This window comes from Carassius gibelio, chromosome A15, assembly GCF_023724105.1.
Source record: "Carassius gibelio isolate Cgi1373 ecotype wild population from Czech Republic chromosome A15, carGib1.2-hapl.c, whole genome shotgun sequence".
NCBI lineage: Eukaryota > Metazoa > Chordata > Actinopteri > Cypriniformes > Cyprinidae > Carassius > Carassius gibelio.
In genome coordinates this window covers 23,764,837-23,909,015 of record NC_068385.1, presented here as the reverse complement: position 1 = coordinate 23,909,015, position 144,179 = coordinate 23,764,837, and the positions used below count along the sequence as shown (strand labels likewise).

At 37.7% G+C, this 144,179-nt stretch overlaps 8 protein-coding genes and 1 pseudogene across 11 annotated transcripts in view; 6 read left to right on the top strand and 3 right to left on the bottom strand.

The window, feature by feature from the left end:
• LOC128028772 (protein phosphatase 1A-like) overlaps positions 1-3,002 on the top strand; it is an 8,496-nt gene extending 5,494 nt beyond the window's left edge. The window contains exons 2-6 of the mRNA XM_052616100.1: positions 1-353; positions 1,205-1,322; positions 1,509-1,623; positions 1,847-1,910; positions 2,022-3,002. The exon at positions 1-353 is cut by the window's left edge and continues 219 nt beyond it. Coding sequence (XP_052472060.1) covers positions 1-353; positions 1,205-1,322; positions 1,509-1,623; positions 1,847-1,910; positions 2,022-2,042 — 671 coding nt within the window. The 3' untranslated portion in view covers positions 2,043-3,002. The remainder of the gene's footprint in view (positions 354-1,204; positions 1,323-1,508; positions 1,624-1,846; positions 1,911-2,021) is intronic.
• Positions 3,003-3,674: 672 nt separating this feature from the next.
• On the top strand, positions 3,675-13,666 carry LOC128028769 (4F2 cell-surface antigen heavy chain-like). The gene is made up of 9 exons (XM_052616091.1): positions 3,675-3,930; positions 5,219-5,601; positions 7,725-7,889; positions 8,394-8,497; positions 9,013-9,090; positions 9,212-9,267; positions 9,853-10,048; positions 12,221-12,328; positions 12,640-13,666. The coding sequence occupies exons 2-9, from the start codon at positions 5,226-5,228 to the stop codon at positions 13,015-13,017; spliced, it is 1,461 nt and encodes a 486-aa protein (XP_052472051.1). The 5' UTR covers positions 3,675-3,930; positions 5,219-5,225; the 3' UTR covers positions 13,018-13,666.
• A 7,236-nt stretch (positions 13,667-20,902) lies between these two features.
• Positions 20,903-51,530, top strand: LOC128028775 (prostacyclin receptor). Its single transcript, XM_052616102.1, has 3 exons — positions 20,903-21,228; positions 22,556-23,482; positions 49,858-51,530. The coding sequence occupies exons 2-3, from the start codon at positions 22,652-22,654 to the stop codon at positions 50,134-50,136; spliced, it is 1,110 nt and encodes a 369-aa protein (XP_052472062.1). The 5' UTR covers positions 20,903-21,228; positions 22,556-22,651; the 3' UTR covers positions 50,137-51,530.
• Positions 51,531-80,552: 29,022 nt separating this feature from the next.
• Positions 80,553-106,357, bottom strand: LOC128028785 (calmodulin-1). 2 transcript variants are annotated; one of them, XM_052616116.1, is made up of 6 exons: positions 106,187-106,356; positions 94,158-94,188; positions 93,339-93,482; positions 92,509-92,615; positions 87,755-87,890; positions 80,553-82,094 (listed from the first exon to the last, which is right to left on the bottom strand). In XM_052616116.1, exons 1-6 carry the CDS (start codon positions 106,187-106,189, stop codon positions 82,066-82,068), a joined length of 450 nt encoding a protein of 149 aa, XP_052472076.1. In that variant the 5' UTR covers positions 106,190-106,356; the 3' UTR covers positions 80,553-82,065. The 2 variants fall into 2 exon arrangements, with proteins under 2 accessions (XP_052472076.1, XP_052472075.1); XM_052616115.1 differs by lacking the exon at positions 80,553-82,094 and adding an exon at positions 84,419-84,591 and having other exon boundaries at positions 106,187-106,357.
• Positions 106,358-107,693: 1,336 nt separating this feature from the next.
• Positions 107,694-110,591, top strand: LOC128028774 (uncharacterized). Its single transcript, XM_052616101.1, has 4 exons — positions 107,694-107,932; positions 108,663-108,857; positions 108,949-109,028; positions 109,520-110,591. The coding sequence occupies exons 1-4, from the start codon at positions 107,903-107,905 to the stop codon at positions 110,487-110,489; spliced, it is 1,275 nt and encodes a 424-aa protein (XP_052472061.1). The 5' UTR covers positions 107,694-107,902; the 3' UTR covers positions 110,490-110,591.
• Positions 110,592-110,880: 289 nt separating this feature from the next.
• On the bottom strand, positions 110,881-113,098 carry LOC128028767 (uncharacterized). Its single transcript, XM_052616089.1, has 3 exons — positions 112,392-113,098; positions 112,080-112,197; positions 110,881-111,808 (listed from the first exon to the last, which is right to left on the bottom strand). The coding sequence occupies exons 1-3, from the start codon at positions 112,979-112,981 to the stop codon at positions 111,047-111,049; spliced, it is 1,470 nt and encodes a 489-aa protein (XP_052472049.1). The 5' UTR covers positions 112,982-113,098; the 3' UTR covers positions 110,881-111,046.
• A 953-nt stretch (positions 113,099-114,051) lies between these two features.
• On the top strand, positions 114,052-120,699 carry LOC128028787 (glucose-6-phosphate exchanger SLC37A4-like; annotated as a pseudogene).
• Positions 120,700-120,804: 105 nt separating this feature from the next.
• Positions 120,805-123,379, bottom strand: trappc4 (trafficking protein particle complex subunit 4). The gene is made up of 5 exons (XM_052616110.1): positions 123,171-123,379; positions 122,872-123,046; positions 121,651-121,754; positions 121,416-121,542; positions 120,805-121,288 (listed from the first exon to the last, which is right to left on the bottom strand). Exons 1-5 carry the CDS (start codon positions 123,343-123,345, stop codon positions 121,210-121,212), a joined length of 660 nt encoding a protein of 219 aa, XP_052472070.1. The 5' UTR covers positions 123,346-123,379; the 3' UTR covers positions 120,805-121,209.
• Positions 123,380-126,967: 3,588 nt separating this feature from the next.
• LOC128028778 (gamma-sarcoglycan) lies at positions 126,968-143,946 on the top strand. 3 transcript variants are annotated; one of them, XM_052616107.1, is made up of 9 exons: positions 130,047-130,226; positions 130,409-130,971; positions 134,658-134,852; positions 135,034-135,135; positions 135,217-135,304; positions 139,549-139,668; positions 140,850-140,922; positions 141,416-141,539; positions 141,916-143,946. In XM_052616107.1, the coding sequence occupies exons 3-9, from the start codon at positions 134,658-134,660 to the stop codon at positions 142,090-142,092; spliced, it is 879 nt and encodes a 292-aa protein (XP_052472067.1). In that variant the 5' UTR covers positions 130,047-130,226; positions 130,409-130,971; the 3' UTR covers positions 142,093-143,946. The 3 variants fall into 3 exon arrangements, with proteins under 3 accessions (XP_052472066.1, XP_052472067.1, XP_052472068.1); XM_052616106.1 differs by lacking the exons at positions 130,047-130,226; positions 130,409-130,971 and adding an exon at positions 126,968-127,126; XM_052616108.1 differs by lacking the exon at positions 130,047-130,226 and having other exon boundaries at positions 130,348-130,971.
• The last annotated feature ends 233 nt before the right edge of the window (positions 143,947-144,179 follow it).

Below are 144,179 nucleotides of genomic sequence, written 5' to 3'. Positions count from 1 at the left end.
ACACGGAGGACCACAAACCTATAAACCCGCGTGAGAAAGAGCGCATCCAGAACGCCGGCGGCTCCGTCACCCTGCAGCGCATCAACGGCTCGCTGGCCGTGTCCCGCGCCCTTGGTGACTTCAGCTTTAAGGAGGTGGAATGGAGGACTCAGACCGAACAGCTGGTGTCTCCTGAACCAGAGGTGTACGAGCTGCAGCGGAGCCCAGGAGATGAGTTCCTGGTGGTGGCTTGTGATGGAGTCTGGGACGCCATCGGGAATGAGGAGCTGTGTGCATTTGTGCGCAACCGTCTGCAGGTCTGTGATGATCTGAGGGAGATCTGCTCACAGGTCATTGACCTCTGCCTCTATAAGGTTGGTGACAGCAGAGAGAGGATCCCATTGGTTTGGCCACAGGTCATACGTTTAAGCTCCAACGAGAATGGTTTTCAGTAATTTAAATAAAGATAAAATCACAAATACGTTTCTTTCTTTCTGTTTATTTGAGCCACTTAGCATTTTAGCAAATACTTTAGATATCAACAAACAAAACTTTATATTCTGTTTCCTTATGTGCAAAATATTTAGCTATATTTCTACTTTTCCTCTAATTTTATACAACTCCTACCATTGAATGACTCCTAAAACAATATATGGTTATTTATTTATTATTATTATTTTTTTAATGTTTCTTCTTTTTCAAGTGGGTGATTCTTGGTAAGAATAAACTTTAAAATAAATTTGACAAGTCAGATCTGGCAAGACAATAACTCAAGTCTGATGCGAAGTCGATATTGAGTTGCCAGTAATGCCGTCACCTTCTAAAACATTAAACAAGTTTAGGAATGCCTTGATAAAGTACTTAAAATGATTAGTCATTTGGGTTACATAATATTAAATAATGATATCTCCCTGCCTCATTTTGAGGCCAGGAAGATTACAGAGCGCATCGTAGAGTCAGCTTGACCTGTTCTGTAGGTCCTGTTCTTTAAATAGAAAGATAACAGGAGAAAGTGAGAGGGGATTATGAGTGGGATTCAGAATTATGAACATTCATTTGACAAGGCCAAGCGGTCCTTTGGTTTATAACTAGCTGCCTATAACAGACTGATCTTGATTCATGAACTCAATATTTAGTGATATGAAATAGTAAGGTACATTGATTTACTCTAATTTATTTATTGAGCTGATTTTTGTGAGCAGGATTTTATATTCTTATCTTTCAGGGAAGTTTGGACAACATCAGCATCATCATTATTTGCTTTGACGGCGCCCCCAAGGTGACCCCAGAGGCACTGCAACAGGAGGCGGAGCTAGAGCGCGTCATTGAGCAAAAAGTGGCAGGTAATTCCACCATTTGATCCGATATAAAAGGTTTTAAACTATATAATGATGCAAAAAAAAAAGAAAAAAAAAAAAAGAAAAGAAAAGAAAGCACATTAGATTAAATATCACTCTAAATGTAAGATTTTGTATATAAAAGTGTGTGTGTGTGTGTGTGTGTGTGTGTGTGTTTTTCGTGTTACTCAGAGATCATTAACTTGATCAGATCTAAAGACAAGGAACCTGACCTGCTCTATGTGATGAAATTCCTGGCATCTGAAAATATCCCCGGCCTCCCACCAAGTGGAGGAATCTCATCCAAGTAAGTGGACACTAATACAGTGCCCTACACTAATTTTTTAGATTTTTTTTTTTTTTTTTTTTTTTAATGAGAGTTTAAAAAGATAAATGATGCATATTTATTGTCACAGCTGTCTTTGCTAATTTTTTTCCAAGGGGGCCAATGTTAGTGGAGGGCACGGTATATAGGTGACACTGCAACTTTCACACGTTTTCTCAATCTCTGTTTTGTTATTTTTCTGCAGGAAAGATTGCATAATTGGTGCATATCAAAAATATGCAGCAGCTTTCAGATCTCTTGATCCGATGGTATGTATGCATACATACATGTTAAAGCCGTATTATATTATTCCTCAACAGGTTTATATATATTCAGTTTACTAACATCAACAATTTTCCACTATTTTGTCTTCTTTTAAGGATACTGATGACTCCATCTAGTGGCCATTACGATGGAGCTCAAGAATCAAGCCTTGGCTCTCTGGAATGTAATAATGTGAGGAGGACGTTTGTGTGCCACCTGTTTTACAGAGGTCAAATTATTTAGCCAAACTATTTCTTTTTTTAAATCAATGTTGTGTATTGTAAACAGAAATGGGGGAAGATGAAGGTTTATCAAATGCTTTCATGAAAGTAAAGCATTAAACACGGACATCATGTTAAGATTTTAATGGAAAATATAAGGATTTTACTTTACTTAAAGGTGAAGTGCGTAATGTACCACTAGTGCCACCAGATGGAAATGTTAGTGTTTTTGATTAAAGATTTCAAGGGCACAATATTCCACTATTATTATTATTATTATTATTATTATTATTATTATTATTATTATTATTATTATTATTATTATTATTGTTATTGTTATTATTATTATTATTATTATTATTATTATTTTTCAAAAATAAAAAATAAATTATGTTTTGATATGGAAACTTTAAAATGCCACAGAGCCCAAGTTATCAGTAAGATTACAAAATTAAATTAAATTAAATTAAATTAAATTAAATTAAATTAAATTAAATTAAATTAAATTAAATTAAATTAAATTAAACACTTAATTGTCAATCCACTTGTATTTGGGATACATAACTGATTCCCATTAAATTACACAAATCACCTTTAAATAAATGTACCTTATTAGCAGTAACACATTTCTATATGTATTTAAATAATTACTTTTATGTAACATTACAGTTATAGGTTGTTTCATGACTGACTTCATGGCTGACCCGAGATTTCCAAACATATTTAAGATATTTCAATGTATAAGTGCATTATAAATATGTTTGCTTTATTTGTTAATGGATGTTAAGCTCTCTTTACTTTCAGAGAGCTTTGATTTATGTAACCAAACCTGTACAATATATTAAAATGAACATCTGTAAAACTTTATAATGGGTACTTGAAGTCTCCCTTGGTTATTTCGGTTTTACTATAGTACAGATATCTGTTTTCAAACACATGACTCATTCCGTATAAAAGCACTCTCTGTCATTTTGTGAGTCTAAATTGTTATGAAATCATACATGAAGAGCTCAGACGTTGTGAGTGGATGAATTGTCCAAAAACTTTTCTTTTTTTTTTGTGCCTGTACTGTATCCAGTATATCACTATTCAAAAGTTTACAGAAATACATGCTTTTCTGAAAAGGCACAAACAGAGATATAAGTGAATATGAATTCATTTAAAATATGTTAAGTTATTCATTATAGATCAGATGCAGAAGTATTTCTTATCATGTGGCTCCTGACATTAGTATTACATCTAATATTTCTCATTTGCTGTTAGCCCTCTGAACAACAGACATTTATGAAGCTTATCTTTCTTTAGAATATTCAATTCTCTACAATTTTTTTTTTTTTTTTTTAACCATTTTGAGATATCTAATGCAGATTTTCAGTAGAGAAGCTGTTTCATTGGTAAAGGTCCCTGAGCAGCTTTGACAACAATTTTTTGTTTTTGCATGTATAGACTGGTATACACCAGTAATTACTTCACTCCAGTTATTAATAAACTCCCCCAGTGCCACTTGACCTATAGTGAATGTTCCACAGTCTCTGTAGAATGTGTGACTGAGGTGTCATGGGTCTTGACGCCTCTATACTAATTACTGAAACCTCATCTTTGGTGGAACTGTCATACTTTAATGTACAAAGAGAGTTTAAAACAAGAAGCTGAAGGATACGTGAGCATTTGGACCTCACTGAAGTTTAACCTGTTCTTCACTGCAACAGCACTGGTGTGTTTGTCATTACAATAAAACGAAAACTGAAACAAAAAGCACCGTCAGAGTCAGAGAGAAGCTTGCGCTGTCAGACGTTCCCAACAGGTGAGTACTAAAGCTCAAATATCTTGTCTTTGAGACTAGAATTCACTGGTGGGAGGATTTTACAGTATTCAGTGACATAACATTAAGTATACGGACCAAGAAATACTTAATAATAAATGAATAAATTATGAGAAACACTAACTGATATGAATACCATGAAATTACATTGTGCTAATGTGTCATGGAGCTGTTGCAAACTTTCATTTATTAAATCTCTAAAAGCAAATTAGCATAAAAATGTTATTAAAACACTTAGAAAAAGTATATCTAAAATATTTAATAGGAGTGTTATTTTTCTATCATTGGTTAATATTTTGAATTCGTTTTTTATATTTTCTTAATTTTGTTTAATTTTAGTTACAGTATTAGTCCATTTGTTTTTGTCATTTTCCACAATGTTTTATCTATATAGTTTATTTAAAATTTTTGATTTTAGTTGTAGTGTATTATGCTTTAGTTAATTTAGTACTTTAACATGAAGTAATCAAAAATAACAAATGTTGCTGAAATACAAAAAGTTAAAGTATCTTTCTTCTTCTCCATGTAATGATATATATATATATATATATATATATATATATATATATATATATATATATATATATATATATATATATATATATATTCATATTCCATTTAGGTTTAGTTAATTTTAATAACCTCGATTAATATTTATGGGAACCAGTTATAGTTTGAATCCACATTCACAGGTTTGTTTAATTGTGAAAATAATATATAATATATAATATATATATATATATATATATATGGCCATATTATAAATAAAAATTTAAAATGAATAAGAATGTATTAATAATAAATATCGTAATGTAGTCATAATTATTATTACAAACATAACTACTGCTAATATTAATATTATATAAATGTGTCATAATTCTGTTGTCTGTGTAAAACAAACCGTCGTTTCTTCTGTTTTTAAGTCTGTACCAACCGACCAGACTTTAGTAATTAATGAACAAATATTAAGGTATTTTTTTTGGACGCTGAGTTTGTATGGTTTACTCAGTAAATTAGTTCACATTAGTAACATTAAGCACTTAGAGGTATTCAACAAAGAACGAAAAATACAGTAGACATAATACATGACTATATTTTTTATATTGAGCATTGATCAGCCACAAAACCAGAAATATTTGATGATATTTGATGAAACATGGTGCTGCTGTGGTTGTATTGGTCTTGTGGGATACCTACACTTTAAAGTCACTATAAAACCCTATAAAGTTTTGTGCAAACCGTTTTTTCCTCAATGGCTCGTACCATCCAGAGACAAGATGACACTGAAGGTGGAAGGTGATCCAGGCTATGGCAGCGCATCTGCTGGAGGTCGATTCACTGCTCTGGACAGCTCAGAGACCGTACCTCTCCTCATCCCAGACACTGAGCAACAGCACCACATCTGGAAGCCCCTGAGCAGAGAGGAGCTGGAGAAGTGCGCAGGAGGACCAGAATGGAAGAAGTTTCGCTCTCGCCTTGTGCTTTGCTTCTGGATTGGTTGGCTGATAATGCTGGGAGCTGCCATCACAATAATCATTCAGAGCCCGCGGATGGAGTCTCCTTCACTGCACTGGTGGCAGAGGGATGTGTTTTACCGCCTGCATCCCACACTCTTCATGGATGCAGACAGTGATGAGGTCAGCCATGCCAGCAGTAAGTTACTGTAATCAAAACATCATTTACAAGTCAAGTCAAGTCAAGTCACCTTTATTTATATTGCGCTTTAAACAAAAAACATTAATAATAGTCAGAAGAGGATCTATGACTTCTGGAAGCACCTCTTTTAGGAGCTTAGCTGGTATAGGGTCTAACATACATGTTGTTGGTTTAGATGATTTAACAAGTTTATACGATTCTTCCTCTCCTATAGTAGACAATGAGTAGAACTGTTCCTCAGGGGGTATATAGTGCACTGTCTGATGTGACGCTGTAGCTGAAGGCTGAATGGTTGAAATTTTATCTCTATTTACGATTTTAGAAGTAAAGTAGTTCATAAAGTCATTACTGTTGTGGTGTTGGGAAATGTCAACACTTGTTGAGGCTTTATTTTTCGATAAATGTAGTCACTGTATTGAATAAATACCTGGGGTTATGTTTGTTTTCTTCTAAAAGAGAAGAAAAGTAATCGGATCTAGCCGTTTTTAATGCTTTTCTGTAGGATAGGTTACTTTCCTGCCAAGCAATACGAAATACCTCTAGTTTTGTTTTCCTCCAGCTGCGCTCCATTTACAGCAGTAACAATGACGGTAGATTTCATCTACTGCTGTCAAAACATTCAAACCATTTATTCATCCATCCTAGAGCATAAAATGAATAACACAAGTCAAAGTCTAAGACATTGTGGAGTATTTGTGAGAAAAAACAACTGAACAGTTTCATTTGGGGAGACAAAAATAGTTCAAAGTGGCACTGCTGCAAAAAATAAAAAAAAATAAAAAAATAAAATAAAAAAAAATAACCTCTTTTGGAAACCTTTATGTTCGAGAGTGTAGTATACACTTAATAAGAAAATAAATATGTAGACGGGAAAATGTGCTGTTTGTAGGAGAAAATGTTAGGATTTAAAAAATAATTATTATTATTATTTAATTATTCATAAATGGTTAATCACATTTTGCTTAAATTTATCATCCTTTCAAATTAAATAGATATGAAAAATACATGTTAAAGGGATGAATATATATAGAGTAAAACGTAAAGCTACAACTGGCAAATATCAGTACCTTACATCACATTATTCACTTGTGTGTGTGTGTGTGTGTGTGTGTGTGTGTATGTGTATATATATATATATTGAGTTGAACTGGACAAAGAGTTAGACATATTTACATTTTCTGAAATAAAATTGTAATTAAATATATCATTTTTACAATACATTAATTATATTATATCATATAACTACACTGTAAAACCGAACAGTGAAATTAATCAAATGAAATTAGTTAATTGCACTCAAATAATAACCAAAGTTCATTGGACTTAATTTAAATAAGTTCTGTTAACTCAAAAATTTGTTGTAGTGAGGTGAACTTAAAATGATTGTGTTTTCTAGTTCCCAGCATGCTTTGCATGAGAAAACGAGGAAAATAAATTTAGAAATTAAGTGTTATTTTGTGTGTTTTTACACAAGATTAACATAGAGGGACATAAGTTAATACATAAATGTTGTGTTATATTAGATTTTACAAAGGTTTATGTTATGTTGGATTTGTAGTGTTACCATTGTGGTGAAGAGTAGAGCCTGTGTTTAGACTGAGGATGGACAGCATAAGCCTAATTTTGAGTGTATTTTCCACATTATAGGAGTTGAAAAATAGATAAAATTATGAGTGAATTACTCCCTAATTATAAGTTCAGAAATATAATTATTTAAGATAACTCTGAGATAATTTAAGGCAACTGGAATTAAATTTTTTAAGTTCATGTAAACTTAAAACATTTAAAAACATCACTTAAATGTTTTTGTGTAATCTGTTACAAAATATTTTTTGAGTTCTGTGAGCTTATCAGGGTTTACAGTGTACTGATATTACAGTGAATACACACACTGTAGCACACCAAAGGACTGTTTCTCAAGAGGAGCCCACATCTCAACCATTGATAATGTATAGCTAATAAAACAAGCACGGTATATTTATATATATGTGTGAAGTGTCTTGGTCAGTGATGGAGTGCAAGCAGCACAGAATGGACTGTACAGTCGGCCTAATGTTAGTAAACAGCAATACATTTCCTGTATTGAATGACCAGCATGATAGTGAATGTCTTATATTCAGGGGTGTCCAAGCGGCTGCTGTATCTGAAATCACTGGGGGTCGGGGCAGTGATCCTGGAGGGGTTATTCCATCATGAGATCTCTCCTACCAACCTGACAGAGATTGACCAAAGTCTGGGAACACTTCCGCAATTCACACAGCTTATCACAGAAAGCCGCAAAGAGGGTATGTATATTTTCAATATTAAGAAAATGTTTGTACAGGATTGAGGAACCTTTGGCATTCTCTAGATGGTGCTGTTAGGTCACATCAGTCTTCTCTTGTCTCATACACTGGTCTCAAAATATTTGGACACTTAAGCCATGTCTGAAAGTCATCACATTAAAATAACAAAGATATCAAAGTGGCATGTGGAAACAAATTATGCATTTTTTTTCTCAACTCAACTGGCCTCGAGGTAATTTATAATGGATATATGAAGACAGTTCACCTCAAGTTCACACAGCTGGTCTCATGTATAGCATAAGTCTGTACATGTTTCACATTCACATGCACAAAGTGTCCAAATGCTTTTTGTTTTGTCTTTTAGAACTTTTTTTAAAAAATCCCTTAGTGCTTGTTAAACAATGGTGAAAACTAACTTATTTTTGCAGTTATTTAGTAACATTAGGCTATGTTGGTTGTAATAAAGCAATATTAGCTGATCCATTGAATTTGTATATGGTTCAGGTGTGAGAGTGATGCTGGACCTTTGTGAGCTGGATCTGTTTGAGCAGAAGTCTGGCAATAACACTGATGCAATGAGACTGTCAGGTCCATCAGAGTACATTCAAGTAAGGAATATTGCATATAAACTGGATTATATATATATATATATATATATATATATATTTGACCAAAATCTTATATCACGATATGAGAAATTATATCACACACACACATTATTCGATGATTTCTAAACTAACATATTTAAATGTTCGCATCACACAACCATCTCTGTCTGTTTTTTCTGATGTTGTAAACTTGCTGGGTAGCTGACTGGTGCAATGCAGAGCACTTGGCTATGAGTCCCATGAAACACACAAAAGTCACAAAACAGATCAAAGACTTGTAGAAACAAGCTTAAATTGCATGGTTGTTTTTATCTCAAGCTTGCATTTTTGTTAACACTATCGTTTTAGAGTATGGGTTTAATGAAGGTGGTTTTTTATTATTAAATGTGATGAGTACAACTCTAAATGTCACCACATGAACGAAAGATTCATGTGGTCAGAATTTTTGTTTTATGACCATATTTCTGCTTACATGTTGTTCGTTATTGCTCATGTGGTATGATTTTCCTCTCAAGCACTCATTAAGGTATTGGCTGGAGCATGGTATATCAGGGTTTGGGATCTGTGACACAGACGCAGCCTTCTCTGCAAAGGTAAACACACTGACGTGTCTTTTTATCTGGAAAAAGTGTGTGGGTTTTTCTTGGAGGCACGATGTGGTGAGCCCATGCCCAGTGTCTGCTTAAAGACTGATGTGATTTTATGCTTTCACAGACCCTAATGGAGTGGAATGTGCTGATACAAGAGTTCAGCTCACAAGATGATGAAAGGTAGCACGTTTGTCAGCTGAACTCAAACTGCTGTAGCAAATTAGTTTAAAAGGGTAAAGCATATAAATATTTACAATTAATAATAATTCATAATTCGATCTACAATATAACCACACTCATTAAGATAATCGAAATATGAATTTGTAGATAGCAAACATGGTATAGCTGAGGTTTCATTAACCAGTGGATCTATTGTAAGGATGCATGAAACAGTATACAAAAAAAAGACAACAAACGAGAAAAGTAATAATAGACACAATAACCTGGAGATATGCATGCTATGAAGATTTGTCTATGAATTAATGAAAGGAGTCCTATTCAGAGGAAATTAAGTAGGAGGAATAATCTCTTTACATGGCATTAGGTCGTAATATTTATCTGGTCTGGCTGAACATAGGTATCAATGCAGTTCAATGATTTGTTGTTTCCTGAAACTTTAATAGCAACAAAAAATCACAAACTTGTGATCAGAACTACAGCTCTCAACCTATGGTTAGAAGCTTGAAAAGAATACTAGAATACTTGTGCTATATAAACTTGCTTAAGGCTTGGTGACATAAATGGGGTCTTGTTATCTCGTTGTAGAATACTGATGGTGAGGCAAACGGGTAACGCTCTTCCAGCACTCAATGTGTCCATCATGGCTGTTAATGGTTCACTGGTGGAGCTGGTTACAAAGTCACTGATCCCTCCATCACACCATCCGTTGTCTCCGTCTGAGGTGGCCGAGGCCATGGAGGCCAGTCTGCAGATGCCACAAGAAAACTGGCCGAGCTGGACCGTGAGTGGACATTTCACTGAACTGACTCTAATGGTTTATCGACAACAAAATTCCCAAAACATTGTATGAAATGACCGAATTCAAGCCCATATTGCTAGCCATTAGACTGCTTGGTCTGCTTTGTCAGACTGCTTAGGGGTGTGTTCAATTCAATTCAATTCAATTCAAATTTATTTGTATAGCGCTTTTTACAATACAAATCATTACAAAGCAACTTTACAGAAAATTATGTTTCTACAATATTTAGTAATAGCTTATAAGTGGTGACTGTCAGTTTGCGCGTATGACAGGATTTTTAGAAAAATTTATACAAGTCGTAGTCAGCCAGACTATGAACATTATTAATAATTAATCATTATTATATGATGCAGTCACACTTGTAGCAATATTTGTTAGTTATGTTTGTTGATTCAGGGTTAACATCATCTAAGGTCCTCTGAGGGGTCAGCATCATCTCTTCTCAGGTGTTTGGGATCCAGACTGGAGCTTGTGTAAATCCTAGTCAAATGTGAGAAAGCTCTACCTCCTTTAGTGGACTTTGCTATCCTAGGAACTACCAAAAGTCCAGCGTTTTGTGACCGTAGGGTGCGTGATGGATTGTAGCGTGGTAGAAGGCTAGTTAGGTACGCAGGAGCTAAACTATTTAGGGGCTTATAGGTAAGTAATGATCATTTTTAACAAGTACGGGTAATATGATCATATTTTCTTGACCTGGTAAAGACTCTAGCCGCTGCATTTTGGACTACCTTGTTTATTGACGAAGCAGGACAACCACCTAGAAGTGCATTACAATAGTCCAGTCTAGAGGTTATGAATGAATGAACTAGCTTTTCTGCATCAGAAACAGATAACATGTTTCGTAGCTTGGCAATGTTTCTAAGATGGATGAATGCAGTTTTTGTAACATTGGAAATATGGTTTTCAAAAGACAAATTGCTGTCTAATATAACAACCAGATTTCTGACTGTAGAGGAAGTAACAGTACATCCGTCTAGTTGCAAATTGTAATCTACAAGATTCTGTGTAGTGTTTTTTGGTCCAATGATTAATATCTCTGTCTTATCCGAATTTAATTGGAGAAAATTATTTGTCATCCAATCATTTAAATTTTTAACACACTCTGTTAGCTTAGATAATTTAGAAGTTTCATCTGGTCTCGTTGAGATATATAGCTGAGTATCATCAGCATAACAGTGGAAGCTAATTCCGTATTTTCTAATAATATTACCAAGGGGCAACATGTATATTGAAAATAGATGGGGACCTAGGACGGATCCTTGTGGCACTCCATATTTTACTGATGATAAATGAGATGACACCCCATTTAAGTAAACAAAATGGTAGCGATCGGACAGGTAGGATCTAAACCATCTAATAGCCTGCCCTTGAATACCTGTATAGTTTTGTAATCGATCTATGAGAACGTCCAAAAGCATTGTTAGCCAACTATGAGCACGAGTTTTGTCATTATCAACATACAGTAGTTCAATAATTTGTATTTCCTGAACCAATAATAGCAACAAAAATTCACAAACTTGAGTGGTCGGAACTCCAGCTTTCAACCTGTGGTTAGAAGCATAATTTTTTTTTTGTTCAATCAATCATGCTCTTGGGCACAGTAAGCAAATAAACTATTGTTTATTTGTTCTGTAAGAAACATTTATCTGATAATAACATGAACATAGTATCATTTTTGTGACGCATCAATCAGGAACACCTTTTATTTACAGTAAATAAGACCGATATAGTTTGATTCATGTTTAAGCGCTAAAACCTGCACACACAGAGAAATTAAAATATAATTTTTTTTTTAAGAAATAATTTTATTATTAGAGGTGACTTCAATTTGTGATTTCCAGGTATATATATATATATATATATATATATATATATATATATATATATATATATATATATATATATATATATATATATATATATATATGCAAATTAAAATGTTAATCAAGTAATTACAAACATGTCTAAAAGTCATGGAAAAGTTATTAAATTCATTGGTCAGAAGGTCGGTCAGAAACTTTATGACTTTATGCTCACGGCCAGTAATTCATTGAACAAAACATGTTGTGGTGGGCACAAACCATGTTGCATTTTCACAAGAGATGTTTTTAAGAATGCTTCGCATGCAGTGTCACGTATTTGTGCCAATAACAGGTGGGTGGAGGAGTACCATGGGAGCTGCAGAGAGCAGTTCTAGTCCTGATCATGACTTTACCTGGGACACCCATCATCAGATACGGAGATGAGGTCAATCCAGTTCAGGTGAGAAAACTGTAGTTCAACTGTGGAAGGCCCTTTATTAAAAATTAAGGTTCTTTAGGAATCTCTGATTCCATGGAGACCCTTAAACACCCATGGAAGTTTCCATTGGACAAAACGTTCTTTTGAAAAACAAAAACAAATGTTTCACTGAGTTCATTAAGGATTCCAAAATGCTTGTTCTATTTTGTCTGTCACTTTTGGAACCTTCATTTTTAAAGGCTTTAGGATTTAAATACATAAATAATACATTCTGGCTGATGAATTGAAATTCAAATTATGGCATGCCATTTTATTTAAAAATACATCCTCAGGATCTGGATCAGCTGAATCAACCTCTTGCCCTCTTCCAGTCTCTGAGTCAGTCGCGTGTTCGTGAAGAGGCTCTACACTTTGGCAGATTCACCTTCCTCTCCTTCAATCACAGCATGCCATCCTCTGGCCTCAATTCTACAGCCACACCTCCTTTAGCTTTCCTGCGCTCATGGGGCTGCGTTCACTTCCTGGTCCTGTTTAATTTGGGGTCTGAACCTCACACTCTGGATCCAGACTGGGCTCCCAGCCTACCTGAAGGTGGGGTGTTTGTTACCAGCACAGGACTTGACCGATGTGGCCCCGTGTCTCTAAAGTCAATAAAAATGAAGCCACACGAGGCCATTATCATAAAACTGTTTGAATCTGACAACTCTTAAGATAAAAAAGGGCTTGTGTTCGGTTATTAAAACACTAACGATGTTTAGTTTTAGTTAGTTCTTACTAAGATTAACTAAATTAAATGAATAAATATTGACAGTCGGATTGGAGTGCACTTTTTTTTCTTTACTAATAATTATATAAAGAGAAACTAATGCAAATTTAAATTAGGATGTCTTTTCAATTTTGGACACTTTTACAGTATATCCGGGGGTGGATTCTTATTAAAAAACAAATTTCATTGTTTTATTTTTATTACATGATGGGAAACTTCATAGCCTCATTTATTTTTGCTACTTTTCAAATAACTGTTATGTAAAAACTTTTTTAAATTTCACTATTTATCAGGGTAAAAATAAATTACAGTATTAAAATAGTAATACATTGCAAAAAATGTGAAAAGGTGAAATTGTGAAAAAGTATTAAAATTTGAAAAAAGTTAAAAAAAGTCTTCAATTTGAATATATTTTAAAATGTAATTGAAAACAATTTTACCTATTTATTTATTCATTTATTTATAACCATGATACATTTTCCAAGATTATTATTTTTATTATTATTATTAATTAATTATTTTAGGTGAATAGAGGCTCAAAGGAACAGCGTTTATTTGAAATTGTGAAAGGTTTTACACTCACATTCGATCAGTTGCTGAATATAAGTAAAACAATATAAAAAAACTACCTAAAATATCCCTTATAAACAATTATTTGTATTTCCAGTCAAGCTTTTTTTGTTGCATCATGCAATCATTATGTGCAAATATGATTTAATTGTATGTTTTAGGATACATAAAATACCTATAAGAAAGATTCTTTTCTAAATGGACAAAAGGGCCCATAGCTGAATCAGTTATTTAAAGAGCTAAAATGACATTATGCTATTAATATAATTTTTTTGTATTGTATTGTACAAGTTATTGTATAAGTACAAAAAACAACTACACACACAGATGACACATGTGGTTCTAGCTCTCCATTGCTGTTATGGTTTGACATCAACACATTTATTCTAAAAACAGGCCCAACTCCAGACATTTTTTCCTGATCTCACACATAATTTATGTGCAAACTACATCCAGTTTTAAGGTAGCTGCATTACAGCTCAGTGTTATGTATATTATGAATCAAGAAAAGGTTAAATCATTCATGAATCCAACACATTTTCAAATTTCCAGCTGTAAAGAAACAGCAAGGGCCTCATCTTCCTCTAAGCTGCATTCTCTATAAGTCATAAACAAGAAAAATACTGTAGAATGTGACTGTAAAATAAACATGTATTAAAATGTGTTAACACATTCTCTTAATGTGAAAGCAGTTGCTCAGCTATACAAACAGTCACTGCACACACAAGTTCTGGCACGTCTAGTGCATGTTGTGCATTAAGTGCTCAGTGAAATCAGTTTTGAGTTATTCCTGCACTCCTGATCAAACGTCGATCCAGATTTGCCCTGTAAATCAATATCAATTTGAAATGAAACTGAGTTTCCACAAACATGCATGAGACTAGAGGCTCAGTTCATCATTCACAGATTCTCAGATTTACTGACCCAAAACATAAACCAGCATAAACCTTAAACCAGCACGCCTTATTTGGACGTATTAACCAAAAAGAAATGGGGATTTGTTTACAGTGTTTCCAAAATGCTCAAACATATCTGACCTGTAAGTGTTATTATCCTCCTGAGACCCATTCAATCATTTTTGTCCTCTGAATTTCTTGGATTATACATGCAAGATCTGAGTGGATCTTAAAAAATACATTGTGGTTTTAATTAAAAGATGACAAATGCTTGAAAATATATTTTTACATTCAAATACTCATATGAAATATGAGAAATTAAACTTCTACAAGTCTGTCATGATTGCATTTCCTGCAAGTTGACCCCCAAAATAGCGTTATTTTTATAGTATTTAACACCCATTTTTGTACTTACTGTACACTTACTGTAAGTGTGTAAAAGACAGGAAAATGAAATGTCAAAATAAACAGTTTTTAAAAATGTTTATTTTATACATGCTTCATGCTAAAGAAATGCTGTGCAAAACCTAAACACTTTTTTTGTAAATTAAAAACATGCAACAAACAAATCCATAATAAAATCCAAAACTCATCAGATAAAAACAAAAACAAAAAAACAATACAATCATTTTGCTACAGTAAATCATTTTAATAAGATTATTCTCTCTTTTTTATTATGTAAACAACATGTACTTTGAAGTATTTACTTTGCTTTAGATTTTTCATATGAGATGGAGCAAAGCATCATGACAATCTATTGGGAAGGTAGAGTAATGACTTACACTTTCATTCCTGTTACATTCTTTCCAGTAACTGTTTAAAGTTGGACTCATATAAAAGAATGCGCAATCTGGTCTGTTGTGTCATTGACAGTGATGATTTTTGTTGCCACTCTACACGATTCCAAACAATGAGATAGATCTGATTCATCTACTAATCTGTTTTCAATTGATCTGAAGGGAGTTAACGGTTTAGTGAATGAGATAATGCACATTAAAAAACAAAAGCCAGTTTCAGCCAAAACAGAGAAATTAAATCATATTGTTCACTGTGGAATTTTAATAGTAGCATTATTCATCGTTTAATTCAGAAAACAAGAGTTGGTCTACCAAATGTAATACTGAGCACCAAAGACAATTTCATTTATACTGTAAATAAACATTTGCATGCTGAAAAAGATTGCATTCATTTGAACCTAATGACTTAAATAATGTTATGAAGCAAAAGAAGCTTGTCTGAACAAAAACAAGAGTTTGAATGAGACTAATACAGTGTCATAAATGTCTCACATCTAGGTTTCCAAATCTATTTTGCGCTTACTATACTGCATTTCTATAAAGGCTTTAAGGTGAAGCTGTATCCCTGAAGAGGCTGACAGCCTAATGCCAGATTTTTAGGAGTGCTGAGATGAAAGTCCTTAAATCAAGTCATATCTTTATGCATATTTTTTTTAGGATTAAGGTTAATTGCGAGGTTCCTGATATTCTGTTTATAGCTGTATTGTTCTAGTGATTACCAGGCAAACTAAAATCTGGTTTGTCAGTCATAAGCAGAAGATCAGATCAAGGATGAGTCGTGAAAGGAAGCCAGGTTTGCTCACTCTCCCTTTGTCATGTCCTTCAGAAAAACTGATTTAAAAAGTAGGTAAGTTTTGAAGCTGGGATGCTGGTTTGAGTTGGTTTAAGCTGATCCTTAGCTGATCATGTGCTGGTCCTAAACTGGTCCAACAAGCTAAGGACCAGCTCAAACCAGCATCCCAGCTTCAAAACTCACCTAACCAGCATATGCTGTGTTTTTTTCAATAGGGTGAAAGTGCAATGCCGCCCCCAAACAAGTTTCAAATTCGTTGTATTACTGTTTTTGTTTATTTTCCCACACTACATAACCTTAATTTCCAGTCAAAACATATTTCCCTCTACAGGACATGAGGTTGCAGTTGGGGATCTTCAAGGCATCAGCACTTCTCTTTGACTGCATCTTAAAAAAGGGACGATCATTCACTCAAATGAGCATCGATTTGCCTCTGATTTCAGGCATTTGTTGGTGATTTGTCGGAGATACCAAGAAGTAAAATATGTGAAGTATAAATAGGCATCGGTTTGTCATAATCAACTGCTCTTTATGAATGACATCATTCTACCTGCGTGTTCACAAAGTATTCTGAGGTCAGATTTGTCTGTTTTCGCTCCGCCAGTGATAATAATTACAATACACAGCCAAATGAACCGTACTTCCGAGCAACACAGAGAAATGTCATTTTGTTTTTGAAAGAATCAGGGTATATATTTACACAACAATAATGAACAGAACAGATAAAATGCATAAAAGGTTTTCTCATTTTAAGTTGAAAATTGTGTGAATGAATGATTCAGTGACAGTGGGCTGTCAAAATGGCTGATTTTTTTTTTTTTAGGTAGATGCGATCAAAATTCGAATTATAGTCAAATTTAAAACGCATAATTTCAGTTAGGGTGAAGAAAAGCTTTTGGCTTCTCTACTGAGACCACAAGAGGGTGCATCGATCAAAATATTACTGCACATTGATTTTAAGCATACGATGACATGACTGTGTGAAAAAAAGTGCATAATGTTTAAAATAATGTTTATCAACCAGTTATAATTAAGTTGCTTAAACAACTATAAACAAAACAGCATCTATGCAGCATAGTTTAGTACAAAGGGCCAAAAGCCAATCACACAGAGTACATTTTTCATTTAAAAACACGAGTTGCGGTGAAATCGGAAAAAAAACCCCGCCATAAAGTCTCAAGATGTTTTTTTAATAGTTGAACTTGCATTCATTTTAAATAGCTTTCTAAACATGCAACACTTTTGTGCGAGATGCAAGTGCAACAGAAAATGCACAAAATATGTGTTCTGTTTGAATGCCTTGGTTTCAGTTTTGACGTACAGTAAGCAAGATCTTCTAAACAATGAAGTTCTCTTTTCCCGCAGTATTTGTAATTAACAATACAGCAGCACTCCATCTAGTGGCTTGAACTGCATAGGCTAACAAAAACATAAAAATACAATGACACTTACATTGTCATCGCATCTCATGCACCACTGATAAGGCTGCCTCCTTAACGCACACCTAAAATTCGAATGTGGAATATTAATTAACTTTTTATATTCGAAATTCGTTTTTTTTTTTTTTTTTTTTTAGCTGACCGTCAGTCAAACTAGATCTTAAATAAAAACATTTAAAGGGGGGGTGAAATGCTATTTCATGCATACTGAGTTTTTTACACTGTTAAAGAGTTGGATTCCCATGCTAAACATGGACAAAGTTTCAAAAATTAAGTTGTACGTTTGAAGGAGTATTTCTGTTCCAAAAATACTACTTCCAGTTTGTCACAAGTTTCGGAAAGTATTTTCGAGTATGGCTCTGTGTGACGTTAGATGGAGCGGAATTTCCTTATATGGGTCCTGAGGGCACTTCTGCCGGAAGAGCGCGCGCTCCCGTATAGCAGAGCACTGAGAGCACAACAGACATTCACTGATCAGAGCGAGAGCGTCACGAAATGTCACAAAAGGAGTGTGTTTTTGGTTGCCAGGGCAAGACAACCCTGCACAGATTACCAAAGAAAAAACAGCATTAAGGGACCAGTGGATGGAGTTTATTTTTACAGAGCATCAACGGAGTTGTGCAAGTGTTTGTGTTTGTTCCCCTGCATTTCAAAGATGCTTGCTTTACATCGTTTATTTCTTAAGGATAATGCAGTCCCAACGAAAAAGGGTCACGATCGTGTGTTGGAACCGCAGGCGGTGAGTAAAACTGCTTCAAATATCTCTGTGTTGTTAACTTAGCTATCGGCGTGTAAGCACATCAAGTAAACAACATGCGATGTTGTCATCAAACTGCACTTTCCACATGTACAGCTTTAAAAAAAAAAAAGACGACAAAGTGGAACTTAGTCATTTTCCAAAACCGCTAAGCAAATATATACAGTTTCAGTACATACCACATAGAGACGTCGTTGCTGATGCTGCTTTTGTTAAATTTCAGCCTCTGGATCTGATTCTGGATCATAAATATACACTGAATCTGACTGTTAGCCATGGTTTGTTTTGGTTGGTTTTGTCCTCACGGTGTCACAGCTTCGCTCTCAACACAAAAGCCTACTGGCGCTCGTGATTCTTTAGCTCCGCCCACACGTCACGCCTCCAGCCGCTCGTGTTTTTCCGGGAAAAATCGGTACAGACTATCTGTGTCTTATGAATATAATAAAACTAAAGACTTTTTGGAGTTATGAAGGATGCAGTAATACTCTATAGGTACTCAAGATTAGCAGGATATTGATTGAAAACGAGCATTTCACCCCCCCCTTTAATTTACAAGTGACCATTAAGAATTGTAAGAGTCATAGATCAGAGTCACAGCTGTTATTGAACTGAACTGAATCAACACTGAGCTGATTCAAGCTGAATAACGACACTGCTGTCTTCTTTAGTGTTGAACTTGTTTGATAATGAATGACAGTGAACTTTACACTCTTATTGAACTAAACTGAACCAACACTGAACTGCCTGGAACTGAATAATGACACTATAGTTTTGCTATGGCAGAATTTTTGATTTGCCTCATTGAGTTTGCACCATTGATTCTGCTGAATACTGTGAAGCTGCTTTGAAACAATAAAGTACTTTACAAATAAAGGTGACTTGACTTGACTGACTTAATGATGTGCTGACCCTCTTATGCTGACCATGAGTAGAGCCATCCGTCATCTGTGCTGACTGCTACTCTTCTGTTGATTTAAAATGCCCACAGTGTTTAAGTTTATGAAGCCTGCATGCTCCGGTAATAAAAGCCTTTTTCCACCTGAAAACTTGTAATGCTTCAATAAAACATGTGTGTGATTAGCATATACTGTGGTACTCAAAATGTACGTGACCTTTGCTAAGAGCAGTCTAGCAGCAACAGTCATCTGAAGTGCAATGTTAAGAGCATGACCAGACAAAATTGCAACCACAAGTCTGTCGGGTTGGATCAGACGGGCCTACAGCGAAAATTACTCAGACGATAGACACATACGGTCTAAACAGATGTGCTTCAACAGATGCTTCTTAGCTATAATGCAGGGGGAAAAGTTCTCATCATTTTCAAAATAAATGAATAAAATAATGATAAAGGTCAAATTATCTGATATTTTTGACCTTACTGACATTTTAATATAATTTTAAAAAGAGTATACGTATTATGGAAACGATGTAATGTACTGTAAATATTAAATGCAATTAGTTGCATTAAACAGAAATAAAGACTACTTCTTTTTTACCCATTTAAGTATGACTGAAGTACATCTTTTATTTTATAATTACTTCTGTTTTGTTTGAAATATTATTTAGAGTATGCATTAGCATTAATGGTGAACTAAAATATACTTTCATGTCATTTTTTTTTGGGGGGGGGGAGGGGGGGTCATGTATTTGAATATATTTTTAATTACACATTTGTAATGAAGAAGCTGCAGTTTAGTACATTTAAAAATGTGAACTTTAAATGTAACATCAAATAACACACTAATTAAAACATTACTTCAAAGTGCACTTTTTAAGTGTACTAAAGAAACATAGTTATGAAATAACTAAGTATAGTGAAGTATAGTTATTTCTTGAGGAATTAACCTTCATGTCCCTTACACACTCGTAAATATGATCCATTGAGAACCAAATGCAATTTACAGTTTGATATCACAGCAGAAAAACAAATAAAATATTTTCCAAAAACAAACCAACAACCAAACAAACAACCAAACTACAAAAGATGGACAGACAGAGAGACCGACTGATAGATAGATAGATAGATAGATAGATAGATAGATAGATAGATAGATAGATAGATAGATAGATAGATAGATAGATAGATAGATAGATAGATAGATATGAATATTTAAATCATCTTTTTACATTTACAATAAACTAATTATGTTTGACATTTACTTCAATTTTAAACAATAGATTGAAAATTATTCTGAATGCATATTATGAAAATATACAATCAAATTTGTATTTGTATTTCCATAATATATTTTTGGAAATCAGATAATAATAATTTTTAAGTTTGTGCTAACTAAATTGTATATTATTTCAGTTTATTTTTAAGACGCATCACCATTATATAAAATCTAAAGTCAAACTTAAATATTTCATTTTTTATTTAGTAAATAAACTTTTTTTCTTACCCCATGTTTGCGCTGGTCGGTTTGTCAGCAACTTACTGTAGGTGTTATGCAGAACATTCATTTACACGTTGACTGAGTGAGGAGGAACGAAGCCGTGAGATGCTCCTCCTCTTTTGTTTTGTTTTCTTTTTTCTTTCCTTTTCTCACTGTTAATCTATCAACTCTATCAGTCTTACCATTCTACCTCCACAGCGTGCGGGAGCATGAAGAGAGTCTGCGCGTTTCTGTTGGTTTGTTTTCAAGCGAAATGAACTCTACTCGAAAATTGTTTTGCGAGTGAAACCAGTGGCTGGCCAGAACAGAACTGAGCAAACTAATAACTAAACTAACATCTGTTTATGAAATAGACGAGAGAACTATACTGAAGAAACGGAACCCCGAAGAACCTTCGCTTTAAATATTATGTTTGGAGTGACGGAAATAACCCATCTCTGCTGGTCGATGAGTGCTGTGTTCGGGAGCGATGTCCGCGCGCAGCAGTGATGGACGCTCCGTGGACAGGTGCGTACTGACTGTGATGCAATACTGATGCTTAATTGCCATGACAGCTTAGTTATTATGAAATAATTGCAGTTTGATTCATTTGTCCAGCAAAACAACATCTGTACTACACTGTGACATATGATACATAAATCATGACAAACATTATAAATTAAAATCATACAAATATTGCACACATTTGTCTCTACAACTTCTAGATGTAGATTAGGGTATATAAAGTCCGAGAGATTTTTCATTTTAAACAACAAATAAAGCATATACTTACAAAGCTTACAAAATCTTTTTGAGTGAAAAGTTCAATTGAAAAAATATATTTTAATTATATATATATATATATATATATATATATATATATATATATATATATATATATATATATATATTTGCTTTAATGACTTCTACTTCAACTCCAAGTTTGCCTAAAACCTGATTATCATTTTCTTCAGCATGATTATTTGAGCATGGTCCAAAGAGCATCTGATGCTTCAGTCTAAACAAAAACAAAAAAACAAACTTTTATTTTTATTTTATTTGTATGAATAAAAATCCAAATATTTGTTTACTTCAAGGCTTGAATCAAATCAAAAAAATAATTTAAAATCCCATTTTATCCTCGCTGTACATTACATACAAAACTAATGTACTGTAAATTATCGCCACACCCAACGCTATCTCACGACCAATTCGTACGTATTTTACGAGGTGGCTTATTCGTACGAATTTGTACGACCTCACTCGTACGACTTTATAAGACCCCAGTGACGGTTAGGTTTAGGGGCGGGGTTAGGTGTAGGTCATTCGTACAAATTCATACGAATTGTGCAACTCGTCAAATACCTACGATTTGGCAACAATCTTATGAAATTGTACAAGTGTGTTCGTACGAATTCGTATGAATAAGCCACCTTGTGAAAAATGTACAAATTGCCGTGAGATCGGGTTGCCACACCACAATGCTTAAAGTGAAATTGTGCAATTGTAACTTCAAGGAGCAGTTTCTACCTGAGGTGACCATTAAAGATGTATTATTTTTTTGCAACAGAAAGTGCTCAAGTTTATTTATATATAATTTTTGTGCAAACAAATGCTCTCTAAAATGAGGATACCCTTTCTCTGTAAACCCATCTGTCACTAACAGTCAGTAGCTGTGAAACCAACAGGATATTTAAAACAGTTGAACATTAGCTGCCACGATTTCCTGTTTTAATATGAACTACACAGGAGAAGAAAACAGTGCTCATAGCGTGCTTTCATGGGGTCATTAAGCAACTATGGGTGGGTCTGTGATAGATATTAGATTCTGAAGAAATGTTTTCTATTTTTACAGATCTTCAAAGAAAGGGAACTGCAAGTCTTTCACAATAGATAAAGTCACCGTTGCCCGATCCCTGTGCCTGGGCTCAGGGTTCAAGGGCGAGACCATATGAACATGCTTTCAAACAAGTCATGCGAGAACATCACTAATATCGACGTGAATGGGAGTCCGGTGATGAGTGCTGTGATGTTCATCGCTGGAGTGGTTGGCAACCTGATGGCTTTGGCTATCCTGGGAGCGCACCAGAAGGAGCGTCACACCAAGTCCTCGGTCTTCTGCATTCTCGTGACAGGCCTGGCTTTGACAGATCTGCTGGGAACATGTTTACTCAGTCCACCGGTTTTCATTTGCTATGCCCAAAGAAAATCCCTGGTAGGTCTCACGGGAGACAGGTGGCTGTGTGGACTCTTCGCCTTCGCCATGACCTTCTTTGGCCTGGCCTCTATGCTCATACTGTGTGCCATGGCGGTGGAGCGGTGCCTCGCCATCAGTCACCCATATTTCTACTCTAAACACGTGCGACGCAGCTTCGCCAAGATCGTCCTCATCCTCATCTATCTCTTTACCTTCATGTTCTGCTTGCTGCCATTCTTTGGATTCGGGCGGCACAAGCAGTACTGTCCGGGCACATGGTGCTTCATCAAGATGGAGGCAGAAGGAGAGGGTGAGGATGAGGAGAGGAGAACGCTGACCTTCTCGGTGTCCTACTCTGTGCTCATGGCGTTGCTCATCTCTGTTGTGTTCTTGTGCAACGGTTCGGTCATCGTCAGCCTATGCCGCATGCACCGGAGCCAGCTGATACGTCGGGGTTCGGTTCTGTCGGTTGGACGTAAGAAGAGGCTGAGCACCTTGTTCGGACAGGGAGAAGAGGAAATGGACCACTTACTGCTGCTGGCCTGCATGACCTTCATCTTCGTCATTTGCTCCTTGCCTCTGACTGTGAGTATGGGACATTTTCTAGTTCTTTATATCACTGTTTTCCAGACATTTTTACTTCTCCAAACACTGATTTCACAACAGTTCTGGTCCTCTTTATTGTCTTGGCCAAGTGCTTTCCAAGGGCACGGATCATTTATATAACAGTCCAGAATATGTGAGTGGTATGAGCTCTTATTTTCTCTAGAGTGAGTAAACCAACAGTGATAGTTTAGGAAATCTTTCCGTCCTGTGAGGCTTTACAGCACTCATAGTCCAAAAGTTTGCAATATTGTGCCATTAAGCTTTTATGTCAGAAACCACACAAGAGCATGATGAGCAATGCTAATTTAAGTTCCTTGTTCTTGATGTCATCCTCTGGTTGGTGAAAACTGAGCTTTTCGAAACTTTGATTCAACTGAACCAATTGACCACAAAATGATTCAGTTGTTTCGAAGCTCTTAAAACTCCCACTGGTTAAATATGGAATTACATTTGTTTCAATAATAATGAACGAAACTTCTTAAAACTGAACGTAACTTTTTCAGAAACTATCAAAAATAGGCTATTACAAAATAAAAAACACTATAAAAATGAAAAAAAAAAAAAATGAACTCAGTCGCACATATTTAATAGGCTCTTCAAATATGCTTCATTCTTTGTTAATGTTTTTCAAAGAATCGTTTTCACTAATCGTGGATTCTAAATTAATTGCCACAGATTTCGCTTACGGTTCCGCTTCCCCAGCCCTTTGTCGTCATTTTAAATGGCTGCAGTAGATTGGAAAAAGCCAAGCTTGAACTGTAATTGCTTTTAAAACAAATGATTCTGCTTTAAAAGGTCATGTAGACTATCTTTGCAGTTTGGAGGCAAATTATTCACAGTTGTTTAATCTAAGCTCTCAGAGTTCAAGATCTCCTTAAGAAACAAACGTTTGCCTTTAAAATACCTCATGCTTATACATGTATAACACATTAGCTGTACTAATCATTTATTTTACAAAATTTACTAAACAAAAAGTTTGCATTTGACAAATCAGCCAGCTGCAGTGACACATAGCGCATAATTTGCATTCTTTAACCCATTCATGTAGGTTTGGTTGTAGAGTTGCCTGTAGCAATCACGGGGCGTGTGCGTGCTGCGGGGGAGCTGGGACATGTACAGTATTATGTAACAAAGGCTATTATTTTTTGGATTGTATTCCCCAATACCTGTTGATGTGTTATTTATGAATTGCCGGTGTTGGCTTTAACAAACTTGACAACCCTGGAAGACTGGATTAGACTAACCCTGTTTTCTCTCTGTACCAGTTTAAAATAGATAAAATGCATTAAAACTGTGTGTTTACTTCATAATTAATCACACTATGGGCCAGATTTACTTACAGATTGTGTCATTGCAAAGCCTTTTGGCATTTAAAAACTACTGTCAGGATTTACTAAAGAAACGTGATTAAAATTTTGCAATGAAAAGAGTTATGTTTTTGACTGACCTTAATGAATATGCATATGCAACATAACCACTTTATACTTGACATGACTTCATGGTTGCTAATTTAGAAGATTGCATTAGTACAGAATTTTCCACTCCCGTTAGAGCTTCTATGGGATTACAGTCTCATGCTAATTTGCCGTTTTGTAAATCTGTCCCTAATGCATTACATTGAAAGTCCACTTTAAGTGCTCTCTCTCTCTCACTTGTATTTTGTATATTTGTCGTGACCTCCCAGCTATTTTGTACACTTCAGTTTACAGTCTCTGCAGTATATTGAAAGATGATAGATGACACTAATGGTATTCTCTTTGTCTCATGAGATGCTCTGTTTGTTGTCTGGAAATAAACACTAGATACTTTATCCAAAGCAAATAGTTTACACAACCAATCCATTGTGGCTTTTTTCCATACACACAGACTCAGAATCACATGTATTTGCACCCATCCAGATGTCGTATATAACCTTTGCAACATTAAACTGCAAGGCCTGTCTCCATTCAGAACAAGCACTGGGTACAGCTGGACATTTCCTGTGAAAGGCTGCATGCAGAAGCCGATATAAAGGGAAGGAAATGTGTCACAATATCGGGCAAGACCTGGTTCATGTATTTTGCTGATTTAGTAGAAGACAAGTGCAAATGCATATAGGTGTGACCACAAGGAATATTATATATAAGAACATTTTCAGATTTTCAGCTGCAGACGTTTTAGGGGTTGATTTTCACTAAAACTCAAAGATATAATTTTTTTCCCTAATTGCTAGATGAAGCTTCCTTGATCTTTAAAAAAAAAGAAAAGAAAAAAGATAGAATTATTGAATAAATGGAAATGTCATTTTTAATTGTTGATAATCTGTACTGATTAACCATTTAAGGATTTACTGAGTGAAAAGTGTTAGAATTATAATTGCCTCTCATTTGTGGCATCATTTCCATCCAAAAAAAAAAGTAATTGTTGCTATACATATATATATATATATATATATATATATATATATATATATATGAGCAATATCACGCAAGTAGGAGAACGATATGGCTTAATATCAGCATGGCTGTGATTTGGCCGTGGGTAACAGTGTGACGATATAGAGCTATATCGCACAGGTACAAGTGTGATATTGTGTTTATACAACAGTTCAATGGCACAAGTGTGTAAATAAAAAAAAAGAGACAACAATAGTCTTTTAAAATCCTCTTTTGTGCAAACTACTTCCTTCTGCCAAGGATTCAAATCTCAAGCTGACAGTTAAAAGGGGTCACATGATGTGATTTCAAGTCTTTGGAGTGTTACAAGCTTCTTGTGAATAGATAAGATCCCACAAGTTGCATCAGATTGTCATAGCAAAGTCGAGAATTTACCCTTTCTTTTTTTTTTCTTTTTTTTTTGCACATCTAGCCTTATAGGCCACTCTCCCAGGTTCACAAAACTGTCGGCCATGAAATGCGTTGCACAAATTCGAACATCTGGGTTGTGTTGTTATGTTGTAAATACATTTTAACCAACGATTCCTCATTGCATCTACTTTCGGAAGGCCAAATAAAGTGTTTTTGCTTTCGCACAGAAATACACAGCGTCTCCCTGACATGGCTGCATCAACATGCGGTTCCTAAAACCATGCCTTCTTTCTTTGCATGAACATTTGGGCAGCATTACACAAATATTTCCACATTGTGAAGCAAATGTGGGGGCGTGTTTGAATTAGCCATTTTTAGACTGGTCTGGATCAGCCGTCTCTTTTAGATAGAATAAATCCTTTTGTGGAAGACTTTGAGCTTTGTCACTCTGCAGATCTTATACATTCACAAATAATTACATAAAACACTAAAGAAAAGAAAAAACAGAAATCGCCTCTTATGACCCCTTTAAGACTCATCAACGCCCTCCTAAAACACCTAATTTAAACACGCCCCACATGTCTACCTCACGGTGTGTGTGTGTGAAGATTTGCATAACAATGGCCAAACGTTCAGACAAAGAAAGAAGGCATAACTTTTATTTTCGCTGTAGTATTGTTGCTGCCACCTTCGTCATGTCGTGGAGATGCTGTGTTTCGTTGTGAAAGCAAAACTACTTTGTCTGGCTAGAAATCAGTGTTAATTTGTATAACACAGTTCCAGAGCAGTTCAAAACAAATATTCAGTGTATTTTATGCAGGACGAGGACTGTTTCCTGGGAGAGTAGCCTACAGTGCCAGTGTTCTGACAAATAATGCAGACTCAGACTTAAGTATTGTGGCATCGTGAGAGGCTGTGTCATAAAGGGAAGGTATGTACCATCTAGATGGCTTCAGCATGGGGACTACAAACCAAGATTTTTCATCTGTTGTAGCTTCTGGCTTTCAGAGCTGAGGATTAAAACAAATAGAATAAACTTGTAGCTGGACCTCAGCCTGGACTCAGTTTGTGAAGCAACCCCACACTTTGGTGATACCCGACCTCTCCCAATGCCACAGTACAGGTGCTGGTCATATAAGTAGAATGTTTTCAAAAAGTTGATTTATTTCACTAATTCCATTCAAAAATTTAAACTTATATATTATATTCATTAATTACAAATAGACTGATATATTTCAAATATAAAAGGAAAATCCCAAATTCAGTATCTCAGAAAATTAGAATATTGTGAAAAGGTTCAATATCGAATACACCTGTATTGCACTGGTTTGTCACAAGTTTCGGAAAGTTTTTTTCGAGTATGGCTCTGTGTGACGTTAGATGGAGCAGAATTTCCTTATATGGGTCCTAAGGCATGTCTGCCGGAAGAGCGCGTGCTCCCGTAGAGCAGAGCACTGAGGGGCTGAGCACAGGCATTCACTGATCAGAGCGAGAGCGTCGCGAAAAGTCACAAAAGAAGTGTGTTTTTGGTTGCCAGGGCAAGACAACCCTGCACAGATTACCAAAAAAAAAACAGCATTAAGGGACCAGTGGATGGAGTTTATTTTTACAGAGCATCAACGCAGTTGTGCAAGTGTTTTTGTTTGTTCCCTGCATTTCGAAGATGCTTGTTTTACAAACAAGGCCCAGTTTGACGCCGGGTTTGCACATTGTTTATTTCTTAAGGATAATGCAGTCCCAACGAAAAAGGGCCACGATCGTGTGTTGGAACTGCATGCGGTGAGTAAAACTGCTTCAAATATCTCTGTGTTGTTAACTTAGCTATCGGCGCGTAAGCACATCAAGTAAACAACATGCGATGTTGTCATCAAACTGCACTTTCCACATGTACAGCTTAAAAAAAAAAAAAAAAAAGACAACATAAAGTGGAACTTAGTCATTTTCCAAAACCGCTAAGCAAATATATACAGTTTTAGTACATACCACATAGAGACGTCATTCGCTGATGCTGCTCTTGTTAAATTTCAGCCTCTGGATCTGTGTTACAGCTTCCAGACGCTCTCAACGCAAAAGCCTACTGGCGCTCGTGATTCTTTAGCTCCGCCCACACGTCACGCCTCCAGCCTGTCATATTTTTCCGGGAAAAATCGGTACAGACTATCTTTCTCTTATGAATATAATAAAACTAAAGACTTTTTGGAGTTATGAAGGATGCAGTACTACTCTATAAGTACTCAAGATTAACAGGATATTGAGTGAAAACGAGCATTTCACCCCCCCTTTAATAGAGAGGTGAAGGGAAGGAAAAGATTTTTACAAGCAATAGGGATAACTGCACCCTGGAGAGGATTGTAAAACAAAACCCATTCAAAAATGTGGGGGAGATTCAGTGGACTGCTGCTGGAGTCAGTGCTTCAAGAACCACTATGCACAGATGTGTGCAAGACATGCGGTTTCAGCTGACGCATTTTATGTCGCATATTAATGGTCTTTTTTTACGATCCAAATGCGATTGCTAAGTGAGTGCTAAGATCACACTATAAAAGTGCTCTCTTTCTAGAGTTAAGTAACTTGTGCATTGTTTTACTTACTTGTTTTTGACATATCCGACCAAACTACAAACTTTTCAGTGATGAACTGGATTATAACTGTAAAATTATGCAGAATTATGCAAAACGTTTGGTGGGCTATGTCTATGGCATTCGCCATACTGAATCATATGTAATTTTGTTTTTATTTTTTAACATATCCATTAGTCATTTCAATTTCAAAAAAGTGTTTATCAATGGATAAATTGTCAGACATTGTTAGTGCATAAATGAAAAAAGGTGGCGTGTGAAGTATTTTAAAAATATTTTATTTTCTAAAGTGTAAAAGTTCCCATAGTATACAGTAAGAAATGTGTGTCTGTAATATGAGCAGTTTTAACAATAACCAAGTCGTGACACTGGGCATTTGCCAAAGGTGATGATATCTGTCACACCACATGGAGCATGAAATAACCTACTGCTTTTGATCACTCTGTCATCTGATTTTAATTTATTGTGTGACCGCTGTCAGGCCTAAATGTTTGCTTAATAAAGATACAGTAGACCTTGAATTCATTTGCACGCAATATTTCAGCACTGTTAATTCATTGCAACTGTAATCCGCCACCTGATTAAAAAGTTTAGGCTCATATATGATTTTTTCCTCTTTTATTGTTTTAGTGTTACTGCGTGACTCTTTATTGTGTACAGAAATGTCACAAAAACAGACAAATTGTGTTTGTGTTCTCTTTAACTTTCAATTACTGAGCATTTAAAGTCCCAGCAAAGGCCTGAAAATTTGGTTCTGACATTTAATTGTACAGAGTTGCTATAATTTCATTTCCTTTTATGAGAAAATAATTCTGACATTAATAAATATCAGGCCATGTGCTCAATCTGTCTCATATTGTTCTGACCGTTTTTTTTTTTTTTTTTCGCTTTACAAAAACAGTACATAATTATTCATGTACCAATACTTAAATTAAATATTACTTTCATATGGGCTGATGATGAGTTAAGTATTAAGTAAGTAATGTACTAAAAAAATAACTAAACTTAACTATGACACGTTAATGTGTGAAAACATAACAAAGTGTTAATTAATACATTAGCAAACAAACATAGTCAAGGTGGGCATTATTCACACATGAATTCATATGAATATTGGTTAGCACATGCCTTAACTCATCATTAGTTCATATTAAAGTAATACTTAATTTAGGTATTAGTACATGATTATTAACCATATTATTAATGTTATTGTAAGGCGTTACCAAGGAAAAGCCAATAAAATATGACAATGAATCAAACTTTTTTCTTCTTCTTTTTTGGAAATACTGTCAATCACATGCAGTAAGACTAGAAAGATGTATTAAGAAAGTAAGCTGAATCAGTTTTATTGTCATGTTGACCTTGTAAAAATATAAATATTTCTGATTCAATGTTGATTTTCACAAAAAATAATTTTCACTGGGTGCTCTTTTGAATTACAGTGATGCACATGATATATATATATATATATATATATATATATATATATATATATATATATATATATATATATATATATAAAATAGAATGACTTAACATTTGAGGCAAAGTCACAAAATTGTATTCTTTGCTCAGGGCCTGCCCTAGCATTTTGGGGGCCCTAGGCAGATTTTCAAAAAGACCCCCCATACCTACAGTTTCACCTAACCACCCGCATCCCATCCCAATGTACAACCCTACCCCTACCCTACACTGACACCTAATTGTAAAGTTTTACCAATTTATTTTACTCAACATATTTATCTTTCAAGATATAGATAGGGAATATATTTGGGTAGTTGACAAATACACAGTAAAAATGTTATGTTATTGTGCATGAGGTATTTATTAACAATTGTACGCTTTTCTTTCTAATTTATAAAAGTTGTAATTTATTGAACATCCTTGAGACCATCACACCATAGGACAATTTTGAGATTTACTCAAGCACTGTAAAAGATTTTGCCACAAACTCAACTTCCCGACTTCTCTTTTGTATGATTTCATGAATCTCTTCAGACCTGTTGAATTGTAATTTCAGGCTTTGAGTTTTTAGAATGTTTGACCTCCTATCTGAAAGTTTTTCCACAGATTGATGATTGAAAAAAAAAAATAATTAAATAAAAACGAACATAAGTTATTTCTTAGTCTTATAAAGTGCAACCATATTCCATAGTCTACTCTCTAAATATTCAAGTCTAAGCACAAACAGAAAACAACATTTTCTTCAAGCATGATACAGAGCTAAGAAATGATTATAATAACCACACATCCTATTATAGTCTGCATTCTAATTACAGCTTAGATATTGTATGCAGCCTAATTTTCATGCATCAGAGAGCCACAGCTGCTCTCAAACTGTTGGTATTGAAATTGCATTTGAATGCGCGCACTCATCCTTTTTAGTTTCAGAGGTGCTGTGAACGCATTGCATTCTACATGATTTGTCAGACACTAACAGTGCGTGTCCACAGACGTTTTTAATTCATTCATATGGAAGTGCAGAATGCTTCAGCTCAGACTTCATCTCGCCTTAAGCCGCAGTCACACTTCTGAACATGAGAAATTTGTTCAGATGCTGCAATGGTTATGATATGACGTCATGCTCTGCAGCGTTTATTCAACACATAAACAATAACAATACACCTAAAATGTAAAAACATACACTCTAATCCACTTTCCTACAGCGCTGCAGTTTTTTTTTTTTTTTTTATTTAGATAGGAGGTCATGCTGTGACGTATCGATCGAACGTATCGTTGGTCACATGGTGTCACGTGATGCAAATTCGCAGGCCAGAGTTCACCAAGTTTGAACTTTGGTATGCAGCAAAATATGAAAACTTTCCACATGGCCTTGCATTTCCGGTCTGATGCTTTTGCATGCATATGAATGGAAGTCAATGGAATAAAAAGTAGTGTGATCATCGCTTTACTCCCGTGATTGCTGTCTGAACTCCTGACACAGGGTCCCCTGGTGGCCCCGGGGACCCTATGCAGCTGCTTATATCGCTTATTAGGGAGGGCCTGCACTACATTGTTTATCAAATAAAATAAATAAATAAATATATGATCTGCCTCAATTGAGTACATACATAATTTTTTATGCATTTTAAGATCTCGTGCACATCTTGGTATTTCCATGCTGCGTTTTTTTTTTTTATGCAATGTCCTGAAATTCACACAAAATTACAACGATGGAAACATTGTTACTGTAACCCTGTATCAAAACATAGAAACAAGTAGTAATTGTATTTTGTGTTAATCAACATTATCCCGCAAGTGCTTTCATTTATGTGTTAATAACTTATATTCAACCAGGAATATTCCTTTAAGGTCAACATACATCATAATTGATTCTATTTACTTTTAATGGGTTTACGGTGAATGTATACATGATGGGAATGTCTTTACAGCTCAGATAATGCTGTGTAACCCTTTTATTAAAGGGTTAGTTCAACCAAAAAATTTAATTAAGCCATAAATTACTCATGCTGAGGTCATCTATGTATATGACTTTCTTCTTTCAAATGAATCCAGTTGGAGTTAATAAAAAAATGTCTGATCTTACAAGCTGTTTAATTGCACTCAGCGGGTGTTGTACTGCATCAGTTTTTGAGAAGTTTAATAAAAAGCACATCCATTAAAAAAAGTGCCTCACGCTGCTCTGATGGGTGAACAAAGACCTCCTTTGATGCATTGATGTGTTTTGTAAAAAATCCATATTCAAAATGTAATAATCACTTTAATCTAGCTTGCGCTCACTGTTATAAAAGAAGCAGTTCTGGTGGAATGAAGTATGATGTCAGCACTGTGCATATGCTGCTCAGAAGTGATGCACACGGAAATGCAGAGAAGAAATAAAAACAAAAAACAAGTACAAACCAAGAATTTGTAAAGAAGATTGTTAGAGGATTTCGATATAAGCCAAGAAGAAACTGGTTTTCCTTTGCTAGAGTAAAGAAACATTGCTTAATTTACTCCTGGTAACAAATGTTAGTTTTCACGAGACTCACTGGCACATGCACAATGCTGACCTCCATACGTCATGCTTCCAGAACGGCATCTGTTTTACAACAGTGAGTGCAAGCTAGATCAAAGTGATTATTATTTTTTGAATATGGATATTTTTCTTAAAAAATGCATTGATTCGCTACAGGAGGCCTTTTTTCACCCCTTGGAGTCATTTTTTTAATTGATTAGTTTTTTAAAAAAAATTATCTTGGACCGATGCAATGCAACACCCGCTGAAATGGCATCAAGCAGCTTGAAAGATCAAAGACAATTTTTTTAATAACTCCCGCTGAATTCATATGAATACATATGATATACACATATGATTTCAAGATGAGTAATTTATGGCCTAATTTTCATTTATTAATTAATTCATCCTAATTAATTTGTCACGCAATGTGTAGAGGGAAGGCATACAAAGGCGAAGGTCATCTACACAAGAGTTTGATAGTATCCAAGAAGATTATAATCCATGAAGGCAAAGAAATCCATTGATGTAAAAAAAACATCAATACCGGACAACTGAATAGCGGACAAGAAGAAACTTAAGTGGGGAAGAAAACAAACTAACTAAAAGTCCATGATTGTGATAGTACTCCCCCTTCCCTGAAGGCACAACCTCAAGTTAAAGCAGGACGAACAAAGAAGGTAGGGAGGGGGTTTGGGAGGAGGATGAGGTAGAGGCAAAGGGCAGAAAGAGAGGCAGGCAGTTAACCAGGGTGGCGACGATGGAGGGAGGAGCCAGACAGGAGACATGAAGAGCCAGGTAGGAGAAGACAGAGGGAGGAGCCAAGACGAAGACAGCGGGTACTTGGAGAAGGAGGATCCATGCGGGACTCAGACCGCAGCCATGAATGCAGCCCATGGTAGAGCTGATGGAAGGAGGAGCCATGGCAGAGGAAGGGCAGATGACTCCAGGGGGCCGACCGACAGAGCAGGTGGGAGAGGAGCCTGGAGCCGAGATGGACAGCTGATGAGCCAGGGCAACGAAGAGGATCCGGAAGGCCAAGGTGGTGCAGATGGCTCAGGCGACTGAAGAATATGCAGGGTTCCGGAAAGCCAAGGTGGAGCCAGAGTGACAGAGTACCCAGTTGGAGCGGAAGGGAGTGAGGGGCCATGGTGAAGGTGCTAAATCGACAGGCCTCTGCAGAGTCCAGGCCTTGGAGGCTGGAACCGGAGACAAGGGTCCTCTAGCCATGACTCCATTGTCATGACAGGACAAGCAGGTAGTTCCAGGCAGACAAACAGTTCAAAACAGAACTCTATGATAGTTTCAGGATATACAGTACATGGAGTTCCTCAGCTCTGTCACTCTTTCTTGCGATGGCTCTTTGGTGACGAGGGGCTGTGGCTCTCCACCTGCGGTGGACTCTTGCTGACACTTAGTGCAGCAGGGTGATGGTTGGCTGGGTTCTGGGGCAAGAGTGGGGCCGGCAATACTGATGGTGAATTTGAGTCATTGCTCACCAGCACCCACTCCACGAAGGACCATATCCAGACAATTGCACTCTGCACGTGGTGTGCATAGTCTGGGTAGCTGGTAACTACTCCTTTGTGGTCTGGTATTCTGTCACGCAATGTGTAGAGGAAAGGCACATGAAGACGAAGGTCATCTACACAAGAGTTCAATAGAATCCAAGAAGATGATAATCCATGAAGGCATCACACAGCAAAACAACATCAATATCAGACAACTGAAGAGCGCATTAGGAGGAGCTTAATTTCACAGACAAATTAAGATAATAAACTAGACACAGGTGAACAGAGTGAACCAATCAAAGGATGACCGAAACTAGGTCAAATGAAACATGATGGAAGAAAAAAATAAAATAAAATCCATGATCGTGAAATACTGTAAGTGCTTTAATAAAATTCAAATCCTCACATTTCTGGTTTTACATCCACCAAACATTAGCCACATTCACTTTCCTTGTAACTACCATAACCAAGAATGTAAATGTTTTTTTGTTTTTTTGAGGTGGAAAAGCAAAGGAGGAGTCAGCCAAACTTTTTTGTGGTTATCAACATTATTCTGGCAAATGAGGATAGAAGTACTGAACCTGGAATATTTCTTCTAATATGATTTTGCTGTAGTTCGCATTCTTGGGCTGTTTGCTGTTCTTGGACGTATGTTGTCGAAGCATTTAAATTGATGGATTATAATTGCTGGATGTCCCACTTTTCCTTATTAGTAATTACCATATTTAAATCATCCATGAATTCTCCTCATCTCTTTATTACCTGGTCTGAAGGGAATTAAAGGCCACCATAAAAGTACTGATCAATACTGAGATCGATAGTGAGGTAAGCTTGAACATTGCTGATCTGTAGTAAGTGAAGCACACAATGTTAACAGACTTTCTGCACTAACCTCTGAAACTAACCGAGATATAAAAATCAAATAATATTAGCATGTTTATACACACCAAATAGATTCATATGAAGCCAACATTATCATGGTTATTCATGGATCACAGATATTCATCCAGGCCAAAGATAGAACCATTAAGTACAAGCCTAGTTATAAATCACACAAACCTTTGTCAAGATTATTGATCGAAACCTTTGAAGGAAAGGTGGCCCAAACAAAATGCTCAAGTCTCCTTTGGGAAAAGGCTTAGATTTAATAGCCAAACCATCTTTTGGATATAAGTGGCTGCTTTTCATCCAAGAATAGCCCTATCTCAAGCTCTTGGAAAGTTGTTCATAAATCCTCATGTATTTGGGTGTGCCCATGTTTCAAAGGAAGCTTTTGATCGCTGTTGGGGTTATGTAAGTAAGTCATGGAGAGTGTTTGATGAAAAGTGGGGTGCCTTCCTGCTCAGGCCAATGATGCAGTCAAGACAGATTTATGTATCGATGATTTTCATTGCAGCACAACCCATAACACACAGAAAGCAGTTGTGAAAAGAATACTGTTGCATTGCTGAATTGGACTGGGCTTTTCTGTTTGTCTCTTGGGGCCTTTAAACCAGACATATTCCTAAAGGGTTACTCCACCCCAAAATGAAAATGTTGTCATTAAGCACTTACTCACATGTTGTTCCAAACCCGTAAAAACTCAGTTCATCTTTGGAACACACTTTAAGATATAAATAAGATTGGATGAAAAACACCAGAGACCTGCAAGTCTTCAAACTTTCTATGCCCCCCAAAATAGTTTAATTGCAGAGTAAAGTTGAAACATATGTATATATATATATTATTATATAAGATTATTATATTTTATTTGGTATATATATATATATATATATATATATATATATATATATATATATATATATATATAAGATTATTATATTTTATTTGGTTACATTTTGTTAAGTTATATTTAATTTGGTTATTTATTTATTTGCAGTGTTTGAATTATTTTAGTTCATACATAATTATGTTATTGTTAATTTACAAAATGAAGACATTTAGGTGGCTTAACAAGAAAATAAAAAAGATAAAAACTGCATCACTGGTAAAATAAGTAGCAAGAAATAGAAATGCTTCATTTGATAGGCAATTAAAAGCATCCAAAGAGCATTTTTCACAGTTTCACAGTACACAGGACAAAGCAGGTCTGTGGCCTTATCTTGGAAAAAGATAGTGAGTTGATTCTCATTGTAATTCTCATTGTAATTCAAATGATTTATCAAATTAAAAATCAGAGTCTATAGCCAGCAGCCTAGTTTACCTTATGGTGTCTTGTGGCACTGCACCAGATGCTGTTAGAAACCACAATGAAAATTAGAATAGTGTGTGCTTGCTGTCTTATGCAAACAATGTTTTATCATGCATTTTGATGAAGTGATCTCAGATGATAGATATTTGTCTTGGAATCTGTGAGAAGGATTAATTTTTTATTTTTATTTTTTTTTAACTATTGTGTTTTTGGTTGGTACTCCTTGTGTGGTACCTCATTACATGCCCTGTAAGATCATGAACATATGAAACTAGAAGAGAACCGTATGTTTATACTGTTCAAAAATAGTTTTTATCAGTTTTGCTTTTCTTGTTTTTATGAATAATCTTTTATGTTTTTAAATATAAAGACTTCAATGTATGTTATATGTCAAAGGTTTATGATGTTCAGCTGAAATACTGCCTACAGCTTAAACACTTAGTGCTTCCTGATCTTTATCAGGATGCTGCTTTTCTTTTTCTCTCAGAATGACAGTGTCAGTAGATTGTAGAAACAAAAATAGCCATGAGAATAGTGATGGAGGTTGTTGAACATCTAAGTCTTCATTTTCAAAGGTTAATGAGACTGAAGTTTTAACCTTTTATGCCAAATACTTTCGTAAGTCTTACAAGATGGGACAAATTTATTTATTTTAGGCATGTCCTTAACTTAAATATTTTTTGGTATAATCCCCTTCTAATAATACAAATATTTAAGAATAAAAAAATAATAATAATTGAGCTAAAATCAAAAAAGCAAAAATATTTTCACAATTATTTTGCTTTCAAAAGCCCCTTTCACACTGCACGTCGGACCCGCAATATTCCCGTAACATTGCCTGGTCGCCTTCTGTGTGAAAGCAACCACGTCCCGGAATTGATTACCAAATTGAACCCGGGTCGGGGACCTAGTAACATTGCGGTAATCGATCCGGAACAAGCGCTGTGTGAACAAAAGCCAGATCTAATTCCGTATCGAAGTGATGGCATGCGTTATCGCGCGACTCTTTTACCGGCTGTTTTGAAGGAAGATCAACATTCGTGACGAAAACATATGTGCAAACTGTAATGAAACAGAGATCAGTTAGTTCCTCACTTTCCGCGCTGACGCCGAGATCGTTTGCTTGCTTCAGTGAAAGTATAACGTGCCAAGCGTTGTCGACTCGTACATTACACGTCACGCGCTGATGTCACGTGTCGTTACGGGATCTTCAAGGGTTGTGTGTGAAAGCACGCACATATACCGGGTCATCACTGGCAGTGTGAAAGTGCCAAATCTAGCGACCAGGGAACAATTGCAGGAACACTTTACCCCTGTATTTGCCGGAATGGCAGTGTGAAAGGGGCTAAAGAGGATAAAGGAAATACAGTAACATAGTTGTACAGCATAAGCAATTGTACAGCTGTGGCTACTCAACCAACTTGAACATTTGTAGGTTCGAGTATTACTAGCATGGGAATCATGTTAGCTAATATTTAGTGTTTGTTAGGGATTTAAAATTCCATAGTGTGCATGCCTGCAATTGTAATTTTTCTAAGAAAATGAGCCTGGAAATTTGGAAATTGGAGTCCCAAAAAGCTTTTTTGACACTTCTTTTTTGACATTACAAATTTACATATGTAACTTGAAGTAATCCAAAAGTAATCAGATTATATTACTTGTGTATTGTGGTACTTGGATTACATTACTGAATACTTTTTTTAATGAAGTAATTTGTAACTAACAGAATACATTTTAAAAATAACCCTCCCTACCCTGGTACTAACCACTGAATACCATAAGACTTGTCGTTCTGGAGATGCTCTGAATCGCGCTCGCAGAAAGCGCTTGAGAAACAGTGTATCTTCTGTGGCTCGCTTTGAACTAGTTTTTTAGTTTAGTTAAGTCTCGAGCAAGACAGTACAACATTCACATAACATAACTGGACAGATTTTTACATAAAAAGGGTGACAGTGGACCACATTAAATGAAGACATCATTCATGTTTTCATAACCGCTGACCAATTTAAAAAACTAAACTAAAATTAAATTTTATTTGACAGCAAGGGAGTGCCCTGGTGTTTCGGGGACCCTACTCTGCTCGTGAATTTTGCATATAGGGAGGATCAGCTCTGCTACCTCATTTTCAGACCAACTTTTCATAAGTGCAAGAGCATTTGCTATTTAAACAATGTGGCGCAGAGCGTGAAAATGACAACTGCGTCAGGCTGAAACTAGCAAAAAAACACTTGTGTCGCGCCTGGCACCGCATTGTGCCAAGTGTATGATACGGCCCAAGATTTTTTTTTTTTGCTTCCATGAAATTCAAGAACTACTGTTCTTGAAGAAGTCTGCTTCCACTATAGCACCCGCTGTGGCAACACTGAGCATGCAAAGCATACTTGTATTAGACTGTAAATTTAATTCTGACGTGTTTCAAATCACAAGAACAGATGCAATTGAGTGCTTGTTTCAGGTCAACAGCAACTGTTTCTCTGATCTTTCATTTCTCGGAAAACAAAATCACATACATACAGACATACATTCTGTATGACTGTGTTCCTGATTTGATCTGAGGTTTTCGCTGTGCTAAACTGAAAAAAGTCAAGTTTAAAGGTTTGTGTGTGATGCAGATGGGTGGATAAATGAATATGAATTTGTTGTTTTTCTTTCCGAGAACCTTTTTATTTTGGGGGGATGTAGAGGGTATATAAAACACACAGTTAATAGTGATTCATTTTGGCATGTGGTTAGTAGATTATACAAATTGACTGATAAAAAAAGCAGTGTTGAACTACGTCAACAGAATAGTTTTGAAGTGCTCAGTGTGCCTCAGTGAATCCCTAGACGTTTGGGGCCTGTGGTTTGCTTTCTGTGGAAGTTTGAAAATCGTGTGTTTACTGTACATCAGAGAGAAAAGATCATCTTCAAATTATATTAAAATATAGTCCTGCCTTTGTTTTCCTGTGACTGGCAAAAGATACTTGGGAATTTAGAATTTCCCAAAATGCACTTTCATCTATAACCTATATATATATATATATATATATATATATATATATATATATATATATATATATATATATATATATATATATATATATATATATATATATATATATATATATAAGACAATAGAATACACTGGATTTTTCCAGAAAGTCCAGTTGGCTGTGGCTGCATGCACATTCCAATGTGTTCAGAGTGATTTCAGCTTATAACAGATGGAAACTAATAAAATTATCTTTAAGTACATACAAAGAGATTTAATTTACTTTCTTTGAAGCCACCTGAATTTCAGTCATTTAACTCCACTTCCATGTCAACCAGGGGTGCGTTTCCCAAAACCATAGTTGCTAGCCCGTTAGCAACTTAGTTGGTTGGCAATGGGAAATTGCATTGCAACCAACAATGTTGCTAACTTAGTTAGCAACTATGGTTTTGGGAAACGCACCCCAGAACAGCCAACTCACATGATATCTTTATTGCTCTTTTGTAGCTCAGAGGTCTTAACTGAGTTGTCAAGGGGTGTTTACCCATTACTGTTTTCAACTAAAAACAGATAGCATTTTATGCATTTTGGCCGTTCACTTACATGTCAACAGCATTTTGGGGGCCTGAAAATGCAGGCTTATGAGAATGACTTCAGAGTGCTACAGTATACTCTGTATAAACTACCCACAGTTACATATCTTTTAAGCATCAAATTTAACATGTTTTTCCTAAGTATAAAACATTTGAGTTCATGTTGAGATATTTGACAATTCCAGACGTCTTGGCAAATCTGAGAACAGTTTGAGACATTATTGCGATCTCTTCTAAAAATCTAGCAGACAAATGTGAGATAAGGAGATTTGATTTGGAACATTTTCTTGTCTTAAATTCTAAATGTTGGATGTTCCATCACATCTCATTATGTTGAAGCTTCTGTTTAGAACATGTTGAGCACAATGATGTTTTTTTTTTCTCTTGTTTGTTACATTTTGCAGTTGGCTGGTCATCTTGTCTTGATATGAACTTGTCAGTTTTGTCTGATGCTATCAAACAGGGTCAGGTTTCTCCTGCATATGCTTGAGCTTGTGTGAGAAGAAACTTCTCTCACGTGAGTGTAGGTTAAGATTGTTTATCTGCTGCACTGTGGCTGGAATTTAGTCGAATTTAACCTCTTCTGCTCTCTTGCTTTCCTTTACTGAAACGATAATGTGGGTTAAACTGCTTTAGTCATTTCCTGCCTGAACTTTTATCTGTAGCGTCACAAAATCAGCTTCTATTCTTGCAGACATTTGTAAGATACTGTACCACAATGATTTAGCAGTTACTATACAGAGCCGTTGTTAACGGACAAGCGGCACAAATCCACGTTCATTATCAGCTTGGATTGCGCAGCTTGTCAGTTAACAACGGCTCTGTGTAGTAACAGCTGCTCTATGTGAAATCAAGCACCTGATGCAATTTACCACTGATAAGATAACCGGCTTTATTGGTGAGATGCACATAAATCATCGGCCGATAAATATCATGCACCCCTATTATATTGTATTAAAAGGACTGCATTTAATGTCTTCTCATGACTCAAGAACAAAGAAACCACATTGAGAAGTGTGTTCAGGTTCATGTGCGTACTGTAGATCCAAAACGGCATTCATGGTTGAGATTTGTTTATTGCCTCGATTTGAACTTTCAGTTACAAAGTGTGGTGTTTTTTGAAGATCATCTGTAATGACACGGTAACAAAGTTCGTAGATCGGGAAACATTTAGACACTACACTTTAGTGACCAAATAAAGAAAAACACAACAACAAAAGTAAAAGCAGCAGCCCATCATGGACGCCTGCTGCATAAAACATAATAAAACAACAACATAAATAGTCCAGGCCTTGTCCTCTCTCATCCTTCACTGTTGTCACTCCTCTTTTTATCCTTCCGGAGCTCCTCCTTGGGAGTTGCGCAGGTGTCGCTCATTATCTTTTACTCATCACAGACGTTTTCTTCATCATTTCGAACCTCGTTTTCAAATATTTCACAAATCACATTAAAGCAAATGACGGCTTACACCAATGATTCAGAGGTGCTGGTTTGTGCATTCAATATTTCCATCCTCTAATGTCTCGCCTGACACTTATTGTGTAAAGTCCCATGTGTAAAAGGTTTAGAGCTGACCTTTGAAATTCAATATCCTGATGCATTCGAAGTTCATCTGCATTTAAATGAAAAACATTACCGGTTCATTAATGACCTCACATTAACATTAATGACTTCACTCAGAAATGTGATAAGAAAGCATAAATATCTGTTCATCTGTTGAGCGTTTTAAATATAAAAAAAGAACCCTGTTTACAGCCCTGAAATGGTAAGTTCAACACAAATGTTTAACACAAACAATCTAACTGAGCTGTGTGGTCGCCAAGTGTTTCTATGCAAGGCATTTTGAGTGGTATAAACTGCAGAACGTTGCTGTGTGGTTGCTAGAATGTTCTGAGAGGTTTCTGGGGTGTTATGAAGGGTTTGTCATATGGTTGCTGCTTCCTGGCTGCTTCCTAGTTACATCTGTCTCTTTATGATAATCATCACTTCCTGGGTGACTTATTCGGTGTATGTGATTTCTTCCCACGTCTTTATTGTCCCACAGCTAAAATGTAAAGTGTGATCCCTTGCTTTGAGTTACAGGTTTATTCTGAGCACTCCAGATTGCTTGCAGTGAAACACACTCATCCTGACACAGAAACTGAAATGAATTCCGCTTTTGTAATTGTGCCAGGAAACATGTGGACTGACAAAAAAAGTGAAGGAACAAATGAGAAGAGGGCAAAATTACGCAAAGAGTCAGACAGGGAGGTTGTGAAATGAATTGTCATCCCTTCTTCAATGTTTTTCTAGTTTTATGTGGTTGAACAGGCCTGGGAGGATATGAAACTTTGCCATGTTCCTGTTTTGCTGATGGCTGTTAAGGTTCGCACATGGCTATTCTTCCATCTTCACTTGTGTCAGTAGTACCTGAATTCTCACTTGACTCTACAGTAAATTTAAGATTTATTTATTTTTTTATATAGTGAAACGCAATCTAATTGTCAAGGACAGAAAAGCTTAATGTGTTACAGACCTTCTTCTATTTAAGGAACTGTGAGATGCATACTGTTGGTTAGATGTTATCTGTGAAAGGTGTGAGTAAATTGTGCCGCATGGGGCTTGTGCACATCCAGGCAGTCAACACTTACTCAGAAAATTGTTGTTTAAGTGATCACTTGTCAATATATATATTTGTTCTTTAGCACACACTACTTCATGCATACTGAAAAAAAAATGTTTTACTTGGATCAATAAATGTAAGCAAATGTTACCCCACTGCCTTACATTTTTAAATAAAGTTGTCAAAACACTTGTCAAGACACGACTTTCATTCACATTTAAATTGAACAAGCAATTTGCTGTCAACACATCAACTGACATTCAAATACAAACACACACACACACACACACACACGTCTAAAGATCTGAACCGATACTTGAAAGTGTGATGTATAATATATAACTTTGCATGGGATTGAGAAACATAAACAGTTGCATTTCAATTCGTCATATCAAAATTCCATGCATTTCCCCAACCATAGATTAAAGTTAAAGCTGTTGGTCAAATTGAGAAACCAAGATATTGTATAATTTACAGTATATATACATAAGGCACAAGAAATCATATTTAGGTAAAAAAAAAATGAGTGTACTGTACTTCTGTATCATGAAATATGAACAGAATGCACATGGAAGCACAAAGGTCTGATTCTAAATGTCATAGCGCAATATGACCAGACAGAAGTGTAATCATCAGAAGTATCTTGAAAGTTTCCAAACTTTCCCCCAGCATAATGCAATTTAGAGGTCATAAAACAAGAAACAAAAAAACAAAACAAAAGCACTTGTCAATTAGAAGGAAAATGTGTACATTACTGCATAAGAAAATAGGATGTGAAACAACATTTGTTTTCACGAGAACATGCCGAATCCAAGTCATAACATGACAAACTTTAAAGATGCATTATATAAAGTAGTGAAAGGCTCAAAAGAACCTAAAACTCTTAAAAAACAAGCAAAAATAAACAAACAAACAAAAAAAACTACTTCTTATGAAACAGCTTGCTGTTGAACCCGTGAACACATCATGAACATTGCTGGGAGCAGCTGTTCTTTGCAAGTTTTTGCAGCGCCTCAGTGGTGTATTTCATGCGCACGGGGAAGTGGATGTTTACTAGATACAGAGCCATTAAGAGTCCAAATGCCTTGAGGAAACCGCAGATGTTAATAATGACAGGATTAGAGCCTGATCAATATGTATTTTTTTGTGTGTATGTGGGGGGGGGGGGGGGGTGTAGGGAAAAAAAGGGCCAATATCGATATATCGGCAAAAATATTTTGTGTATATTATTCTTGTTCGACAGATCACAAATCTCACAGTTTCGGATCACATTACAGTTATTGACCCATGGTTCGGATAATTTTTTCTGAACAGCAAGAAAAGACAAATATTTACATTTAACTTGCTTTCCATTTATTTCGTAAAGTTAAGTACTTCTTTGATACCACAGCAAATACTACTAGATTAACTAAAACAGTTTAAACAGGATTAAAGAGACAAGAATACATAAATTACAAGCATAGATAAATACAACACTATATTTTACAAATATAAATAAGGTTGGTAGTATTCAAATACAAAAATTTAACAATTGGGGAAAATAACACTGGATATTATATACTGTTTAAATTAAACATAGATTTTTAGGTAAAACATTAGGTGTTTTGTTGTTTAATGATCATTAATGACTCCAGCAGTATTTATATGCCGCTATCCCTTTAAGACCTGATGCATGGATCCAATATAATAATTATAAATATCACATTCCATTTCTTTCTCAGCTGTTTCCATATCTGACTGCGTTTACCCGAATGTAATACCATTTTTCGATTATTCAAATATTCATTATTTTTTTTTTAACACCTGGCATCCTCAGCAAAATGGTCTTCATTCACGTTTGAATATAGCCGCTTTTTCACTATCGAGCCAAACAGTTCTAAGGTTTTCCACATGAGCCTGGTACGGCGAGGCACGATTATAAACCATTCTCGGCATGGAATAGACAACCGTGCTTACAGTAGATGTGCTGTAAGAGTGTATGTGCATGACTTTGCCACTTTCCCAAAACAGAAATATCTGATCATCATCCATATCGCTGTTTATATTACACTTGCGTAACCAATGTAAGGACTGATTATTATCACTGATAATTATCAGAAATCTTCTTGAACATCAAATCAGCATATTAGAATGAATTCTCAAGGATCATGTGACACTAAAAGGGGCTGAGGGGGTGCATAGCACAGACACTTTTGGAAAAGAGCTGAGCTGGATGAAGGCAAATAAAATTTCACAATATTCCTAAATATATTACAAATAAATGCAGCCTTGGCAAGCATAGGACTTCTTCCAAAAACATTATATATATTACATTATATAAACATTATAACTATATTCTAACTAACCCCAAACATTTGAACGGTAGTAAGTCAGTTTAGTTGTTTGATTTGGATGCAGTTCAATTGAAGTTGAACCACTACATATAATTTGCATGCTCCTGGCCACACTTTTCTCCAAATACATTTCCTACCAGGGTGAGTATCACAGAGGACCATATGAGGTCTTAGCAACATGTAGGGGAATGTTGTGGGATGTGTTTGCTGAGGTGTTTTGACAACGAATAATGCTGACGAGTGATGACATCCAGAGCTGGTGATATTGGGTGACCATTTATGTGCCCAAAAAGTTACCTTGAACTGTGACGGTGACAGGGTCATTAACATCACTCATGGCTTACAAATACATTTATACCATAATCACTGGATGAAATGGCACAAAGAGCAACCAATGTGCTGATCTATCTATGATTTTTGGCTCCCCCAGCATCCAGGACACTTTGTACTTCAGCGTATCAGGCGTCAGTGTTGAGTCTCAATGCTTCTGTAATGGTGGAATATAAACGATGACATCATCACAGTGCTGCAGCTGCAGACTTTGATGAAGATTTCTTCTAAGCACAAAGAAAAGTAGAAGTTATTGCCAGTGGAGAAACTATGGAGGTCTTCCGAGATCTGTTTGTCTCTTATATCTGTATTCAGATATGATATATGTTAAGAGTACAGGGCTTTTCGCACTTGAAATGATAAACACAATGTCATTATGAAAGTAGGGATGCACCGATATTAAAATAATACTGATTATTTTCATGTTATGGTTGACAATGCTGTAAGTAACATAATCAGATTACTTTTTTTTAAGTAACTAGTAAAGTAATGCAATTACTTTTAAACTTACAACAAAATATCTGAGTTACTTTTTAAAATAAGGTTACAGTATTTTCCCATTTTTTCACTGACACTTTTCCTCATGTTGATAGTGAGGTTGGTAGTGAGGTGAAGAGGCACTTCTTGTTATAAGGAAACAATAGGATTGCCATTTTGTTCACACAAGAGCATTTGAAAGCCGCATCTATCAAGAGATCTGCTGATAGAGAATGTTTTCCCTGTGTATCTGTGTAAGCGCTATGTGTAGAGCTTGAAGCGATGATTATTGTAGCCAATAACAGACATATCTGTTGAGTGTGTGAACACAATGGCCACTCAGAGCTGTTTAAAAATCCATTCAACAGCGCTAAAAATTATGAACTAAATTGAGCGGGAAATGCTGGCATTTCTTTTTTGTTTTTGAAAGTGTTTCTTTTGGTTATTTTTTCATATGGAATGCCCTGAATTCCTCCTCCTTCTGCTGGAGCAGGGGAGCTTATCCTCGAGGACCACACAAGACTATTCCAAGGAATCTCCAGCAACACCAGCTATTCGGACGACGCATGCGGAATGCAATTGTCCTGGGAAAGTCCTCGAGGGAATTCCACCGTATTTATGGAGTGGGTGCTGGTGAACAATGGAACCAGTTCACTGTCTGCCCTCCTGACGATGTTGCAACCAGCCCAACTCCGGACCCAAAGCACAGCCAACCCTCACCCTGCTGCACAGAGCAACAGCCAGAGCCCAATGAAAACACAGAGCCAAAGCCCGCCATGACCAACCGGTCATTGCAAGAAAGAGCGACAGAGCTGAGGATAACCCTGGAGCCAGAGCCTTACCGATCGTCTGACCAGATGTGAAAGCCGGCAAAAACGCATGCATCGGTGGATGTAAAAGTGGAGAGTGAGGGCATGGGTATCAATACTGAGGGTTAACTGAGGCAGGACTTTTATTCAGAGTTACCCAGTCTTTCTGTCCTGTTAGGGCAAAGGAGGCCATTTTTGAACTGTGTGTCTGCCCTGAGCTGTCTGTCTGCCCAGTCTAGGCCATGGAGGTTGTTTCCTTTCATCTGGCACTCCATGTGTGTTCCATCTCTGAACCCCCGGACTGCTCAAAACCCTTACCTAGTCTCCCTCTTGCATCACTTCTTCATCAGTCCTCACCACCTCCTCGGGCAGTTTCCATCGGTGTCATGGTTTGAGGATCCCTTGTCTCCGCCTCCAGCCTCTGAGTCCCAGACTCCACCTTGACCCATCGACCCAGCGGCTCCACCGTAGCTCCAAGCTCCCTCCTCTCCACCATGACCCATCAGTTCACCAGCTCTACCTGGCTTCTCCCTCCATCCTTGCCGCCTTCGTCATCTGCCTGCATCTCTTCCAGCCCTTCACCACCGCTTCTCCCGCCTCCCAAACCCCCTCCCTGCCACCTTTGTTTGCATGCTATGGCACAAAGTCGCATGCATACTAGTTTCATTGTGGTTCCAGGGAGGGAGCGTAGAGGGACTCCCACAGTGCCCCCCACACTGTATGTGTTTGTGTATATATTAGTGCTGGGCAACGAGTATTATTATTTATTTTTTAAATATATTATTTTTAATCACGATTAATCACATTATTGTCTGCAATTAATCGCATTGTTATGCACAAAATTAATAATAATTCTTAAGTAGTGTATTTTAATGTCATTAAAAAATACTGCTATATGAACAAAAGTGTAATAACATTTGGTTTGCAAACACTTTAAACAAATAAGATGCTTTTTTACAGCAGTATTCTTTTTACATAGTAGCGGTTAAAATATTTCTTGTAAAGCTTATGACATTAATGTAATAATCAAATATAAAACAAGCTATTTGCCACTGCCAGGACATTAACATTTTTATAGAAAATATGTTATAGTTTGTTATAGAAAAACAAGTTAATAACATCATAACATTATCATAACATTATAACTGGAATCTTCAGTGAAGAGACATGGATGATCGCTGGACCCAACACAGCTGAGTGCGGCGCCGGACAGCACTTGATGGGTGGGTAGAGACTCGTGTGTGTGGAATGCGGGAGAATAATTAGGGTTTGCTCACACTAGGCAATCTTAACCATGCCGGGGCACGTTTGACCCCCAAAGCCTGGTTCGTTTGACTAGTGTGATAATTCTGTTTAGCAGTCTCTGGCTCAGTTGGAAAAAGTGGACAAGAGCGCTCAGTTAAATATAGATCAGTGAGTGTGAGTGTGAGTATTAACAGTGCCGCAAAAGGGATAGATGTGTAAAGCAATATATTGTGAGAGGGCTGTGTGATACCGCGTCCCATACGACTCAAAGTAATAAACCACAAAGTTAACAAAAGATGCACTCCACTGTGTTGAGCGAGAGTGCTTCTCTGCTGTCTTCACGTGCATAACACAGGGTTAAGTGTGGAATGAGAAATCACAGGTGTTATCTTAAAAGGCTTTGAAGTAAGATGTTGTCTCACTAAGAGGAAGGCAGCATCTAGACCGTTAATATTAGCTGCAATTTTATCTCTAATCTTGATATTTCATCAGCAACAAAGCCACATATTGCTAAGACTTTATCATTTGCTGTCAATATCTTGGCAAGTAAAGAGCAACAAAGGGTTCTGAAGGCTAATGACCATCTAGAGCATCAAAACATACTTTTTCTGGCATTGATGGTTGACCCTTGCATCCATACTTCATTGAACATAAGAGTCATGACTAACAGTGAATTGATGTATGAGCTAATCATCGTTGTTAGCCTATAAAAAACTATGGCATATTTGCCAATTATTTTAAATACATAAATACATAAACATACATACATACATAAATACATAAATAAAAAAATGTTATGCAGAAAGTGAATAATGAGACAATACTAGACTATAAAATAGTTAACACTATATAGAAATGATACAGAAAGGTTATAGGAAAAATCTAATATTTTAGTGATACTTTAGTACTAATAATAGTACTAAAGGTTAGCGTAATCTGAATTAACAGTGACTCTCTTTTCCATTTCCAGTGTCATTGGATATTATGCATGAAGTAAAGGTGTGTTTAATTTTGGTTGGAAGTGAAATCTTATGTAAATTTGATTAAGAAATGATATGTCTGCAATTTGAAACATGCCTTGATTTTTATTTCTCTTGAACAGCACGTCAAATTTAAGGAAATTAATCACTTTCGTGCATTTGGATGTAAACAGCATTGTGCCAAATGTTTTCCAACTGTCATTTGACATATTATCTTTCTTTATACATCCTACGCAACAATTAAAATCAGAGCTGGTGAATTGTGGGAATTGGTTCTCTTGAGAACAGTGAAATGGGGCGCTCCACATCTGCTGTGTTTCCTTTCATCTACAGCAATAGTGTTGGATTGTGAGATTTAGTCCAAAAACTTGCAACCTGTGCCAGCAGACATGTCATGTTTTTCCAGAACACAGCCTTAATCATAAAGCTAATCTGTTCGATATTTATTGCAGGAAATGTGGAACTGATAATAACAGTCATTCAGAGAGAAAGTTTCTGCAGGGATGTTGTGCTGTTTCTTGTGGTTTCAGTGAAAATATGTTTTTTTATTGAAATGGTGTACTTTTGACAATTCCAAAAAGTACAAACCATAATTTTGTCATGTGTCAAAAAACATTACACACACATCAGTATGGTTTCTACTTAGGCAAATTATAATACTAAATAACTGTGACTGGAAACAGAATTGATGCATCATTAGAACTTGAGACTTGACTTCACAGACTTGCGAAAATCTGATTTCACAAGTCCAACTTTTACAATTTATTTTCCATTCTGATCTGTCATTTTAATCTTTGACAATTGCAAAACTTCAACTTCCAATGAATACTAAAGTGTTGCCATCTGTTTCGGTGAAAAGCAATAAAATATGGGACAAACTGCTTCTCGAAACTGAACGCAATTGTATTCCAATTCTGTATAATATGTGATAGGTGGCAATGGTCTTATTTATCTCCCACTGTTCTAATTGTTCCCTGTCTCCTCCTCAGATCTGTGGCTTTGTGAACGCTATTAGTCCGGTTGGGAATGATCAGAAGAACCTAATGGCTTTCCGCTTCTCTGCATTTAACCCCATCTTGGACCCCTGGATCTTCATCATCTTCCGTAAGGCGGTCTTTCACCACATCCGTGCACTCTTCCGCTGCTGTTTCCCCAGAGAAACAATGAAGACCACAGCAAAAAACTCCCTGTCCTTCCCCATGGAGTCTGGAAATGCCAAACACAGCTCAAGCATCCAGACTAAGATCTACTGCAGCCTCCCCCAGTGAGGTCTTGATGAGCGACTATGAACTTACAATGGTGTGCAGTGAGATATAACAAGACGATGAGATTTAGAATCCCACTAAGAACCAAATATAAAAGCATGGATGTCAAAGGACCTGTTTCCTCTCCATTGGCAATGTGCAAGTAAACCACAGAATTTGGTTCTGCAAAGATGTGAAGGAAAAGAATGAAACCAGTGTCAATTTGGAGAACTGATACATACCAGTTTACCAATAATCACCAAGGATAGAACATCATGAACTTTGGGAAGATGAAGTTGACCAAATTGCTTAGTAACAGACTAATGAATGGGGAAGTCCAAATTTATAGCAGAGACATTGGATACAGTAGCAAAAATCAATAATGACATGCAACCAAAATACGGGTTGAAAACACTTTGCATGTATCACTTTTCAGCTTTAAAGGTTAAAATCCTTCTAAAATTGACACACTTTTATGCAAACCCAAACTGCAGTGGCAAAAGTATACGATTTGACAAAATATGTGTTGAACGGTTAAAGCAAGTTGTTTAGTAGCAAACAACCAATCATATTGTTTGTCTCATTAAATATTCATACAGCTTGGTGTGTCTTCAGAATCTGAGGGAAACAGTTAAAGAATCATACAGTGAAAGCAATCACATTAACTCATGAAGAAATATTTCCACAGAAGTTAAACAGCGTATTTATATTTGTTAATTTATTTTTCAGCGAATGAGCACATTAGCCCACATGTACAGTTTAAAACAATTCAGAACCGTACTTAGAAGAAATTAATCAAGGGTAACATAACATAACCATACCAGGTAACATTTTTTGAGATGTTAAAATACTATTTGGTATTAACTCATGCTAGTTATAATACAAAAATAGCTTATTGGGTGTTGTTAAGATGTGTTTTTAGAAGAACGCCTTTTGTTGAAAATGTAAAAACTACATTTCTACAGTTTTTTTTTTATAGTGGTACTTAAGAAAAGCGAATTCAATTTAACTGTGATAATATAATGTAAATAATACAAATAAATGACTGTTACAGCTAATAGCTGTGCAGTACAGGAGTTTGGACCAATAATATTGCACTGTAGGCGGGGCTAGCCAGCCACCAAAATAGAAACAGAGCAATTGGCATGAGAAGAAAAAAATGTATGTGGAAGAGATGGCTTTTATGTTTTATATCTTGATGCTTTAGCATTTCATGTCTGTTCATGGTGTCAGAGGAGAGGCTTGTGTATAATGTTAATATATTTGACCATACAGTATGTTTCCAATTCAGCTAATGTATATAGTTTAAACTATACTAATGCAATTTCATACCTGCTCTCGAAGCTACTAATATCACCTAACATGTTTCATTAAAAAACATGGATAGCTGTCTTTAAAATACATTTGCTTTTACCACATATGGTGTATGATTTTTGTAAACATTTATATACTCTGTTTGAAGCTATTTGCCGTTAAAACTGCCACTATATTACACTGGTCTCTTATAAAACATTGATAACAAAAACAGACAGTTTCATTATATGTTTTATAAAATTATTCTCAGAAACCAGCGCAAGAATATTATTCAATTTGCAAATGTTACTGTGGAACTTAAAGAAATCACATTTTCCCACTTTAGGCCCAAATCGCTAGTTATTATTTTGATAAATTGTTATTATTTATTTATCATTACTAGCCCTAAGGCTAACTGTAAAGAGGCAAAAAAAAAAAAATAAATAATAAAAAAAAACCTTTACCAGCTGATTGTTTGACTGGGAACATCAAGATTCAAGTAAAACATTTTATTTTAAAAGTTTAATCTTAATAGTTAAATCTAATGAATAATATTAATAAATTCAGTATCCTTTAATGGGATCACATTCATTACACAAATGACTGTTTTTCTTAGAATGACCTATTAACAGTCTGTTCAGGAGGATCAGGACATTTAACTAAACAAACTAACTGGCAGTGTGAGGTCAAACCATATTGATGTAGACAGTGCATGTTTGACAAAGTCTGTAGAGTGGCAGTGTAAATTCACTTCCTCTCCATGTTTGGTAAAAGTGTGCAGTGTCTGCATGCATGATGTGAATCTGATGCCTTATCGTGATATAATATCATGTGTTTTTATGTTTCTTTGTACAGTGTTGTACAGTGCTTTGTGTACATTGGATTTGTTCATGCAGTGTTGACTCAAGCGAGAAACAATGGACACTTAGTAAAGCGCAAAAGACCCTGTCCAAACAAACATGCATCTTTGTCTATTTCTTCAGGCATGCAATTTGGATAATTAATATACTGTTTCATAAAAATATCATAGATCGGTGCACAGTTTTCAGTGATCAGTTACAGTTTATGACCCTTAATCAGTGTTGGGCATGTTATTTGGCAAGTTACTTTTATTACATCAATTACTTTGTATGAAATGTAACGTAATTACTTAATAAGTTACTTAATTATTTAAATCATTAAGTACTTCATACTATCCCTATAAACCTTCATGCATAGAAATAAAACCATGGGTACATGTCTCAAGCTGTAAGCATTAAAAGCAATTAGTATCATTTTTCATACACACTGACATAGGCCTATGGTACAGTACATGTCTAAAACATTAGCAGCAACATTAGCATTACCATTACCTAAAAAAATAAAAATAAATACAATAAAAATCCATTTTGTACTGTCATCCATGTACATATGCTTTATCTGTATTACCACACTGTATACAGTTTTTGCAAACTCAAAGAAAATAACGTAGGCTCTTATGCAGAGTGTTACAACACAGTTCATGAACATTTTATTGATATTTTATAAAGTAAATTATTATTGCCTAGCACACTATAAACATCGACATCTGATAGTAGATGAAACCACTGATTTAAACAGACTTTTACATTCATGATGATGCAGTGTAAATATTCACATTACTTTATATTTGTATTATATCTCATAATTGTCTTCCTTTTGTACATTTAGCCTATATGTATAAGTTGCCTATATACGGTTTATATGAATATATATCATATTTCAGCATATTTTACTCTCTTTCACACATTATTTAGCAAGATAGGAAAAGCCCAACTAGTAAAATGTGTACAATGTACAGTAAGTACAGAAATCATCTCCATGGCTTATAATAAAGCCATGTCAGATCGCACTGTTCATCTGAGGTAAATTCTGGCTTATTCCTCAAGTTTTCTTCCAAAAAAGAAAGGTGGGCATTTGTACGCAGCTATGGCAGCAGATAATTAGTTCTGAGATGGGAAAGACTAACTCACTTTAGTTTCATACCGATTACATAATCAGAGAATATTCATTTTCAATTTGAATTGGTTCATTTAAAAGAAGACACTTCAAGTTTTCTATAGATATGTGACGAGTGGGGCAGGCCTGGATTTTAGTTGTGTTTGGTTTTTATTCGTGCGCGTCAGTCGTCCGTGAGGGGCTGACACGCTGTTTTGTCTTTATTTTGTCATTATTTTGTCGTTCCCGCCTCCTTCTTCCTGATGATTTTGAAGTTTGTACATCGTTACAAGATATGTTTCTCATGTCTGTGTGTGATGTATTCGCCAAGTCTAATTTTGTTTTTGTAATGCATTTCAGAAAGGAGTTCATGGTGTACACAAATTAAAGTATACCATTTATAGATTCAATTGACATTTCAAATTCAGTAATGATTTTAGAACTGTAAAGCAAATAGAAGTACCTGTAATTAAATTAACAAAAAATTAACAGTAATCCAATACTTTACTTTTTTCAGTGGATAAGTAATTTAATTAACAGTTACTTAGTGTTACACCCAACACTGCCTTTAATGTAAATGAAGTTGCTCCTATTGTAACAGCTGTGGTCTTTTCTGTGTCAATCAATCGGTCAACAATCAACAATTATTTATGCAGCCCATTACAACACTCAAGGTAAACCAAAGTACTTTCAGAGCAACAACAACAAAAATATAAGCCAAAAACTACATAAAATACACAAAAAAAATTACAACCTTGCTAGATGTTAAAAGTCGGTTTAAATAAATAAGTTTTAAGCCAAGCTTTTAAAAAACCTAAATCAATAATGGCATACATTTTAGGGGAAGCTTATTCCTGAGTCTGGGCCCAGGTACAGTAAAAAAGCCTGGTCCCCCAGTATATGAAACGTGGCCTTGGGTCTTCCAGCAAAAGTTGATTTGTTAACCTGAGAGCCCTGTTTGGCTGACGGGAAGCCAGCATCTCAACTACAGTACATAAGGTGGAGCAAGGTCGGTAGAGTTTCTTGATTTCTGCCATTTCCTCTCTGCAGCCCTAAGTTTAAAGCTATGTTTACGGAGAACCTAGGACAGCCAGGGGGCAGATGTGGCGGTGCGTGCTGGTCTAGACTACAGTGGGAAAAGTTGTCCAAGCAAGATGTTAAAGTGGAGCAAAGAGCGTCCGTAGCGCTGTTCGTGTCAGACATGACATAATATGTCAGAAGTCATTTAAAATCAGTGGCCAACTGTAAGCAATCACTCTTGTAGGGTTACATTAAGTGATTTCCCATAATCTTTTTGAATCAAGTACATAGGGTGTTATGGGAAATGTTTCCGATTCCGGTTTACCTAATTAATGCAGCCTAAAAATCATTTAACGGATTTGGATCTTAAAAGCATATTAGTATGTTATGTGTAAACGAGGTTAAAGAGATAGGTCTTTAATCTAGATTTAAACTGCAAGAGTGCGTCTGGCTCCAGAACAATGTTAGGTAGGTTATTCCAGAGTTTAGGCGCCAAATAGGAAAAGGACCTGCCACCCGCAGTTAATTTTGATATTCTAGGTATTATCAAATTTCGTTTATTTGATTGTTTTGAGAACATAGCGGACGTAGAGGATTATAATGTAAAAGGAGCTCATTCAAATACTGAGGTGCTAAACCATTCAGGGCTTTATAAGTAATAAGCAATATTTTAAAATCTATACGATGTTTGATAGGGAGCCAGTGCGGTGTTGACAGGACCGGGCTAATATGGTCATACTCCCTGGATCTAGTAAGAACTCTTGCTGCTGCATTTTGGACTAGCTGTAGTTTGTTTACTAAGCGTGTAGAACAACCTCCCAATAAAGCATTACAATAATCTAACCTTGAGGTCATAAATGCATGGATTAGCATTTCTGCATTTGACATTGAGAGCATAGGCCGTAATTTAGATATATTTTTAAGATGGAAAAATGCAGTTTTACAAATGCTTTCTAAGGAAAGATTGCGATCAAATAGCACACCTAGGTTCCTAACTGATGACGAATAATTGACAGAGCAGCCATGTATTCTAGGTTATTACAAACAGAGTTTTTAGGTCCTATAATTAACACCTCTGTTTTTTTTTTTTTTCAGAATTTAGCAGTAAGAAATTACTCGTCATCCAGTTTTATATATCAACTATGCATTCCATTAGTTTTTTAAATTGGTGTGTTTCACCAGGCCGCGAAGAAATATAGAGCTGAGTATCATCAGCATAACAGTGAAAGCTAACACCATGTTTCCTGATGATATCTCCCAAGGGTAACATATAAAGCGTGAAGAGTAGCGGCCCTAGTACTGAGCCTTGAGGTACTCCATTCTTCATTTGTGATCGATATGATACATCTTCATTCACTGCTACGAACTGATGGCGATCATATAAATAGGATTTAAACCATGCTAATGCACTTCCATTAATGCAAACAAAGTGTTCAAGTCTATGGAAAAGAATGTTGTGGTCAATTGTGTCAAACGCAGCACTAAGATCCAATAAAACTAATAGAGAGATACACCCACTATCAGATGATAAGAGCAGATCATTTGTAACTCTAAGGAGAGCAGTCTCAGTACTATGATATGGTCTAAATCCTGACTGGACATCCTCACATATACCATTTTTCTCTAAGAAGGAAGATAATTTAGAGGATACCACCTTTTCTAGTATCTTGGACAGAAAAGGGAGATTCGAGATTGGTCTATAATTAACTAGTTCTTTGGGGTCAAGCTGGGTTCTTTTGATGAGAGGCTTAATAACAGCCGGTTTGAAGGTTTTGGGGACATATCCTAATGACAATAAGGAATTATTAATAGTCAGAAGAGGATCTATGACTTCTGGAAGCACCTCTTTTAGGAGCTTAGATGGTATAGGGTCTAACATACATGTTGTTGGTTTAGATGATTTAACAAGTTTATACAATTCTTCCTCTCCTATAGTAGAGAATGAGTGGAACTGTTCCTCAGGGGGTCTATAGTGCACTGTCTGATGTGATACTGTAGCTGACGGCTGAATGGTTGCAATTTTATCTCTAATAGTGTTGATTTTAGCAGTAAAGTAGTTCATAAAGTCATTACTGCTGTGGTGTTGGAAATGTCAACACTTGTTGAGTCTTTATTTTTCGTTAATTTAGCCACTGTATTGAATAAATACCTGGGGTTATGTTTGTTTTCTTCTAAAAGAGAAGAAAAGCAATCGAATCTAGCAGTTTTTAATGATTTTCTGTAGGATAGGTTACTTTCACACCAAGCAATACAAATTACCTCTAGATTTGTTTTCCTCCAGCTGCACTCCATTTTTCGGGCTGCTCTCTTTAGGGTGCGATTATGCTCATTATACCATGGTGTCAAACTGGTTTCCTTAACCTTCCTTAAGCATAAAGGAGCAACTGTATTTAAAGTGCTAGAAAAGAGAGAGTCCATAGATTCTGTTACATCATCAAGTTGTTCTGAGGTTTTGGATATGCTAAGTAATTTGGTTAAATCAGGGAGATAACTTAAAAAGCAGTCTTTTGTGGTAGAAGTGATGGTTCTACCATACTTGTAACAATAAGTAGAATTTACAATTTTGGCTATATGAAGTTTGCACAAAACTAAATAATGATCTGAGATATCATCACTTGGCTGCATTATTTCAACACTATCAACATCAATTCCATGAGACAGTATTAAATCTAGAGTATGATTTCGACAATGAGTAGGTCCTGAAACGTGTTGTTTAACCCCAATAGAGTTCAGAATGTCTATAAATGCTGATCCCAATGCATTTTTTCATTATCAACATGGATATTAAAATCACCAACTATTAAAACTTTATCTGCAGCCAGAACTAACTCAGATGTAAAATCACCAAACTCTTTAATAAAGTCTGTATGGTGCCCTGGTGGCCTGTATACAGTAGCCACTACAAACATAACTGGGTATTTATCATTAACATTTGTTCCTCTGGATAATGTTATATGAAGCACCATTACTTCAAACGAGTTATATTTTTATTTATTTTTATTTGTTGAACCTCAATTAAATTGTTAATCTTAACTTGGTTTGGACATTTTTTGTATTTTTTTCTTAGTTCGGGGAACAGACACAGTCTCTATAGTGTGATATCTAGGTGAAAGAGTGATATCTGGGCCCCAGTTAGTCAAGTATAAACTCTAAGACTATTTGCATTATTCCAAGAGAGAAGAGTGGCGCCACCCCAGGAGGGATGAAGACCATCTCTTTTCAACAGGTCAGGTGTGCCCCAAAAGCTCATCCAATTGTCTATGAAACCTGTGTTATTCTGTGGACACCACTTAGACATCCAGCCATTGAGTGATGACAATCTGCTATGCATCTCATCACCACGGTAAGCAGGGAGGGGACCAGAGCATATTACAGTGTCTGACATCATGCTTGCAAGTTCACACAGCTCTTTAATGTTATTTTTAGTGATCTCCGACTGGCAAAGTCAAACATCATTAGCACCGGCATGAATAACAATCTTACTGTATTTACGTTTACCATTAGCCAGCACTTTTAAATTTGCCAAGATGTCAGGTGCTCTGGCTCCCGGTAAACATTTGACTATGATGGCTGGTGTCTCTATATTCACGTTCCGTACAATAGAATCACCAATAAAGTCTCAAGGTTACGAATGTAACCCTGGTTCCTTGAAGGAACGAGACGCTGCGTCGAGCACTTTGGGGAACGTCCCTGACGAGACCGACTCTGAAAATTGTGTGCAATCTGTCCAACGGAAGGGCGTGACGTCACGGGCGGAGTGTTGTAGCGACCAGGAAGCTATAAAAGCACGTGCCGTGCACCTGGCTTCAGCTTCGAGTAGGGAAGCAAGCGCCGGCAGGAGTGCCGGGAGTATGGCTCTGCGATTCAGCGTCTCGTTCCTTCAAGGAACCAGGGTTACATTCGTAACCTTGAGACGTTCCTTTTCAGGAACTCGAGCTGCATCGAGCGCTTTGGGGAACGATGTGCCCACGCTGCCAGACTTCCAAATCCCTGCATAGTGTGTATCCGAAGAGCACAGCTAAGGGGAGAGAACAGAAGAGCCCGGAGTGGCTTGCATGTCAAGGTCATAAAATCTGAAAAATGTAGAGGGCGTGGACCACCCCGCAGCGTTGCAGATTTCCAAGAGGGACACACCTGCTGAGAATGCCTTAGAGGCTGACATACCTCGAGTAGAGTGAGCCTTGGCTCCCAAAGGAAGGGGAAGACCAAAGGACTCATAGGAGATGTTGATAGCCTCGACTATCCAACGACTTAGAGTCTGCTTGGTGGCAGGAGAACCCTTTTTAGGAGGACCGTAGCAAACAAGCAATTGGTCGGATTTTCTCCACAGGGCAGCTCTGTGGACGTATGCGTCCAGTGCTCGCACTGGAAACATACAATTCAGTATGATATCAGTATGATAGGTTGTGGTGTAACAGAGGGAACATTCGGAACATAACCCGCTCTAGGGTATAAGAATGCTTTGGCCATACTAGGGGCAAAGTCTAGATAAGTAGTGGCCACCAAAAGGGCCTGAAGATCTCCAACTCTTTTTAGTGAGGTGATTGCCAGTAAAAGGGCAGTTTTAAGTGTCAGATGTCTATCTGAGATATCTTGTATTGGCTCGAATGCAGCTTTACAAAGAGCCTCCAAAACCACAACCAAATCCCAGGGGGAAACACGGGATCGTACTGGAGGTCTCAGCCTCAGCGCACCACGGAGGAAACGTGTAACTAGGGGGTGTCTACCCACTGACTGATCATTGAAAGGGACATGGTAAGCAGCTATGGCTGCCACATAAACCTTTAAGGAGTGGGTTAACCGCCTAGCTTGTAAAAACTCCTGAACTGTACCAACTGGGCAGTCAACAGGGTCAAGGTGGCAGTCTCTGCACCATGAAGTGAAGAGTTTCCACTTCAGGGCGTACAGTTTCCTCGTAGAGGGAGCTCTGGATTGGAGGGGGGTCTCAACAACCTCAGTTGAGACCGGATTCAATGAGCTGTTCCCACTCAGGGGCCACACGCACAGTTTCCACAGCTCTGGGCGAGGGTGAATTATCGTGCCCTGCGCCTGTGAGAGTACGTCTGTCCTAAGTGGTATCTCCCATGGAGAGCCGTCGAGGTGCGAGACTAGATCTGCGAACCATACTCGGCCCGGCCAGAACGGGGCTACTAATAACAGATGGGCCCCGTCCCGGCTTACTCTTGCCAGAACTCCCGGGAGCAGAGCGAAATATGTATAGACGGAGACTCTGCCAGGTCTGTACCATAGCGTCCAGTCCCAGAGGAGCTGGATGAACTAGAGAGAACCAGAGAGGACATTGCGATGTCTCCTGAATCGCAAAGAGGTCCACCTGGGCTGTGCCAAACACTCTCCATATCTGCTTCACCACCTCCATATCACCTTCACCACACCTCTCAGCGAGAGGAGTTTGCCCTGGGACCACAGAAAGATCTGGTGTGCCAGCTTGTACAAGGGGAGTGAACGCAGACCCCCTTGGTGATTGATATAAGAGACCACTGATGTGTTGTCAGTGCGCACCAACACATGGTGACCTCTCAGGTCTGGGAGGAAATGTTTCAATGCTCGATAGACTGCTAGCATCTCTAGGCAATTGATGTGCCATGTCAGATGGCGACCACTGCACAGACCGCGGGCAGGGTGGCCCCTCATTACCGCACCCCAACCGGTGAGGGACGCGTCTGTCGCTAGCGTTACACAGCGACAAAGAGCTCCCAGCACCGGGCCCTGATTCAAGAACCAATGTTTCTTCCACATGTATAAGGCACGAAGGCATCGCCGCGTGACCTTGATAACTCGAAGTGGATTTTCCCTCTGGGAAAAGGCCTTGTACTTGAGCCACCACTGTAGGGGTCTCATGTACAGCATCACGTTGGACGCAGCTGCCATCAGACCTAACAATCTCTGAAAATTGTTTGACAGTGAGTGACTGGCCTTCTTTGACTCTCTCAACTGATGGATCGACTGAGGATTGACTCGATCCGAGCAGGAGACAGACGTGCCTGCATCATGGTCGAATTCCACACTACGCCTAGATAGGTTGTTCTCTGAACTGGAGAAAGTACACTCTTCTTGGCGTTTAGTCTCAAACCCAGCTCCCCCATATGTGCGAGAACGATATCTCGATGTCGAACCGCCATCTGCTTTGATTGAGCTAGAATCAACCAATCGTCGATATAATTTAGAATGTGGATGCCCTGCATACGGAGGGATACCAGAGCCACATCTACACATTTCGTGAACGTGCAGGGTGAGAGTGCTAGGCCGAAGGGAAGTACTCGATATTGGTAGGCTTTGCTAGAAACTAGTTGTGTAGTGGAAGGATGGATATGGAAGTATGCGTCTTTGAGATCTATTGTGACAAACCAGTCCTCGGATCTGATTTTAGATACAACCTGTTTGACAATGAGCATTTTGAACTTCAGTGACATTACTGAGAGCTTTAGATGACGTAAGTCTAAGATCGGACGCAACCCCCCCATCCTTCTTTGGAACTATGAAATACCGGCAATTAAACCCGGACTCCCTGTCTAGAGAAGGGACCACCTCGATGGCCTCCTTCCTTAATAGGGTATTCACTTCTTGTTCCATAACCAGAGCCTGCCGAGGGCCGACTATTGTTGATGTAACCCCGTTGAATGTCGGCAGTGGATGGCCGAACTGAATGCGATAGCCTCTTTCTACTGTGTGCAGGACCCATTGAGATACATTGGCAGTAGTTTCCACGCTGCAAACTTATGTACTAAGGGAATCAGTCTCTCGAGACTGACCTCTGGTGTAAGAGGCCCCCGAAGGGGCGGCGAGCATCTCAGCTCCGCTATGCTCACGGGCAGAAATAACTGAGAGCAGTGCTCGCTGGAAGCCGCTGCACCCTGAAACTCTGGCAGGGTTGGCAGACACACCTCCTGAGGGCACTGAGGTGAGACGGGCACCGTGTAATGAGGTGGACACTGCTCTACCCCAGTAGGGGCCGCCCTCTGTAGTCGTGACCGAAATGCGTCATGACTTTTTGGCCGTGGACCTCCCAGCCTGAAGTACGGCACCGTCAGATTCGGATTAGGCTGAGAAGTCACTGGCCCAGAGCGTTCCTTAGGCGGGGAACACGGGCGGCAACGCTCTGTTTGTAGGCGGAGGGGGCTGCTCCCACCCAGCAGTTCCTCCAGTACATCTAACGTCATTATATTCCTCAGAATTTAACGCAATCAAGCAATCAGACAAGTAAAAACGGTCTGGATTGAGATAAAATTCACATTGAAGTGATTTATTGAACTTCGCGAAGTTAGATAACGGTCATTATATTCCTCAGAATCTAATGCAAATCAACAATCAGACAAGTAAACACGGTCTAGATTGTGATAAAGTACACATTGTAATGATACAGTATTGTTCAAAATAATAGCAGTACAATGTGACTAACCAGAATAATCAAGGTTTTTAGTATATTTTTTATTGCTACGTGGCAAACAAGTTACCAGTAGGTTCAGTAGATTGTCAGAAAACAAACAAGACCCAGCATTCATGATATGCACGCTCTTAAGGCTGTGCAATTGGGCAATTAGTTGAAAGGGGTGTGTTCAAAAAAATAGCAGTGTCTACCTTTGACTGTACAAACTCAAAACTATTTTGTACAAACATTTTTTTTTTTTCTGGGATTTAGCAATCCTGTGAATCACTAAACTAATATTTAGTTGTATGACCACAGTTTTTTAAAACTGCTTGACATCTGTGTGGCATGGAGTCAACCAACTTGTGGCACCTCTCAGCTGTTATTCCACTCCATGATTCTTTAACAACATTCCACAATTCATTCACATTTCTTGGTTTTGCTTCAGAAACAGCATTTTTGATATCACCCCACAAGTTCTCAATTGGATTAAGGTCTGGAGATTGGGCTGGCCACTCCATAACATTAATTTTGTTGGTTTGGAACCAAGACTTTGCCCGTTTACTAGTGTGTTTTGGGTCATTGTCTTGTTGAAACAACCATTTCAAGGGCATGTCCTCTTCAGCATAGGGCAACATGACCTCTTCAAGTATTTTAACATATGCAAACTGATCCATGATCCCTGGTATGCGATAAATAGGCCCAACACCATAGTAGGAGAAACATGCCCATATCATGATGCTTGCACCTCCATGCTTCACTGTCTTCACTGTGTACTGTGGCTTGAATTCAGAGTTTGGGGGTCTGGACCCAAAAAGAACAATTTTACTCTCATCAGTCCACAAAATGTTCCTCCAGTTCTCTTTAGGCCAGTTGATGTGTTCTTTGGCAAATTGTAACCTCTTCTACACATGCCTTTTTTTTAACAGAGGGACTTTGCGGGGGATTCTTGAAAATAGATTAGCTTCACACAGACGTCTTCTAACTGTCACAGTACTTACAGGTAACTCCAGACTGTCTTTGATCATCCTGGAGGTGATCATTGGCTGAGCCTTTGCCATTCTGGTTATTCTTCTATCCATTTTGATGCTTGTCTTCCGTTTTCTTCCACGTCTCTCTGGTTTTGCTCTCCATTTTAAGGCATTGGAGATCATTTTAGCTGAACAGCCTATCATTTTTTGCACCTCTTTATAGGTTTTCCCCTCTCTAATCAACTTTTTAATCAAAGTACGCTGTTCTTCTGAACAATGTCTTGAACGACCCATTTTCCTCAGCTTTCAAATGCATGTTCAACAAGTGTTGGCTTCATCCTTAAATAGGGGCCACCTGATTCACACCTGTTTCTTCACAAAATTGATGACCTCAGTGATTGAATGCCACACTGCTATTTTTTTGAACACACCCCTTTCAACTAATTCAACTAATTGCCCAATTGCACAGCCTTAAGAGCGTGCATATCATGAATGCTGGGTCTCGTTTGTTTTCTGAGAATCTACTGAACCTACTGGTAACTTGTTTGCCACGTAGCAATAAAAAAATATACGAAAAACCTTGATTATTCTGGTTAGTCACTTTGTACTGCTATTATTTTGAACAATACTGTATATTGACTTCTCAAAGTCATTAAATTCCTCAGAATTTAAAATAATCAATCAAATAATCATAACGGCACATGATTTTATAGCTTCCTGGTCGCTACGTCACCCCGCTCCTGACGTCACACCCTTCCGTTGGACAGATTGCAGACGATATTCAGAGTCGGTCTCGTCAGGGACATTTCCCAAAGCGCTCGACGCAGCTCGAGTTCCTGAAAAGGAACTAGAGCACTTTCATCAGGTTTCTCAGTGGGTGCATCACTGAGTGGGGAGAGCCTGTTTAATGTTTTGATCGTAACAGGAGAGCCACGACTATGCTGCCTCAGTGTCACCAGTTACCCTGCTGCAGGGGCTCTGTTGCCGGAACCGAACAATGTACAGGAATCCCTGAACTAGATGCATCCAAAGCTGTATATAGAGCCCTAACATTCTTACTGTCCTCAGTTAAAGTTTGGATGCGTGTCTCTAATTCTGAAATCTTCTCGGTCAGCCTAACTATTTCCATTGGACTCCTCTCTTCTTCCAGCTCCAACTTGGTCCTCTGTCTCTCTGGCTCCACCGTGGCCTTCCGGATCTCCGCCTATGCTTCAGTCACTTGAGCCATCTGCTTTGCCTTTGCCCTCCAGATCATCTGCATCTCCCTGGCTCTGTGGCTCTCTGTCTCATCCCTGGGCTCCATATGGACTCCATACTGTCAATATATGGACAGTATTATAATATATAATATATTGATACAGGACATTGACTATGTTACATGCTACTTGTGTTCTCTGTGTCTGAATTGATCTTCATCTTCTTAGGATATTATTTAATGTTATCTTGTATTATCATCATCATCAGTAGCTTCTCTAGTAACTTAACTTATTATTTAAATTATTATACAACTGACCAAAGTATTTAAAGGGAGAAGGTTACATTTAGAAATTTTAATTAGATTACATTGTTGTTTAATATGGAATTGTATTACAGTCCATACAATATTTAATGTGTACAATTCAATACAGTACAATCTGATGTAATACAATTGCATCAGAAATAACTGTTATTAAATTACAGAAAAAAATAAGAGTAATCCCTTACTTTACTTTCTTAAGAATACCTACCAGATTAGTTGTGTATAGAGAAAAGAGTTTTGTGATGGAGATATTTACAATTCAGATGGACCATTAAAATTCTAAAATATTAGAATATTTGTTATTTACAGTGCAATATTTACTTGATATTTGTTTACAGTGCAAATATTAATATAATATTGTATGAGATCATTATATACAGATTCATTATTTTATCATTTCTTATTAGTTTAGTTTAGAATGTAATTTAATGTATTTTAGCAATAATATTATATTACATTGTTATTTTTAATATATTCAGCACAACCAGCATTGTTTAGGATAAAAGAACACAGATGTGGAAACCACTGATTCCAATGATGAAATGTTATGTTCAAATGACTCAAATGTTTTCGGGAATCCGTCATATTCTCAGCATTAATCTTCTTACCAGATTTCAACCTACTAATCCAAAGGTTAATATCACACATGAGCCTATTATGAACAGTATTTTCAATATTGCATAATTTGTCTTGTTTTGCTGGTATTCTACGTCCATTTTCAGTTTCCCACAGAAGAGGGGAGTGATGAGTCTGACGTCAAATAGGGATTTAAATTTTTTTGTGGGCCTTGCATGTTTGATTGGACGTGAGATGCTATCTGACATCAGGCACACAACAGATGTTTGGCCTTTTATAGAGTCATGAGTCAAACTATTAACATTTTAACAGCAGTCAGTATTTACAGTCTCATCTGTCTATTTGAAATCTGTTAAAGGTCAACTAATTCCTTCCAAGAGTTCATGCCTGCTTCAGGTCAGCATTACATATCAGCATACATTTTGTTACCTTATGTAGTTATCCTGAAAAAAAGAAGTGTGGAACGGGGACATCCATGTGGTAAACATTCATTTAAAGATGTCTTAATTTTATGTTATACTCTACTCCAAATCTGTATTTGATAAGCCATATTCAAAGCTGTTGTGCAATGCACATAAATGCATATTTTTAATTAAAGATAGTTCACACAAAAATGAAAATTAACCCATGATTTACTCACCCTCAACCCATGCAATCTGAGAAATAGGGGTGCTCCGATCACGATCGGCCGATCGTTATGCGCATCTCGTCAGTAAAGCCGGTTCTCTAAACAGCCGTTAATTCCATCAGGTGCGTGATTTCACATAGAGCAGCTGTTACTACACAGAGCCGTTGTTAATAGAGAAGATGCGCAAATCCACTTCATTTTCAGCGTTTTTTGGCGCATCTTCTCTATTAACAACGGCTCTGTGTAGTAACAGCTGCTCTATGTGAAATCACGCACCTGATTGAATTAACCGCTGATTAGATAACCGGCTTTACTGAGGAGATGCGCATTAACGATCGGCCGATCGTGATCGGAGCACCCCTACTGAGAAATGTCCTGGCTCTTCCAAGCTATATAAAGTCAGTGAATGGTCAAGATTTTAAATCCCAAAAAAGTGGATTTTTCAACCTGTGGTCCGCGGCCTCCTAGTGGTTCACGGTGATATTGCAGGTGGGCCGCCAATTACTATTAAAATAAATACAATTTTTAATATATGTAAAAATGTCTAAGTCATAACATAACAATTATATATATATATAATTAAATAACAAAAATATAATAAATATTAAAAATATAAATATAAAAATATAAATATTAAACTGTTAATATGCTTCCACTTCGAGCTCGCTGATTGGTTTAAGAATAAACCACCAATTTATCTTAGATATTTTTGCTGCATGTGCTACAGAACAACACATTCAGTATTATGCTCCTGCAGTACGCAATCCGATCCAATCAGAATGCAGCGTCTAGCACGAGAACAGAACAGACTGGGTATATGCCAGGTTCACACACTGTCTGTCATGCCCTTTTTTTCTGAGCCCATGTTAACGGATCAGAGCGTTCACACTGCACGCGGTAAAAGGCTAGAAATAAAAACGTGTGAAAATAATGAATATCGAACACATGAGTATAGAGAGAATTGTGAGTGCACAGGAAGCAGTTTAAGTGAGAGGAGACACATTTTAAGTGCGCACACTCTCTCCGCGCAGAGCAGTGTGTATCTGAGCAATTATGTCTGGTTTTGTGACAGCGCAAAGGAAATCTGCGTGCGAACAGAGAGATTCCCTCGTGCATTATTTTAATGTGCTTTCGCATTATATTTATCCACTCTCACTGCTGACTGCATACACATACTGTATACACACTGCAAACACCTGAGGCACCGCTACAGTTAATGAGTTCTATGAACAATGCATGGCAAAAAAGGAAAAAAAAAGTTCCTATACACGGGATTTATTTATTTTTTGCCATAAGTCTATACATTTTGTTAAATCTTTACTGTAGTGATAATTTTTACTTATGTCTGTTCTAGAGACGTTACAACTTTTTGTAAAGCTCTAATCGCTTTTCTTTTGGAAATATGTTTCAAATTAATCCTGAATGCATTTATGACTGTAAAAGCATATCGGTGTGTGTCACAATCGCAAAATTGATCAAAGAAATCGCAATAGTTTTTTTTTTTTTTTTTGTCCATATCGCACATCCTTAGTACATTCAATAAATACAGTTAACAATCTAGCTTCGGAGTACTTAGTTATTAACCAGACAACAGCGGGGTCAGTTAATTTTTTGGAAGTGGGCCGCGCAAACATATGTGTGTGGTTGTGTGGGCCGCGAGCTGAAAAAGGTTGGGAACCACTCCCCTAAGGCATTTGATAAATAGTAAATAGGCCTTGCACCTTGTTGTTATTGTTTTGTGCTCTCCTCTGTCTCTCCACACTATTGCTCTCAGGTTAATTACCCCCAGCTGTTGCTCGTTGTGAGCATGCCTAAGACTGCTTACCACAATCTGATCTTTTTTTCCCTTATTCTAAAAAAACATCCCATCCACACGGCGTCGTATCAAGAAATATCTGCGTCCACACAAAACCAGTGAAACCAACTGAAAACAATGTAGTACACATGCCGGATCAGTATGTGGCGCGGTAATTTTACACTAAAAATTAAGAAGAAGACTTCGAGCATGTGCATAAACCTTGCTCTTATGTGACGTAGCAGTGTCTGACTAGGGTCGACATGTGGGGTGATGACATCATCGTTTCAGAAAATTTACAGAAGGCCCAGTCAGCATGAAAATGCAAAGACAGCGTTTTCAGATTTATCCACTCTAGGATCTTTGTTTCAGAAAATAGTGGTTTCAGCTTCCGAAAATGCCGGATCTGTGTGGACGGATCACAGAAACGCGTCTGGACGGGGCCTGAGTGGAGCAGTATGAAAATAGCCTTCAGACGCTGCTAGGGAGGATCACTTCTCCCCAGCCCTGAATCTTCTTGTCTGCCCATGCTACTAGCCATGTTGTGTTAGGAATTAATTCTCACTTGTGAATTCTTCCTAATAGTTAAATCCTTGTGAGGGTAACTAAAAGGTAATGTGACTAATTCCTATGTGCTGACTATGTGTGGCTAACCAGCTTACCTAGCCTGTGTGGGTAGCTAAAAGGCGCTTTGTGTTAAGTAGCTCACCTAACTTGTGTAGATGGCTAGTAGCTTTCAGTTTGTTAGTTAGCCTGAAGATTCACTTTTATATAGCTCACTAAGCAACCATCTTGAAGAGAGTGAGTGCCTTATTTATTTTTAGATATCCTTTTCTCCTGGTTATTGATAACAAAAGGAGATGATGGAAGTTTATGTTGTTGCTTTTCATCTTTGTTTTGTAAGTAAGTAAGTTATTTTAATTTATAAAGCACATTTACACACAGCGCAAAACTGACCAAAGTGCTGTACAATGAATAGCTTAAAAGACAATAAAAATATAAACACATAGATTGAATAATCATAATTATATAAAACATTAATAAAAATAAGCCTTCAATATCACGAGTATGGTTGTACAAGGTCGGTGATATAGGTCAGGGTGAGCCCATTAAGTGCCTTAAAAACAAACAATAAAACTTTAAACTGAATCCTAAAAGGAACTGGGAGCCAATGCAAAGATGCCAAAATGGGGGTGATGTGCTCGCGCCTCCTAGTGCCAGTTAAAAGACGCGCTGCTGCGTTTTGTACTAACTGCAGAAGTCTAAGTGATGATTGTGGGAGGCCTAAGTAGAGGGAATTGCAATAATCCAGCCGTGATGTAATAAAGGCATGGATAACTGTCTCGAGATCGTTAAAAGATAGGAATGACTTCAGGCGGAAATCATTCTGAGCTGGTAAAAACTATTTTTAACAACAGAACTAATCTGTTTGTCAAGGCAGAGTTCTGAGTCAAGAATGACACCCACATTTCTAGCATAGGGTTTGATAAATGGAGTGAAGTTACCTAAATGTTGTACCACAGTGCATCTTGCCTTGGGAGAACCAAACACAATCACCTCTGTCTTGTCACTGTTTAACTGGAGAAAGTTATTAACCATCCAAGTTTTAATGTCTTGGAGACAGGCCAGAAGAGATTGTATGGAATCCCTAGATTTTAGAGGCAAGTACAACTGTGAATCATCTGCATAGAGATGAAAAGAGATGTTATGCTTCCTTATGATGTAACCCAGTGGGAGCATATACAGGCTAAAAAGCATAGGACCCAAGATGGATCCTTGAGGGACCCCATATAAAACAGAAGCAGAGGATGAGGAGAACTTGCCAATAGTTAATGAGAAAGTCCTATCATTGAGATAGTAACGGAACCAAATTAATGCAGTCTCCCTAATGCCCACCTGCTGATCAAGGCGAGTAAGGAGGATGTTGTGATCGATAGTGTCGAAGGCGGCACTAAGATCCAATAATATCAGGATGGCACTATCACCTGAATCTAGTGTAAGGAGAAGATCATTGGTTACTTTGAGCAGAGCGGTTTCAGTACTATCAAATGATCTAAAACCTGACTGAAAAGGTTCTAGTATATTGTGAGTGGTCAAAAAGGGGAGCAGCTGTGACAAAACCGCTTTTTCCAAAATTCTAGAGATTGCTTGGAAATGGGACGGTAGTTATTTAGGAGTTTAACATGGAGATCATGTTTTTTGAGCAGGGGCTGGACAACCGCATGCTTAAAACATGTAGGGACAGTGCCGGATGCAAGACATAGATTTAAGATGACCAGAATGGAGGGACCGACTACATCAAAAACATCCTTTATAATATAAGAGGGGATAGAATCATAAGATGAAGTAGTAGGTTTCATATGTGATACTAAATTCCTCAATTCAATTAGAGAGATGGGCTAAAATTGGTTAAAAGTAGCCAGAACCCCTGAGCAACCAGGTGGAGTAGCAGATGAGGTGGGAGTAAACACTGATCTAAAGTTCTCAATTTTATTAGTAAAAAACTTAAGAAATTCCTCACAGGTATCAGTAGATACATCAACAACTGGGGAATTTGAGGGGTTGGTAACAGAGTTTACTAAACTAAATAAAATTTTAGGTCTGTTTGAGTGTTTACTGATCAAATCAGAGAGGTGCTTTGCTCTGGCTATTTTTGCTGCTGCCTGAAAAGAAGCTAATGCAGATTTAAAAATTTGAAAAGAAACATTGAGATGATCCTTTTTCCATTTCCTTTCAGCTTTACGACAGGCCTGCCTAAGAGAGCGTGTATTCTCATCTAACCAGTAATGAGATTTTAGTTTGGAGCGAGTGTATGTGAAAGGTGCTACAGAGTCAAGTATGGAAGAGCAAGATGAGTGAAAAAGGGTGACTAATTCATCCGGACTAGAGGAGAGCGATGCCTCTGTTGCAATAATAGATGCAACATTTCCACTCAAAAAACTATCAGAAAACTGAGTTGCAGTAAGAGAATGTATCTGGCGACAGTAATGATCCTGAACTCTGACAGTTTGCTGGGAACTGAAAAGGGTGATGTCAAATGTAATAGGCTTATGATCAGAGAAAGTGGCCTCCTCAATCACAATATTATCGACATTAAATATTAAATAGTGTATAGGTTAGTCAGCCTTTCTGATCCTTAGTTAGCTTTTTTTTTTGTTGTTGTTGTTATAGGCTACACTCACTCTGATTTAAATTCTGTTCATTGTTACAACTTACGTTCCAAGCTTAATAAATTACCATTATCTTTTCCTTTTAAAGGATTTTGTGGAGTTTTCAGGGGCTGAGGACGGAAGTGCATTCTCTTTCTTCTTCTTACCACCTTTTTAATATTACTTTAAACTAGTTTAACTGATCTCTTCTTGTTACGCCTCCATAATACCTCTAAACTATAAAGGAGGACGTACCAATTGGGGGCTTTTTGTTTTCTTCTCAAGGCTGTTTGGTACGACTGCGTTTTAGTGCCACGCTGAAAAAATTACATAAAATCTAAGATTACGAGATTGAAGTCATAATATTTCGAGAATAGAGTCGAAGTTACAAGAATAAAGTCGAAATGTTTTTGAGAATAAAGTCGAAATATTATGAGAATAAAGTCGAAATGTTTCGACAATAAAGTCGAAATGTTTCGAGAGTAGAGTCAAAATATCACGACAATAAATTTTCACATAAGCCCATTTGCAATTTTCACAAAGAAAACAGTTTAATTTAATCAATTGTTTCACATAAATACAGTGATCTGATCATTGAAGAGCTTGAAAAACACATTGTTGTAAAACACATAATTTGTGTTTCGCTATAAAACATATTTTGAAAGCTGAGACTAAAAGTAGGTCTATCCAAAGCACGAATTGGATGTGTGAGCTGATGTTAAGATAAAAAAAGTTGTTCCTGTTCAGTCTTAATAAATATCACCTTTCACCTAGAAAGGACCTCTACTGCCCAGAAAGACAGCGGAGACCAGGACAACTAGAGCCCCAGATACAGATCCCCTGTAAAGACCTCGTCTCAGAGGACCACCAGGACAAGACCACAGGAAAAAGATGATTCTTCTGCACAATCTGACTTTGCTGCAGCCTGGAATTGAACTACTGGTTTCGCCTGGTCAGAGAACTGGCCCCCCAACTGAGCCTGGTTTCTCCCAAGGTTTTTTTCTCCATTCTGTCACCGATGGAGTTTCGGTTCCTTGCCGCTGTCGTCTCTGGCTTGCTTAGTTGGGGTCACTTCATATACAGCGATATCATTGACTTGATTGCAAATAAATGCACAGACACTATTTAAACTGAACAGAGATGACATAAATGAATTCAATGATGAACTGCCTTTAACTATCATTTTGCATTATTGAGACACTGTTTTCCAAATGAATGTTGTTCAGTGCTTTGACGCAATGTATTTTGTTTAAAGCACTATATAAATAAAGGTGATTGATTGATTGATTAAGTTGTTTCCGCAAGTCCTTAAAATAGACTCTTTCTCATCCCAGTAAGATGATGCATCCGCTCAGATGCAACAATATTCAAAACAATCCCGGTGGCCTGCAATTTCTCCCGGTGCTCTCAGGATGCAAACACCCTCCTCTCTGAGGGGAACAAGAGCATGAACGCAAGACAGGAACATCGGCCGCTTCACAATGCCACTGAACTTGGGGGGATGCTGGGCTAACTAAATCACATAGCCAAAGAAGTCAGCGAGATGGGCTGGGTAGCACTAGCCAGGCACCCAGATACTGTGCAAGTGTGACCAGCAGAACCACCGCCGTACCCGGATTGGGCCAACAAGGTGGAACACGGAGTGGCTTGTCAGTGGACTGTAGAGGGGTCTGAATGTGCAGTGCAATGCTTATGTACTTCCAATATAAGTAGGGCATTTGTTAATGTTCTCGAACCGCCCACTGCTGCCTGCTGGAGATACAGAAGGATCAGCGCGGTCCGGTGTTGGTCCATCCGCGACTCTCCATGCACTTCCAGGAACCAGAAACAGAGAAAATAGCTCTCTCATTAGCCGCATTTACACTGTCGGGCCAGTGCGAGCCAAGGCTTAAAATGGGTCACCCTCTCTGGGTCACCCATCCCTGGGCTTCTTGCTCTTCAACTAAACTGGCAGGTTTTTTGGTGGCCAGGGCAGGTGGGGTGGCCTGCCTATGCCCAGCTCCATTGCGCTGAAATTAAATTCAATGCACACAGACTGAAGTAGTTTAAGTCTGTGGTTCTTTTAATTGTGATGATTCATTGAGGAGGTTTGATAGCCTTTGCAAATACATTTTTTTCTGAAGTTTGTACAGACATCCATTCTGGATGTTCTTGTCAGTTTTTCTGAGGCTTTTAAAATTATTGTTCATATTGATATCAGAATTATATTGTATCGACCAAAATGATGAAATATACAGGTGCTGGTCATATATTTAGAAGTTGATTTCACTAATTCCATTCAAAAAGTGAAACTTGTATATTATATTCATTCATTACACACAGACTGATTTATATCAAATGTTTATTTATTTTAATTTTGATGATTATAACTGACACCTAAGGGAAATTTCAAATTGAGTATATCAGAAAGTTAGAATATTACTTAAGACCAATACAAGGAAAATATTTTTAGAAATCTTGGCCAACTGAAAAGTATGAGCATGTACAGCACTCAATACTTAGTTGGGTCCTTTTGCTTGAATTACTGCAGCAATGCAGTGTGGCATGGAGTAGATCATTCTGTGGAACTGCTCAGGTGTTATGAGAACCCAGGTTGCCCTGATAGTGGCCTTCAGCTCTTCTACATTATTGGGTCTGGCATATCGCATCTTCCTCTTCACAATACCCCATAGATTTTCTATGGGGATAAGGTCAGGCGAGTTTGCTGGCCAATTAAGGACAGGGACACCATGGTGCTTAAACCAGGTACTGGCAGCTTTGGCACTGTGTACAGGTGCAAACCCAGCTAGAATTTTTTTGTTCTGAAAATGTTGTAAGAACATTCCCATAGATTGTTCTAACAATGTTTTTAGCGGGTAGTTTTATTTTTGTTCCCAGAACGTTCTCTCAAAATATAGGATAACGTTCTCTAAAAACATTCTAAAAATGTTTATTAATAACATTATTAGAACATTATCCCCTAACATTCTAATTAAGATTTAAGCATATGTTTAGATGTTGGATGTTGATGTCTGTTTAAAAGTAATAGTTTGGTTTGATGTCACCATAATGGTGGTAAGTGTTGGCTTTAGTTGTGCAATTTGACACTTACTTGTCAGTGATGTTCTTTAGCTGCTGTAATCTTTATTATCGCAAAAACAGCAAGAGAACATGTGGTTAGATGACACTGGTTGCTTGCTATTGATTAATACAACACATATGCGGTCTGGTTGCCTGTTTTCTCCCAATATAATGTATAGTGCATATAACAGCATAATAGCTCAAGCGCCTGAGACCCAGTTGAATTTAAAGCAGATTATTTCAATCATTAAAAAAAAAAATGTCACACAACGATCAAGATTTAGTGTATGAATCTTAACAATGGTGACATGCTTCATGCTGCAATGTATTCTGGGTACATCATGCAAAACTCATCCGTGGCACCCAGAATGCATTGCGGCATTAAGCTTGTCACCATTGTTGGGATTCATACACTAATTATTGAGGTCTCTGTGTGTCTAAGCAGTCTCTAGTTCATTAACAATGTACTTTAAAAATAACAGACACAATCTGATATGAATTTTTAGAATCTTATGCACTGCTATAGTCTCTAATATTAAATTAATAGAATAGATTCAACTCCACATAAAACTAGTTGATCAGATCACTACGTGAAAAAAGTTTTAATATCAGCAAGGAACCAACATCACCTGACGACGGTTTTCTCGCACTGTTTTTGCTATAACAAATACAGTTATAGTGGTTAAATAAACAGATACACTGAAAAAGAGTCATACTGCCTAAGTACTGATCACCATAATGGTGACGTCAAACTAAACTATTATTTTCAATAAACCATCAACAACTCTGTTAATCTCAATAAGAACTTTTTTACACTTATGACATAAATAAATATTGTTTATAATAAGTGCAGTTGGTAATACTGTTTTTGGAGTTATTCACGCTAGAGTTTGACACCAAACAGAGGTTGGGTTTTCCCTTTCAACCAACATTTTGACTTCTGAGCAATGTCAGTTCACATCTGTGTGATGGGAAGCTTTATTAGAATGTTAGAGAATAATGTTGTAACAATGTTATCAATATACATTTTTAGAATGTTTTTCGAGAATGTTATGCTAACTTTTAGCAGAACATTCTGGGAACTAAAATAAAACTAGCCGCTGAAAACGTTCCTAGAACATTAAACATTTCTAGGTGGGAAGTCCTGTTGGAAAATGAAATCTGCATCTCCATAAAGTTGGTCAGCAGCAGGAAGCATGAAGTGCTCTAAAACTTCCTGGTATACAGCTGCGTTGACCTTGGACCTCAGAAAACACACTGGACCAACACCAGCAGATTATATGGCACCCCAAACCATCACTGACTGTGGAAACTTTACACTGGACCTCAAGCAACGTGGATTGTGTGCCTTTCCTCTCTTCCTCCAGACTCTGGGACCCTGATTTCCAAAGGAAACATAACTTTGGATCACTCAGCAGCAGTCCAGTCCTTTTTGTCTTTAGACGCTTCTGACGCTGTCTGTTGTTCAAGAGTGGCTTGACACAAGGAATGCGACAGCTGAAACCCATGTCCTGCATACCTCTGTGTGTAGTGGTTCTTGAAGCACTGACTCCAGCAGCAGTCCACAATTTGTGAATCTCCCCCACATTTTTGAATGGGTTTTGTTTCACAATCCTCTCCAGGGTGCGGTTATCCCTATTGCTTGTACACTTTTTTTCTACCACATCTTTTCCTTCCCTTCGCCTCTCTATTAATGTGCTTGGAAACAGAGCTCTGTGAACAGCCACAGAGCCTCTTTTGAAATTAGCCTACCTTTTGTGTCTTGCCCTCCTTGTGCAAGGTGTCAATAGTCGTCTTTTGGACAACTGTTAAGTCAGCAGTCTTCACCATGATTGTGTAGCCTACTGAACTAGACTGAGAGACCATTTAAAGGCTTTGCAGGTGTTTTGAGTTAATTAGCTGATTATAATGTGGCACCAGGTGTCTTCAATATTGAACCTTTTCACAATATTCTAATTTCCTGAAATACTGAATTTGGGATTTTCCTTAGTTGTCAGTTATAATCTTCAAAATTAATTTTTACTTAAGTTTCATTTTTTGAATGTAATTAAAAATAAATCAACATTGATGATATTCTAATTATATGGCCAGCACCTGTATTGTGATATAAATTGTGGCCATATCGTCCAGTCCTAGCTTGCCTATTGTCATGAGACTGGTCTTGGTAGATTCATTAGATCATGCTGAGAACATTGATAGCAATTATACCATAATCAGCCAAACTTCCAGTCAGTCATTTTGATTTTCTTTGTAAATCTTTTTTTTTCAGACACCTCCAAGATCATTGGTCCAATTTTCACCAAATTTGACTCAGATAAAGTTATGGATTTTGTGTTGATAAAAGAAAAATGATTTTGTTTAATGCATCAATGATCAATATGCCAAACTGGATCTGAGGCTGTATCTCTGCAAAGCTTTGGCATATTGAAACCAAGCTTTGTATGTGCCATTGCTGAAGCACACTGAACCAGTGACATCAGTTTGTTAAAAGCAACACCTATTGGTCAAAAATGATGAACCATTAAATCATATTTCTAGTGGTTGTTTTAATATTTTTCAGTATTTTTTTTTTTAAATCATCTTAAAATGGCTTCAGTTACTCATTGCTGCAGTTGGTCTGATGCTTGCTTGCTTTTGTAGTACTTGCCCCCTTAATTTCTGCTTGCAGCTTTATTTATTATTATTATTTTTTAGTACAAGAGGATTACCAAATCAGTATGTTAGGTGTTAAAAGGATGAAATGAACCAAAACAATCAATCCAAAAATGAATTTTTCCTTATAATTGTTGAAGAAAGTTGGGTGTCAGTTTCAGTTCACTTTTGACACCCTAAAAATACAGTGAAAGTCTAAAGGAAGTGAAACGGTTTGGTTAACAACGTTCTTCAAATTATCATTTGTGTTTTGCAGAAGAAAGAAAGTCATACAGGTTTGGAGTGTGAGTAAATGACTCTGATTCATAAGTCAAGCAATAATTTCCAGTAGACCATGAATTATTTATTATACTCTAATTTTTCCTCTTCTTAAGTGTTGCCAAGAAGGGTTGGTGAAATCTCTCGTTGGGATATTGCTTTTTTATGTCAGAGTGACTGTCGGGCATGTATGAAAATGAATTGTGACTAAGCAACTTATATGATTAAGTGTTGACCCAAGCTGCAAACTGTTTCAAATGATTCAGTCCGACTTGGTGTACAGGTTCATCCAGTTCACTAAACCGAACCAGTTCAAAATAACGATTTGTTCTCAACTTCACTAGTCAGCATTTTGTCAAAGAATGACTCTTCAGGCAGGCTATGTAACACTCTTAGATAAGAACTATCAAATTAGTAAATAGCAATTTCTTGCCAATTACATGTTTTGGTTCAAAATACTCACCTGCTGATCAAAACTTGAAAGAACAATTTTTTTTTTATTTAGTCAGTTACTAGAGGGTGTACTTTACTAAGAAAATCTGCTTTTACAGTCATTGTTCAACCACACTTACTGTAACATTATATCTTCAAGGAACCCTAATATGTCTTCTGTGTAAAGAGAAATGGCTAAATTAGTTTCAGAGGGATGTATTCATTAATGCCGGGTACTGTATAGACCTTATACACAAGAGCCATCTTTAGAATTTTGTGTCTGAACTGATTTTTTTTTTTTTTTTTTTAATGCATTTGAGCTGACAGATTTCACAGAAAATTGAATTATGATGGGCAGTGAATCCAGTTGCAGCATGTTTAATATTTCCATATTTCCAAGAGGGTTGAGGCTGGACAATGCACATGCAAGCAATAATGTAAACGAGCACATCCCACATAGCAACATTGTTTCGGCCCAGATCCGGCCCACATCTGGCACCCGTGGAAAGATGATCTGGTCCACATGCAGCGTGGGAGGTTTAACTTTAATGTGTTTCACCATAACAGTGATTAGTGTTTAAATTAGTTGGGCTCTTAACTCTTATTATATATTTTGTCTTTTTTTGGCGGCTGTGACAGTGTGTTTGTTAAACACATTTGCACCTTCAAAAAAAGATAGAGTGACATGATATCAATTGCTGTCTGTTATCTGTTGATGGTTTTATAATCATCATGAAGTACACTGGTTCACTGATGTTTTTGAATCTAACAATTATGTTGTTCCAATGATACATTCATATTACAATCCCTGTGTTTCTGCCATATGAGATCCAGCAGTATTATAACAATCAGTTCAAATCTTTTAACAAACATGAGCTAAAAAAAATAAAAATAACTATGCACATATATAAACAATCAGCACATGAATCTCGATAATGGTGACAATCAAAAATATTTAGATAAACTGATCAATTCAGAACTTCACTGAAAAGCTACTAAGTCACAACAAAACAACAGCAAAAAAATATAAGAAAATATTAAGAATTAAACGAAATAATAGGACAATTCAGCTGCATAATTTATTCATGTTGCAATGCATGCTTGGAGTACCCAGCATGCATTGCAGCAAGGTACATTTGATTGTCACTATTGTTGAGATTCATGTGCTGACTGTTGATGTATGTCTGTGTCATCATAGATTGAGTTTTTCATGTTCGTTAAAGTCTTCTAACTGATTGTTGTAATAGTGCTGGTTCTCATGCTGCACAAACACATGGTTTGTGATGTGAATATATTATTGAAACAATTGAATAAAAAAAAAAAAAAAAAAGCTAATCAGCCTGTTCCATGATGATAATAAAACCATCAACAGATAACCGCCATCACTTGACCGAAATTCGTTTTAGCTTTTTTTGATGCCGCAAATCTGTTTAACAAACACACCGTCACAGCAGCCAAAAAAGACAAAAGATAAAATAAGAGTTAAGAGTGCAACTAATGGAAACACTAATCACTGTTGTGGTGACACATATAAGAGTTAAACCTCTGTTAATTCTCAATAAAAACTTTTGTAGATGTCTAACAGAAATAAAGTCAGTCTGGTTAGTAATAAGTGAAGTTGGTAAAGCTGTTTGTGGAGTTGTTTAATCCTCCTCTGGTGAGATATCAAGATATTTAATGTCTTCTTTTATCTTCAATTAATTTCATCTAAGGTTGTGGATGAAGTCAGTTGTAGTTCTTGTGTTTCTGTTTATCTCTTTTTCTGTTCTCTTCTTTCCTTCAGGGATTCTGCTTGCTAACAGGCTTATTAAGGCTGAAATTACTTCATATTTAATATCCACAGATTGTGCGGCTCAGATAAGGTCCAGTTCTGGTTATTTTTTTTACTCTTGGCTGACATGTGGCATTGCTATAGCCTGCTTGTGGCTCAAATCTGGCAAACAGGAGCGGTCCGCCCAAGTGCCATCATTCCACGCTGCATGTGGGCCAGATCATCTTTCCACGTGTGACATATGTGGGCCGGATCTGGGCAGTCACAATGTTGCTATGTGGGACATGGTCACAAAAGCTTTTTCTCAGCTTACAATCAACAGACACGGTGTGATAGCAGTGGAGGATTGGGTGAATTGTACAGGCAGGAAGAAAGAAACCAGACTATTTTCTCCAACATTTGGCAATGGATCAGTAAATACATGGCAACATCAACAGTGTGTAGACCACACAAACATTTCCAAAGGTCACAGTGAGAGTGCTTTAGATTAACATCACACCATCACTGCTATTTTTCCATTACACTTTGGTATGATGGTAAACTAACTTAGCATTTCTCATTAACTGCAATTTGCTAGTGTTGCCAAAGTTTCAGTAAATACACTGTATTGTATGATCTGCAAGACATATGTAGTTTCACAATTTTATATTTTACATTAGGATAAATTGTTTAAAACCATGTCTATACTAATGAAAGATGTAATGATAAATTAGGCTTAAATGTACTATAATACTTCGAGATTAGAGAATACTTCAGAATCATTTGAAAGAAACTAATAAGATTTGTATTTTTCCTACCTTGAGTTCTGATGGCATAAGCTTTCTCACAGACTTGTTGGTATGCTAATTAGCATTGTTTGCTAGGTAAGTATAACCATTACTGATTTTACTTTGGGTTTAATGTGTGTTCGAATCTTTAAACCTTCTTAAGTTTTATTTATTCATTTCAATTAAGACATGAAGCTGAAAATCAGACTGGTTAAACGGTTTCTTTTATAATTCTATAATATTCTATAAACAGAAATATGTTGACTGAACAGTAATGCTAAATAATGAAGAGGAATCACAATGGCGCCATCAACTGTCCAACTATCTACTGTAGTGAAGTGGTTCTTTCGACAACACTATTAGAATTAAATAAATTATAATTATAACAATTCAATTTCAAAGTTTCAGAAGTTCTAGGAGCTGAATGTTCTTCAGGGTCCCCATGTTTGAACCAATAAAGCAACATCACTCTCCTGATTTGTGATTTACTAGATAAATGCGACATAGATTTGTAAAATATTTTTTTACTCCCAAAATCTACAATACTTAAAAATAAAGGTTCCAAGTTTTTTTTTTTTTTTTTTTTTTTTTTTACTGCAACATAAACCATTTTTGTAAAGCATTCATTTTTAAAGAGCAATTTTTCCTTAATGTGAAGAACCTTTTCCACGATCACTATAAAGAACCTTTTGTGCAATAAAAAAAGAAACCTTTAATTTTCAAAGTGAATACAATATTATAGAGCTTATCTTAAATAGTATTCAAGTCAAAAAATATATATTTTCAGGCTACCTAATTTACATGCAGCTCTCACATGAACGCAGGAGACAATATATAAATAAATGCTCCAAAATTTGCTCAAGGTCCTAGGCCATATTAATGATTAAGCTGCTTTTTATATGTAGGTATTGTGACATCTTGCTGTAAATTGTTAAGTGTCTAATATGCATTTACAATAAAACATCTTAAAATAATAAAAGTGCAAATGAAGCACAGCACAAAATTAAAACGGCAAATCACTGTAAGGGTCTTATGCAAAAGGGAAAGTAGGTGCGTCTCTATTTAACCCCAGGTTATAGCTACATCCAGCAGAGTTCCCAAATATATTTCATGAGACCTCTCGGGTGAGTGAGCAGATTAGCTTGGAGCCGATGACAAAACCTATCAAGCCGCAGTTGCATAAGACAACACGAGCAACAATCACAGAAGTGTATGCATAAACATATCCATTTATTTTTTTATTGCAAAACACTGATACATATTTCACATATTATCCATACAGATTTCACACGTCGAGTATTCCCAGTCCAGTCGCTCATTTTCAAACCCATATGCTATGTAAAGCTCTCCCAGAGGAGAAATACATTTTGGAGAGAAAATAAGAAATAACCCAATTATTAGACCAATAACAAGCCCATCACAGTCTTACTAGCAACAAAATTATTTTTGCCCATCAAAATAACCAAATATCCAGTTTCACCTTCATCGGTCATCTTGCAAGCAGAGCGTAAATGAAATTTGGAGCACTTGACAACAAGAGGTTCTGACAAACTCACGAGAGCAAGAGACAAATGAGCCAGAAAAGCAGCAGGTTCCTCTTCTGTAGTTGAATGTATAACCTACACCAAAGTGCAAATATATAGATATTTGTGTGTATATTCATAGATTGATAACATAATACTTGATTGACTACAAGATCTCTTGCAAGAAAGTTGAGGTTTATGAGTATTATGGCACATTTCAAGACCATGGCTCAAACAAAAGTCACAGACCCAATTAGAATAAGAATAGGCAATGCAAAGTTTTACCAGACGTTAATATTGGATAACAGTACATTTAGAAAGCATTATGCATTAAGATAGCACGATGATTATCTATGTAACTATATACTTTACGGTTATGCTACGGTTTGCGTAATTCTCTCACATTTCAATTCTGTTATACATACTTTGCATCTCCATGCTTCTTTGAAGTTTGAAATCATCAAAGACAAAAATCACATTAACAAAGGTTTGAAACCAGCTGATGGAAACCACTGGCTCGTGCCTTAAGTAAATGTTTTAAAGCCTATAAAGACACTCTTCAATGCATACGCCGCCATTAAACTGCAGTTACACAGAGTATGAGCATGATGTCGGGTTTTTACAATATGTACCTCTTTATAAACATCCAGTTTTGTTCCGTTTGTGGTCCTAAACAGGAGAATATGCGATATGCAAAAGCATGACTTCACCACAGGGGTCACACGCAGTTGTTTTTGCTCAGTTTATATTGAAGGCAGCACTGTGACCCTGGACGGTTTACCACAATGTTTTAGCATTATTATATAATATCTATTTTAATTTACTCTATTTTGAGCGATGAAATAACACTCATGAAAGGAGGTGTTCTCAGCATTTAAACACTCGACTTCAACTCGTGTGCGACTAAAGTGACGTTCTGTCCACAATTTTTTGTCAGGTCTGGAGACGTTTGCTCCGAAAGGGCTCATGCAGTTATGCTTGGTCCATTCACTTCTGCTGGGACAATACTGCTAGTATTTTTCACAAATTGATTAGATTTATTAATATTTTTATTTTTTTTTGGTAAGAGATAAAAGAATTGGAAATTCTAACACCCTCTCAAGTAAATTTTGGACTTTTTCTTTTTCTTTTTAAAGACAGAGTGATATTTTTAGGACAAGCAATGTAAGAGAAAGATAGATACAGGATAAGCCAATCCTTCACTTTGCAGTCATCATCTGGACAAACTCTGTGAACAAAGACAGAAAAACAGGTAATAGTAATGAAAACCAGTCATAAGTGTCAATTTTTCGAAATTTAGATTTATACATCATCTGAAAGCTAAATAAATAAGTTTTCCATTGATGTATTGTTTGGGGAAAAAATACTATTGAAGTAAAGGGCAGCCACCATCTTCAAAATATCTCCTTTTCTGTACAACTTCAGAAAGCAACTCATGCAGGTTTGGAACGACATGAGGGTGAGTAAACGATGACAGAATTTTCATTTTCATACCTTTATGTACATAATGTATTAAAACAAATACCTGCAGAGGGTGACATTTCACTTTACAGCTTGATTAATATTTTGCCACATGCATAAATGTTTATTTTGAAATCACGGTGTACAATACATGCCGTGTATGATGTACTCTCCTGTGTTGGCAAAGGCTTATAAATGATTTACAGTATGTTACAAATCTAGTGAGATAATGCACACTGTTTCCAGTAGATGTTAAGCAATTCAAATTCACAGTGTATACAGAGGAAGAGTTTAGCCCCTTACACACATACAGTCTTCACTGGTAAATTACTGGTAAAGTTACCATTAATAGATCATGTGTGAACAGGGCCTTTTCAAACATCACGAAAAATATGTTCTGGCAATCATATCGATCTTATGGAGATGACAAGATTACTATTAAATGAACTATTATTATGTTTTTTTTTTTTTTTTTTTCATTTTACCTTAATTGAATGTAGTGTTGCTGGAAGGTAGTAAGTAATGTTGAGTAATTCTAGTCAATCAATCAGCATGTGCTTCAAAGCTGATGTTTTTTACACTTTCAATAACATTTAGCTTTTCAAGCAGGAATAAGATGGATGGCCAAATAGTCCCATGAGGTTTAAGACACTTGTTCATTTACATAAATTATTGAAATTTAAACTGTTATACTTATAACCATGTATACACACTTCATATAGCCCTTTATTAAAAACTGTAAAGTTTTTTTTTTTTTACAAATAATAAATGTAGTCAGGAGATATTGAGTGGTTTCCACATTTTTAACCATTTAAAATGCATGGAAAATATTTTCTATTTATTTAGCAGTCTATTTATTTAGTGGTTGAAGTCAGTATGACAATATGGGACAAATATAATGTATTAAATTAAAATGTATAATAATTTTATAATTTTATAAATTTATAATTAATAAATCTATGCATTTAGCAGACGCTTTTATCCAAAGTGACTTACAGTGCATTCAGGCTATCAATTTTTACCTATCATGTGTTCCCGGGGAATCGAACCCCCAACCTTGCGATTGATTAAGCACCCGTTTGAACCCTGCAAATAGCCATTTTAACACATTTTAAAATGCAATTTATTCCTGTGATGCAAAGATGAATTTTCAGCATCATTACCCCAGTCTTCAGTGTCACACGATCCTTCAGAAATCATTCTAATACTGTATTCTGGGTTTCTGCAGGACTTTTTTTTAGCTAAAACGCAAGACCTTTTTAAGATCTGCACAAATAAAAGTAATACCATATGAGTGGGGTTGGGCAATGTCTATAGTACCATAATAAACTGTAAAATGCATAATTTACAGTTCAGATACAAGTTTTCACAAAAAAAAAAAAAAAAAACATTTTATAAAATGCTAAACTTTACATTTCAACTTTACATTTCGAGTCAAAAGTATTAATTACTATATTAATTTTAACAATTATTATCAATAAAATAATATAATTAAATAATGCAATATAAAAAAGTGTTATCTCTATCATTTTCTGGGATTTTATCGATAACAGTAATAAGATAATATTTTGCTATAGAGTGCGTTATTGTGCTTATCTCATCTCTAATTGTGCTAACAGCTGGCTCCTGAATTTTTTTATATTTCTTCATCTTCTGTGTGTTCACAGCACTACTCTTTGGCAATTTTTTACTTTAAGCCATTTTTTCTAAAAGTGTGCACCATCTTTTAAGTCAAATTTTTGCATTTGGGCTTTTACCAAGCAAATGCAATCAGTATCAACAAAATTGATCTTTGGAATGCAGAGGAAACACAGAAATGGTGCATACTTTAACTTTTAATACAGAAATAATTAACAGATTAAGGGGAAGTCGTGGCCTAGTGGTTAGAGAGTTTGACTCCTAGGGTTGTGGGTTTGAATCTCGGGCTGGCAATACCCCGACTTAGGTGCCCTCGAGCAAGGCATCGAACCCCAACTGCTCCCTGGGGAGCGCAGAATAAATGGCTGCCCACTGCTCCGGGTGTGTGTTCAAGGTTTGTGTGTGTTCACTGCTGTGTGTGCACTTTGGATGGGTTAAATGCAGAGCACAAATTCTGAGTATGGGTCACTATACTTGGCTGAATGTCATGTCACTTTCATAATGTTTTGATATTTTAAATATAAGACATTGAAAAGTGATGTCTGAAATTATAAAAAAAAAAAAAAAAAAAATGAAAAGGTACCTTAAATGTGAAATGAAAACTGCCAGTAGGTGGCAGCAAGTCACTGTTAAGTGAGTCATTGACGTGAATCATTTACATGAGTGATTCATTCAGAAAATAAACCATGTTGTGTTGTTCAGAGAGGCAAAACAGCGCTGTGGCAGTGTTTGGAATGATTTTTGTTTTCATTTGTAATCATGCAGACTTCTGAAGAAAAAAACGACAGTATGTGCGCACGCACGTGCACTAGTCTAACCTGCTAGACTTCATCACGTACTGTAATGTATGCGCACGCGCTGTAGGTGTTTTATTTGCTTTCCGTGATATACTGGATAATATCAAATCGCACACAGTTAAAACAATAATTGCGATATTACTGCAGGATGATATCGGATATTAATGCATTGTCTTCTTATTGATCCACCAGTTCACATTTAAAGCTCTGCATGTTTGCAGGGTAAAAACATAGGTCAATTTTCACATTGGTCTGAACTCTGAACAAAACAACAGTTGTATTGAAAATGCTCATTCATTCTGCCAGCAGGTGGAGCTTTTGTTAGAAGAGAACTGTTTCCCCGGTAACAGCAGAACACTTAGAATGTGCAGCACTCATGTTTATTTAATGAAATCATAACTTTAGCCTTTTGAAGTTTCATCATCACATTCAGCCATATCGCAGTTCTGGTCTTTCCGTCCCCGAATTTATGACCTCTTGAAAACATAATTAAGACTTGTACAATTTAAGACCTTTTAAGGCCTTAAATTTGCTACAACTAAATTGAAGACTTAAGAGTTTTTTTAAGACCTGCGGAAACCCTTACTGTGTGCTTATTTGGTTCAAGAAACTTATTATTAATGATGTAAACAGTTACACTGCTTGATAATTTTATATTGTCAAACTGAGTTTAGGACAAATATACATGCCAATTCGAACATTAAAATGATTTTAACGCATTCAAGCACTAGACGATGTGAATAACAACCCAATACAGTGTTGTTCTATGTGCACGGCGCACACATATATTGCCATGTCTCAGGCGACTTGCAATTCCTGTATGGAGTTTCTTTTCACATCATCTTGCATTTGAACTAGGGATGTCAACGATTAATCGATGATCGATTAATTGTCGATAAGAGATGCAATCGATTAAGGCTATCGATGGTCGGTTAACCGATTCAATGTTGGGCTGCGTGCGGCTCATGCGCACTCAACACGTGCGAGCTGCTGTGAGTGACGGTGACGATATATAAAAGCATCATCATTCATTCACAATGTACAAATTAAGCTTTTAATGTGATTTAAACTTTAAAGTACATTAAAATAGAAACAACATAAAAGTTCTTCAACATTAAATGCAATAGAAATGTAGTTACTAATCATTTCATCAGATAACTGTTTTATATCGTGCGCTTTGCAGGGCTGCGGGACACAGTGATAGGACAGGTAGTCTATTCATTCCTACAACTTGTTAATTCATTCCTACGAATTATTAATGTGGCAATTGTCCATGTTTGATTAATTTTGTTCCCCAAATAACCCATGATTTAAGTGAAATAAGGGAACAAATTAATAAATCGAACGAATTCTTAATTCATGAAATCTTTAATTTCCCTTCCCATGTTTACCACAGTAAGAGATGCGAAAACAGTTATTAAAAGCGAAAGATAATAAAATAAACCTGGGAAATTAGAGGGTTAGACTATGAAGATTTAGGAAAAGAAACAATGCCTAAATATACTGAATTTGTGGAAATTCGTGACCAACCGGCAAACCAGAACAAAGCCGCGTAAATGAAGACTATGGGGTCCAAAAGCATGGTCGCGATCTAACATTTTCCAGTTAACCTATTATTCCTCTAATAAACAAAGCTTTTATACCACACTTGTCATAATCAGATCTTATCATTTCTAAATAAATAATTGCTGGATTCAAAACAGCGATTAATAGGCGCTGTGACCGACACATTCCTGGAGCATTCAGTTTAAATAGACCGTAGTATACCGGTCCACTCTTCTGTTATGCCAAGGACGTTTTTGCTCATATGAAGAGGATCATCTTTTCCGTCTATATGCGAATGCGTGTTAAGTACAAGCCTAGTTTACATTATAAATAATAGTTTAACATTCAAATACATTGCGAATATGGAAACATTTCGATTTGTGCCGAATGAGACATGAGCAATAACCTCCAAATAAATCTAGCCAAAGCCGCGCTCGCTCATCCTCGTCTGCACGCATGCACTGTCACGATCTAATGATTTTAATGATTACGGATTTTTAAAAATCTGACATTTTCTAGGACAGAATCCAGCAGGATCAAATTAATGTGAGCAACTGTGTTTTGGTGCAGCAGCGCCGATGTAGTTCACTTAATGTGCAGCGCAGTCACACGCGCTCCACATTTCGGATAATTTTATACAATAATGTCAGTTGAAAACATTGCAATTGTGCTTTAAAATACAACAACGAGCACCACAAAACCATTTAAAGATGCGCGTTCAGCGTTCTCTGTGCGGGATTGGAAACTGTCAACAAAGTAAAATGACCTCAAAAGTATGGCGCGCTCTCTTCATTTTATCAAATGATCATGACATAATCGCATCAATTCATTTTATAATCCTGCTACTAGCATTTTATTCAGACTAAAACCTCTTTAATTCAAGTGAGAAAGCGTTTTGTGTGTGTGTGTGGCTTTTGCACATCCTGTCATACCGCTGACTGCGTGCCTGCAATAGACGCATTTTGCAGTATTATGGTTAACGATTAATCGATTGTTAATTTAAACGACGATCGATCATGGAAATAATCGAAATTTGACATCCCTAATTTGAACAGATTAATACATACACACTTAGACCCATAAATTGTGTTTAAAGTAACCGTGCCACATCTACCAGCTGCTGTTGGTGTCCTTATTGTTAATTAAGCTTAACAATTAATAATCTATACATTTTTAGATAAATCACCTATGTACTGTCACTGCATTTCATTACATCATTACATTCTAGAACTGTGTTGAACATTGAGTGCAGGTGTAAAGAATAAACGCAAGTCAAAACACTTTCTCTAATTAAATTAAATAATAAAATGATCAACATCTAACCCCACTACTGAAAACCTTCTAAATAAATAATATTAGAATATTTGTACAATGTTATTTTGGTTAAGTAATACTACTCCCCCACCACCCCCCAACCCAAAAAAGACTATGTTCCACAGCAGCTCACCTTCATAGTTGACTTGACCATCTCCATCAATATCTGCTTCTCGGATCATCTCATCCACTTCCTCATCTGTCAACTTCTCCCCCAGATTGGTCATGACGTGACGGAGCTCAGCTGCACTGATGTAGCCATTTCCATCCTGAGAAGAGAATATTATGCACATCAGGTTGCCATTTTTTGTTATGTAGTGTAAATATTGCTTTTGACCTCCAGGTTAAGGTTAAAACAAACTAAATGCAACTAAAAAAACTGATAAATTGGACATCTGCAAGTGTTAAACATACAGTATCTACTATAAATTGTTGAAATGCTACAAATTTTCATCACGCCTACAAAAGGCTGTTCAAACCAGGGATGTGTAAGAGCACTGGCTCTGCACCAACCGATTAGTTACTGCACACACTGATGAAATTACTCAGACTGATTTCCCTTTGCCTGCCACGAGCATCAGTTTCTCACTGAAACCCTTCTAAATCTCTGGGTCACATCTGAATGCACTGGCTTTCACTTGTGGCTATGCGATGTTGAGAAGGTGAGAAGTAAGAGTGCGTTTTCAGACACATCCAAATGTGTGGCAATATTTTTATTCTAACGGGTATATTTGTTCTTCTCAGAGTCATGCATTCCACTGATGAAGATCCAGTTTCATCATGAAGAAAGTAGCTTTTAGAAACTTGCCTGTGACAGCAGGCTAAAAGTAGGGTTGGGTACCAAAACCCGGTGCCATATTATGTAACCGGTATGAACCGAATTTAATCAAAACGCAGATTTCAGTGCCTCTTAAATGTCTGAACGATTGTTTGAAATATTTGTCCTGGCTCTTGAAATGTACGCAAGAAGCAAGGGCATTGCTAGACTTTTTTAATGTGACTATAGCATTTAGCTCCACAAACTGTACACAAATTCGCGATCGCCTTAGAGTCAGTCCCCTTAAATTTCATATGAAAACGGCGGCAGACTTGTCTCCTCCGTCTTTCAGCATGTTCTTCAATCCGCAGACTGTGGTGGAGCAGTACGAGCGGACTCAAACAGAAACCGAGTACACAAGGTGTGTTTATCGATAGATTGTTATAATATCTGTATCTGTGCAGTTCTTTGTCATAAATACAGTTTACAAAAGGTCACGAGGGAGCAATCTGTTTCCCATCTACTGTAAAGTTTTCACTCCATTCACCTCTCATCACACTAGGGGTGGTGAAAAAAATCGATTATTGATTAATCGCGAGTATGTTATGGACGAGTATGAATCGATTATTACATTTTCAAAAATCGATTTTTTTTTATTTTTTTTGCGTTATTTTATTTTGTCAAAAAAAATTATACCGGGAGTTGAACGTCACGAACGCGCCCAGTTCCAGTTATCAAGCAGCCAGAACAGGTGTGTAAAATGGAAAAACCAGGAGCGAGCAACCAACCGAACCACCCAGCTCCATCTGAATAAAACCTGAATAAAACCGGCCGATTTTGTCAAATAGGGTGTCAAATTTCACGCGACCTCCCCTGCACCAGATAGCAGACATGTAATACTTAATCTCTGACTCAAAAAAACGTAATGCTCCTTAACAAAATCTTCGAGAGCGCATTGAATCAGTGCGAAAAAAAGCGGAGCTAGTGTGAGAGTGAGCCATTTTATCTGACCAATGTTGTCAACGTCAGCGAGTATTGGCATTAGATTATTATTATTATCATTATTATTTTTATTATTATCTAATGGCATCAATAAAGCTTCAATAAACCCGCAATGAAGTGTTGGGACTTCTATTCGCTGACACTGATTCTGAAGGGGAATATCTGTATCCAGAAGATGACGGTGATATTGAAAGTGAAAGTACACCAAGCACAAACGGTGAATCCTTTGCCCAATGTAAATGGTCCTTTGCCAAATGTCAGAGGTGTGAACAATGTTTGCAGGGGTCGGAGTGTTCATTGCGAAATTAGCAGGCGTGTTAGTGTTGCAGGGACCAAGCGGGAGATTTTTACCGCGCTAGACATGTATATTTGTCTTCTGACCGCACCTCTCCGCAATCGCGGTGACAGTATTGTAGTGGAGACTTTGTCTAATGCCTCTGGATATGTTAGACGAGGTCGAAGTATTCATAGGACAGTTAGGAGGCAAGGTGGGGAGTCGCAATGACCCTGACAGTAGTCCGAGCTGTGCACACTCGGCGCGTGCGCGAGGCAGATCTGGCCGCGCTGCTCATAGCAGAAGCAGAGGCGATGTGACACGGGGCACAGATTTTGAACTAAAAAGGTCTTGTCTACTTGTGTTTGTGTGTCATATGAATAATATATATGTGCCCCATACATGGAATCAGAGTGCCTGCTGCATGTAGTAAACTGAAAATCCCAACCGCTACATGCATTCGGTTTGTTTCTACCATTTATTAGTAATGATTTACACAGTTTGTTTACTACTTACTGTTGTGAAATGGAAAATCAATAATCGTTAATCGAGAATCGTTAATAATCGAAAATCGACTGTAATCGAATCGGGACTTCAATAATCGTAATCGAATCGAATCGGGAAATCAGACAGATTAACCACCCCTACATCACACCGCAGCTGTTTCTCCAGCGGAAATCTAGCCCTTAACACATATGAAAGCATTGTTTAATTAGAATTATTTAAATATACTTAATTTATTTATACATACTTTATACATACACTACTGTGCAAAAGTCTTAGTCAGGTTAGTATTTTCACCCAAAAGAATGGTGTTCGGCCAGTTATTTATATCTTTTGCTGTAGTGTGTCAGTAGGAAATATCAGTTTACATTTAGTTGGTCTCCGTTTCATCAGTTTCTTCATGTAATCAGACAGATTTGATGATGGTGAGATCAGGTCTTTATGTGGAGAACTGGCTGTTGTCAGACTGCTGCTGCTTTCAAAAATCTATCTAGATTATTATACAAATTTATGGCAAAATTAATGTTTGGAAATGCAAACTGATATTTACTATTGACACACTACAGCAAAAGATATAAATAACTGTCTTAAAACCATTTTTGGGGTGAAAATACTAATGTGATTAAGACTTTTGTACCGTACTGTACTTAACAAATGTATAAAGTTGCTACTTTATAAAGAATGACCATACAGTCATTCAAAGAACTGCTGAAAGACAGTGACAGACAGCAATCAGTTTAACTAAATATCAGAGTGTATGACAGAGATACAGTAGAAACATTATGTGTGGTTTTGTATTAAATAATGACCCAGATCATGTAATACATGTATTAGCCTTAGAGTAAGGGAAGCTTGGGAAATTGATCTTAGGAAACGAGTAGACAGCACTGTGTTTTAAATTGTGTCTGATTGACAGAGTGAACAAATGAAAATAATTTTATGTCAAAAAAGGTGGAGATTTAGACCACACCCAAAAATAATCAATGGTTATGGAAAAATGGCAGTTTGAATGGGTTTTACAGGCAGCAATTTTTTTTCACAGATTTTGCACTGGCGAGATATTTTGAAAAAGCCCTATTGAAACAAATTCCAGCATTTTATTTTTTTTTCGAGGAAGGATCATTGTATGAGAGTTAGGCAGCAGTCTCAGGTAATTGGTGCCTAATATTCCTGAAGATGATCAAACTTGCTCTAGTACTTTTAGAGACCTGTTTAATATGTTTTATAAAATTTAAGTTAGAATCCATAATCGTACCCAAATATTAAACATTTTTCAACAATATTTATTACCTCTCCTTTAACTAGAATATCTGGACAAAGCTCATCAACTTTCTTGATCAAAAAAAAAAAAAAAAAACATTCCCAGTTTTACTTACATGCAGGATTCATACTTAAAATAGTATTTTTCCAGTTTAATAACCACAGACACTACTTCATATCACGATTTGATTTAAGTGTATTGACCTCATTTTAATTCATCCAAAATGTCATAATTTTTTGTCACACCTGTTTGATGTGTTTAATTCAATTTAGCTTGAAGCATTAAGTCAACTTTCATCTCGTTTTTTCTGAATAAGGACACATGGAACAATAAAAATGTGATTTAATTTATAACGATTTATTTAATATTTATACTTATACTATTTTATTAAATTAGATGTTTGGTGTATCTGGCTATAAAATGGTCATCCCAAGTTCAAAGCATGTGGAGAAGCAATCAAGAGAACAAAAATCTACATTTACATTTAATCATTTAGCAGATGCTTTTATCCAAAGCGACTTACAAATGAGGAGAACAATAGAAGCAATCAGAAGAAACCAGAGAGCAACGGTATGCATGTGCTGTGAAAAGTCTCCATTAGTTCAGCACAGTACACATACCGTAGCTAGTTTTTTTTTTAAATAGAATAGAATAGAATAGAATAGAATAGAATAGAATAGAATAGGTGAGTGCTAGTATTAGCTCGTCAGGTGCTGGCGAAAAAGATGCATCTTTGGTACTTAAGCTGTTTTAAGCACTCTCTTATGCCTCTGGCCTGATGCAGCCTGTGCCCATGTGGTGAATAATATTACCCACTGTCTGGAAAACACGCCTGTGCAGCTCTTACATAAACACTTCGCATCCTAGCAGCCACATGGTTTCAAAATCAGTTAGTCAGTGGGTTGCCTGGATGACTAGTCGACTGATCGTTGGCTTTAGGGTTCACCTGACTCTAATATGCTGTTTACAATGACACATTCTTGTGTTCAAAAGCAGCTACCCCGTACATTCATTAAGATTATTTACGATTAAATTTCATGGATCAGTTCAATGCTTTATCAGCTGTTGTTAACAGTGACATTTCCTCACCTTGTCAAAGACTCTGAAAGCTTCTCGGATTTCCTCTTCACTGTCTGTGTCCTTCATTTTCCTTGCCATCATGGTTAGGAACTCTGGGAAGTCTATAGTTCCGTTGCCTGTGGACAGACAATACCATATTATTGCCATGTACCACAATATTAAATGGAAATGAAAAAGCTTCCACTAGTGCATCTGCACGAGGCTTTAGTCAAAGCTTCACTGTCATGAACATTGCCAACATTTGCAAGCTCTTGTTGAGATCTTCCAGAGAAGTGCTCATTCTAGAAGCCTGCTAACTTCTAAACAAAACCTTGTTACCTGGTGGACTGATATAAACATCCAGCAAATCAGAATGGATTTTCTGACAGCTCATCATTTTGGTGTGTAATGTGTATCAGGTGGTCTGTGAATGGTTTGAGGGCTCTCTATGTGCATGCAGACTGAGGGTGAGACCAACCAGAGCACTTTGGACCCACAGAGGTGCACACACTGCCCTCCTAAGAAAGACACTTAACACCAGCTTGATCTAGGACAGCAGTGTCCAATCCTGCTCCTGGAGAGCCAATGTCCTGCAGAGTTTAGGTCCGGGATGTTTGTAGTAATCTTGAAAACCCTCATTAGCTGTATCAGGTGTGTTTAATTAAGATTGGAGCTAAACTCTGCAGTGTAGTGGACCTCCTTGAGAAGGACTGGACATTGCTAATCTAGGGGATGCTGTATTGTACTCAGCTGCTACATAAGAAGCCACACAACTTTACATGACTAAACTAAATCACTTATAGTATCAAACAGAAAGGATAGCAGGACTGTGGAAAGTTATAAGTGTTTGTAAGTCTTACCATCAGCGTCCACCTCGTTGATCATGTCCTGCAGCTCGGCCTCAGTGGGGTTCTGACCCAACGAGCGCATCACTGTGCCCAATTCTTTGGTGGTAATGGTGCCATCGCCATCTTTGTCGAAAAGTGAAAACGCCTCCTTGAACTCTGTTTAGAATTACAAACATGTAAGTAGCGTACTTTTTTGTAGGGTTCGCTTGTTCATTTCGTCGGCCTAAACACCTCTCTCATTCTGCAGCATGTCTCCATGGCAAACGCACAGGGGGCAGGGTTGAGCCCATTTGGTACTACGGGAGCCCTGAGTGGAGCGTCGGCGGGTGTTAAAAAGAAAACCAATTGTCATTCAAACAAATTGGTGTAAACGACACATTCGAGTTAATCGACGCTTCCATAAATATTTAGTTTATATGTAGAGTTACAATTCAACTAAGTGCAATGGTGCAAAGAAAAAAAAAATTTAGTAGTGCTGTCAATTGTAACTTAGTGTGCATTCATAGCTGGTGGCCCATGTTCCGTAAGCGCCACCTTCTCTCAGTGAACTGGTGTTCTCATGCAGCCCCTCTGCTTTCTTCTTTCATTCAGATAGGTTTTATGTAGTAAAGTTTCATGAAGCTAAAGTCAGACCAAACTTCTCCAGGCCCCAAAAATACCCTTAGACTCCAGAGGGTTAATGTCAGCCCATCCTTAATGAAGTTGCTTTGAGTCATAACATGATCTTGAGGCTGCAATAAGGTGTGTGTGTGTGTGTACTGATGTTGTCATGTGTGACGATTTTATTGGCATTGGTGACCATTCTGAAGCCAACCATCAGAGTTCACTCACCAGCGATCTGTTCCTCGGTCAGCTGATCTGCCTGCAGAGGGAGAGAAAGAGGAAGTCAATCAGCTCAGTGCCACATCACTATCAGACAAGCTCCAGTTTGGCAGTGTTCACACACCTCTGACTAAATGAACATAATGAAGGACATGCTTAAAAATAATCCTTTATAAATATCCACCGCAGTTAAAATTAGACGGTGCCACTTAGGGGGTCATGAATGCAGCACAATTAAAATGATTGCGCTTCTCTCTGACACGGAGGTCATTACTCAATTATTAAAGAGGAGAATTCACTCAGCGTGATTCAGCGGTGTCTTTTCTTCGAGGAGGCAGCAGAACATGCTCCCTCATATTCAAAGGTGGGTGATTCATAAAGCTTGGAGCTTAAAATGGACTGGGTGTAAAATTATTTATAAAGAAACAGCAGACATGGCTCTGACTCATCCACATATGAGGCAATGACAGGCTTTAATGCGTTTGGCTCAACATTTGTGAAATGAGAAAATTACTGATATAAATGTCAATAATCTCAATAACAGGAGGACACAGCGAAACAAGATATATAAATAATATATAATAAATATTTGCAGTATTTCTCAGAGGGCGGGCTTCAGGTATAACTTGTTTGAAGTAATGGTGCTTCATTTAACATTATCCAGAGAAACAAATGTTAATGATAAATCCCCTGTTATGTTTGTAGTGGCTACTGTATACAGGCCACCAGGGCACCATACAGACTTTATTAAAGAGTTTGGTGATTTTACATCCGAGTTAGTTCTGGCTGCAAAGTTTTAATAGTTGGTGATTTTAATATCCATGTTGTTAATGAAAAAGATGCATTTTAAACTCTACTGTGGTTAGACAACATGTTAGGTCCTACACATTAGTGCTGCTGGGCGGTATTATACCAGTTCAAATCGAATACCGGTGTTTATTTTTTTTGTGATATTAATTTTTAAAACGCTGCAGTATTTGTATGACGCTTTTTGTTCGGAAAGCGGTACTGCGTGACATTGTTTCAGAGAGGTCCTTTTTTAATGTTGCACACAGCAGAATGTGTTACTAAGCGTGACAGTGAAGAGGAATAAAATAAAACAAAAGTTCGGAAACTGAAGTTGTAGAACTTGATGACACTGAAGAACTTGTGCCAAAACTATTTTCTGCAAATGTTGTTGGCCATTTACTCCAGCACCGCCATAAACATGTCTTGGAATATCAAGAATGCATGGAACTAAGATCAGCGTCCTCCACATCGGCAGGTAACACTGGAAAAATTAAACAAGTCAAAGTCAGTCAAGTTTCTAGAGGAACTGACAAGAAAAGCAAACAATGGATCGAGATTACAAACTATCACTGTCCACTTAGCCAAAGACATGTTATACCCAGTCTAAAATACTTCATCCAAACAGCAATCCCCAACTTGTAACAACAGCACAGAGCCAAGCTAGAAGTAGACCTGGCGACTGTCTCCGACTTCGCAGCAACGACAGATATGTGGTCTAGTCGCAGTATGGAGCCATACCTCAGCCTGACGGTACATTTTATAAGTGACGACTGGGTGTTGCAAAGTCACTGTCTGCAAACAAGCTACTTTCCTGATGACCACACTGGTGAATTACTCGCAGCAGTCTTGCAAGAGGCACTTGATTGCTGGGGGTTTGAATGCAGAAGTTAGTGGCCATCACAACAGACAGTGGCGCCAACATCAAGAAGGCTGTCGAGCTGAATACCTGGACAAGACGCCAGTGCTTTGGTCACAGGCTTCACCTAGCCATAGTTATTATAATAATATTAAACTATAATCGATTGTTGTCAAATTATATCAATAATACATGTATAATGAATATATATAATATATATTCATTATATATAAGGTATAAATAAGAGCTATTGAGACTATAGATTAATGAATCTGTTATTGACATTAGGATAAGCAAACTAATATAATAGTTTGTCATATTTTTACAGAGAGAGGTGTGAAAGAGGCAGTAGGTGTCTGCAAAAAAAAAAAAAAAAAAAACAGTCAGCCTTCTCATACACTTGGAAGAAAAGGAAAGACCCGGCCATTGCTCAGGATGAACTAGGCATGGGCCAGTTCGGCGTCCAGTTCGGCCAGCATGGGCGTCGCTAGGCTTTTTTAACATGGCTATAGCATTTAGCTCCATAAACTGTACACAAATTTGCAATTGCTTCAGAGTCAGTCCTCTTAAAATTCACATTTAAAAGGTGGCAGAACGGTCTCCTCCCTGTCTTTCAGCGCACTCTTCAATCCACAGACCGTGGTGGAGCAGTGCGAGCGGACTCAAACAGAAACCAAGGACACAAGGTGTGTTTATCGATAGATTGTTAGATTATCTGTATCTGTGCATTTCTAAATACAGTTTACAAAAGGTCACGAGGGAGCAATCGGTTTCCCATCTACTGTAAAGTTTTTGCTGTTCATTGCTCATCACACCGCAGCTGTTTCTCCAGCGAAAATTTAGCCCTTAACACATATGAACGCATACTTTAATTATACTTACTATATAAATACACTACTGTGCAAAAGTCTTAGGAACGTTAGTATTTTCACCCCAAAGAATGGTGTTCAGCCAGTTATTAATATATTTTGCTGTAGTGTCAGTAGAAAATATCAGTTTACATTTCCAATCAACCTTTCATTTTGTCATAATTTTAATAAGAATCTAGTGAAATGTTTGAATGCATAAGAAGTCTGAAGAGTGCAAATGTGATAAGTTACTCATACTATACAACAGTTCAATAGTAAGTTAATATTGTGTTATTTTAGACCCAATGTTGTCTCAAAATATTTCTTGCTGAACCTACTTTTTGTAATCTCTGTTTGATGCTTTACACAACAACGGCTTTAAATGATCTTTTAGAGTAATTTCCTCAAATCTGATGTGCGATTAATTCGATTAAATCACCACATCATGTAATTAATTAGATTTAAAAAATTGAATCGCTTACCAACACTAATATATATACAGTTGCGTACGGGACTAGGGCTGTGCAATATGGACAAATAAAACCTATCACGCTTTTTTTTATAAATTTTGCGATTTCGAATTTAAATCACAATTTTGACACACACAGACATGCTATACCGTCATAAATGCATTCAGTATAAATTTAAAACATATTTCCAAAAGAAAACCAATGAGAGCTAGGGGTGCTCCGATCACAATCGTCCGAAAATGAATATGGATTTCCGCATCTTTCTCAGTTAACAATGGCTCTGTGTAGTAACAGCTGCTCTATGTGAAATCACGCACCTGATGGAATTAACCGCTGATTAGAGAACCGGCTTTACTGACGAGATGCACATAACGATCGGCCAGTCATGATCGGCGCAGCCCTAATGAGAGCTTTATCAAAAAGTTGTAACATGTCTCTAGAACAGACATAAGTCAAAATAATAAAGTAAAGATGTCAAAACAAAATTTATAGACATACTTCAAAAGATAATAAAAAAAAATACAATTAAACCCGTGTTCAGGGATTTATTTATTTATTTACTGTAGCGGTGCCTCAGGTGTTATATGTTTTGCCCAATATATTTATTGCCCAAGGTTCACACGTACTCCGTCTGCAGTGCGTCTACAGTAAGTTATGTGTTATATGTTTTGCCCAATATATTTATTGCCCAAGGTTCACACGTACTCCGTCTGCAGTGCGTCTACAGTAAGTTATGTGTACGCGGTTCAGAAGCAGCAACGAGAGCGCATTATTGTAAGGCGAAAGCACATTGAAATCATGCGCGAGCGAGATTTTCTTTGCTCTGTTAACAAAACCAGACGCGTGTGCTCAGATCATATTAAATCTTTTCGCAACTTTCTATTTATAACCTTTTATGTTCTCATCTTTTTTACTGCATGCAGTGTGAACGTTCTGATCCGTTAACATGGGCTCGAAAAAAAAAAAAGGCTACGCATCACAGACAGTGTGTGAACCTGGAGTTAGGTATATGCTCAGTCTGCTCTCATTTTATTTCCTTCCCTCCACAACAAATCCAGAGTATTTAACAGTATTTAATCTATATAAACGTCAAGCCAAAAACAAATTAACTTAAAGGGAAACTGAACTCTACCTCTCGTTCGGCACAAATCCAAATGTTTCGCAACATATTTGGATGCTAAAACAATATTTATTACACATAAGTTTTACACTTGGCTCGCATTATCTACATAAATCATCATCCTTCACAAAGGCTATAACAGCACAGTGCATGCTCTGTTCACGCTGAACACAACAACTATTTCATTTGAGCATTTTTACTTTTATATGTTTCTTTGTATGTTTTGTTTTGATAATAAACAGGCTTCGATGTCAAGATAGCAAAAATGATGGCGCCAGTGCAATCACTGCATTGTTTTCCCAACTGTTATTCATAATTAGTCAGATACCAGCGCTGGTCATACAAGCAAGCTATCATTCATCACTGTAAGGCCATCCTTAAAAATATTTTGGTTTGCAGTAACAGTTAAAAAGTTTAAAAAAGGGTCGGTAGGTAGGTCTATATTTATTTTTTTCAAGTTTCACTGTAAAATACAAAAAAAAAATTACAATTTTGGTGATGGTGATTACGTAGCTATGAATTTAAACATATTAATATATTGTGACGTCACTGGCTGGGTCTTCAACCCGTGCATTTGGGCGCATCATTGCAAACCTCATTTTAATGCAGGCTATATAGACCACAAACAAATTAAAATCTTTGTCAAAAACATGTTTATTGCATGAATTTCAGGTGAGAAGAAAATTAGTTATACTGTTTTACTTGCATCCACCGCTAGGTGTCAATGCAACCTACAAATGAGAGACCGTTTACTTTGCTTTCTTGGGTTGTCACTTTGAAAAAAAAAAAGTTTCTGTTTGATTTGAGTGACAATTGTTCATTGAATCGATTGTAAAATCGATTTTGCATTTCTAGATGCATTTTATACAGCAAATAAAACCAAATATAGGTAAATCCACGGACAACGGGCAGGACGAATGTAAAGATTCAATATATTGGTAAAGACCAATATTTCTGATGATTTATTGGCGTAAAGTTATGTGCACAATGACAAACAGAAGTGCAACATTCTCGAAAAACAATAAGTAGAGTGGACTGCCATAATGCAAAACATTTACTGCAGGCTTCAACATGGCTGTGTTTACGATTAGAAATGCCAAATCGCATAGGCGATTCTAGCCCGAATCTGTATCTGTATGCATAAGACAGAATTTACATTTCTGTTGTAAAAAGAGAAACATTGTGCTGTTATGCGTGAGTGTCTAAAGCTGCAGTTGCTGTGTTACGCGTGTTCCAAAAAAAATACATATATAAAAAAATTTAAAAAACTGGACGCGCTACGAGAGAAGGTCGTTAAAATCAATTTCCTATTTTCGTTTTCGAAACTTGTGTTGGTTGATTCGTGCAATAAATTTTCGAACATAAAGTGACAGTCAACACGGTCACGGTTTTAGACTAGACGGGAGAAGGGATGGGAAAAGATCTGGGCACAGTTTTTCCAGAACTTCGTACCAAGTAAAAGTAGTGTCGAGCTGTTTTAATGAATGTTTTAGATGTATTATGGTGCCCGAACCCGTATGACTTTTGAACAGTGACCGCAAACATTTTGTTTACTGCAGCAGCAGCCATCATTACAGAGCGAGAACCGTTGACTCTGACTGAGAGTATGAGACGAAGCAAACGCACAGGCCATAGTGTGACAGTCTTGCTTTTTTTGCAAGATTGCTTTTGTATTAATTGTTTGAAGAGTAAAAAAATAAAAAATTGGTCGGTCATAAATTGACAGGGTCGGTCGGGTTACAGCAAACAAAAATATTTTTAAGGATGACCTAAAGCCTTGGCAAAATAATCATCAAGAAAGGAAGAATGAAAAGAAAAGAAAACTGTAAATGTTTGCAAAATAGAGAACAGCTTTCCGCCCCATAGTGAACGTTAGATCGCGTCAAAATGAATAGAAACTCAGCACACTTTGTTTCGTTAATCTGTTAATGATTTAAGTGAAATATATTTAAGCTTTTGTGCTCTGGTCCGCTGATGCTCTTCTCTGTTTCAATGGCAAATGTTTTAGCAATGGCAAAAAAAAATTTGTCATGCAATTAGGCTAATCGTAGGAATGCTAACAGTAGGTGTGGGTCCGCTAGCCAATGGTGGCGCCCAGAGATGCTTCAAAAAAATATGAAACCCTGCACCCCTGCTAACAAGACCAGGCTCCTGTCTAAATTAATGGGCATAGAGTCAGAACTGCACTTTCACTGGTCACCGGGACATAAAAACTGCAAGTACAGAAACAGCAGTAAAAAAATGTCAAATCGCATGAAAATGTTGATGACTCTGCCCCAAAATAAGGTTTAAAATGCCTTTTTCCCACAGGTTATACTTTTACTACGCATGCGCAAGGGTTCCTCAACCGTGCGCATACGTCAGTGGAGCCAGACGATAGGCTTAAATGTTTCCCGGCTTGACTGTTAAAAGCAGATGATTGGCTTTCCAGCGGGAGGGGCGGGACATGTGCATGAAACCGCCATCTTTGCCGTTACGGGTTTTCCTTAGGGATGCACCGAAATTTCGGCCACCGAAAATTATCGGCCGAAAATGGCCTTTTCGGTTTTCGGCCGATAGACTTTTATCACCGAAACAGCACGGCCGAAATGTTGTGATGACGCAAACAGAAACCGCGACCTGCACGTGCACCACCATAGCGCAGACCACGAGCTCCCCGCGACATTCACTTAACACCAGTGAGAACATTCTCTCTCTTCTTATTCCTTTATTCGCAGCACTAAAGCGTCTCCTAACAAAGAGATTAAGACGGACCACGAAGTAAAAACAAAGAAAAGTACAGTCTTATAAAGTCTGTGAGCACACGTCTCACTGAGATCTTTTCGGATCCTCTGCACTTCATCGCGAATGTGCTTGATCCGCGTTATAAAGACCATTACTTGGATGCGGAAATAAGGCAGCGCACGAGAAATGATCCAGACCGCGCTGGATGCGGAGAACCCGCGTGGAGACGGAGAAGCGCCAAGCGCAGGAGACAGATCAGAGCGCAGAAAAAAAAAGACTCGTCTCTGCACCAGATGAGTGGCATGCACCATCGTTGTCTGATATGTTCAGTGAAATTCTGCAAGAAAGTGCCTCAAATAATAATAATAGGTTGGCTATTTTGTTCTTAGGCTACTATACACACACACACACACACACACAAACATATATACATACATAATATCAGATTGTAGCCATATTTATGCTAGATTTTCTGCTAGATTTTTGCTTTAATTTGATAAAAATGTTTATTTATGCCCTGGCCCTATTTAAATACACTCTCTCAAATATTTCTCAAATGTCAGGCAGATGACAAGCTCAACTGCTCAACAGCTAGATGGTTATCTGTCTGAAGTCCCCATCCCCAGAAGTGATAACAGTTTTGCCAACTGGAGAAGTAATGCACTTTCTAGTCCTACTTAGAAAAATTTCAAATGCACTTCACCTAAATGCACTTTGTTTTTATGAGAGAACTGTTCATTTTAAAACCTTTCTGCAGGCCAGTATAGAGCTGAAGATCTTTGCCCGAACCCGACGGGCGGTCGGGTTCGGGCTTAATTTCTATCATCTTATGCGGGCTCGGGTCGGGCTCGGGCTTGCGCTCCGGTTTGCGAGGTAAACGAGCAGTCATGTGATGTGTTTCGATTAGCGCGAGAAAGATGCGAAAATGAATGCTGAGCAGGTGTAACGGAGGCTTGCCTCTGGTGATTACGTTTTGGTTGCACCAGCAACTAAAGCAAAGTCTGAGGTGTGGAAAAGTTTTAACCATGCTTATAATGAGAATAATGAGTGAATAATGACGCACCATCATGACGCACGCGCAGGAGCGCGCTGAAGACATCTACAGTGGATTCAATCATTTTCCTCCACATAAACATGTAGACCTAGCCTAATCTCTGTGAGTAAAGGTTTTTCAAATGATAACTAAATATTCATTGAGTCTTAAATGCATAATGTTGACAGAGTATTTATGCTAATGTTGGCATTATTCTTTTATTAAATAAAGCAAATCCGGCGGAGCCTTTATCTTAATTTCGTTATTGTCAAATACCCATCTTAATTTAAAATTTATCTTAATTTAATTTTTTTTTAAATGACTCGTTTTTATTGGTGCGTTGGTCTATTTATAGGTTAAATGAGCCTATGTCTAGAATGCTGAGATGTTACGATGTGACACAGGACTTATTTTATTTCTTTATTCCAACTTCCAAGTGGTCTAGTCTACGTTAGTTAAGAGTAAATTATGTTAAAACATGAATAAATTGCTCATTGTTGGCAAAAGGCAAAAGAGCTGTGTGCGTGCGCACATTTGAATAATGTCGGGCTGTAAACGGGTTCGGGCTTTAAAAAAGCTGTCAATCAAAATGTACTTGTTGGGCTCGGGCCGAAACCTGTCGGGCTCGGGTCCTGTCGGGCCTAACTTTTAAGGCCCGATTACAGCTCTAGGCCAGTAGGCCTGTACATTATTATTAAATATACACGAGTGGGATACATTTTTAGTTTGAATTTTATTTTCTACTGTGCATTGTTGCAATGTGCTTAATAAATATTTGCATCTTTTGTAATTATGTTTTTTTTTTAAATAAGTTATGTAATTGTAATTATTTTTGAAACTTTAATATTAATTTATGCAATTGCAATGTCTTAATTTTAGTAAAGTTAGTACACGGTCATAGCAATAAATGCAACGGTACTAATAATTGGCATATTTTCTTTCGGTGTTTCGGTTTCGGTTTTCGGCCTTGGTTTTCTCTTTTTCGGTTTTCGGTTTCGGCCAAGAATTTATTTCGGTGCATCCCTAGTTTTCCTTATATAGTTGAATTGAGGATTGAGGAAGTGTAGTGGTGTAAATTATGATTCTTTCAAGAGATTCGTTGATCATCAGTTCGTTCACCAAGATGATTCGTTCAGTGATCATTTCTTCGTATTACACAAAATATGCCAGCAGGTGGCAAAAAAAGAGTGTATTATGTTTTATGTCTTAAATCAAAGAACGTATTCACTTGTTACAAAAACTGATCTGCCTTTATAAAAATGTGTGCATAATTGCATTCAATATATAAAGTCTAATTAAGTTGTTCAGATGAACAAAGCACGAGGTTTTCTTGCCTAATTAGCATTTTAATTATTGGGACAGACAGTTTGTATATTATATATTCACATTAATAAATCGGGGATTAAACGTGGACTTCTGTATGCTAAATATCAAAACAAGTGGATGTGCACTGTATCTGTAACTGCGCATTGCATTTTACGAGATTGACATGCTAAATGGCAGACTAACCCGGTTTACTCTCATTTATTTTGTTCACGAACGAGATAAGCTATACCAGTTTATTTCATTCACGAACGACGTATCCGTTCATTCAACTCATTCACGAACGACATGTGTGCCAGTTCAGTCATTTCATTCACGAACGAGATGTACAACTGGTTAACGAACGACATCAGTATCAGTTTCAGTCATTTAATTCACGAACGATAAGATCTCGTACAGACTCATATGAAACTGTTCAGTGAAGAGTGTATTCGTTCACTACATTCAACAAATCACATGCTCTCTCACATTTCATACTCGAAGGCTATTTGCTCGAGGTTGAGTAATTCTTTGACAGGATGAAATGATTCAGTTACCCGGGTCACTGAGCTGCACATGTGCTGCTTATAGCTCCACGCTGCTGTGGAGGGAGGAACTGCAGTGAACGAGAAATATGAGTCAGTAGATGTTTCTCAATGTCAAGGATACGTCCTTGGCAGGACTGGTCCTTCCAAGTCACTTCCTTCAGAGGCTAGGCGAGACTCCTCTTTCGCATTCGGAGAACACGTAAATGGAACAGGCTAGCAAGTGCACTTAATTGCGTCATTACGTCAGTGAAAAGGTCCGTTTGAATAACGCTGTGAATGGTATCATTAAATTACTTTGGACAACTTAACTAGCTATTTATAAAAGAAATGCAGATGACGCAACCAATTGTTAAATGACAGGTCCGGTTCAGCTAACCATTTGTATTTGTATAATTTACAATATCAATATGGTAGTAATTTGTACTAGCATTTAAACATCAAACTTTACTTATATTTACTACAGTTATAAGAAATTATATTTTTGAATTTTTGAACTAGATAGAAAAACTGCGCGCATAGGATTGTGGGTGATTTGAGAGCACGAAGAGCGCGATATATACACATATGCATCCTTTCCTGTGTATGGGTTATTCTTCGAATGAAGGACTCAGTCCTTGGTTGAAATTCTGAGGAGCCGACATTGGAACAGTCCTTCAACGGATGTCGATGACGTAGCATCCTCGAAATACTGGCTTTCGAGGATCCTTCCTTGACATTGAGAAACACCTAGAGGATTGCGTGAAAGAGAATGATTCGTTCACCTAAAAGATTCGTTGAAAAAGAACGATTCGTTCACGAACGACACATCACTAAGGAAGTGGCATGTCTCTTATAAATTGTCTCTGCCTTTTCTCAACTCTGTTGTGTAACGTGAAGCATAATAATCGAGATAATCAAGAAACAGCACTACCAAACTAAGAAATGTGTAACTCAAACTTTAGGCTGGCGCAAAGCAATGCCCTCCATTCAGACTGTATCAGACATCAGATGCACAGGTGCCCTTCAGGATCAGCTGAACCGATGGTTAAATGCCTGCTTTGGATGCAGGTGGGCTGCCGTCTCCATTGCTTCCGGCTAACATATTCTGCACACTGCTTCTCAGGCCCCTATACCGCATTTCAATGACTGCAGCAATTACTGTGGATTAAGTGGAGCATGAGAGGACAAATGTTTATCATGCAACAACAGTCCTCTCTGAGGTGCATTCCTATTTGATGAGCGGGCGCGTGCGTCTCATAGACTGTGGTGCGTCTGCACTGCAGATCCAGTGTCAGCGTCAGCTGCACCAGCTATGATTTGGTTCAATGCAGAGGGAAATTGGGGAGGGGGCCAACCGGGATCCGTCACTGCAGTTCAGCCAACTGCAACCTCACTGTCCACTTCATTCATAATTATGCCTTATACAACTACCTGATCATCTTGAGGCTGCGAGAGGCTGAATCGCATTTTTTTAACAACCGGTGCGCAACAGCTACTCTACATGTTGCAACTTTGGCCCATGCAAATGCATCAGAGAGACAGTCTCATATTCGCAGGACGTTTGCAAACGTGCATGCAAAGCAAATATATGGAGCAAGCTAAGCGGCAGATTCTTCCTGAAATGAGGAACTCGAGCGCATATGCTTTGCTGGTAGTTATTTTTACACCGCCACGCCCACACTTATCCTTCTGTTAAAGGCAATGAGCTCAGCCCATGTAAAATTAGCAGCCAGTCGCTGTTCACACATGGAGATGAACAGAAACACTGCGTGAAGGCAACACGCATGATTCGTTACATACTTAACTTTGCATACTTAGTCATATGCATCTAAGAGACACTCAACAGCTCTCAATGCCGTGGATTTACCACCATGCATGCACTACAAATATGCATTACAAGACTCTACTGTGGTAAAATAAGCTAACGTAGTTGTTTTAAAGAACATTCAAGAAACTCAGTACAGAAACTGGTGCGCAGGTGATTGACAGCGCGCTAAACTGCAACGTTATTAACGTATTTATGTAACGTTAGCCCTTTCTGAAATCTCTTTAAGATTAATTCATAGAGGATGGTATATGAATCTCTTATAATACATACAACACATGTTGATGAGCATCTGTTGGATACCGCTGGATAACTGGCTAATTAGCGGGGTTGTTTAAATAAAATGTCGATGAGTTGCGATGCATTTTCACGTTTAACTAACGTTAAACCTAAAATACCTTTTGTACGTTTGACCTCATAAAACAGTTTTAACAGAGCTTATATAATTGTTACAATCGTTATTATTAGCAGTCAAACTGTCTGACAGGATGCTAAAGCGGCTAAACCGTTAGCTAAAATAGAAAACCCGGCAGGCTGTACTTACCATTCTTAAACAAAGACCGTCCGGTAAATATGTGTAAAGTCAGAAGCAGAAAGCTGTTTGTGTTTTAAACGTGGACGTATAAACGCAGGATCTGCTCCTGTGTGTATGGATGTGAGTGAGTGACCCGCAGAGTGATGTGTAGTAATGCGCCGCCCGCCGCTGCGCTCTGGCCTCATTTACACTGTATCCCTCCGCGCCAGCTTCAACTCATTACCGCACACAGATACATTCATACTGTTATAATGGTTTATCTTCTGATTTGGTGGATAATAAACAGGGATGGAAAGTATTTCAGATACTAAAATAATATAGAAATATTATTTTGAAATGTAAAGCCTAATGTAATCTGTATTTAAATACATTTAAGTTTTAAATAACCAATATTTTACTACAGGAGATTTGCATCCTAGATTAAAAAGTAATTCTCAATTTTTACTTTTCTAATAAAATTAAATGTGTGAAATCTAATATAAATAATAATACTTACAGTAAGGCAATTTACATGCTTTCACAATTTTTTTATCATTATTATTTTTTCTAAAATGTAACTTTTTTTCTGTTTCTGTCTCCTCCGGCTGATGATTTGACATCGCAACTGTTCGCACATGCTCCTGCACACTATGGTGATGACTAAGGTGACAGTTCTTGCTGACAGCACTGAAAGCCCCTTTCTCTGCAGCATCCTTCGAAAGTTTATATGAATCTCTGATTTTGTGTTCAATGATCGGGCCACTGTTCTGGCTCTGGCCAACTGTTTCTACTGCAGTGCTGGCACACTTGCTCTTGGATGGGAGAGAGGTCTTGACCGCATGACTGTGATGGTTGCTTGTGTTCTGGATCTGCTGATTAGCCGGTTCTTTGTCTTTCAGAGATGTGATTGAGAAGCAGCCCTGATCCCAACAGCAATGCAGAATGAACAGCTTGGCAAAAATCCATTTGATGCTGATGGCGGTGACGCTGAAAAGAGAGTAGGTGCATCTTTCTCCAAAGATGATGATTAAAGAGACCCGGTGTTGTTATAGTGGGTCTTCTGTCCACTCAAAGTGTCCCCGAAACCCATGGTGCTGAAAGCCACGAAGCAGAAGTAGCTCCAATCCTCCATGGTCAAGTACAGACCCGATGCTACGTTCACCAGTAATAAACAGAAGGTTTCCAGTCCTGTTCTGGTTGTGTGTTCAAATTGAGGATGTGTCTTTTACTCAGCTTTGTTTTTTTGTTTTTGCTTTCGACATCTGCGTGTGAGGAATGTCATCAGTATTATCATTCTTTCCAGGAGGTGGTTGAAGAACAGAATGATGGCTGCGCAGCCCATCAGTCCATAGAAGATAAGGCAGATTTTTCCATTGAGAGTAGCGGGTGCTGCCATCCCGAAACCTGATGTGGACACAGAAATGTAGCTAATGAAGGAGAATTGTGGAATAAAGACTGGTTCAATAATGTATTATTTCACTTGGATTTGGTGGATGTTATTTTCTGAAAAAAAAAAAGCAGTCATATTTAAGACAATAGGCTATATGCACACTCACTTCCGCATTCCAAGTCGGCCAGCCAGGTTACATCCGGCGTCGACGGCGCACATAGCGTCAATAACAACTATGGCATTTTTCACTCGGTCCCTTCAAGATGTCCCAAAGGTAACGGTCAACGACGTGAGTCGAATCATACAAAAGTTATGTCACACTTCGACAACCAAGAAAGAGAAGGGCTTCAAATTGTATGTGTCAAGCTACATCCACAATTTTGAAGGTAAGATCTGGACGTGTTCTGTGTTTACATGCCCATAGCATGCATGCTATCTAGTGCTAGCGCAGCAGGTGCAGCGTAGGCTATGTTTACTATTATGTGTCAATCACAGCCAATTTTCCTAACGCCTTTGTCAATGTCAGTTTCAAACAAGGATTCAAGCACAGGAGAGGTAACGATTAGGGCTGAGTGCTACAGATCTATGAGGAAAAGCCAAAAGCCTCACAGCTTAAGCGTAAGAGAAAGTTATACTGCAGGTTCAGCGCAGATTGGTTCATGGTTCATGGTTCATGAGACAGGTTACGTTTGGCAGATCAAAGTTTCTGTGAATCATTGCATCTAATAATGCTAAAGGTTATTTTAAAGACAAATTTCATTTACCATACCATAAATAACACTGGTGTGTTGGAATATTTATCGATATTTAAATATGTACGCTAATCACTGGGATTCACAGAAACTGAGTTCCGTTTTGTCACTGCATTGACACACGTTCTGTGTCCACTGTTGGGGATGATGAGTAAAGTGAGATAAATAATAATATAAATAATATTGTGGCTACAATTTTAGCTCATACAAATTGTTTAGTAGTTATTAATTGTTTTAGTAGTTAATAATTATATGTCGATGGTTCAAATTTGTTTGTTTTGTTAAACATTCTCACTGTACTCATGTATTCTCTTTTTAAAAAACTGCACTTTTATTCTATTATAACAGATTTGTGTATTTTCAGATTGTGCTTGGGGATGCCCGTCCTGTGCAGCTACAAAGCTGCCAGTGTACCTGTGTGGCAGGTACAGCTGTGTGTAATCATGTGGCAGCACTGTTGTACCAGACTGCACATTATTGCCAGCTTAGCATCACCTCTGTTCCCCCAACACACAGCTGCACAGAGACTGAACAGAAGTGGCATAAGCCAAGATCCATGGTAACTAATGTTTTTAACAGGGTACTTTTCTACTTAATTTTCTATTTATGGATGTTTGTGTTTATTGAAAACCTTTTTTGTTCAAATGCAGGGTGTTAAACCTGGTCTTGTAAATGACATGGTGATTCTTTCAGCCAGACCCAAGGAACGAAAACTGATGGAAGGCATTAGGTTAGTATTATTTTTATTATCATTAAAGGAACACTCCACTGTTTTTTCATATTAAACTATGTTATTCCCTTAACTAAGATGAGTTGATGCATACCTCTCTCGTCTCAGTGCGTGCACTTAATTGCTCTGGATAACTATAATGGATAACTATAATGTATGGCAGAATAGCACTTGGGAACACTACTATATTTGCACTTGGGAGCACTTTGACTCGGCGCAGTAATATCATCACTCCTAAAAGGATATTTCTGTGGATATTACTGCGCCGAGTCAAAGTGCTCTCAAGTGCAGATATAGTAGTAATGCATTTTCTGTAGTAATCAGTGAGACCTCAGATAAAGTAATAATCTCATCATATGATACATTGTATGTTTAAATAAATAAAGCTTTTTTTTTTTGTTATTTTGTTCATTCAACTTATATGTAACTTACTTTATGGCTCATTTTAAAAAATTAAATAAAAAAAAAACATTATTTTGTTTTTTCCATAGGAGCAACTTGTATAAGGGTGTCAGTTCAGCTCTGCCTGAACTTTCCACACTCAGGGTGGATGAAGTCTACCATGATGTTCCAAGTGATGTGGCTCCACTGATAACAACTATGGCTATGGACATTAATGTTCCTCTGGTTGACTCTGCATTTGGAAAAGTGCAAGAAGGAAGTGTGTTATCCTATCATATGCCAGCAAAAAGAGTTCCAAAAACCTGTCCCCACACAGATGCTCCTTCTCCCCCACAGCTGCCACTTCAGGGTTACAGGCTGGGACCCGCTACCTGCTCTTTTGTCTGCACTGAACATCAGCAGCACCACATGATGTCCCTGGAAACAACATTAGAGAACGCACACAAAATTGCCAACAGCACAAAAGAGCAGAGTTCCTGCATCGAGTGGCACCAACTGAGGCGGCCCCGCATCACCTCCTCCAAGTTCAGAGAGGTATGTCACACCAGGGCACAGAGCTCTGCTGAAAATCTTGCCAAAAGACTTCTGAGACCTAGCCATCAGACTGCCGACATGAGGAGGGGGCTTGACATGGAACCTGCAGCAGTAGAGGAGTACTGCAGAGTAAGGGAGGTTAACCACTATCCCTGCGGCTTTCTTATCCACCCTGATGCACCCTGGATGGGGTCATCACCTGATGGCATTGTGTACGATCCAAAGGGGCAGACAGTGTTTGGCCTTGTTGAAATTAAATGCCCCAATGTTGCAAGCTATGTTGACTGCCCATATATTAAGATCAGTGAGGGCACACACACATTAAGGAAATCTCATTCCTACTTTTGGCAAATCCAGGGCCAGATGTTGATTTCTGGTTTAGACTGGTGTGACTTTGTTGTCTACACACAGGAGGACATGTTTATTCAGAGGATTCCCAGAGACAATGAAATCACAAAAACAATGAAAGTAAAAATTGATTTTTTTTATTTTTATTGTTACCTCTTTGCTTCCCTAAATAATTAGATTCTGATTGCCTGTCACACTTCTTTATAGAGTGCTGTTAATTTCTCTTTTCTCCATTTCTCTTACTGGCAGTAACTCTTATTAGTTCAATCCATTTCAAAATATTTGTACATATATATTGATTTAAGTTTTTATATTTTTTCTTAATTGTATTACTATGTTTCTTGTTGTATTAATACTAATCTATTATTAAATTACATGTTACATGTTCTTCCGATTAATTTTTTTGATAATTGGTTACCTAAAAATAGTATTTTATAACTGTTGTTTGTAAATTGGGAGCCCTAAATAAATGTTATTCAGTAAATAATTCACTGTGCATGAAAGTATTATTCTTATATTACAGATGGCTTAAAAGCATTGGTGAGGTAAAGTACATATAACATGCAAATAATTCAGTAGTTCTTTATTCAAAGAGTATGTGCAATGTACAGCAGTGCATACATAACATTAATTATAAAATTCAATTTATACAAAGTAATTTACAAAGGTACATTTAAAGAAAGTAGTTATACAAATGGTCATAGGTTATTAATTTTTATTTTTTTCTACTGCTGCTACTCTGGCTTCTTTGCCCAAGCCTTTACAAGAGGCCCGTTTTCATAGTTCGTCAGAAGACATGCAACAGTATACAGCTGATTAATGTTGCCAAAAAGCCGAAGTGGAATCTCTGTGTCAAAGAACTTGTGTTCCTTAACACGCCGTATGAGGCGCTCAACATGCACCCTGAGGCGTGCAATTGCTTGGGTCTCCCTGACCTCACAGGCAGACATCTGGGATCTTCCAGAGAGAAATGCTGGCCTATAAATCTTGCAAGGTACAAGGTCATCAACCAGAAAACCTCGGTCGACCATGATGGCCATTCCAGGTCTCAAAAGGGAGAGAATTCCAGACTCACGCGTGATCTGTTTGTCACTGATGGAACCAGCGTACAGTTGAGAAATAAATGTGACCGCCCCATGAGGAGCCACTCCAAGCAGCCCTTTGAGAGTACAGTGGGACTTGTATGCTGAGAACATTTCACTTTGGAGAAGAGGTGATGAAGGGCACTGGCACCTTAGCTCTGTGCAGTCCAGGATGACTGTAGTGTCTGCATAGTCCTTAAACTCAGCTGGCAGATGTGCCCTTATTTTCTCCTCTGGTATCCAGATCCTCACAGACCCTAGCACAGTGTACAGAAAGTTGCTCCATGTTGTAATGATCCGACTGACTGTGGACTGGTGGACTCCATACCGGTCAGCAAGATCACGCTGTTTTGAACCCAGTGCCAGGTAATTGAGAAACATGAACATCTCATCAATGGGCTGCAGGAAACGAGTCTGTTCAAAAGAAAAACAATTTGCGTTATGTTTCTCTCAACCTCTATTAGCCCTGATCTTTGTTAAAGGGATAGTTCACTTCAAAATGAAAATCATATACTCAGTGAATTTCTTTCTTTCTTCAAAATATCTTCCTTTGTGTTCAGCAGAAGAAAGAAATTCATACAGGTTTGAAACAACTTGAGGGTGAGTATATGATGACAGAATTTTAATTTTGAAGTGAACTATCCCTTTAAGTTTTATTGTATGGGCCATGTAAATAACTACTTACTACAGTGGAACTTGGCTCTGTAAAGGTGCCTCTCTGTGCTTGTGTCACACTGACCATATTTGGCAGTGATGGCTCTATTAAGGCCCAGAATCTCATCAGCAGGTCATAGGATGCAAATCTAAATAAATACAATTCAGATATAATCATTTAAATATTATATCAGTGTATACTATGATATTACTTGGAAGCATTTCAAATATACAACTCTGTTAGCCTTCCTCTCTCCCTCTCTCTCTCACACACACACACACACACACAACTATATCTGTTGTTGCAAAAGTAACGTTACTACAGAACAATCTGATATCTTACCTTGTGAAAAAACGTATGTCCTTGTCTGAGGCAGCAAAACGATGAATTCCAAAGCGCTGATTCATTGTCAGCTTCTCGACGTGTTCCCTCAGCTTGAGAATCTCATCTCTGAGAGACATGTTGTCATCAAGGGCTAAATCAACAACTGCAGGATCTGAAGCCGAAGCGTAGTCGTGGTCCATAGGGATATCAGCTTTCTCGCCTGCGTCGCCGTCATCCTCCGTCATCGGAGGCGGACGCTCTCTCCTCTCCCACACCCCCGGTCGTGAAGTGGGAAGGGTGAAATTGTTCCACTCAAACAGTGCTGGGACAGCTCCCTTGTTTAATAGCCGCCTCCCCGTCTCTGATAAGGGCTCACGAACATCATCCTTGTTAAAATGTCGGCTACATACTCGGGTATGGGGAGTAACTGTGAATTTGTCCCTCCGGATAGCTACAAGCCATTTTCGCCTGATTTCCGCGTCAGATGGAAATGTATGAAAACTAAGTAAACTGTTGTACTTGCTCGAAGCTTGACACAGAGGCACACAACAATGCTCGGCTGTACTATAGATGGTTCGCTGAAATTTGAACGTTTTCTTACTAGTCATATTGTAGTTGCTGTTATATCGCTTTGTAAACAATCGCCTCAGCGCGAGCGGAAATGGCTTAGCAGGCTGAGATTTTAGCGGAAGTACGTCATCACCTCCGTGTGCATATAGCCTATTAAGACACAATATTGCCAGTTAAAAGCTCATTCACACCAAGAAGGATGACTTTAAAGATAACTATAACAATAACTATGATATTAGTGTCCACATCAAATTAGTGACCATTTAAAGTGGCAGATGACAAAAGTAAAGAATGAGATTATAATAAAGAGAATATTATCACCGTTAGTGGACACTATGGTTATTGTTGTTGGATTGAATGTGCATTAAATATCAGAGCTTTTGGTCAGGTGCCATTTGTTTAGCTTTCAATGTTTTTTTATCAGCTGAAAAAAAGCTATTCTAAAAATGATTCCAACAATATCAGTCTTCTGTGTTGTTATTGTTACAGCAACTTCTGTATTCTCATGGAATTAGAATGATTATTAAAACTTTTTTGCTTCACACAAACACACACAAAACACCAAAGTTGAAACAACTGTTGTGCCTGAATGAATCATTGTGTTGAAATTATTCAGTTGAGTGAATGATGACTCACTAACTCATTCATCAGTTATTGAATTAGTGTTTTTTTCAGGATTCATGATGAATAGATGTAATTTATTTATAAATGAAATATTTGGAACATTATAATTGTATTTACTGACACGTTTGATTAATTAATGCAATGCATCCTTGCCTATAAAAGTATTATTTTCTTTAAATTAATGAAATATTCATAATGCAATATTTTAATATATAAATTAATGTGAATAATCTTATATGACACTTCAGACGAAATAACTTTTTTAAACAACTGCATAACAGTACAATATTTCTGCAGTTGTAAATGCTTTTATTCCTCTCTGTCCATGATCAAACAGTGTTTGTAAATGCACAATTTAATGTAACAAAACCAGTTCAGATGCAGCTTCTGGTCATCCTTTAGAGATGACAGCAGAATTTGAGCAAAACAACAAGCCTTCATGGTTTAATCCTCTACGGCACTGTTCTAATAAATCTCGTTACTAGTTTGGCCAGTATTTCGGGATTATTTTTACATTCACAGCATCTACACGAGATCCACAAATATATGATTATAACATAGAAAAATAAATAATATAACTTGAACAATTACCGAGGACCGTGTGTCACATCTACATGATTTGGTCGTGGATAAAGGGTTAATGAAAACTGTTCTCTTGCTGGAACAAACATCCGAAAGTCAACCTCTTGCTCACGGAAGTAGGCATGCTGTTGTTTTCATCATTAACTTGTTTCTGTTATGACATTTTATAAATCTCACTTGACGCCTTCGACATCTCATAACTTAAAGGAAGGCCAGCGAGACTTGTAAGTTAGATAATGGATGATTGTTTTACTGATTGTTTGCGAGCTACAGTAGTTGCGTTTCCAAACTTTAAACTTTTAGTAGGACGAGAAAAACTCGTACAATGGTGTGCGACAGTCAGGTCTGTGGATGACAAACACAAAACATATCATATATCCATAATGTGGCCATATACAAGATAAATATTTGATTTACCACACAGTCCCTAACGTTATATGATTTTAGGTTGAGCGTTTGAGATATAGCTAACGATTCGGTGCGAGTAGGAGATCAAAAAGCGGGTTTTCAAATTAAAATTGGAGCAGCTAATATGACCATGAAATAATTGGTTGTTATTTTTTATTACCAAATGAATTATAAAAAAGCAGACACTCGTAATGTTAACCCAAAATAACTTGCAAACAAGTGCATCTTTACAATTTTGTAACAGGATCAGTGTTGAAGAGTAATATAGATTTACTTATTGTACAGTTATCATGTGCATAATGTTCACAGGGGATGTCATAAATGACATTAAACTGGGGAGATTTTAAAATGTCAATTCATTCATACATTTAAGCTGAAATACAACCGGAAGAGTGCTGAAAAGGGGCGGGGCTAATGTCAATTTATGTGTTCCCAAAACTTCTCGGATAGCTTCAACACATTATGCTAACCAATAACAAATGACCCGTACAAGGTTTTGTGTTAATGCGCTGAAATGCAGAATTTTATGATGACAGACGGGCAATTTTGGAGTGTTCACATGCCTTTGGAATTTCCATACAATATATTGACTTCTAAAAAGTTATAAAGAACTCATAAATTTTAACTTGTATATTGATACTAAAATAACACTGCTACATCACTACACTGTTAAAAAATACAACAGACTATTTTGCTCACAAAACCTCATCAAAATGTTGAATGTGACTGCACCTATAGTTGTCTGAAAGTTTTGTTTTTGGTTAACATCTGATGAAGATTTGTAGTTAGAAAGGGAGTAATGTTTTAAAGGGTGGATCATCTCTGCAAGGTTGACCATTAACCCTGCCGTTGATTACAGCTCTTTCCCCTGACCTCACCAGCTCTTCATGTTTCACAGATCCTCACATTTGAGTTCATAGCCCTCGGATGCTGCTGGAAACTCCTGTGTCGAGCTGACGAAGACCTTCACGGTTCCTTCCTTATCGTTTTAAAGTTGTGCCAGCCATGGCGAAGAGTGGATATGGCTATTACCGAGCTACGATATTCCTGGCCATGTTTGTGGGCTACACACTGTATTATTTTAACAGGAAGACATTTTCTTTTGTGATACCCTCTGTAATGCAGGAGATCACACTGGATAAGGATGATCTAGGCGAGCATGTGCAACGAGGAGCCTGTGCTCTGTCTTTCCTCTCTGTCATGTGGCCACACATTTTATAACCTTTCACACATGCATTCAATTGAATTACAGTAAATGAAGATGAGACAGACACAGACAGAAGGCACTAAGACATTTTGTAATTCTCCCTTTTCTATCATAAATCACTCTTGACTCAAACTTTTGTGAAAAAGATCAAATTAATGCATAAATATTACATAAATATGATAAAATTCTATTATAAAGATGTTATTAATTTTACAAAAATCTGTTGAGTTTTGAAAAATGGTTGGTAAATCTCAACAGTATTAAACACCATTCATTTATATTGTTACAAAACCTCAATTTCAAATGCTGTTTTTTTAAAAACTTTGCATTCTTCCAACAATTCAGCAGAAATGTTTTTGAAAATGTATCTTACCGACCTCAACCTGAACGAAATGTGTTCTTATTGCAGGTGTAAAACATTAAACTAGCACACTGACATCACTTCCTATGATGTGACATGCTAATTTGAATAATTAAACTATAAAACAGCTCATGACTTAATACTGTTTTTTACTTTGAACTTTTTTATGCTTTATTACCATATGCTCATACACTTTCCACCCTGTTATGTGACATTACCTAACACAAATTTAATAAAAAAAAATAAAAAAAAATGCTTTTTTATTTTTTAAATATAACATCTCATTGTGGATCTACAGATCACTAGTTGATGTTTTATATTTGTTGTCATGTTCCACCCTGTGAGACTGTAGAGGCTGTAATAGTCTAGTGTGTTGAATACGCAAGTGATGTTTAGTTTAGTTTTTTAAAATGTTACCCATTACTAAGCATAAAATATATACAGCTTAAAAACGTAGCTACGTATTTATTCCCAATTTAAGGCCTTTCTTCCACCCTGTTATGTCATATTCAATTATCATTCATTTAATACATATAAGTTAATACAATTCTTTGCTTTTTGGGCTAAACCAGTCTTTTTCACTGAACAGAAGTTGTCTAATCAGTGTTTATTTCGTCTTTGTGCACTGCAGGTCTTATCACTAGCAGCCAATCACTGGCCTACGCCATTAGCAAGTTCATAAGCGGTGTGCTGTCCGATCAGATGAGCGCACGGTGGCTTTTCTCTGTTGGGCTGTTTCTGGTTGGTGGCATCAATGTGGTTTTCTCTCAGTCCTCATCGGTGGCGGTGTTCTCCGGCCTGTGGTTTCTGAACGGACTAAGTCAAGGTCTAGGATGGCCACCATGTGCAAAACTACTACGCAAGGTATGGATCTGGATATATATATATATATATATATATATATACTAACACCAAACGTTTGAATGGTATTGTATAAATTGCAGAAATTTCAGGTGCATTACCTTCAGTACATATTAAATTAACTGAATCATTTGTTTAAATAGTGGTTTGAGCCATCTCAGTTTGGGACTTGGTGGTCATTGATGTCCTGTAGTATGAATTTGGCTGGGGGTCTCGGGCCCATAATCGCCACACTGATGGCCCAAAGCTACAGCTGGAGGTTTACACTGTCCATCTCCGGCCTGACTTGTGTGGTCATGTCCGTCTTCTGTCTGCTCTTAATCCGAAATGAACCCAGTGAAGTTGGCCTGCCAAATATTGAAGCTGGTGCAAACAAAGTCAAAGAAGGTACAAAAGACTTCACAAGGCACATGCAGATGTATTTTATGAGTATAACCAATTCCACTGAATTACCTGCTTCAGTAGGAAACACATCACATTAAGGAATTAAAACTGGCAGTGAATGTGGTTTCATGTTGTCTTCATTTTCCATAATTAGTTGTTCACTATTGCTAGTTTTGCTTGTATAGGTCATTGCTGCTCTATGATGTTTTGAAACTCTGCATTAGATGAAAGATGATTTAATAAACTATTGGACCAAAACAGATTTTAAAGGGGTGTGTTTTAGGTCTGTGTGTTAATTCATGTTTTATTTTTTTCTGTCAAAGGTCACTTATGTTATAATATTGTCCTCCAAGAACAGTTGTTACTTTTGATCCATCTCATATCTACCCCCTAATTCCAGGCACCAGCAAAAATGAAAGCACCTTCAAAGAGTTTGTCTTTTCTCCATATCTTTGGGTTTTGTCATTGGGATACCTGGTGGTGTTTGGGGTGAAGACCGCTTACACTGACTGGGGGCAGCTTTTCCTGATCCAGGACAAGGGCCAGTCGCCCACTCATGGGTACTGTGTGTTGTCTAATGTATTTAGTTTTTACGTTTTCAGTGTCCACCTTATTTTTAATGTAGCGGGTGCATCCATATTTAACTTGAATGTGCAAGGCTTCCATTGTCATCTGCATCAAGTTATTTTAGCTGTACAACAACATCCTGTTACGCTGCTTGATATTGTAAACTGGTGTGTCTTATCATATTTATTTTAGTTGATCATAATCATAAACACTGGTTTGTAGTGCAAATAAATGAATTGTTTAGTTTGTTAACAGTTATTCTTTAGTTTTCTACCTATAGCAGCTAATGAATCTAAGTTTTGCAAATTCACAGAAAATAGCTTACTCTAGCATTGCACAATAAAGTAGATAGGCTTCTTTTAGAAATAGTCTGCTAAGTGTGGGATGAGACGTTTTAGGTTATGGACTAACTAAGATATTTATTGTTGTTGAATTGAACAGGAAGTTCCTTTATGAGTGCCCTGAAGATTGGGGGACTCCTGGGTAGTTTAGCCTCAGGATTTCTGTCAGACAGAGCTGTGGCAAAGGTGAGTCTATACCACCTATATCCATTTATATGAAAATAGTTGTTTTTGCTGAATAAACTTATTAAAAATGATTATTATTGCGCTTTAATTTTTAGCATGGACTCCGTCTGTATGGTAGCCCTCGTCATGGGCTCTTGCTCTCCATGATGGCTGGGATGTGTGTCTCCATGTACCTCTTCCGCACTACAGTCACAGCTCACAGCTAAAACGTAAGTTCAGGATCACTCACATACTGTAGTATACATAGTATAAAATTCTGACTATTCATCCTGCAAGTTATATTACTGGGTTTGATATTAAACTAAACCCTACTGGCTGTTTTTAAACAGACAAACCTGCACACAAGTGTTGCACAAACTTGCAATAGGTAACATGTCAATACAGGAAAGAAAACGGTTTATGGGTTCTATAATGTACATTGTTCTATTATAATTTACACACAGGTCTGGATTTTTTTGGTGGGTGCTGTTTTTGGCTTTTCCTCCTATGGAGCGATTGCCTTGTTTGGAGTTCTGGCAAATGAAAGCGCTCCATCAAACTACTGTGGGACCTCTAACGCCATCGTGGGTCTGATGGCAAATGGTGATCATCTTCTCAATTTACAGCAGTAGTGACACCCTGGAACTGTACTAACCTACAGTATAATTTCAGCAAAATTCATAAAGCTATATTTAGATTAATTAAATGTCTATACCGGTGCTTTTGCTGCAAAATTTATTCTACAAGTAAGTTTTGACCTCTCAAATAAAATTTGCAGTAATATCACGATAACCATTTGTCCATTTCAAAGAATACTACCGTATTTTCCGGACTATAAGTCGCACTTTTTTCATAGTTTGGCTGGTCCTGCGACTTATACTCAGGTGCGACTTGTTTTTCAAAATTAATTTGACCAAAACATTACCGTTTACAGCCGCCAGATGGCGCTCTATGCTGCCAGGCGACAAGAAAGTCGACCGGAAGTTGAAGTCGGCCGGGTGCCACCATCTTGTAGCAAAACTTTACTTGCATTGGAATCCCATTGACTCCCATTTATTTTGGCGTCACTTTGAAAGTGGATAACTTTACATCTGAGGCATTTAAAGACTCCGTTTGTCCATTATTTATTTCTAAAGATACACGACAATGTATAAAAGGCTCCATTGCCTTCTATGTTACATTATGGCCCCGTAGAAACAGTTTTTGTAAAAATAGGCTAACGATTGCGTCATAACCACTCGACTCTCTGTCGCATTACCGTACAGACAGGAGGAAAAGCTAGCAGGCAATTAACTTAATATGGCGAACTGGCGTTACATTTTAAAATACTATACAAAATAATTAATCAGAATACTTACTCCTGCTCACTCACGACAAAGAACTCAAGATTAACGATAGCAGTTTGCACGCACAGCTACTAGAAGATTTACATCTGTCAGACAGGTTGCTGACGTCGTCAAGCTTCGTTTGAGTCTGCGCGTCAGAAACGGAAGTGCTAAAAAACGCTAAAAATGGGCTTCACTTGTGTCAATTGAGTTCCAATGGGGGTTGCTGTGTCCATTTATTTTACGGTCTATGCTCAGTGCTCCTATAGTCTACAGTGAGCAGCATAGAGTGCCCTCTCGCAGCTGTCGATGGTAATGTTTTCTCTTGGTTCTAAATTAATGTGTTTTTCCTCATCATGACGTACTTTTGGACTGATGCGACTTATACTCAGGTGCGACTTAAAGTCCGAAAAATACGGTAATGTGTTTTTGTGTTTGTTTTGCTGGCAGTTGGCGGTTTCCTGACGGGCTTTCCATTCGGCACCATTGCAAAGCATTATGGCTGGAACACGGCATTCTGGGTAGCAGAAATAACCTGTACTGTCACCACAGTTGGATCCTTCCTGCTCCGGAATATCCGCACTAAGAAGTGTACCCAAGCAGGCCGACTAAACATGATTATAATATTATTTTTAACCTCTTTTAACTAGTTTTAAGGTACTGTATGTATAAAGGGTACAATTACAAGGGGAAATCTAGATTAAGTGTGGATATCTATTCCTATTTTAAGCAACGTTTGAAAGAGGATACCATGTTGTGTCACTTTCTGCACATCATTTATTCGGTTTATTTTATAAACGGATGCCAGTATTTTACACTGTTCTGAATCTTCTCACTCATCACTTACTCACAGAACTTGGTTAAGGCATGTTAAAGCCATTTCTTCAGTGCTACTATCATATCATTGCTATTAAATCAATTCAAATAAATGAATTTCTTTTATTTTTCATCTGTTTTAGAGCTTTAACTGGTCCTGCCTATGTATCTGAAGTATTACAAATTCATAAATGTGTATGATGAAATATGACATCACATGAATGTTTAACAGCACATATATTTATAAATGAAAAATGTAAGAACAGATCCAAGGTACAGCACACTTTTCAGAATCTCCTGACAGAAAGCAAACCATATGGAAATTCCATAACATTTAGAAAGACGTTAATAAACATGAGCATCATGAGCTGCGAGATGTTCTGCATGTTCTGTGTCCATGGACATTATTTACAAAAGTTATGTGTTTCTAACTGTAAATTTGGGACTTCATTTCAAGGAAAATGTAAATTAACAGAACATAGTGGTCTTAAACTATCTTCAGTTGTTTGAGCTTGAGGAAAACTCTAGTTTGTATTGCTTGATAAGTTGATGGAAATCCTTATCTCATTTTTCTGGACACGTTGGATCCTGTCAGATGGATGAAAACACACAGTGCAAGTCCAGTTCAAGACCCGGGTCCAAATGTCCCAGCTTTCTCCGCTATTTCAAGGGCACTCTTTAGATTTTGGTCAAAAAGCTCACATCTGAAAGAAATTATGCATTTTTGTTACACACAACACATTTGTGGCAAGAAACTAAGTGGACAGCATGCAAAGCTCATAATGTAGTGACTAGAGATTATAAAAATAAAAATAAAAACACTAAACAAACCTGATGGGCATTTCTAAAGAGTAGAAAGGATTCTTCAGTGCAAAGTCTGAGTAGATCTCATAAATCTTTCTTAGGAGGGCATCAATCCCAGACTGCCGAGGGTCTGCCAATACAATAAACTTTATACCTGGAAAAAAAAGAAAAAGAAAACACTGTGGTTTTGTTCAGCACAAAATTCTATATTCTATGACTAAATTTAATTTGTTCTTACAACGAGACAGAGAGAAAAAAAGACCTGTGAGGGTTTGAAAGCAGTGCAGTTTAAACACATCTGTCTCCAGCATTTCAATACCAGAGCTGCCGACTTCAGGCGATAACTGGGATCCAATGGCAAACAGCCTTAGAAAAGACCAGAAAAACCAGATCATCACAGTTACAACAGTATTTTATTTTAATGATCAGGGATTTATTATGTATGTTATGAATCTGATAATGAGTTATCTATATATAACACTAACCACTCAAAGGTTTGTGCAAGAACACATTCAATTGATCGAAAAAGACAGTAAAGACATTTCTTATTAATGTTACGAAAGATTTTGACTTCAAATTTTTTCAAATAAATTATGCTGGACTTTCTGTTCAAAGAATAGAATCCTGAAGAAAAGTGTCATCATTTCTAGAAACATATTCTGCAGCACAACTGTTTTCAGCGTTAATAATAGAAAATAAAAATTTCTTGAGCAGCAGATCATCAAATCAGAATGATTTCTGAAGGATCTGAAGAATGGATAATAAGATAATGAAATAAACTGCCTGCCAAAAAAAAAATCACACACTAATGTTTCGTTGGTCCGCCTTTAGCTTTGATATTTTTTTTGTGTGTGTGTGTGTGTGTGTGTGCCATACACAGCCAGTTCATACATGAAAACAATTTCTCATGCTCACTCAACCACTTTTTCACAATTCTGGTCAAATGCTTCTTGGTATTGCTGGAATATGTTAGGATTAAAAGAATAGCTGCAATTTCAAGAATAAAAACATACAAACGAGTGCTGTCAAACGATTAATCGCGATTAATCACATCCAAAATAAAAGTTTTTGTTCGCATAAATTATGTGTGTGTTCTGTTTATATTTATCAAGTATATATAAATACACAAACATACAGTATATATTTTGAAAGTATTTACATGTCTTTAGGCTATATATATTCATATAATTATATTATAAATTTATTGAATATATAAAATGACATGTTTCTGAACTGTATACATGCATGTGTGTGTATTTATATATACATAATAAATATAAACAGAAAACACACATATATTAAGCAAACAAAAACTTTTATTCTGGATGCGATTCATCGTTTGACAGCATTAATACAAACACAAGACAACACAGTTTTTCTGCTCTGTAGAACACAGAAGTGGATCCCTAATATCTCCTTTTGTGTTTCAATGACGAAAGAAAGTCATACAGGTTTGAAGCCATGTTTTATGAAGTCTACTCACGAGTGAAACATTGAGGCCAGCATGAGCTTCTCGTTGGAGGTAAGGCGAGGTCGCCCGAATTTGATGGACACTGGATAGTTGGCAGGATCTTTCAGATACTCCAGTATATCCTTCCCTTCAGCCGTGTATTTACCATTCACATCCACCCCGTTAATGGACAGAACCGCATGACCCACTGCACGCGACAAAACACATAACGTTACTGTATCACGCACAAGAAAACATGCTGAGTTGTTGGGCCTGTAATGTAAATGTGTAATAATACATGGGATGGGTTACACACACATACACACACGCACCTCTGATCCCGTCCCGCTGTCCAAACGACACAACTAACTTCTCATCGTAAATCTTTAAAACTAAATCAAGTGGAAAGCTGAATGTTTTTTCAACTTCAGTTCGAGGTACATAGTTATCGTACTGGTAGATGAGTCCACCGGCCTTGTTGACAACATACACACTGAAGATCGCCATCTTTCTTCCTGACTGTCAGCGGGGCAACGTTAGTCATGTGACTTCGTTGCGTGTGGGAAAATATAAAATTATGGTAATACAAATTTGATTTTAAAAACCCACACCATGTGGTGTCTACAAACTATATTTTATTATAACAATTTAGTTACTGTTGCTGTGTATTTCTTGTGAAAGAATACGTTATTGTAGTGTTGATAGTTGGAAAACTTCATTTCCCATAATTCCATACTCGCCGAGCGCTATGATTGGCCAAAGCCAAAGCCTTTTTTTTCAGTTACTGTCAGAATATTAATGGACAGGGCTTTGCACTAAATGCACAATAATAATGATCGTTCTACATTTCATATTTCGTCCAATTCTCATGTATCATGGTACCTGCTACTTTTCTTAACGCAATCAACACAGTATAATGTGTAATCGTGTATGATTACACATTATAAATACATTATATAAAAAATAATTAATGCATTGTTCAAAAAAAGTGAACAATCTTCATTTTTATTTCATTTACCAATATATAACATTATTATTTTTATACGTTTTGATGTACGCATTTAAAAGACACGTAAAACCAAATCAACATGCGTCCTCTGGAGACAGACAACGATATTTCATGGGAAACGGTGACTATAGGCAGTAACACAACGTCCATACAGTCATATTACTAATTTATTTCCTGCCATTATCAAAGTAATATATATATATATATATATATATATATATATATATATATATATATATATATATATAAATTACCTTTTAGTAATCATACCTTCTAACTGATTGAATTCTCTTGCATCAGTGTAAGCTATGTAAAGATTTTGAATGCTCCTGTTTTGAACGAAACACATGCAAGGCTCGAAGCAGTGGCCTAGAATTATTATTATTATTATTATTATTTTTTTCTTTTGAGGTCTTGGATACAAATAAGACACATTTCTCATCTTCCTGACTCCTTGTTCGTCATGATCCAAAATGAGAGACAGCTCACCCTTACCAAAAATTTGTATACTCCAAGTTTATTTTATTAAGCATACTAAAGTGAAGTTCAAGTATATTTTTAAGTATACTTTTTGTAGCAAGTATACAAATATCAGTGTTCTAGTAGTATACTTGTAAGTGTACCGTTTCAATACTGGTTGGGACTAAATTGGCCCACTTTCTAGTATATAAAAGTAAAGTATTTTAGTATAATTTAAGTATAACAGTATCAAACGTTGAGTACACTACTAGTTTACCTCTATGTCTGCAGTTTGTACTGCAATTATACTAAAAGTGAACTTATATGTATACGGATAGTTTACTAAATAAAAACGTTGTTTGTACACTTTGAAGTATAGTCTCAGTAAACTAGTTTAGTAGTTTTATACTGCAAGTATACTAATACGTTTTCTTTAAGTGAACTTTACATCATACTTTAAGTATACGACTATGTCCCTATTTGGGTTTTAATGTGTATATATTTTGTTATATGAATATGAACATACAAAACAGCCAAAGAAAGAACAGGGTATCTTCTTGTAAACAAAAACATTTTATTCTAGCTTCATAAATTATTTTTTAAACACTTTAATGTGTGTAAGTTTACTGAAAAATAAAGAAATAACATTTTGAAGAAATGTTTTTATTTATTTATTTATTTTTTTTTGTGGAAATTGTGTGCAGAAGATGTGTACTAGCGCCCTCTACTGTATAATAATGAAAACACGGATTCTAGGAGCACACGTACAGTATAGTTCAAATATATTTAGACTTTTTGTAAGTATAAGTCAAGTATACATAAATGTTATTTTAAGTATATTTCTGAAGAGTACATAAAGCCCATTTCTGAAAAGTACATAAAAAATAAAACTAAAAGCATACTTTCCTATTTTAAGTTTAAAAGAAGTATACTAATAGCACACTTGAATAAACTTTTTTTTTTTTTGTAAGGGCAATGACCAGGTATATCCACAAGAAATAATAATAAGAATAATAAGAACATGAATAAGAATTAAATACTTATTATACTGCTTTATATCAGACCAATTTTTTTTTATTGCCATCACATATTAAACATGCTTTCACACATCATTACACATGTAAACATAGGCTAGATTTATGACAAACAGCATTTTCTTTTTACTACGTTATAGATATTTACCTTCTATAGCATTACCAAAACCAGGATTAGTCAGGTCTTTATTATACATTCTTCTGCTTCAATATTTTTGCTATAGCCTTGAATGCTGAATAAATGCAATGAAACTCATCATGGTCTTTGCTGGCCAAGGGAAGTTAGGGGTCAGATACTGATGGATGTGGTCAGCTGTTTGTCTCATCATTGCACATTTCTGCCTTCAACCACAGGATTTGCGCCATCCAGCATAAGCTTTGACTGAGTTTGTCATGCTACCCATAAGCATCCATCTAAGAGATAGATGAATACAATTAATTTAATTTGCATAGATGCATTAAATTGATCAAAATTGAAAGTAAAGGCATTCACGTTCCAAAAGATTTCTATTTCAAATTAATGCGTTCCTTTTGAACATTCTACTCGTCAAACACTGCTTAGAGATGTATCACAGTCCACAAAAATAAGCAGCACAACTGTTTTCAACATAACCTAAGCACCAAATCAGCATGTTAGAATGATTTCTGAAGGATCATGTGACACTGAAGACTGGAGTTATGATGCTCAGCTTTACATCTCAGGAATAAATTAAATCTTGAAATACATTCAATTTTTTTAAACAGTAAAAAAAAAATAGTTTTTACTTTATTTTTGATCAAATAATGGAGCCCTGTTTAGCTTCTTTTAAAAACATAAAAAATCTTAAAGAAACAAACTTTTGGTGCATATAACTAAATTTTATGAAAGAAAAAGAGAGTACTTCCCATTCAAAAGTCACTGACACTATAACATTGCTATACACTGCTATTTTAAGTGTTTACCAGTGGTTTACTAGTGTGTCTTGAGTGTTTGCAAGTGATTCCTTACTGGCCCACATGAAAACAACACTACATTTTTTCCATAAGGTGCAAAACAAAAGCCTGATAAGTCTACTTACAAAATATCATCACACATCTCCCTAGTGCATTTAGATCTATCATAACAGTGTTGAACTTTTATTCCATCTCTGGATTCTTTTGGTTTTGGGGGGTTGCTTTATAACCATTTTCATGAGGAGACATAAGCTATTCTAAGAGAGACAACACGAAGTTCAGAAAATAACAAGCCTGAAGCCTCTGCTGCCGGCAGAGATGCATCTATTAATACTGCATTCTGATTTAGTGTAACCTGTCTTTATAGAGAAACACTTGCTGTCCAACAGACAAGCAGATTCTCAGTGAGCAAAGCCACTAACTTTAGCTTCCTATCTGGAGCTAGTGCTTAGAAAGTGACTCACATGCATAAAAGTCAAACAAGTGCAGAAAATGCTCTATAATTCTCTCTTGGTATTATTTATTTTCCTTCTTTCCGCTTGCTCTACCCCTCCCTCCCCCGGGCCCTAAGAAACAACACAACTAGCTACTAGTGTTCACAGGTCTCGCTCTTAAGTGATTATTAAAGTCTTGCATTTGCGTAACACGAGGTGTGGAGACCTCTGAAGGATATGTGAGACCCCGAGAGGAAGTTTGGGTGGGGGAGAGTCCCGTACTGAGACTGATCCAGAGTCAGATTTACAGAAGGCAGCTGTTGTGGGTTTGACAGACAGACGGATCGGAGCACTGCTGCGTAACACAAGCAGATTCGAGTCTGCAGAGGAGTGTGTCAGATCACACTAAAACAGCAAGGGTAAGTCACACTTAAGATTAATTCTTATTATTTTAATCAAGCTTGATTTCTGACTTGAGTTTTAATATCAGTCTTCTCTCTTATGCCTAATAATGTTTATAATACCAGAAAATGTGGAATAACTGGAAATATAAATGAATGAAAAACTACCTATAATCACAGTATAACCTTTTTTTTTAACAATGTTCATTGTTGTTTGGTAAATTATATCGTCTTTACTGAAGACTATCATCTAAATAAAGTATCAAAATGCCCACATATCTGGAAAAAAATACAACTTTTAATGCTGTGGTCTTACTTTTGCACAGAACTGTATTTGTATCCCTTTTTCATGTTGTCAGATTATTAACATAAGACACTAAAATGAAGAAATAGTTGGACTTCTGAGGCTCAGTTATATGTTTTGCACTCGGATCATTATTTCAGACACTTTGGCTGTTTTTCCTATTTAAAAACGAGAGCACGGTCCTAAGACCTATTTTTAGAGGGCTGAGGCATTACGGCGTGCTGGAGTTATGCAGACGCAAGATTAGACGGAGTGGGGAGAACTTCATACAGCTTGTTATGTTTGACCACAGCCTCTCTCCACAAGCTCTTATCTGGGCTCCTCAGAGAACTTGTTTTCCCACCTCATAACTGTTAATACTCCAGTAGAACTCCATAGAAACAGAGCAATATCACTCCAGCTCAGTCTTCCTGGGTCCTCTTGATATTTGATCAGGTCCAGCTTTGGCACTGCGAGGATCTCGGAATCTCTGTTAAATACAAAGTCAGACCTCAGTGGCTTGAAAGACAGTGCTCTGCTGTAATTTCTGGTCTTGGCAGCTTAGACGAGGCTGGAAACATTGAAAGAGCATCAGTAGGGTGGGGGATAATGGAAAAAAGCCCTGAGGGACACCGAGAGAGAAAAGAAAGAGGCTGTCTGTGAGCAGCGTGTGGTATCAAGATGTTTACTTTCTTGTACAACATTAATGATCTTCCTCAGCCATTGATATTATATAAATGTGTAATTACTGGCTGGTAATTATGTTTTGAAAGAAAGGAATGGGAATTGGATCATGCAACTCCTAACCCAAGGAATGTTTGGATCAGTTGCCATGGGGGCGACATGAAGGCTGTGTTTCAGTTTTTCCTTCATCTGACTGCGGGATGTTAACTCAGTACTTGATTCAAAGTGAATGCTGTGCTACATACAGCACTCTCTTGGGCAAAAAAATAATAAATAAATAAAAATAAAGATCTCAAAAGTCACTGTTTTGACAGAAAACAGCAAATATAAGGAGATTTAAATTCTATCAAGAACAGGTTAGAATGGTTACCAGTATGTTGTTAAATGGTTGGACGTGTTTTAAATGGTTTGGGGTCAGTAAGATTTTTTCCTTTTATTCAGCAAAGATGCATTAAACTAATCAAAAGTGAAAGTAAAGACATTTATAATGTTACAGAGGATTTCTATATAAATAAATGCTGTCTGTTTGAACTTTTTGTTCATCAAAGAATTCTGAAAAATCCATAAACATAAGCTATACAACTGTTTTTAAAATTGATTGTAATAAAAGTATTTTTATTTTATTTATTTACCTTGAGCAGCAGATCAGAATATTCAAATAACATTTGAAGGATCATGTGAAACTGAAGACTGGATTGATGATGCTGAAAATTCAGTTTTGACATCACAGGAATAAATTACACCTAATATTTTAGCTTTAAATTGTAATAACAATCTACAGTATTACTGTTTTTATAGCACTTTTGATCAAATAAATGCAGCCTTGATTTCCTATCAAAAATTAGTAATAAACACAAACGTTCGAATGGTAATGTGGTTACAAGCGTGTTTTGGTTAATTTAGAATAAGAATTCTGCATACAAACATTTACATTTACATTTAGGCCTACATTTAGCACTTTTTTAGACATTTAGACTTTTTTTTCAAATCAACTTACTAATGAAGACAATATAAAAAAATCAAATAAATAAAAGAGCATTTATTTTATTTTATTTTATTTTATTTTTTTGCAGTAAGTAGAATTTAATAAATGCAATATGTAAGTGCTGTGACGAGGCTAAGTTACGCAGTACTTGCTACAGAAGTATAGCTTTTTGTAGCATGTAACAAGGTTTTTTTTTTTTTTGCAATAAATAACAAGAATAAAAAGGGATATATATATACCTGCATAGACGGCAATGTATCTACCATGTTCAAAGCCCAGAAACATAGTAAGGACATTCTAAAATAGTTCATGTGACATCAGTGGTTCAACCATAATTTGTATGAAGCTACGAGAATAGCCTTTTGTGCGCATAGAAAACCAAAGAAAATTTTTTATTCAACAGTTCTTCTCTTGTGTGTTAAGGGGGATTTACACATTCGCCTGGCTCCGCTTCACAAGCCTTCACTGACTGTGCTCACATTTTCCCAAATGGCCGAGGCTTTTATACTTTACGTTCGCCTTTGTAAAAAAATTTCCGTAACAACAGGGGGCAAAGAGGAGTAATTGTCCTCTAAAACCGTCGGGAATCACCGGTGAGACAAAGTCATTTGCCGGGAAAGTCTTGTGATGAATGAGTAGATTAATCAATAATTTCTTTTTGGCTTTATTTTGCATCAAAGACAAGACAACTATAACTATATACTATACTATATAAAATAGTGTATAATTTATATAATCTACATGAATTCTAATTATATTTTTATACAATAAAAATAAAATGTACTTCAAATAAAAGGCCTTGGACAAACTATGCTAAAAAAAAAAAAATACCTATGCATTGTTTTCCATCATAAAGCAGCTGATGGAGTTTGAATACCTGTGTCGGGTATCAGGGCTAATCACCTGCCTTTTTGGTGTGTGTGTATTTGTGTGTGTTTGGATCGCTTGTCAGCTCACCGCGTCTACCTGTTTGAGTTTTCTGATCTGATCTGATCTGTTTTCTGACCATGATCTTCGGGAGGTCTTCAGTAAGGCCCAGGCCACCTCGCTACCCCCGCATCGCTCCTACGACTGTGCCATTGATCTTCTCCTGGGCTCTTCTCCGCCTAAGGGTCGTTTATATTCCCTTTCGGGTCCTGAGAGAGAGGCCATGGACAAGTATATACGTGAGTCACTTCAAGCTGGGCTCATCCGTCATTCCTCCTCTCCTGCTGGTGCAGGTTTTTTCTTTGTTCAGAAGTAGGACGGCTCCCTGCGCCCCTGTATTGATTACAGAATTTTGAATGACATTACTATTAAGAACAGGTACCCCCTACCTTTAATGTCTTCTGCTTTTTAATTATTACAGGGAGCTCGGGTCTTCACCAAGTTAAACCTGCGCAACGCCTACCACTTGGTGCGCATTCGGGAGGGGGATGAGTGGAAGACGGCGTTTATCACCCCTTCGGGACACTACGAGTACTTGGTTCTTCCGTTTGGTCTTACCAATGCTCCAGCCGTTTTCCAGGGACTCGTCAACAGCGTGTTGGGTGACATGATTAATCAATTTGTCTTTGTGTATTTGGATGATATCTTGATTTTCTCCTCTTCTCTCCAATTACACACCCAGCATGTCAGACCCAGCGGTTGCTAGAGAATCAGTTGTTTGTCAAGGCGGAGAAGTGCGAATTCCACGCTGAGTCAGTTACGTTCCTTGGCCACATTATTTCTACGGAGGGGATCAAGCCAGATCCCGCTAAGATTGAAGTTGTCGTCCAGTGGCCGGTCCCTGACTCCCGGAAGGCTCTGCAGCGATTCCTGGGTTTTGCCAACTTCTACCGGCGATTCATCAGAAACTTTGGTCAGATCGCTGCACCGCTCACAGCCTTAACCTCCACTAAGGTGTCCTTCAGATGGAACCGGGAAGCGCAGGTAGCCTTTGACATTTTAATGTCCCATTTTGTCTCTGCACCTGTTCTGTTGGTTCCAGATCCTGAGGCCCAGTTCATTGTTGAGGTTGACGCTTCAGACGTCGGGGTTGGCGCAGTTCTATCTCAGCATTCCCTCCACGATGGGGAGCTCCACCCTTGAGCATTCTTCTCTTGTCGTCTCAGCCCTGCAGAACGTAACTACGACATCGGCAATAGAGAACTTTTGGCGGTAAGATTGGCCTTGGGTGAGTGGCGTCACTGGTTGGAGGGGTCAGTGCAGCCCTTCTTGGTCTGGACGGATCACAAGAACCTGGAATAAATCCGTTCGGCCAGGAGGCTGAGCTCTGGTCAGGCCCGTTGGGCGCTCTTCTTTGCCAGGTTCAACTTCACCCTCTCGTACCGGCCGGGATCTAAGAACATCAAACCCGATGCCCTCTCTCTTTTGTTCGGTGCTCCAGGGGGGGAGGTTGTGGCCGAGGCCATCCTTCCTGAGGGGATGGTGGTCGGGTCTCTTTCATGGGGTATCGAGCAGCGAGTTGAGGAGGCCGGTCGAGGGGTGCAGGTGCCGGGAGAGTGCCCGGTGGGCAGGTTGTCGGTGCCGGCTGCGCTGCGCTCTGAGGTCCTTGAGTGGGGTCACTCATCCAGGTTAGTCTGCCATTCAGGTATTCAGAGAACGTTGTCTGCCATCCGACAGCGTTTCTGGTGGCCTACTATGGCCGCAGATGTTAGACAGTTTGTGTTGGCCTGCCCCACATGTGCCCAAAGTAAGCCTGTCAATCGCCCCCCTGATGGTCTGCTGAACCCTCTCCCTATCCCTTCCCGCCCTTGGTCACACATTGCCCTTGATTTCGTCTCTGGGCTTCCTCTGTCGAAGGGTAACACTGTTGTTCTCACGGTGGTGGATCGCTTTTCCAAAGCGGTTCATTTTATCCCCCTGCCCAAGTTGCCCTCCGCCCGGGAGACCGCCCAACTGGTGGTGGACCATGTCTTCCGTCTCCATGGGTTTCCGGTGGATGTGGTTTCTGATAGGGGTCCCCAGTTCATCTCCCGGTTCTGGAGGGAATTTTGTAGACAGATTGGGGCCTCTGCAAGTCTGTCTTCAGGGTTTCATCCCCAGACCAATGGGCAGTGTGAGCGGGCCAACCAGGATCTAGGAAGAATGCTCCACTGTCTAGCATCCAACAATCCGAGTTCCTGGTGCCAGCAGCTCTCCTGGGCAGAATACGCTCATAACACTCTTCCGGTGGCCGCGTCAGGTATGTCCTCTTTTGAGTGTTCTGTTGGTTATAACCCACCTCTGTTCCCGTCACAGGAACCCGACATAGCGGTTCCATCCGCCCTGGCTTTCGTCCAGCGCTGCCGTCGCACCTGGGAGAAAGTCAGGAGGATTTTGATCCAAACCTCTGGCCAAACCAAGACCGCAGCTGATCGTCGCCGGTCCTCTCCTCCTGCCTATGTGTGTGGTCAGCGGGTTTGGCTTTCTACCAAGGATCTGCCTCTCCGGGCGCCTTCTCGTAAGCTGGCACCCAGATTCATTGGGTCATTCCGCATCACCAAGGTGGTTAGTCCGGTGGCGATCAGGCTCAAGCTCCCTCCAACTTTTGGTCGGGTTCAACCGGTGTTTCATGTTTCCAGGGTCAAGCCAGTGTTCTCTTCCCCCCTTAATCCTGCTTGTAGTCGGCCCCCCCCCCCCCGCCCCCTCGTCTTGTGGATGGATCTCCTACCTATACGGTTAAGAGATTACTCGATGAGTGGCGCCGCGGCAGAGGCTTTCAGTATCTTGTGGACTGGGAGGGGTATGGTCCAGAGGAGAGGTGCTGGGTGCCGTCCCGGGACATTCTGGACCGCTCGTTGATTGAGGACTTCCGGCGGCATTGAGGTAGGCCCCTTCCTAGAGCATCAGGTGACGCTCCTGGGAGGGGGGTAATGTCGGGTCTCGGGGCTAATCACCTGCCTTTTTGGTGTGTGTGTGTATTTGTGTGTATTTGGATCGCTTGTCAGCTCACCACGTCTACCTGTTTGAGTTTTCCCCGCCCTCCTTGTTTCCCTGTTGTGAACCTTAATTGCTCGCCACCTGTTCTCTATGTTCTTCTAATTTTTTCCCTTTATCATTCCCTGTGTTTCTCTGTCTATTGCCAGACTGTTGTTACTCGTACCAATAGCTCCGATCTTCTAGCTGTTCTTGGCACTCACCTTGTCGTGTCTTGTCCTCAGGCTCCAGTGTGTTTAGCTGATTTCCCTGCCCCCTGTTCTTACAAGCGCAGAGCTCTTGGAAGCTTCCAGTTGTCATCCCTCTGGTCTCAGCGGTCATACGAATTGCTGTGGAACGTTACTCATCGGCTTTGATTCATCTGCTTCGACTATTCATCCTGTCACTACGAGTAAACCTGTTCATCCTGTCACTACGAGTAAACCTGTGAATGAGACTCATCTGCTCTGCCTCCTCTGCTTTAAATAAACCCTTGTGTAAACCCGCATCTGAATCCTGCCCATTTCTCCTGACAACCTGCATCTGTTTCACACAAACACATGTTCAGCCAGAATCGCCCTGAACTCATCCATCTTCGGATGCAGAGCTGCGCGGAAAGTTACAAAAAATGCAGTGCACATCGCCACGTGAAATCAGTTTGTGCGCACTCAAAGCAAACTTCCTGCAACACCGCGATGACATAATATTTTGTTACACTGTTATAAAGCTATTGGTTACCAGTGCAAAATGATAAACAGAGGTGTGACATGACATGTGACAGGCTATTCTAACAATCTGTTCTGACATGTAAGGTGTTATGGTTGATGCACTTAGCTGGATGCAGAAATTGTGATGAAGTGTTGGGTTGGCTGAAACCACAAGCAATTATGTCTTGGCAAGGTTGAGTTGAAGGTGATGGTTCTTCATCCAGCAAGAAATGTCTGTTGGACATGCTGAGATGCGAGCAGCTATTGTTGGATCATCAGGATGGAATGAGAGGTAGAGATGAGTGTCATCAGTATAGCAGTGGTATGAAAAGCCATGTTTCTGAATGATATAACATATTGATGCCATGCAAACTGAGAAGAGAAGTGATCCTAGAACTGAGCCCTGAGGCACCCCAGTAGTTAGATGTTGCGACTTGGACACCTCACCCATCTGAGAGGTAAGACTCAAACCACTGGAGTGCAGTTCCTGATATGCCCTTTGCCATGAGGGTTGAAAGGAGGAACTGGGGGTTACCCATGTCAAAAGCAGGGGACAGATCCAGCAAGATAAGTATTCAAGATTTGTAAGCCACTCTTGCCATTGTTAGGCCTTCAAAAACAGAGAGCAGGGCAGTCTTGGTTTATAGTCCACCGGTTGCTGTCCATGAGATTGTTCTGTGTGAGAAAAGTGGAGATAGCATAATCAAGCATACTTAGCATACTAAAAAGCCTTATTTACACCTTGTATTAATGTCTGCAAGTGGTATTTTTTATAGGGTTTCCATTATATCTGTATCACACTAGCCTATGTTTTCACTGTGTTTTATCTTCTTCATGGTACAACTTATTTGATAATGTACGTACATACCAGTTTTGTATATAATATTTGTTGTTCATAAACATTTGTAGTTTTTGGTTTGTGGATCAATGACTCAGGTTGTAAAATTTATTGTGTAGTTTTCATTAATTGTAGTATTTAATGTGAAGTTGACCAATAATGTTTATTCTCAGATGGTGCGTGAGCAATACCTCACCACTACAGATGAGTCTGGGTCCCTGGCTCCAGTCACGGAGTACCTCTACATGATCGGCATCTATGGCTGGAGGAAACGCTGCCTCTACATGTTCGTTCTGCTTCTCCTCATCATTCTGGTGGTGAACTTTGCCCTCACGATCTGGATCCTGCGAGTTATGTGGTTCAATACGGTGAGAGAACTTCACTCAAAGGACCTCAGATCACATATGTAATTCATTTTTAATAGAAAAAATGTATCCATATTTAGATTCTGCCCTTGGTTAAGCCTCTTTATCTCAGTTTGCTACTCTGTTATGCCGCATGAGGTAACACTGATGCTGAGAAAGCTCTCTGTGTTGTTGGATGTTGCAGGAAGGCATGGGATACCTGCAGGTCAATGCAGATGGACTGAGACTGGAGGGAGAATCGGACTTTCTGTTCCCTCTCTACGCCCAGGAAATTGACTCCAGGGAGGTATTTAAAAGTATTCAAGGATATCACGGATAAATGGATTGATTTAGTCACCCATTTTGCTCATTCTCATCTTTATTACAGGATTCAGCTCTTCTGGTGCACTCCTCTGAAAATGTTACGCTCAATGCTCGCAATGCCAATGGTGATGTAACAGGAAGTGTGTCCGTAGGTATGAGATATACAAAACTTTACTGGTTGAATTCATGATTTTGTCAATGTGTTTATGTCACGACAGGGATACAATGAAACACTGAGAGAAATCCAAGTGCATGTATGATGTTTATTTGAGGGGAATCCAAAAGGGTAAACAGTCCAGGTATGGGTCAAAACCAGAGTAACAATCCAACATGAAAACAGACAAAAACACAAGGCAAGACTACGGATTAACATTAAACAAGGACTCCGTGACACATACTAAGACAGACCGGGTATAAATACACAGGGAGAGATAATGCTAATCTGGAATTGACTGAGTGCAATGATTCCTTTGGATGAGATGTTAAACCGAGGTCCTGACTCTCTGTGGTAAATAAAAATCCCAGGATGTCTTTCGAAAAGAGTAGAGGTGTGACCTCGGCATCCTGGCTCAATTCGCCCACTGGCCTCTGATCATCATGGCCTCCTAACAATCCCCATATCCGCTGATTGGCTTCATCAATCCGTCTCCTCTCCATCAGTAAACTGGTGTGTGGTGGGTGTTCTGGTGCACTATGGCCGCCGTCGCATCATTCAGGTGGATGCTGCACACTGGTGGTGGATGAGGAGATACCCCCTGACTATGTAAGCGCTTTGAGTGTCTAGAAAAGCGCTATATAAATGTAAGGAATTATTATTATTATTATTATTATTCATAACCCGTGACAGCTGGGTGCAATGATTTAGGCAGAGAACGTGAGGAATGTGGTTCGTGAAGTGACAGACACCGTGGGGAAGGAGGACATCTAGTGAATACCCAGGGAACACTAACCAGACACTGTGACAATACCCCCCCTCTACGGAGCGGCTCCCAGACACTCCACGACAAGACTACAAAACCAGGAGGGAGGCGGACAGGTGGAGGCTCAGGGGGAGGGACGGAGGGCCAGAAAAAAAATATGGGGAAACCAGAGACCAGAGGAACATGAAAATGGGGAACAGACACCAGAAGTGCAAACCTAAAACAGGGAGACAAGGAAGGAGGTGGACCGGAGGAGGTTCAGGGGGAGGAATGGAGGGCAAGGCTAACAAGGGGGAAGGACCGGAAGTGAACACAAAAAACAACAACAACAAAACAGGAGATCAGGGTGGATCGTGGCGTTCAAGAACCCAGGCTGACGCCGAGCGGGCAGGACCCCAGGGCGGAGCAAAAGGCCACCACATCCGTGTGACCGACGCCCCCCAGGGCGGAGCAGAAGACCACCACATCCGTGTGGTCGGGACGGACACCCCCCAGGGCGGAGCAGAAGACCACCCACCACAACCATGTGGTCAGGGTGGAAGCCCCCCAGGGCGGAGCAGAAGAAGACCACCACGTCTGTGTGGTCGAGATCGGAGTCCCCCAGGGTGAAGCAGAAGACCACCACATCCTTGTGGTCGAGGCCGGAGCCCCCCAGAGCGGAGCAGAAGACCACCACATACGTGCGGCTGGACCAACGGGAGGATGAAACTCTGGTTATCCCATGGTGTTTCTACAGGATTACAGAAGATCGGTGCTGACTTGACTCTGCTCATGAAGATTATTGGTGACTTGCATTTGTTCATGAAGATCATTGGTGACTTGTATTTGTTCATGAAGATCAATGGTGACTTGCCTTTGTTCATGAAGATCAGTGGTGACTTGCCTTTGTTCATGAAGATCACCGGCGACTTGACTCAGTCCTTGAAAATCACCAGTGACTTGACTCTGTCCTTGAAGATCACCAGTGACTTGACTCTGTCCTTGAAGATCACCAGTGACTTGACTCTGTCCTTGAAGATCACCAGTAACTTGACTCTGTCCTTGAAAATCACCAGTGACTTGACTCTGTCCTTGAAGATCACCAGTGACTTGACTTGACTCTGAGAGGTCAACGGTGACTAGCCTTGTCTCTGGAAAGTCCATGGTGACTAGTCCTGACTCTGGAAGGTCAACGGTGACTAGCCCTGATTCTGGAAGGTCAAAGGAGGGTCAACCGGAACCTGACTCAACTCTGGAAAGTTAACGGGCACCTGACTCGACTCTGGAAGGTCAACAGGAATCTGACTTGGTTCAGGAGGATCAACTGGAGCGTGACTCGACTCTGGATGGTCAACAGGAGCCTGACTCGACTCTGGAGGGTCAACAGGAACCTGACTCGACTCTGGAGGGTTCACGGGAACCTGACTCTACTCTGGAAGGTCAGCTGTGGCTGTCATCCTGTGCAGAGGCATTGGGTAAGCAGCCATCTTGTGCCATGACTCTGGACTGGCGGCCATCTTGGGCCGTGGCGCTGGACCGGTGGCCATTTTGGGCAGTGATGCTGGACCGGCGGCCATCCTGGGCAGTGGCTCTGGGTGGGCGGCCATTCTGTGCAGTGGGGCTGGGCTGGCGGCCATCCTGGGCAGTGGTGCTGGGCTGTCGACCATCTTGTGTTGTGACCCTTGGCTGGCAGACTTCTTGTGCAGTGGCGCTGGGCTGGTGGCCATCCCACCGGTAGAGACAGGAGTGGCTGGGGCATCCCACGGAAGCCGATGCTGCAAGTAGCACACAAATTCCCAGAACTCAAATGTGTCCAAATGTGCCATTTCCTCTTGAGGAACCGAGTCATCCAGCCCGCTGTTAAAATAGTCCTTTAGGGCCGCGTCATTATATCCCATGCCCTCGGCCAGGGACCAGAACACCTGTGCCATGGCACCCACCTCATTGCCCTCTTGGCGGAGAGCGGTCAATTTCAAATATTTAGCTCTCCGCTCCACCATCCTGGCTGGCGAATGGGAAACATCAAAAGACATACCACTGGATCTTGCTGTGACGGAGTCCTTCTGTCACAACCGGGATACAATGAAACACGGAGAGAGATCCAAGTTTATTTGAAGGGAATCCAAAAGGGTAAACAGTCCATGCATGGGTCAAAACCAGAGTAACAATCCAACATGAAAACAGACAAAAACACAAGGCAAGAGCAAGAGTACGGATTAACATTAAACAAGGACTCTGTGACACATACTAAGACAGACCGGGTATAAATACACAGGGAGAGATAACGCTAATGGGGAATTGACTGAGTGAAATGATTGATATCCCGTGATAGCTGGGTGCAATGATTTAGGCAAAGACCGTGAGGAATGTGGTTCATGAAGTGACAGACACTGTGGGGAAGGAGCACATCTTGTGGATACCCAGGGAACACAAACCAGACACTGTGACAGTTTAACCCTACAAAGCCCACTGTATCACATTTGATACGCAAATTTATAAGGTCTCTAAATGATCAGCATGATTAAAACCTACTGTACACAATCTTATAGTTTTGTACATCCCTTCTGTCATTCATACGTAAAGTAAAAGGCTGTTTAGTAAGTAAGAATACATTTCATATTGTTAATAATTATAAACACTTAATGGAATAAAGCAATTTAGGTTTACCTGATTAGTCATATTTTTTTTAGAAAATGTGTATCAAATAAGGCTTTTGAGGAACATTTATTTATTCATCTCTCAGTCAATCATCATTGATATTAATCTCATTGTTTTCAGTTTTTATTAATTCTCATCTGTTCCCCATCATCATCCTCTGTGTATTAAAAAAAACTCTTGAGTTTTCTCCTGTTCTTTGTCTTGTGTTGAAGTTATGTTCATTGTGTTCTTTTTCTTGTTATTAAATAGGATTTATTACTTATTCTACACCGCATACCTCACTCTTTTATATTACCCCCAAAAAAACCTGAGAATCATCCTACTACTAAGACTTATTATTTGGAAATATAGAGCTACAACTGCTATTTATGCATTACTGTTATAAAGATCCCACTGATTTGTTACCATAAGAATTTCATCTTACCTTTGGGCTATATAAATGACAGCAGTTGCACGAAATTACATGTTTTTAGTCAGGGCCTTTGAATAAGACTGAGGTGTTATTTTGTTCCTATAATATGAGGTCCTTATTCTTACTATATCATACAATATAAGCAATAAAAGCCTGAAATATAAAAATCAGAAAGACAAAAAAAAAAAAAAAAAGACATTCCAGACTTTTTTTTTTTTTGTCTAAACGTTTGTTAAATGGTTCCAGTAATAATGTGTCAGGCTTTACAGGGTTAATCAAATGGGTCACACAGAAAACACATGAGCTAAGAGCTCAGCGGCAACATAAAACAGAAAAACTGGATATAAAATATTCTGTTTAAAATATTAATAAAAACTTGTGTGATATCTATATATATTCTCTTCTTATTTATTCCTCTCCTTAATAGGTCCCAGTCAGGCCGAGGGTTTTGGCCAACACTTCAATATCAGTTCAAACCATGATGAAAATTTGTTTTATGCTGATGCAAATGGAGCTGTCGTGGGTAAAGGAAAGCTCCGCGTAACAGGTAAGCCTCATGTGTATTATTAGTAACGTTATACTGTTATTGTTCACGATGTTGCACTTCAAATATTTATTAATACAATAATTAAGAAAAAGGTGAAAAGCCTAATATTCTAGCATATGAAACAGCAAGAAAAAAGAAAGGTTGGCACACCACAGCCAAGTTGTTGTTTATTTAATGTTTTCACAACAGGTGATGTTTTGTCTTCATTAGACAATGAACACATATGAGCATTTAAATACTAGCAAAAATTACATCACATGATAAGCCACACGGCATACACACACACACACACACACACACACACACACACACACACAGGCAACGTATTTCATAACTTAAAACTGTAAACATAAAATACCAAGAACAAATCACAACAATCTAGCCTGATCAAAAACATACAAATGCAATTAGCATAATTAATGCAAATTATGAATATCAAACTCTTCTTTAAGAACATTAGGAGATAATGTGCTCAAACATATTTTATGAAAAAGTCCAATTAATTGGTTAAACTGGTTAAAACAGTTAATAAATTATTAATTGAGGTTTTGTAAACAACATATCCAGCCTTAACAACATACACCATGATGCAGAACAGGTTTACACACTAGATTAAATATTAATGCTTCATCTAAACTAGCCTAGAGCTATTTAGATTTTTGTTACAATTAGGATTATCTAATGATGCTTGTCGAGAGTAAAAAAAAAAAAAAAAAACATAATTCACCCCAAATTTAAAAGGAGAACTTATTCTGTTTTATTTGAAGAATGAAGCCTGTTTCAAAACTTTTGGATTATTAAGTATTATTAGCATTTCTTATTTCAATTTAGCACATTTTGATGCCAAAAAAGAAAAGAAAAAAAGAAGCTGTAATATATTATTTAAATTGTACATTGCTTATAGATGAATGTAATTGTTGCATTGCCTTAAATAAATAAAAAAAATATGTGTATTGCATTGTTTGCTTTAATGCATAAATGAATTAATACAGTAGAATACAATATGAGATACAATATAATAATATAACATCTTGGATAATCTGTATTTTGGCAAATAATTGCAATTATGTTTTTCATTTGATCTAAATCATGACAGTGAATGTTACCCCCAATATAATTGTATATTGTATATTGTATAATTGTATAATTGTATAATTGTAAGTGTTCTGGTGTTTGGACAGGTCCAGAAGGTGCTTTCTTTGAGCATTCTGTTAGGACTCCTCTGGTAAAAGCTGTACTTAACAAAGAGCTAAGGTAACTACACAATAAATAATTATTAACATTTTAAATTCCAATACAGCACTTTAATTGGCAGCTTGTTAGGTAGTTCATTCATTCAATCATTCATTATGTTGCTTCATTTTTATCTCTGCCTTTGCTGCGGTGATATATTTGGTTGTTGTTGTTTTTTTCTTCTTTAAAACATTTTTGTTTTATAAGGTCAGCCCATTAAAAGTAATGACAGTAAAGAATATATCACCTAAAATAACTTTTATAGAAGTTTCCAGCAGGGAATTAACCAGCTGTGATGAAGCGAGTTACCAAGGCATCTGGTTCTCAGCAAAGGCTTATTTGTTTTCCGTTCTCAAAAATGTCTTTCAAAAATCAATGTAATGCCCACAGTCATGCAGATTTCTCTCAGTTTCTATGTATGAATCAAACTGATGAATTTGAGAGGATCTCGTGGCCATCTTGTGTCCAAACAATGTATGGCAAAGTGCAGTAACTAAGCATTCCGTCTTTCAAGACTGGAGTCTCCGACACGCTCTCTCAGCATGGATGCCCCCAAAGGCGTTCACGTCAAAGCTTTGGCTGGAAATGTTGACGTGACAGCACACTTTGATATTCAGCTACACTCAACTGCAGGACTGGTAAGAGCACCTGTCCGCAATTGTTAAGCAGTCCTAAAAACTTTTGTTTGATTTTTCATGAGCATTTAATTAGGTTCAGAGCTAAAATCACCGATCCCTAGCTGACATAGCTCATATTATTTGATTTTGAAAGAATACAATGATTTGTATTTTAACTAAGTCTAAGACATATGCACATCTTATGTATATATCTCTGAAACTTTAGCTGAAACAAAGACTCCTCTTCTAAGGGTAAACAATAAATTAGTGAAAGTCTCTGTTTATCCTTTCTTGTGTAATTACATAATGGTTGTTAATGATTAGTAATCTTTAAATTTAACCTAATTTAAGATTACATTAAATACGTCATTATTAGGGTTTCTATTGTATATTTCAGTTGATTCTAGACGCTGAAAGCGTTCGTCTGCCGACATTACCTGTGGGAGAAGCCAGAACTTCCGGCACCTCTCAGAATATGTACAACTTATATGAAGTGTGCGTTTGTCCCAGCGGTAAGTTCTTCATCTCCAGAGCTGGCGTCTCTTCGACCTGCGGCGAGAACCAGGACTGCTGAATGACCTTCTGCCCATAATACCCACACTAGAAACTAATCGTTTTGTTACATTGTCTCTGGGCATATATGGAACAAATTATTATATTTAATTTTTTCCTTTTTTTGTATACAAATTGTTCAAAATTAGGCTGGGCAATAAAGGCGCTGGTAAACAGCTGACATCCTATGCAATATAATTTTGAGGTGCAATAAATAACCAGATTCTGTGTGTTGCATATCAGCTAGTTAATGTTTAAAGATGCACTCATAGCGAAATTGATTATTACATGTAAAGCTTACTGAGATGGACGTGCCTTGATCACCGAGGGTTATGATATACACCTTTTAAAGGGTTAGTTCACCCGATAATTCGTCCATCTTCTACTCACCCTTGAAGCATCCTAGGTGTATGTGACTTTCTTCTTTAAGAATAATCCAATCGGCGTTATATTAAGTATCATCCTTGCTCTTCCAAGCCTTTCAATGGGGAAAGTGGGTGTTTGTTGTTAAAAGTTAAGAAGACATTAAATAAAGTGCGTGAATCTGGGGATGAATAAAGGCCCCCTGTAGCGAAACCATGCGTTAAGATGAATATCCAGATTCCAAAAGCAATAAAAACTTTGTTTCTCACTTCTGCTGACTATGGGGAACTGGAAGACATGCAGGCGGATGTTGTAGTTCGTCAGCATTGCGTGGTTAGTGATGAGTGCGGAGAGAGACCAAAACAAAATGCTGGTCATGAATTAGAAGCACAAAGTGAGGATTTGTAAAGAAAAACATTAGAGGATTTCAAAATAAGCCAAGAGGAGACAGGCTTTCCTTTGCTAAAGTAAGGAAACTTGCGTGCGTGTGTGCGATGCATGCATCTTACATCTTCTGTCTGAATGTCTTCCGCGTCCCACAGTCAGCAGATGTTAGAAAAAAAGTATTGTGTTTGAAATCTGGATATTTATCTTACAAAAATGCATGGATTCTCTACAGAGGGCCTTTATTCACCCCCGGAGCCATTTGAGGGACGTTTTATTACAGATGCGCGCACTTTATTTCACGTCTTCTGAACTATTGAAAACAAACACTCGGTTACTCAATATTTAATATAAAGCCGATTGGATTATTTTGAAAGAAAAAAGTCACATACACCTAGGATGCTTGAGGGTGAGTAGAAGATGGACAAATTTTTATTCTTGGGTGAACGAAGCCTTTAAGTCGGTTTGATTACAACTTTTTTTTTTATAAGTTAAGTATATTAACGAATTTGTCAGAAGAACTACACAACACACAACCCTGAAACAGTGGCATTAAATTATTTTGTGAAGCATTCTAATATAATAAAATCAAATAGTCTCCATTCAATCTTGAATAACTTTGTTTTTGGTTAAAAACCTAATTAGGAAAATCTATCAGACAACAAATCTACTGTCATTTTTGTTAATCAAATGGCAAATGTGTTAGTGGCAAAATAGCTGGTGTATTGCTAGTAACTGCATTCTGTTAGTGAAAATCAATGTAATTGATCTATTAAAACTGCTGTAAGATATAAATTATTCTTGCATTTTGAACTTTATACACAATGGTTTGATATCCCCAACCCCTCCCAGAACTGTTTTGCATATGATCTGTTTGAAAATGCTAAGAGTTATTATTTCTTCATATTTACACATCTGTTGTATACTATATATTGATGTGTATTTATTTTTATTTTATTTTTGTATGGGGGAAAAATTATTAAAATGTAAAAGTTTACATATTTTAAGTTAATAATTGCAGTAGTACTGGATTTTAATTATGTTATAATTTAATCAAGCATCCAGTGTTTCAATGTTCATGAGTTGACGTGGTCAAAAATAAAAATAAATAAAAATGGGAACATTCAAATTGTACCGTTATTACCTTATTCTATGTCATTGAGATAATCATGTCCTGTAACTTCAATGTTATTAAACTTAAATGAAATTTTATTAATAAGATTCTGGAGGAGCGCGTCAGATACTTAGCCTAATCAACACAGGTGGACCATAATCAAGTAATCAATCCCATAGTTTAAATATCGCTGACTTACCTCTATCCATTGACGGTTTATCAGCATGCTGGTTCGCTTCGTCTGTCAC

Excerpts from the sequence above, each read along its gene's own strand:
- LOC128028769 (XM_052616091.1), top strand. The coding sequence starts at position 5,226 with ATGACACTGAAGGTGGAAGGTGATCCAGGCTATGGCAGCGCATCTGCT. Across the intron at positions 9,091-9,211 it reads ACGCAGCCTTCTCTGCAAAG|ACCCTAATGGAGTGGAATGT; the intron begins GTAAACACACTG and ends ATGCTTTCACAG. Across the intron at positions 10,049-12,220 it reads AAAACTGGCCGAGCTGGACC|GTGGGTGGAGGAGTACCATG; the intron begins GTGAGTGGACAT and ends TGCCAATAACAG.
- LOC128028775 (XM_052616102.1), top strand. The coding sequence starts at position 22,652 with ATGAACATGCTTTCAAACAAGTCATGCGAGAACATCACTAATATCGAC. Across the intron at positions 23,483-49,857 it reads TTTGCTCCTTGCCTCTGACT|ATCTGTGGCTTTGTGAACGC; the intron begins GTGAGTATGGGA and ends TCTCCTCCTCAG.
- LOC128028785 (XM_052616115.1), bottom strand. Across the intron at positions 93,483-94,157 it reads GACCGAGGAACAGATCGCTG|AGTTCAAGGAGGCGTTTTCA; the intron begins GTGAGTGAACTC and ends AATTCTAAACAG. Across the intron at positions 87,891-92,508 it reads CTTTCAGAGTCTTTGACAAG|GATGGAAATGGCTACATCAG; the intron begins GTGAGGAAATGT and ends TTCTCTTCTCAG.
- LOC128028774 (XM_052616101.1), top strand. The coding sequence starts at position 107,903 with ATGTGTCAAGCTACATCCACAATTTTGAAG. Across the intron at positions 107,933-108,662 it reads CTACATCCACAATTTTGAAG|ATTGTGCTTGGGGATGCCCG; the intron begins GTAAGATCTGGA and ends GTGTATTTTCAG. Across the intron at positions 108,858-108,948 it reads GGCATAAGCCAAGATCCATG|GGTGTTAAACCTGGTCTTGT; the intron begins GTAACTAATGTT and ends GTTCAAATGCAG.
- LOC128028767 (XM_052616089.1), bottom strand. The coding sequence starts at position 112,981 with ATGACTAGTAAGAAAACGTTCAAATTTCAGCGAACCATCTATAGTACA. Across the intron at positions 112,198-112,391 it reads GACATACGTTTTTTCACAAG|ATTTGCATCCTATGACCTGC; the intron begins GTAAGATATCAG and ends GTATTTATTTAG. Across the intron at positions 111,809-112,079 it reads CAGAGCCAAGTTCCACTGTA|ACTCGTTTCCTGCAGCCCAT; the intron begins GTAAGTAGTTAT and ends TCTTTTGAACAG.
- trappc4 (XM_052616110.1), bottom strand. The coding sequence starts at position 123,345 with ATGGCGATCTTCAGTGTGTATGTTGTCAACAAGGCCGGTGGACTCATC. Across the intron at positions 123,047-123,170 it reads ACAGCGGGACGGGATCAGAG|TGGGTCATGCGGTTCTGTCC; the intron begins GTGCGTGTGTGT and ends TGTCGCGTGCAG. Across the intron at positions 121,755-122,871 it reads CTGGCCTCAATGTTTCACTC|GCTGTTTGCCATTGGATCCC; the intron begins GTGAGTAGACTT and ends GTCTTTTCTAAG.
- LOC128028778 (XM_052616106.1), top strand. The coding sequence starts at position 134,658 with ATGGTGCGTGAGCAATACCTCACCACTACAGATGAGTCTGGGTCCCTG. Across the intron at positions 134,853-135,033 it reads GAGTTATGTGGTTCAATACG|GAAGGCATGGGATACCTGCA; the intron begins GTGAGAGAACTT and ends TGGATGTTGCAG. Across the intron at positions 139,669-140,849 it reads AGGAAAGCTCCGCGTAACAG|GTCCAGAAGGTGCTTTCTTT; the intron begins GTAAGCCTCATG and ends GTGTTTGGACAG.